This window comes from Loxodonta africana, chromosome 1, assembly GCF_030014295.1.
Source record: "Loxodonta africana isolate mLoxAfr1 chromosome 1, mLoxAfr1.hap2, whole genome shotgun sequence".
NCBI classification, from domain to species: Eukaryota; Metazoa; Chordata; class Mammalia; order Proboscidea; family Elephantidae; genus Loxodonta; species Loxodonta africana.
This window is the reverse complement of record NC_087342.1, coordinates 112,950,656-113,094,834: the sequence shown is the minus strand read 5'-3', so window position 1 is coordinate 113,094,834 and position 144,179 is coordinate 112,950,656. Positions and strand designations below refer to the sequence as shown.

The window sequence follows — 144,179 nt, the reverse complement described above, 5'->3', positions numbered from 1 at the left end:
TATATTAGAACCTTTTAATATAATGTACCCTCAGACTCCCGACACTTTTCCTTAAAAAAATAAACAGACTATATAATTTTACAATGCCAATTATTAAGTCACTTTCCCATAATAGCCTCATTTTCTCTGCCTTCTTTCCCTTGATTCCAGTCACACACAGACACATATCTAAACACACAGTAATCTTCCTGTTTCCATTATTTCCTAATAGGTCATGTCCAAAGTAAATATGTTTACTTTTGATTATGGATAATAATAGTAATATTGTATTCATTCAGTGAAATATTGAATTCATTTAGTGAATATTAGTGAAATTTTCTCTTTGTACTTACAGGTGATGGTGGGAAATCATGATGTCATTGGCAGTGGCTTCATGCCATGCTCCAAACAAAAGTCAATGGAATATGTCCGTGTTTGTCACTACTGCCACTTGTATGTACTATACAGTTTAGTTTCTCACAGCTTCAAGAATTATACACCCCTAAAGAAACATGGGAGCCCTGGTTGCGTAGTGGTTAAGAGCTCTAACCAAAAAAGGTCAGTGGTTCAAATCCACCAGCCACTCCTTGGAAACCCTTTGGGGCAGTCCTACCCTGTCATATAGGGTCACTATGAGTCAGAACTGGCTCGACAGCACCTAACAACAACAACAAAGAAACATGACCTACTAGTCCAAACAATATTAAAAAAAAAAAAAACCTGAAATAAATTATTTCAATAAGACATAGATAAAACATCATTTGAGTCAATAGGTGAAAAAATTGTAGATACAGTATCTACAGCCATATGTTCTTCTTTATTATAATTTACTCAACACATTTTTCTCTCATTAATGCAAAAAATCATAGCTACTGACCTGCAGCCTTCCTGTCCTTTCGATATTTTGGTTCTAAATTTAATAAGAGAAACAAACCTGAGCTAGTTTAAGCAAAGAAACGAGGATGTTTATTTAAACAATATAGAAGTATTTTTAGAAGTCAAGGATGAAATACAGTGGCATCTCCCAAAAGACACAAACTGAAAAAGCCAGTGTTCTTCCCTGAACTTAGAATTTTAGTCCAAGTATTGGTATGTTTTCTCTTTGGAGATTAAATTTGCATGTTACAGATTCTATCACAGGTCGAGTCTCATTTCCCAGAAAATGCCACCTGCTGTATGGAAGGCAGGAATTCTACCATACATCTTGACATTGTCTTAATACTGTTCTCATGCTCTCTAACTTTTAACTTTCTAATGCATCCTCAAAAAGTTTCTCAACTAACTTTCTCCTCATGAATTCATTTCTTAGCTACTTTGTATGTTTTACTATGCAAACTACCCCTTCGAAATATTCATTTCAATTTCTTTTTTTTTCTCTTTCGTTTCCAATGTCTTCAAGGGGTTGTTTGGTAACTGCTTGATTCTCAGTCAGATTTCCATTTCTGCTATTTCTCTAAGGACATTTGTTATGTTTAATTGGAATTTGTATTGACTTCTCAAATAGTACTGCTTCCTTTGGTATATATTGTTCCATTTGTTGCTTTTCTCTTGCAATGCTGTAGCTCCTCAGACATACTGAATTTGTTCCCTATAAATATATTTGTCGCTTTTGTTAGTTTTATCTATAGGGATCAGACAAGGCTGAGTCCTAACTTTTTTTTTTATTAACTTTTATTGAGCTTCAAGTGAACGTTTACAAATCAAGTCAGTCTGTCATATAAGTTAATATACATCTTACTCCTTACTCCCACTTGCTCTCCCCCTAATGAGTCAGCCCTTCCAGTCTCTCCTTTCGTGAAAACTTTGCCAGCCTCCAACTCTCTCTATCCTCCCATCCCCTCTCCAGACAGGAGATGCCAACACAGTCTCAAGTGTCCACCTGATATCATTAGCTCACTCTTCATCAGCATCTCTCTCTCACCCACTGTCCAGTCCCTTTCATGTCTGATGAATTGTCTTTGGGGATGGTTCCCGTCCTGTGCCAACAGAAGGTTTGGGGACCATGACCACCAGGATTCCTCTAGTCACAGCCAGACCATTAAGTATGGTCTTTTTATGAGAATTTGGGGTCTGCATCCCACTGATCTCCTGCTCCCTCAGGGGTTCTCTGTTGTGCTCCCTGTCAGGGCAGTCATCGACTGTGGCCGGGCACCAACTAGTTCTTCTGGTCTCAGGATAATGTAGGTCTCTGGTTCATGTGGCCCTTTCTGTCTCTTGGGCTCTTAGTTGTCGTGTGACCTTGGTGTTCTTCATTCTCCTTTGATCCAGGGGGGTTGAGACCAATTGATGCATCTTAGATGGCCGCTTGTTAGCATTTAAGACCCCAGATGCCACATTTCAAAGTGGAACGCAGAATGTTTTCATAATAGAATTATTTTGCCAATTGTGAGTCCTAATTTTTATTTTTTGTTGGTTTGTTTGGAAGTTGGAAAAAAGTCATGAATTCAGAGAGCCTTTATGCCGCTATCAGTGGTCTCCTACTTACTATGTTGTATCTCCACAGATGGATATTTTCTTCCCTCAAACAAACATCTATCTCAGTAACTTCTCTTTTTCTTGGTCTGATGCCTTTCTTTCAACTGCCAAGAGATAATAGTTGCCAGACCTAAGAGCAATCATTGTTCATTGTTCTTTGTACTTGGCTCCCCATTCTAGTCTTCCTCCAAAACTGTCTCAACAGTTACCTACCACTGGCAAGGTAAGAGCAACAGATATTTGGGACCTATTTCAAGGAATCTCTTCATGATTCTGGTGTTTCTTTTTCATTTATTTATTATTTTTTCTTGGCATCTTATTTTGTTGAGTTCTCAGATGAAAACTCCAAGCCTGGCAAGCACTTAATCCAAAAAAATTTCTCAAGATATACTCCTATACCTGCTATCCCAATTAAGCCCATGCTGATCTCAGTCATTGGCCTGATCTCCACAGAGCAAGTGGGAGAAAGAATAAGTGCAACAGAATCCATGCAGTAGACCAAACCCTCCCTATAGACTTTGAAGACCGTTTCTTTCTGCCCAAGCCCTTCCCCCAAGAAAGCACAAGGATTCAATCATTTAAGGTCTCACCAGCAAGCCACAGACTTTGCAGTTGATAACAAGTGCTCTCTCACTCTGACGTCTCCAAAGCTAGAGCAGTGACAGAGAACCAGAGTCTATTGCTCAGATCCCCACCTTATAAGAAAATTTGTGACATCTGGTTTTTTGTTTTTCCTTTTGTAACATATATATATTCTTAATGGAAGTTTCTGTTAAGCTAGGTTATCAGAATCAATTATCCTTGTATCCTGCAGTAAGTTTATGTACTTTCATTAATTCCCCTACTTAATACTGGAGACCCAAAAACATACATTCTTAATTGTCTTTTCTTTAGCTAGTCCTTATGTTGACTACAACTCTTTCCTCTTCCACTTGTGCCACGTTTCTATGAAAGTGTTATCCTCAACAATGGATGAATAACCTTGGATGATTGTAGTGAAAAAAATGGACTACATTTAAAAACTAGTCAATTGGACATAATTATTTAATTAGAAACTCTGTTATTTATTTTCCAGACCACTTTGGATATTTCACAACCATGATAAACATGATCCCTGAATGATGAAATGCTGTCTTTTATGAAAATTCCACGGCTGGTTGCTATAATCACATTCATCTATTTCCAAATAAAATTATAACCTTTGTAGCAATAAAAATTCATCCAGGAAAATGTATCTTCCAGTTTTGTGTATTGCAAGACAATTACACAGGCATGTAGAACTTATTTTATGCTTTTAACTACTTATTACTTTACCTTATAGTAAAAATACTTTTAAAGCTACATTTGAAAATTCTTAGCAGTGAAGCATCTTCTGAAAACTGATACTGTGAATTTGAAATCTTTAGCTTCTAATAACTCTGATTTTGAACTTTTTAGCTTCTGGTGACTCTTTAGTTAAATTTTAATCAGAGGAATCACTTTTGAAACATTATTTTAAAACAAAACAAAAATCCAAAAAAAAAAAAAAAGGATACAACCATTTACTCACTCATTTCTAACTTCTCTAAAAATAAAATTTCTCACTCATTTTCAATTCAAATTGACATTTTATTATTCATCCTCATGAATGCCATACTTAATTTCTAGGTTACACAGGTAGCATATATATACATTTATACACACACACGCACACATATATACATACATGTATGTGTGTATATAGCGAGAGAGAGGAGAGGAAAGAAAATTTAAGGATTCTCACCATGACTTTGTAGCCTGAGAGATATAAGTGACCATCACCTTCAGTGCTTCTTACTCATGCTCTCTCTTCGGTTATTTTATGGAAATCTGCAGAAGCCAAAAAGCAGCCTTTCATGGTAGTCTGAGAATGGAAAAAACAAAGTGTATAAAACATAACATCATTCGCATCCCACCCTGCAATATATCTAAAGTAAGTTAAAGCCTTAACAGAAATATTTATCAACAGAGGAAAAAAAAAAAAAAAAGACGCTAAATTGCCTTCAATAAACAAGTTTTCATAGACCCATTATTTCAAAATCTCCTCTTATTTGGTACCACAAAGGTTTTTATACATCAAATAATTATGATTTGACATGGATTGAGGGCATGGTTGTCTTCCTTTTTTTTTTTAAATACCAGTACCGGTTTCTTTTTTGCCCACGGAGCTCCAGGGTTTATTCATCTCCCCTACTCTTGCCACACCCCAACCCGGGTATGGCCACTCCGGGCTCCTCTCCAGCCCAAGGCCCTTCAAATCTGGGCCAATAAACAAACCAAAACTGTGATGGACAGCACCACTGACCAATAGTAGAGCTAGGTTTCTTTGCCCAGTGCAATCATGGCTGTCGTGCACGAACGCAGAAAAGGAAGGGGCGGAGCAGGAGGAAGAACGTTAGAAATCACCACGGACAACCGGCCTCCCACCGGCAGTAGAGCAGGTTCTTTAACACCTTCATCCTGGTGTCGGCCTATAACTTTGTTTTTTCAACATGTCTCTTTCTAGTAAGTTGACTTTGGACAAACTGGATGTTAAAGGGAAACGAGTCGTCATGAGAGTAGACTTCAACGTTCCTATGAAGCAAAACCAAATTACAAACAACCAGAGAATCAAGGCTTCCATCCCAAGCATCAAGTACTGCCTAGATAACGGAGCCAAGTCAGTAGTTCTTTTGAGCCATCTAGGCCGACCTGATGGTGTTCCCATGCCTGACAAATACTCTTTAGAGCCTGTTGCTGCTGAGCTTAAATCTTTGCTAGATAAGGATGTTCTTTTTCTGAAGGACTGTGTAGGCTCAGAAGTGGAGAAAGCCTGTGCTAACCCAGCAGCTGGTTCAGTCATCCTGCTGGAGAACCTGCGCTTTCATGTGGAGGAAGAAGGGAAGGGTCAAGATGCTTCTGGAAAGAAGATTAAGGCTGAGCCAGCTAAAGTAGAAGCTTTCCGAGCATCACTTTCCAAGCTGGGAGATGTCTATGTCAATGATGCTTTTGGCACTGCTCACAGGGCCCACAGTTCCATGGTGGGAGTGAACCTACCCCAGAAGGCATCTGGGTTCCTGATGAAGAAAGAGCTGGAGTACTTTTCTAAAGCCTTAGAAAATCCAGAGAGACCCTTTCTGGCCATACTTGGTGGATCCAAAGTGGCAGACAAGATCCAACTTATCAAAAATATGCTGGATAAGGTCAATGAGATGATTATTGGTGGTGGAATGGCTTACACCTTCCTTAAGGTACTCAACAACATGGAGATTGGTGCTTCCTTGTTTGATGAAGAGGGAGCCAAGATTGTCACAGACATTATATCCAAAGCCAAGAATAATGGTGTGAAAATGACCTTTCCTGTCGACTTTGTCACTGCCGACAAGTTTGATGAGAATGCCAAAGTTGGCCAAGCCACTGTAGCATCTGGCATACCTGCTGGCTGGATGGGTTTGGACTGTGGTCCTGAGAGCAACAAGAAGTATGCTGAAATTGTGTCCCAAGCCAAGCTAATTGTGTGGAATGGACCTGTAGGGGTGTTTGAATGGAGTGCTTTTTCCCAGGGAACCAAAGCCCTCATGGATGAAATTGTGAAAGCCACTTCCAAGGGGTGTATCACCATAATAGGTGGTGGAGACACTGCTACTTGCTGTGCCAAATGGAACACTGAAGATAAAGTCAGCCATGTGAGCACTGGAGGAGGTGCCAGTCTAGAGCTTCTGGAAGGTAAAGTCCTTCCTGGTGTGGATGCCCTTAGCAACCTGTAGTTGACAGTTCCCTCATCTTGTTGGCCATCAACAGCCTTTAAGTCAATTTAGTGCTTTTACATCTCAACTTGACTTTTGTTAAAATCTACATCAAGACCTAGGTAATGACAAGCCATGGAACACCAGGAACCCGTAAACATTAGCACAACAGTTCGACTCATCTTAATCATATCTTGCATTTATCTGCTCGTTTCAAGATCTCATTTGACATCCACCATTGTGCTTCATAGGGAGGATGTATTCTTAGGTTGTCTATTAAAATGGGTTGAACCTCAATGTCCCTCTTACTCTCTTTTATTGTAGTCCTACTTTGTTATTGTTTTGCTACTGGAAACATGGAATCAAGAAAAAAATCAAGTTGTTGGGTAGTGGAGGAAGTACAAAATGACAATCTGTTAAAAGTGCCCAAAGAAACTGAGAAAAAATAATTACAGATGAGAATTAATGAGTACGAAAGCTCTGCTGGAAACCCTGGTGGCGTAGTGGTTAAGTGCTATGGCTGCTAACCAAGAGGTCGGCAGTTTGAATCCACCGGGCACTCCCTGGAAACTCTAAGGTGCAGTTCTACTCTGTCCTATGGGGTCGCCATGAGTTGGAATTGACTCCACGGTGCTGGGTTTGGTTTTCATTATTAAAGCTCTGCTAAGAGTAAATTTCTTACTAGATAAGAAAAAAGAGAAAAAAAGAATACTTATTAAACTCAAGGAAGTAATTGTGTGTGTCGGCATGTGCATGCACACATAAGCACACACTCGTAAGCACACATACATCTGTTAGAAAGGAATCTGCAGATTACACCAAAATTGCAAATAAGAATGAAGAAAGCTGAGGTCACAGGAAAGGGATTGATCCGGCAGACTAGTGGACCATGACTGCTGCAGCCTCCACCAGACTGAGTCCAGCACAACTGAATAGTGCCCAGCTGCCACCACTGACTGCTCTGACAGGGATCTTAATAGAGGGTTCCAGACACAGCTGGAGAAAAATGTAGAACAAAATTCTAACAAAAAAAGACCAGACTTACTGGCCTGACAGAAACTGGAGAAACTCCGAGAGAATAGCCTGCAGACATCCTTTTAACTCAGTACTGAAGTCACTCCTGAGGTTTACCCTTCAGTGTTAGACAGACCCATAAAACAAAATGAGTCTAAAAGGACACACCAGCCCAGGGTCAAAGACTAGAAGTCAGGAGGGGCCAGGAAAGCTGGTAATAGGCAACCCAAGGTTGAAAAGGGAGAGTGCTGACATGTCGTGGGGTTGGTAGCCAATGTCATAAACCAATATGTGTACTAACTGTTTAATGAGAAGCTAGTTCTGTAAACCTTCTAAAGTACAATAATAAAAAAAATTGCAAGTAATAGTTTTATTTTTAAAGCAGATATTTAACAAATAGATGATATAACTGACAAATCCTAAAGCAGCGTTTTTTAAATAATGTGTTATAAAACTAGTTTAGTCATAGGAAAATGGAGATATAAAAACTCTTCTGAATTAGAAAATAGAATAAGAAACGAATAGAAAGGTAAAAAAATAAAAACACTTATTGCAGAATGCTTTACCTAGTTCTATAGACAAAGAGCTCTGGTACAGGACCATATTGTCAGTAAATTAAGAGTAAAAATGCAGAAAAACATCTTCTTGCTGTAATGGTTTATGTCCCATAGCCTCAAGCCAGTTTTATATTTTTAACATCCTAAGTAATTGAGCTTAGAATATAATCTTAATATACTTTAAACTTCCACATCTTTTTAAGGAGACTATTAATAATGCCATGGTAATCCCAGGGAAGTTATAGCAGATAAGGTATAGGCCTAAACACAAGTAAAAAAGAGAACCAAATCTATAGTAATTCAAATAAGATTAAAACATATTTCTCTCATACAAAAGTTCAGTGCAAATAGATGGGCTCTTTTCCATGAGGTCGTCTAGGGAACCAGACTGGTGAAGCGAATCTGCTACTTTCGATAAGTAGGCACCATCTCTGTGCCTGAGGTGTCTGCCCAAGATTTTGCCACTCTATTCTATAGCCAGCAAGAAGGGACAGCTAGTTGAAGACAATCGGTTTCCTTTCAAAGACATGACCCCAGAGGTACTGGAATAGGCCTCACATATTTCAGAGTCCTTAGAAAAGTGAAAACAATAATGTGCTCAACTGCTAACCAAAAGGTTGGAGGTTTGAGTCTACCCAGATGTGCCTTGGAAGAAAGGCCTGGTGACCTACTTCCAAAAAATTAGCCATTGAAAACCCTATGGAGCACAGCTGTACTCTGACACACATGGAGTCCCTGTGAGTCAGAACTGAGTGAACAGCAACTGGTATTGGTACTAGTACCCCTTGCTGTCGAGTTGATTCTGACTCATAGCGACCCTACAGAGCAGAGTAGAACTAACTGCCCCATAGAGTTTCCAAGGAGTACCTGGTAGATTCAAACTGCTGATCTTTTGGTTAGCAGCGGTAGCTGTTAACTACTACACCACCATTAGTAGTGGTTACTAATTGTGTGGTCAGGCATATTTTGCAAGGGAGGCTTGGGAAATCAATTCTCTCTAGCTGGATATCCTGTACCCAGCTAAAACTAAATAGATTCTCTTATTAAAATGAAATGGGGGGTATATATCGGTGGATGAGTGAATGGTTTCTAACAGGCTGTCACTCTGACCATCCAAGTATCCATGTATAACCGTTCTTCCTACGTACAGAAAGCATCCTTCTCCAAAAAATACATCCAATGTCTGGTCCGGTTACTGCATCCCACTCAAAATTGGGTATCTCTGGGTGATGTACAATCCTTTCTATGCAATCAAGCAGGGAGCCCAACAGTCTGGTGACCTATAAAAAAAAAAAAAAAAAAAAAAACACTTTTTTCCCCCCCTTATAGCCTCCCAGTTCCCTATTCATACATACCCAATAGTCAATGGTGGAACAGAAATAGGATAAATACAATAAAAATCCTCATGTAAAAAAGTCATTAGTTTATTGCAATCGTGAAATAAAATCAAGCTGGATAGGAGTTTTAAGAACTCCTTGACCCGGCAGTGGAAGAATTACCTTAGTTAGACTCTGGTTCTATTCTCTGAGAGGAACTCTTTTACGCATTGCCCCTTTTTGGCCCCTAGTTTGGCCATCTGGGTGATTTTCCTTGTTTCATTATCTTTCATGGCATCTTCTGAAGTAGACGCTGGTGAGTTCTCCACACTGGACTACTACGCAGCTTCCCTAGCCGCTTTGCTGGTGCAGTTTTAAGAAATCAATGGTTGCTTTATGTATCTCATAATTAAAAGCCTTTGAAGCTCAAACGTGAATTCTCGTTTTTCTCAAAAATCAAGGTTTCTGGTCTATTTAATTCCATATGAAAGAACCTTGCCCAAAGATCTCCTGAGGATACAGTTTTTAAGCCTTTTAAAAATGTTACTGGCAGTTTCACTGGGCCCGTGCCCCTCTGCATCATTTTAAGGATGGCTAACTTGTGGCCATAAAAATTAGCCATTTGTGGAAGGCAACACTCATAATCTGATCTTTGCCTGTGATTGTCTCATATTTTTGGCTAGAAAGTACAATTCGGGAGCCTTTGAGAAGAGCTATGAGCAATGGTCTTTCTCCTGTTGATTGTGGCGAAAAGGCAGTTGGCTTCTTCAACTCTGAGAGGACACGCTTTCCTGGCCTCTTAGTCAATTTAGATTGCAGGCAACAAACAGAGAAGGCCTCCCTTAACAAAGCTCTAGTTCCCTCTATTTCCGATTGCAACTGTCCAGTATTTCCTGGCTTGCTCATTTCATTGTTGCAATATCTTGCAAAAAAAAAAAAAGGAAAGAAAGGGAAAGCATGGAATAAACAAAACACAGTGATATTCTGCTCCTTTTGAGCACTTCCCTTTATAGGCTCTGTAGGGATGTCTTCTGCTTACTAAAATAACACAGGCAACAGTTTTACCAAATACTATAGCAGAAAAATGATAGCCTCCCATGTCTCTTTACTCATCTTTTCTCACCTAACCACTAAGTAAATGCCACATTTTGTGTACTTTGTTAAAGCAGTACCCCACATTAAAAACCTGTTGCCACCAAGACCTGGTGGCACAGTGGTTAAGGACTCAGCTGTTAACCAAAAGGACGGTGGTTTGAAACCGCCGGCCCCTTTGTGGGAGAGAGATGTGTTAGTCTGTTCCCATAAAGATTACAGCCTTGAAAACCCTATTGGACACTTCCCCCTGTCCTATAGAATGGCTGTGAGTTGGAATCGATTCAACAGAATTTTTTTTTTTTTTTTTTTACCCTCATGTACAGGTAGCAATTTCTACATTAGTTGGTATATAGACTAGTAGTTCTCAACTGGGGGCAGTTTTTTCTCATAGGGGACATTTGGCAATATCTGGAGACATTTTTGATTGTTACAACTTGTGATGCTACTTGTCACCTAGTGTGTAGAAGCCAGAGATGCTGCTAAACATCCCACAATATTGTGTATAGTTGTAACTGATAAAGTTACCTATTACTGTATAATTGTATATACAACACATACACACACACACATCTATTTAATACTTTTCTACTTGTTAATGCCAAATTAAAAAAAAAAATTAGGATACTACCACAAGATGGCAGAATCACCTCGAGTTTTTGATTCAAACTAAAATGTGTGGGATTTGTTTATCCCAGGATTCCAATATGAGTTATTTAACTTACATGCTTAGACATTTCTAACCTTTTATTTTCTGTGTGTTTTTCGTTTAAAAATCTATATTAAAATGGCTTATTTTGAACAATATTATTTAATAAAGCTGTGGTTAAATAAGTTATAAAAAAAGTATATGCTATATTTCATGGTCTTGTGATGCTTCCATTGACTTTAATTTTATTAAGTAATTTCAAATTTAAATCATTATTAAAAGTCTTCTAGGGATTGCCACCACCCATGTGTCAGTTTATCATACTGCAGTGGCTTGCATGTTGTTAACAAGATATACCAAACCCACCAAAAAAAACCACCTCTATTTTAAATACTGGTAGGATCACCCATGGTGGACCGGTTTCAATGGAGCTTTCAGACTAAGACAGACTACGAAGAAACGCCTGGTGATCTGTTTCTGAAATTAGCCAATGAAAACCCTGTGGGTCACAACAGAATATTGTCCAATATAGTGCTACAAGATAAGCCCCTTAGGTTGAAGGGCACTCAAAATACACAGCGGTCACAAGAATGAACTCAAGCGTACCAACAGTCATGAAGATGGCAGAGGACCAGACAAAGATTCATTCTGTTGTACATGAGATGGTCATGATCAGAGCCAACTGCAAAGCAACTTATAACGACAGGGATTGTAATAGTTTGCTTTCTCTAAATCAATGTGTGTTAATGATCAGCCTGGAAAGGTGGGGAGTATCTGATAAAAGGGATTTGAAAAATTAAAAATCAAAAAGACATATAAATTTATCCATTAAAAATGATGTTTTATTTACCATCTCTTTAATTCAGGGAGATCTCTGGGCTCCATCTGGGGTCCTCCTTCCTGCTCTGTGGCCTGGAAACTCTCTCCAGGCAATAAACTGGGCAGTCGTAGGGCTTATCTTTTTGATTCCTCTCCCACAGGGATCACTGTCCTATGTTGACCGTTGCCCAATGTCCGAAAATTGTTATTTCATATGTTTTGTCTGTTTTTTCAATGTTTCATTTGGAAGGGTTTATCCAGTCTCTGTTAATTCCACTTTGGTCAGAAGAGAAGTGTCAAATCATTTATTTCAGTGTGTTATAGTAAGACTTTTTTAGCTGGGTAATATTGTTTTTAAGGTTCACAGGCAAGCTGTGAAAATGTTAACTTGATTTTTTACTTTGGTCTCTTTTCTTGTTTAATATGAGTAGAGAAATTATTTTTTCACTGCATTAGAGTCCCTTGTTTTTTACTTTTTTTTCTCTTTGTTTTTATTTTTGTTTTCAGGTTCAAACATATTTTTGATGTCTTAACATGTTCCTCCACATGTTACATTATGGGTTACCTCGCTATTAGGGAAATTAAAGAAATAGATTTTAAGTCTACTAAAAGCATTCATTCTTTAAACAAACCCTGCTCGCTCAAAATTTCATGGGTCAGATTATTTCACCTGGTAAATACCTACCCATCAACCCCAACATATAACTCTGCTTTAGAATCTATTTCTTTAATGCCAGACTGGCCTTGTGCTTTCATTTTGAGTTGGGAATCCATGATCTTCTCAAACATGTTTCCTGATAGCATGTCTATATCGACTTTGTCATATGGAATAAATTACTGTAAATCCAAATATTTTTAATGATTCTTCCTTTATTAAAACCAGAGGCTGCATTTTTTCCCCAGCAGTTGTCTAAACTACTGGGTTAGTATTAGCCCCTTTTTAAGGAAGGGAAGGCAAATGTTTACATATCAATCTTTAAGTTAATTATAAAAGTACTCCTTATCCTGACATCACATAGCTGAGTTTTTAAGAAAGACTCTTCACTAAAAAAGGGAAAAGTTTTCCTTTAATATTGAAAAGTTTTATCTAGTATGCCCAAGTATTTTTGACTTACACTCTTGTGATTCTGAACGTTTACGTAAAACACTCACATGTTAATCTATTATACAGAATTGGGTTTTTTACTTACAGTTTTCTGCTATGTTAACTACAATTCAGTATTATTTCATTGACTTTGCTATTACCAGTGTAAAAAACTATATAAATTCTCAGTGAATTAGAAACATAGATGAATGAATTACTTATTACATGTGCAATAAACAGTGTGTAACCTAATAATTATTATAAATATAACAAATGTAAAAATAAAGCATTTCTGACTAATCTTAAAGCACAATAGAGACTCTTTCTTTTCCATGTCTCAGCAAATAAAGATATGAATCCATGTTTCATCTGATGGGTTTTTTTCATGGATGATTTTGAAATCTGATTAAAATAAAGATTTAAAAAAAAAAAAAATCCATAGCAGTAGAGTGGATTCCTACTCATACCGACCCTATAGGACAAAGTAGAACTGCCCCATAGGGTTTCCAAGAAGTGGCCGGTGAATTTGAACTGCTTACCTTTTGGTTAGCAGCTGAGCTGTTAACGCCTGTGCCACCAGGGCTCCAAAATAAGGAATTAAATTGGAATTACCAACCTAGTGTCACTTACCAACATAAAGCACCAACCATTGAAAAAGAAAAATATCATCATTAGAAACCTGTAACTCATATATAAATTAGTAATATTTTTGATTGTATATTATCGAGCCTACACTACCCCATCCAAAGGCTATCAAAAATAGGTGAAAAATCCTCCTCTCATTTTCACAGGCACCAGCTTAAACACTATTTCCATACTCTCCATTAGTTAGAATGTCAGTCAGCAGACCATAAATTTTTTTAGGACAGATCCATCTTCTTTTTCCAGAAACAAAACAAAATAGAAAATTAGGGTAGTGGTAGCAATATCATCTTTCCCATATGACTGAATCTTTTCTATTTCAAAACATTAATCTTCACATCTTGTTTGTATATTTGTCAATAAGAATTTCCAAAAAGCTTGCATAGAATTTTATTATGTTAAATGTGTTGCAACCTGAACTCTTTTCTCAATAGTAAAACTTTTAAAACCATATTTTGTGCAATATTTTCAAGTGGTCACTTTAGGGGAAACAAAAAGGGCACATCTGTGTATCCTCTTTTATAACTCTAAGCCACTGTTTTACATACATACAGATACCTGTAAGCTTGCACAACCCCCATGTAGGTTGGTTCATCATTCGTCAGCCTTTTTGGCTGTCCCTACTTCACAGGGAAACTTCGTGCCAGAGCCTTGGTTATTTTTTGCATTCCCATCTTACCGTACCTTAGTCTGACACTCAAGTGTCTATAACATCAGGCACTGGGATCCTCATCATAGTCCTTCTAGAATCGAATAATGTCCTAAAGTAAAGGCAATTCAAGCTATCCAAAAAGAAGCACAAAGAGAAAAAATGTGAAAAATTAAAATTATCATTATTATGAGTGTCTTGATAAACGGAAGGCAAGTGTAAAGCCTCTGATGATCATGACTGAATGCTAAAAAGAGTTCATCATCTATTATCAGACACTAAAAGCCACGTTGAGACCATGCTTGGTTTGAAAAAAATAGCCTTGAGGGTGCCAACTTGACAAATGATATCAGTAATAAATATTAATTTCCTGTATATATACACAAAGAGACTTCTGAATTCAAAGTTGTGCATTAAATTGCTTTGTGGTGCTGATGGCTACAAGCTTCCTATATTGTTAACTACAGTGAATTATGATAAATACCTGTTTTAGAATTAAATATTGTTTTTTTTCATATAACCACTTTTAGTGTGTTTACTTGAGAAAAATTAATTTTATCATAGGTTCTTTTAAGACCTTCTTTTACATAACAGAAGGAAAATTACTTCTTAATCCAAATAAGGACATTTTCATAAACCAAGAAATAAAGATTCACACATTTTAAAATTAGAATTTTATCATTAAGGAGCAGTAACATTATTATAGCTGTTATTTTATTATCAGAGTTGTGTATATAATTGCACTTTGTACTTCAGTTTAAAACTTCACTTGGAAAAACATTTATTTCTATAATTTTATGACAGCATTTCTTTTTGTTTATTTTAATAAATGGTTACCACCATATTCCCTAAAAGTGTATCTTCTGTACCTCATTTTTAGGTCTTAAGACTAAATATTTTTATTATTATTATTATTCTAAAAGAATTTCTAAAGTTTCTAACTTAAGGCCCTCTCAATCATGCCATTGTAAGATATGTACTCAATTTTAAATAAGTACTTCACATTGATTTGATTCTGACATCTACAGAGATTACTGGAATTTTTTTTTTTTTTTTACTGCTAACCAAAGTATGCACCTTAATAAAATCAAAGCTTCCTTTGCAACTTACATTTGACTAATATAAGCCCTTGAAACTATAACAATAATTCTTTTCACTTTCTTAAATGTATTAGAAGGGGATCACTATGTAATTTATTCAGATACACAAAACCTAAAATGCACCCCCAATAAGAAAACTTACAGAGAACAACATACTTTGGTAGTGATGGTGATGAGGGGGTGATCAGAAGACCATGTTAATCTATGGATTCATTTAAAATGTCAATTGAAAAATGTTCCAGTCTGTATGATAGGTATATCTGGATCTCAAGAAAAAAAAAGAAAAACGCATTGTTTACTTACAAATAACAGTCATTCCCGAGAAAATCTTGTCATATAAAGTGTATTCTCAATGGTCAATATTGTAGTTCTTAGTGGTTGTTGTTAAGAAAAAGATGTAGTTCCATTCAACCAAGCTGATCAAAGCGTTTGGATTTAAATAAGCAGGTGAAGCAGTTTTCAGCATAAGCAGTTGCAAAACAACTGATGTAACGAACAAACTATTGCTATAAAAAGAACTCTTCCAACTAGGCAATGGACTCTGGTAGCATGATTTTGAAAAGCACAGAAGTCTAGTTCTTAGTTCCTGAAATTTTGATTATTAACTCTAACTAATAGGAGAAGTTAACATAATTTCTCTAGGTTACATAAGTAAAAATGTAATTTCAGTAATAAGTAAGCATAAAGAGTAAGAATAGGCATTGGAATAAAATGATAGATATTATGACTGTTCTTGGGTGACAACTTTTACCTCATCATTATTGTAGAGAGAGATAAGATATTACATATAAAGCATACAAAACAGGCATTCTACAATAGTACCTAACTTTGAGTAAAGCCAAGGTCCAAATTAGGATTCTAAGTACCTGGCACAGAGAGAATTGCCCAGGAGTCACTGACTCAGATAAAGGGGCTCTTCTTTGTACTGTGACTTCTCAGAGGAAATACCATTTTACAATTCACCTCCTCAATGATGGTGCCCTTTTACACATGCAGTGAAACACAGCCTAGATGACTGGCCAACGTATCTAAATGGGGCAAAGAGATATCCTAATGGTCCAATCACTAAAATTTGTTTTCTGGCCTCTGCAGGAGGGAGTCATGGAGTTCTCTCAGCAATGGAAAGGACAATATCATTAAATGGTCCTCTTAGCCTAGGCATAAATGTCTATAGAAGCAAAAATTTAACCTCAAATAGTTCATTCAGACACTTCTGACTAGTGCAGCCATACAGGCAGGAAGTAGAAAGTCAAAGGACTTCGAGTCCAGAGAACATGGGCTGAAATTCCTACATTCCATTAATTGGCTGCTGATATTGGATGTGTTACATAATGTGGAGAATGTGACACCTAAGACAAGATATATAAAACAAAGAGCCCAGACTTGGCACTTCTTAATAGTTGAGATGATCAAGATGGTGGTGATAGTAGCAGTAGTAATATCATTATTGCTCCAATTTGTGCTTTTGCTACTTAGGACAAGTGATGTGTTCTCTGGATCTCTGTTTTATTATCCATAAAACTGGCATATGAATACTTACCTTGTTAGGTATTAATTAGCCACAATTACATTAAGTGCATACTCCTTACCACATAGGAAATAGTCAATAATAATACACTAAACACATCTCCAGCAGTGCTCTTACTCTATTTTTTATCTGGTTATGCATATGTTTTTCACTACAGTTTTTGAAGAGGGGGACTATGTCTTATTCATTTCAGAATCTGCAGCACATAAATTGTCTGACAATTATAGCAGTTCAACAAGTTTTTATTAAACGAATCAACTATTTAAATGACAAATTATAAATATCTTTCCTTCTTTTTCACATGGGCTAATAATAGAATCCATTTATTGAGACCTTACTCAAGCCCTGGACTAAACACTTCGCCAATGGCATGTCATTTAGTTCTTAAAACTACACTACAAGTTAGAGTTATCCCATTTTACAAATAAGAAACCTAAAGCAGAGAGACAAGCAGCTTGTCCAAAATCAAGTGATGGTGTTTCATCATACTTTGTGCTCTAACCGCTAGGAAGCACCATCCCATGTCAGCGTTACCTGAATTCAGACAGGTTAGGTTAACGATTCAGCAAGTACTTCAGAGACATCTCAAGATAGAAAATTAATAAGCTGTGTCATATTCTCACAGATACATACTGGTTTTCCAATACCTTGCCCTTAGTTTTGGTGATTCTTGATTACTTTTGTTCATTCGTAGCAGGATACTCATAGAAAGAAAGGCTTTATTTATTAACCTAAAAAGAAAAAAATAAAACCTACTACTTAGAGGTTGCCGATGCATTACTTATTTTTGAAGGTGGAGGCCTCCGTTGTCTATTAAAAATATCTTAAAATGACGCATTGTGTTGGGCAAATCTGCTGCCAAAGACCTCTTTAAAAGTGTTGAAAAGCAAAGATGTCACTTTAAAGACTAATGTGTGCCTGACCCAAGCCATGGTATTTCCAGTCACCTCATGTGCATGTGACAGCTGGACAATAAATGAGGAAGGCCGAAGAATTGATGCCTTTGAATTATGGTGTTGGCGAAGAATATTGAATATACCATGGACTGCCAAAAGAATGAACAAATCTGTCTTACAAGAAGTACAGCCAGAATGTTCCTTAGAAGGGAGGATAGCAAGACTTTGCCTCAGATACTTTGGACATGTTATCAAGAGGGACCAGTCCCTGGAGAAGGGCATCATGCTTGGTAAAGTAGAGGGTCAACAAAACAGTGGAAGACCCTCAAGGAAATGGATTGACACAGTAGCTGCAACAATACACTCAAGCATAACAATTGTGAGTATGGCACAGGACCGGGCAGTGTTTTGTTCTGTGGTACATAGGGTCTTTATGAGTTGCAACCGATTCGAGAGCATCTAACAACAATGACTTAATTTTTGTAAAGAGAGTGCTGAAACGCCCAGTGTAAATAACTAGTTGTCTCTAAAGAGTACTTTCTCGCAGTTCTGACTTTATGATGATTTAGGCTATGGTCTTAGTTACTGTCATGGGTTGATTTATGTCCCCCCAAAATGTGTGTATCAATTTGGCTAGGCCATGATTTCCAGTACTGTGTGGTTGTCCTCCATTTTGTGATTGTTAAAATTAGCCTGGAATTGTAACACCCTGGCCCAGGTCACATCTCTGATCCAGTGTAAAAGAAGTTTCTGTGGAGTGTGGTCTGCACCACCTTTTATCTCTCAAGAGATAAAAAGGAAAGGGGAGCAAGCAGAGGGGGGACCTCGTACCACCAAGAAAGCAGCAGTGGGAGCAGAGTGTGTCCTTTGGACCCGAGGTTCTTGCTCAGAGAAGCTCCTAGACCATGGGAAGATTGATGATAAGGACCTTCCTCCAGGGTTGACAGAAAAGTTTTCCCTGGAGCTGGCTCCCTGAATTTGGACTTCTAGCCTACGGGACTGTGAGAGAAGAAACATCTGTTTGTCAAAGCCATCCATTTGCAGTATTTCTGTTAGAGCAGCACTAGATGACTAACACGAGTGGATGGCTTTAAAGAACAGAAATTTATTTTCTCATAGTTCTGGAGACTAAAAGTTTGGGTCTAGACTAAATCAGGGTCTCGGCTGCGTTGATTGCTTCTGTGTCAGTAGCCCCAGGCATTTCTTGGCAGTTCATGGCTTGTAGATGATCCCCATATGGTACCTGTCTTACCCCATTTGTGTCTCCATGTTCATTCTGCTCTTTTTATAACTCAGAAGTGATTATATTTAGAGCGCACCCAACTCAGGTATGATTTAAGTAACATAACAAAGTAAATTCTCTTTCCAAACAGGATTACATCTATAGGTATAGAGATTAGGATTCCAACACATATTTTGCAGGGACACAATTCAATCTATAACACTTACTTAGGTGGTTATAGTAGTGCTGATGTTGGCTTAGTTGGTGGGGCAAGAGGTGTATCTAGAGGACTGGGAATTTCAAATTGAAAAACCTTGCCAACAAGACAGTTTATCTTGAAATAACTTGAAGGAATAAGATCTAGAATCATAGTTTTACATAAAATATACCAAGCAAAATTCCATACTTACTCCTTATTTCACGGGGGGAGGATGGTCAAGTTGAAAAGGTGAACCAAACTCCATTAAGTATTCTGGGACACTGCAGACAGAGCAAAAGTATCATAAAAATTACAACATAAAAATATGTGGGAAATCGGAATGATATGACTAAGAATGAAGTTAGAGCATTTACTCCTAACTTGTTAGTATTTGAGTTATGAATTTCTAGGAAACACTAGTGGGGCATAAGACCTCATTCTTGCAGTAGTTTATAATAATACAAACAATTACTTAGTTTGTATCCCTAACTTTTCAAGTTGTACATGCTATTGTAGTAAAGTGATAGCACTAGGTACATATAAGTGCATTATTGTTAGTGTTATTTCATCACATTTCCTAGGTATGGAGATAATAAACATTTCAGCAGTGGAGTCCAAGTGCAACTAATTTACTAAAGAAGAAAACATTGTGTTCCTTCTTGAATCAACCACACTGTTTTAGCACTTGCACAATGAATTCTGAGGACCACAATATTACCCAAATCTAAAAACATAATTCTGCTAACCAAGGAAATGCTATTTTACCCCTCCTTTCCTGCTTGCAGTATGATTTTCTTTATACACACAATGCTAGGAGGAACTAGGTGGTATAATGTCAATTTCATAGTTTGAACCAGTATTTATTTCTGTCTGCAGAAATGCAGCTTAGTTGCCGTTATAGTCAATCAGATGCTCCTTATTTCTATCTCAACACAAATAATACGTAGAAGCAATGCCCACTGTTTATTTAGAGTGAGTATCTCAAACTTGTTCAGTCTCAAAATGCCAGTAAAATTTCTCCAGATTCTCTAACACACAGGCAGAGCCAGAAGGATTTGAAAAATCGAATTTTGAGCAAGAATACTGCAAACTATGACAATATTTCGGATTGTGCTCCAGTGAAGCATGACTCTTCAGACTGAAGGACACACTCAGCAAGTGGGACAAGAATGAGGCTAGGGCTATGTTCACCTAAAAAAAAAAAAAATCAGACAATTCTCTCCCCAGATGTTACACTGACATACACAAACTACTTTTTTTCACCCATTTATCCCCTGACATAATTTTCCATTTTCAATCAATCTAGAAATTATTACAAATTATAATGATTTTATAACTAGGATACTGTCATGACAATGATCATATCCTAAGGAGAAAGAACCTTTAATATTCATTTGTGCTCTTTCACTAGTTCTTAAGACATTTTTACCTGGGTAAAAACAAATTATGCAAACAAAAATACTTATACATGCTCTTTTTCAAATATGCAGTGAGTGCTATATACTAACATGCTAACTTAATAATTTCCAGTAATGGTCAGGGTTTGAATGCAAAAGATGAAATGGTTTAGTATAATAGCTCGGAGTTGGGCATCCATGTACTTATACATGTTGCTGTTCTTGGATGCTGTCGAGATAATGCCAACTCATGGCGACCCCATGTGTGCAGAGTAGAACTGCCCCACACAGTTTCCAAGTCTGTGAACTTTCAGCAGCAGATCACCAGGCCTGTGCCTTCCAGCGAGATGATTGCCCTCTGGAGAAACCCAGAAGAACTCTGTTAAGCTATCTTAAAAGGAAGAGCTGTTTTCTAGAAACAGTAAATCTATCCCAATCTGAACAGGGGCAATGAATGATGTCCATTGCCTGCAGGAGGCCTTCAACTTTTATTACTCCATTTAACCTTTTGTTACCCACTTTTATTACCTCTTCCACTACCTATTCTCTTTACACACTACTTGGCATGTAGACATGGCTACCTGATTAGTATTCAGTCTCGGGAGAGAGGAACTTAGACTAAGTCTCTCAAAACACTGACTGTGGTATGTTTCGATGCCATCTCCCTGGGATAGGAGCCTAACTTCGGGGAACCTAGGCTGGTGATGACGTGTGCTGTTCTACTCATTCCTGTCCTGTTTATCCTGAGCAATAAAAGCCTGTTGACCTTGCCATTAGAGCAGTGCCTGGTCTGAGCTCTTTTCCAAATGGTCTTCACTAAGAGCTTATGATACGGTGACATTGCAGAGGCACTTCTGGGTATGTTTGAACAGCCAACCTTTTGGCTAGCAGTCTTAATAGATGTAATCTATTATACTACATAAATACAAATTTAAATATAAAGTCTCTTGATTAAGCTTTGGTAACTAAGTGACTATGGAGAATCATATATCAGAAAACAACAGAAATTCTTAACAGCAGCACATAAACCGTGATTTACCTTATAAAAAACCAAAACTAAACCCAGTGTCATCGAGTCGATTCTGACTCATAGTGACCCCATAGGACAGAGTAGAACTGCCCCATAGAGTTTCCAAGGAGCGCCTGGCAGATTTCGAATTGCCAACCTCTTGCTTAGCAGCCGTAGCACTTAACCACTATACCACCAGGGTTTCCAAAGGGAAGATATTCCTTCCCCAAAGTAGTTTACTAATGCTCTCCTTCCCTATGGCTAAGTGCCACCCAGGAAATACTAGGAGTACTTAGGCTATTACCAGGATGATCCGGTGTTGCCTCTCCTGTAGTTAAAACCCAAACCTGCAATGTCTGTCTGTGTGACTAACCTCCTGAAGGAAGATCAAAAGAAATGAAACTGATGTCTGGTTTCAAGCCCAGGGGCTACTCTGTACCGATGCTTCAGGAGATAAAAGAGGCTCCGGCAATGACCTCTGATTTTTTACTGCTCAGGGGTAAAGTGAGAGAAAAAAAGGTCAGATGTCTCAAATAATTTTTAAATCATAAACTGCTAAGAATTCTAGTGACATCGTGTAATAAATTCAAGTAAAAAAAAGAGGTAATTCAATATTGCAAGGGTTAAAAAAAAAAAAAAAAACTTCAGAACTGGCAAGGGATCTATTTTATTCAGGCCTCGCATAGACTTACTAAGAGATGAAATCTAGCAGTTTCTCAAACTTTGTATGGTGGCATAGGCTTCTTTTTGTCTTCCAGACAAGTGGGGAGATGAAAAAAAGTGATGAGAATGCAGAGAAAATATTATATTTGAAGTTAGAAAATATTTCATCAGATACTTTTCCATGCTATGACTAGTATATGACTATGTCTGTACTTACAATGTATACTCTACATGTTTGCTAACGCTCTTAACAACATCTTTTGTGGTCTGTATAATACTCTAAGACCTTTCTATCACCTTCTTTAGGACAAGGCACTGACCTGTACTGTTGAGGTATAATCCATACTGAAGGCTGTATGTAGTGTTTGATCTTCATCAGTAAGTGCTTCAAGTCCTCTTCACTTTCAGCAAGCAAGGTTGTGTCATCTGCGTATCTAAGGTTGTTAATGAGTCTTCCTCCAATCCTAAGGCCATGTTCTTCTTCATATAGGCCAGCTTCTCAGATATGCTCAGCATACAGATTGAGAAAGTATGGTGAAAGGATACAACCCTGATGTACACCTTTCCTGACTTTAAACCCTGCAGTATCCCCTTGATCTGTTTGAATGACTGCCTGTTGATCTATGTATAGGTTCCTCAGGAGCACAAGTAAGTGTTCTGGAATTCCGTTCTTCACCATATTATCCATAATTTGTTACGATCCACACAGCCGAATGCCTTTGCATAGTCAAAAAAAAACAGGTAAACATCTTTGTGGTATTCTCTGCTTTCAGCCAAGATTCATCTGATGTCAGCAATGATATCCCTAGTTCCACATGCTCTTCTGAATCCAGCTTAAATTTCCGACAGTTCTCTGTTGATGTACTGCTGTAACTGTTTTTGAATTATCATCATCGTAATTTTACTTGCATGTGATATTAATGATGTTCAATAATTTCTGTATCCCGTTAGATCACCTTTCTTTGGATTAGGCATATACATGAATCGCTTCCAGTCAGTTGGCCACGTAGCTGTCTACCAAATTTCTTGGCATAGATGGGTGATCACCTCCAGCACTGCATCCATTTGTTGAAACATCTCAACGGGTATTCCGTCAATTTCTGGAACCTTGTTTTTTGCCAATGCCTTCAGTGCAGCTTGGATTTCTTCCTTCATTACTGTCAGTTCTTCATCATAGGCTATCAATTCTTTATGGTACTGTGACCCTGTGTATTCCTTCCATCTTCTTTTGATGTTTCCTGCATCGTTCAGTTTTTTGCTCATAGAAACTTTCAGTATTGCAACTCAAGGCCTGAATTTTTCCTTCAGTTCTTTCAGTTTTAGAAATGCTAAGCATGTTCTTCCCTTTTGGTTTTCTAAATCCAGCCCTTTGCGCATTTCATTATAATACTTTGTCTTCTCAAGCTGCCCTTTGAAATCTTCTGTTCAGCTCTTCTACTTCATCATTTCTTCCATTCACTTTTGCTACTCTACATTCAAGAGCAAGTTTCAGAGTCTCCTCTGACATCCATTTTGGTTTCTTTCTTTCTTTAATTCTCTCTCTCTCTTTCTTTCTTTTCTATTTTTGTAATGACCTTTTGCTTTTTTCATGTATGTGATGCCCTTTATGTCATCCCGCAACTTGTATGGTTTTTGGTCATTAGTGTTTAATGCATCAAATCTATTCTTGAGGTGGTCTCTAAATTCAGGTAGGATATGCTCTAAGATCGTTCTTTGGCTCTCAGACTTGTTTCAGTTTTCTTCAGCTTTAACCTGACCGTGCATATGAGCAATTTATGATCTGTTCTGCACTTGGCCCCTGGCCTTGCTCTGACTGATGATATTGAGCCTCTCCATTGTCTCTTTCCACAGATGTAGTCAGTTTGATTCCAGTATATTCCATCCGATGAGGTACATGTGTATAGTCACTGTTTATGTTGTCGAAAAAAGATATTTACAATGAATAAGTCTTTGGTCTTAGAAAATTCTATCATGGGATCTCTGGTGTCATTTCTGTCACCAAGGCCATATTTTCCAACTACTGATGCTTCATCTTTGCTTTCAACTTTAGCTTTTCAATCACCAGTAACTATCAATGCATCTTGCTTGCAAGTTTGATCAATTTCAGACTGCAGAAGTTGGTAAAAATCTTCAATTTCTTCATCTTTGGCATTAGTGTTTGGTGCATAAATTTGAATAATAGTCGTATTAACTGGTCTTCCTTGTAGGCATATGGATATTATCCTATTACTGACAGCATTGTAGTTCAGGATAGTTCTTGAAATATTCTTTTTGACAATTCATGTATACAAAGGTATACTACTAGACATTATTTTCTACGCTCAGACAAGAATCGAAATGGCATTTTAAAAAACTGATTTTGCTTAAGATTACAGTGAAACAAACATGGATCACTTTCAGTTTTGTGTAAGTTGTAAGAAATAATAAAAGCCCAGGCTAGGCATGATTTAACCTGATGAAGCTTAATCACTGTCACTTTAATTATAAATAATCCTAGAATAATTTATTAACCTAAGAAAGTAAGACTTTACTATCATTAATCCACAAACTTTATATTAAAGGGAGATGAGATGTTTTCTTGAATGAGGGGCTAGAAATACAGTTTTATAGCCACAAAAATTGGCTTCTATTGAGTCATAGGTGACCTTTGAACACCGGTAAATTTTTAAAAATCAGTATAAAAAGGTCACATGCCAAATAGCAAGGAACCAGTGCCAGGTGCAGCAACATCCAGATAAGTCACTAAATATGTTTCCTTATTACTTGGTCTTGAATTCAAGGGGGAGATTAACATTTGGCAAAAAGCCGAAAACTTATGAGACAATGAACCAGCAGACCGAAGTAGCCTGCAGTTGACCTTTGGGTGGAGAACAAGATGAGCTCAGGGAAGGTACATGAGCAGAAAGATTAGTAAGTGTTAACATGGATTTTCAACATCCAGGGAGACAGGTGGTGACATTGTATGAAGCTGGAGTCATGCCCAGGGATGGACAAACTCTCATTTGTTACAAACCCAAGGTTATTGTGAGGAGATAAAGCTCTGAGTTTTGCTGGTTCCATAGTGTAGCTCTAAACTTGTCAGACTGCCATAAAAGTTGTTGAAATAATTCTTTCTTTTATCCCATTCGCTCCCTACCCCAATCTTGCCATTTTCCACTCACCAGTGTTCTCATTGTTCTCCCTATGTATAACTTGTGTTGTTCCTCTCATTGGGAATGTGAATCTCCCTCTCTCCACTCCACCATGTTCATTATTTCCTTCAAAGATCAGCTCAAAAAAATGCATCACATTTATGAACCCCTTTCTGACTGAGCTTATCCAAATCTCTTTCATTCTAGTACCCTTCCAAATGGTCACTCTTCATTTCTGTTTCCAACCAATGTATATTGACATGTAATATGTACAGGAAAGGGGCTAATGACTAGGGGTAAATCTACATGAAAACACATGGGCCTTTCCATCAAGGACATTACTGTTTAGAAGGGAGATGAACATGTAAAAACTAAAAAGTTGCATTTCAAAAATTACTGAGTTGCAGAATATACAAAATAAAATTTGGTCATAAAGAAAGCATTTAAATGTGTCTACAGGAATAAGGAAAGATGGTCAAGAAAAAAATATTAATTAAACTGAGATACAAACAACAAGTAAGAAAAGTAGGGAGAAAGGGTGGTCCAGGAAGCAAATACAAAAGCCTAAAAGTATAGAAGAAGATGGCATTTTTCAGAGCAGTGAAGTATAAAGTGAGAAGAGTTGAGCCATGGAACTAACACAGTATATAGGAGCCAAATCATGAAGCATTTTGAATACAACAACAGGAGATTGTTTATTTCCAGGATGGATATTCAAAATATTTCATACATTTCAGTACAACACGGGCACTGACCTATTAGTGTCCAGAAGACACTGCTGTGCCAGGCTTAGCCTGGTTACTTGTTAGATTGTAGGGAGGTCCAGGTGGGTCTTTAAGGCAGGAGGCCCAGGTAGTTCAGCTGAACGGTGAGAAGCACTTGAAGGGCTAAGAGAATTGGTAATTTCTCAACTGCTGTTTTTAACTACTGGTGCATAGTGACTAAACAAGAACTCTGTTCTTTTTATCATTAGATATTTTATTATTAATAAAATATTTCCAGAAGGATAATAGGATAATCATCTATGCATTATTACCCTAGCATGGGGCGGAGATGGAGAATGGAAGAAAAAAAAAATGAAAAGGGCAACAACAGTTATAAGGCCAATGCTACAGTTTAGAGGACGAATTAGGGGGAAGCCTGACCTAGGAGGAGCCCTGGTGGCCTAGTGGTTAAGAGCTCGGCTGCTAACCAAAAGGTCAGCAGTTCAAATCTACCACCCACTCCTTGGAAATCCTATGGGGCAATTCTATTCTGTCCTATAGGGTCGCTATGAGTCAGAAGCAATTCAACGGCACCTAACAACAACAACAACAACTGACCTAGGACAGTGGTGCTAGAGATGGAAACAATGAGTTGGTATTAGCAATAACTTCTGGGAATAATGTACAGTTCTCCATGATTAACTGGATATGAATGGAGCTAATGTGGAGCCAACTGGCTAGGATACATTCCAAAACTTTTAGTATTCAGCTCACACTAAAAGGACAGTATTTCCTGGTTTGCCTAGGGCAAACTCTGGTAAACATAGATTGTCCTGAAATGTCCTTTTACACTCTCAAAAGTATCACTAATTAGATGGTCATTCTAATCAGCTTTAGAAAAATTTCAAGTGGTTCCATACATTATGGCTTTCAAAATAATCCCCAAACTGTAAGAAGCACTTGGGAAGTTTATTGATTTATTTCTTCTGATGAAAACATACACCATAGAACATACACCACTTCAACAGTTTCTACACATACAACTGAGTGTGGTTACATTCTGCAAGCTGTCTCAACTTTCTCACCAACTTTTTCCAAACAATTTCACCGTCATTAACACAAACTCACTGCCCCTCTAAGCTTGGGAAGCTTATTTAAAATGCAGAAATATGAGTCCTACTTCCGGAGATTCTGATTCAGAAAGGTTAGTACGGAACAAAAGAAAACGTAACAAAATAAAACAAAAGTCTGTGGGCATTTTTATAAATTGAGCACCTTGTTTATTCTATCATAAGGAGCACTACATTAATCTATTTAAATAAATTGTTTACCATCTCTTCTCCTGCTCTCCACAAAAAAGAATAAATTCTACATATCATAGGTGCTCACTAAATGCTATATTGCTTGTGTGTGTGTGTGTGTGTGTGTGTGTGTGTGTGTGTGTGCATGATTTGATCAAAATAACCTAGATTTGAACAAGATACCCTAGAGTGTTCCTGGAAAAATTATTGTGACCTGACCAACCATACAACCCCACAGAGAAAACCTCAAGGACATTCTAATACTTTTCGAACAGCCTGGAAAGTTAAATCAGAACGTAGAAAGAAACACAAGATAGTGAGAGAAACCCTAGGAGATGAAGATATTTAACAGACAGTGTTTGTATTAAAGGCCACTGCATTCCACATGTATGTCTTTTTTTTTTTTAGTGCACTTGGAAGAACAACCAGAAAAAAGGCAGCTTCCCTTGTGAAATTACTAGAAAATATTTTCATGTAATTGTTAAGAAATCCCCATGACTGTAATTGTTAATCGCTTCCTGCATGAATAAGCACTAGGTGCAATGACTAAAGAACTGGGATACTGGAAAGAAGGAAGGAACGTCAAGCCACCTGAGCACTTTCTGAACTTGCCCCTTCTTCCCCAGTAAATACAAGCAAGTGCTATACATCAGAGTCAAAGGGACCAGACAAGGGAAAAGAGGAACACAGAGTATCCTTTACTGGAGTCATGGAGAAGGAGGACCTATTGTTTCAGAGACAGGCTCAGAGTGTTAAGTAACACTGGAGAGGCCCCTGGGATTCCTTAGCTATTGCAGCCTAATCTGGGATTCTAGTTAGAATGACTAGGGTTAACTGAGTTTCAAGAAAGATAGGTGGGAATAAGAGATGGGGCCTTCTAGACAGAGATCAAAGCAAGAACAAAAGCCTTTGTGTCTGTATTCCACATCACTTTAGTATAAATAAAGGGAATCATACGCCATATTGTTGTCTGTAGAGTTTACCTTCGATGCCTTCCCTTCTCCTTTTAGGAGCCAATCAGTTATCTGTAATGTTTAAAAATAAAAAATAAATTTTTTTTTTTTATCTGTAATGTTTACTCTGGATGAAATAGTTTCTCATTGTGTAGCACTTCTCAAAGGTGTCTACGTGTTCAGATTTGGAATTATATTTTTATGAAATGTTTGCCTTCAAATATATTTTTCTTTGTCTGAAAAAAAACCTGCTCAATTAGTGTTACTATTCATAGATAAGTGAGTTAGCTAGTCAGAATCAAAGGAAGAGCTTGGATTCCAATCCAATAATTTGATCCACTTACTTCTTAATGCATTCTTTGCCTTCCATGTTTCACTGGTCTACAGTCAATGGGATGATGAATGGATTTTCTCTCTGTTAAAGGAATTTCAAACATAAAGAATTTTAAGCATCAATAACTGACTGTGTGAGATTCTCTAGAGGCATGTTTAGCTTGTCTGAGTTCTCTAAAAATCTCACCACATAAAAAGTTTTCTGTGGTATTAGGATTACACAATCATGGAAGTTTTCATAGAGTGTTTCGCTATTATGACCTGGGAATTTTTGTTAACAGAACTCTGCACTTAGCATCAAGGAACCCATAAATGTCACTCAGAGAATAGGTGATGGGTAAGCTAATTTGCTCCCTCCCCCCCTTTTTTTTTTGTCTTAGGTGCATTAATTCAGTTAGAGCAGTTCCCATTGTCAAATCTGACTTATATAAAACAGCAGTCACATCAGTCTTCAAGGATGCTGGGGATTCCTTCACAAATTTGTTCCTTACCATTGTGGTAAAAGCTGTGTCCTCTGGGCACTCCATGTGTGGGTCCATGGATCTAACATTATAAACCCACTCTAACATGCTAACGGGATACCTTATTCTACAGTATGCCACAGCACATCTAGCACTTCAATCTGATTTAGTGTAGGCCACGGCCTAATCCATGTTTCAGTGACCCAAACAAATAAACTATTAGACCTTTCCTAACCTCTTGAGTTGGGCATTGAATGAAAATTCTGTACTTAGCTAGCCCATATCAATAAACTCAGCCTGATCGAACTTTACGTTCCTTGCACCATTATCCACACCCTTAATAGCCATGTTCCTCAGACTTCTGTTTGCATATATTAGAAAAGTCAAGCAGTTTTTTTGGAGTATATCATACCTCCTTCTGGGTCACACTTTGTACTTCAACTTTTGTGGCTCACTGGAGCTTAAGTCTAGTTATGGTCTAGAAGCCAAACTGGGTGGTGGGGATGTGCTCTGAGAACATTCAGCAATGTCTTGTAAGGTATCTGCCTTAGGTGATGCCCTATGCAATGACTCAGATAAAGGCTCTTCAGGCAGGGCTAGGTTAATCTCATCAGATAGGGGTGGAGGGGCTAAACGTTTACTGGGGTGGGTAGCTTAGCAGACAAACATGGAGAAATCTCTTCAGATAGGAGTGAGAGGGCTGGTTCTGCTGGCAGGAGTGATTCAACAGAATTTAGGAGCTCAATGTCCCCAGGTTCCTGATTATCTGTCACCCTTATGTCCTCACCCCAAGTTTCAGGATGCCATTTCTTCCCAATCAATGCCCTCACATTAACTTTAGACACCACTGGAGGTTGAGAATTAAATTGGTGTTGTAATTTAGCAACTCTTACATAAGACTCTAGGTTTAGTTTTTGGCAATATCAGCTTTGCTGCTATAAGAGATAAGTCTTTCTTTCAGGGCAAAGAGTCAACTTTGAGGTTGTTTATGTGGTAGTTGAGCTGTAACTGTGAAGCTCTGAGCTCATCTCTTTCTTTCGTCACTTTGTTTAGTGAAAGTAAGACCAACCAACCAGCTTCCTTACACTTCTCATTCTGACAAAATTGTAGAAAAGTATCAAACATGTGATCACCCAGAGCCTCGCCTCTTACCAATATTTGGTGTATTGGTGGTGATATTTTGTGTATTTTTATTGCCACCTCACACCATGGATTAGCAGTGCCTTCTTTACTACTGGAAGCAGAGTCATCAACATCTTTAAGACTAACCAGAGTTGAGAACAAATTTGGAAAACTCATCCTTACAATTTTCTCTAGAACCACTCTTAGTACCGTATGTCTTAGGCTGGCTACTCTAGAGAAGTAAAACCAGAAAAGTTATACAGAGAGAGAGAGAGAGATTTGTCTCAAGGAAATGGTTCATGCTGCTGTAGAGGCTGACGAGTCCCAGGTCTATGGGTCAGGCATCAGGCTGGAGGCTCCTTCTGACTCACGTAGCTGCAGGGGCTGACAAACCCAAGATTGGCAGGTCAGACGGAAGGCTGCTGGCTCAAGCCCTGAGAGCTAGAGGTCAGATGATGATGAGCCAGAGGCACGAACATTTGCCAGAGGATCCATATATATTGGAGGTATAGGCCACATCCCCACGGAAACTCTCCTTACAACTGATTGGCTGATCGCATCAGATCACATCATGGAGGTGATTACATTACATCACAAAATGGAGGAAACTACATTATTACATAACTCCCAAATTATATCATTACATAACTGCCAATCTACATTATATAACTGCCAAACCACTGAGAATCATGGTGCAGCCAAGTTGACACACAGTCTTAACCATCATAACACCCTAACTCCCTTTACCTATATGCAAGTAAAACCTCCCTTGTTATACAGCCAGAGTTTCTCTGTGTTGTTCAATATCTTTTCAGATAAGAAAGTCATTACATTATAAACAAATAATTTACCTGGTTCTTATTCGCAGCATGTCTTTATTTGTGAGATTTTAAAGCAATCTCTTTGCTAGAGCTAGAGAAATTCTAGTAGCTTGAAGCATGGCAGGTTAATACCAAAAATGTTGTCACTGGATTTCTATTGGGGTTTACCTTGATAACATTTTTATGACTATACTCATTTTAAATTATTGTTATTTTAAAGATTAAATGATCTATCACTTATGTGTAATTATATAAGTATATAATCAAAGTTTTTTGTTAATAATTAATCATTTTTAGATTGGTTCCAACAAAATTTCAAGTAGAAAGCATTAGAGAGATGAAGTAAAAGAAATACAGCTTAGCAACTGGGAGGTGAAGTATGACGGAGGTAGCTTAGGGAGCAGAAGGAAATACGTGGAGATAAAGGATTGAAAGAAATTAAGTGTGCTTAAAAAAAATAGATTTGGCTGAGATGTATTCGTCCCTCACATAAGAAAACAATTTGGCCTTTCATAGTCATTCTCAGTAAAGAAATATGTCAACTTGTGTTATTAAGGTTAACTGTCTAAACAAATTACTTGCCCTCATTAATATTATACCACACTTAACAGTTTAGAACTTACAGTATAATTGATTAATTTTTTTTTTACAATACACAATGGGTCAAGAAATTTCTCAACATTTCCAATTTACTGATGGCTTTTTTTACCAGAAGTTTCAAAAAACTTTGGAGGAACTAGTCATGAGCAAGTAGGATTGGTTGTATGACATACACAGGTGATTTATCAAGTATTCTAATTCATAGGTGTAACACTCATAATAATAAAATCATAGAATATAAGGTTTTCTGTAATGAGTTTACTTCCTTATAGCAAAAGTGTCTGATTGATATAATTATTAAAAACTTTTACAAAGAATTCACTATAGCAACCATGTTATCTTGCTCTTACTAATTTTTTTGTAACTAAGTATGTATTAGTCACATGGCAGAATTTTCAGTGTTTTTGTGAACAAAGGAGCACTTACTCAACTCCATTCCATATTCTGCTTTCATCCTGCTGAAAACCAACCTTAAATACCACTCTACCAAAATCATATATCCTAACAACGCATCCCTAAAAAAGGAAGAGAAAGGAGGAAAAGACATGGTCATAACAATTCCTTTTACTCCTTTTAAGCATTTTTACTTACTAGTTTGTGACAGAGAAACAGGAAATTTAAAGTTTCATAGCCAGCATCTTTAAGACTAAGAAGCAGGTCTTTAAAGAGACACTAAACCAATTAAGATTCTTCCATAAGCTCAGGACTGTGGAAACTGTTTCAATTGAAACTGCTAAAAGATTCAGCTAACATCTTAACATGTGGTTGATCTTCCCACTCACGGACATGTGAGACCCTTCTCTTATGGATTTGCCAAGAACTAAAGAAGCTTTCCCATTCCTTGATACTGGAAGAAAAGGAAACATATTACTTCTAACAAAAAACAGGCTAGATTTTGCTAGCATGAAAGATTTTTTTTCCCCTCTACATGCAACACCCTTTTGTGGAGAGGCGGGTGCGGGGAGAAACAGAACCTGAAAAGGAGCATTCATGGAACATGACCACTACAACGGAAGCTCCAGCTCTGTCCCTCTTCTGAGCCTGTTCAGACTCCCGGTCTGAGTCTCTGCACTACAGTACCCAAGGTGCTAGTTTGTTCTAATTCTACAGTTCTAGCAGGTTTGGCCTAAGCAAAGCCTGTATCATTTGTTTTCATTGAAGTTTGTTTATGGAAATAAAGATGACCTTTATTGTTTGACGATTGTGATGACTCAGATTCTAATGTAATGAGTACCATTTGGATATCAGCATGACAATGAGTTTTCAGTCTATAGGAATAATAATTTATCTTGCTTGGAAGATAATTTCTTCTTTCTTTTAGGATGTAATTTTGATCATGAACAGTTTTATGATAATTTATGATAATTTGGTTCTATTTTCTTCACAGTTGTTGCTAGGTGACATCAAGTAAGTTCTCATTCACAGGAACCCTATGTATAACAGAACAAAACACTGCCCTGTCCTGCACCATCCTCACAATCGTTGGCTATGTTTGAGCCCATTGTTGCAGCTACTGTGTCAATCCATCTTGTTGAGGATCTTCCCCTTTTTCGCTGACCCTCCACTTTACCAAGCGTGATGTCTTTCTGTAGGGACTGGGCCCTCCTGATAACATGTCCAAGTATGTGAGATGAAGTCTCACCATCCTTACTTCCAAGAAACATCTTGGCTGTACTTCTTCCAAAACAGATCTGTTTGTTCTTCTGGTAGTTCATGGAATATTCAATATTCTTCACCAACATCATAATTCAAAGACATCAATTCTTCTTCAGTCTTCTTAATTCATTGACCAGCTTTCAAATGCATATATAAAATACCAATGCTTGAATCAGGTGCACCTTAGTCCTTAAAGTGACATCCTTGCTCTCCAACACTCCAAAGAGATATTTTGCAACAGATTTGCCCAACACAATACTCCTGATTTCTTGACCGCTGCTTCCATGGGGGGTCAATCGTAAATCCAAATAAAATGAAATCCTTGACAACTTCAATCTTTTCTCCATTTACCATGATGTTGCTTATTGGTCCAGTTGTGAAGATTTTTGTTTTCTTTATGTTGAGGTGTGATCCATTTTGAATCAGTAAGTGATTCAAGTCTTCTTCAATTTCAGCAAGCAAGGTTGTATCATCTGCATAATGCAGGCTGTTAATGAGTCTTCCTCCAATCTCAATGCCCTGTTCTTCTTCATACAGCCCAGCTTCTTGGATTATTTGCTCAGTATACAGATTCTTCAGTTACATGCCTAAACCGGTCATTGCTTTTAGACTCCATCCATTTATTTTCATAATTTTTCCTTGGAATCTATTATTTTTCTAAACCAGATATTTATTTTTTATATACTCTGACTACATGAATACAGAATTTTAAGGAATTAATTAAAATGTATTAAATTTTTCTACCCTGCTAACACAAATATTTTCCAATATATTTACATTGTCTGACTATACAGTGTACAAAGTGGTTCAAATGTATTTTAGATTATACCTTACTTTTTAGTCATGACTATCTCTGAAATGCATTAGCAGAAATCTTTTCTACAGTACCATCTGTGTGACGTGGACTTTCATTTATCAGTAAATTTTCCATCACTTTTTTGACAGCTCAGCATCAAGTATTCAGTAGAGCCAATATATGTCTATCTTATTTCTGTGTGATTTTAATATAATTTTCAGGGCTAGTAGAATATTGACTGCACGAACAAAATTTCTGAATCTCCATTGGCTTTCAGTGTCCTACATTTGCCTGAAATAAACATATTCTCCCCATAAAATATTTTGATTTTTTTTCCAAGGAATATCCTTTTTAAATTGCATTGCTTTTTATATATCTTCACGTCTTACATGCTGCCATGCAAGGTGGTTTTTAGAGCAAGAACTCCGTGTACACCAAGAATATACCTCCCAGCTTTTGGAGCATTCAGACTGTCTTTGTCTCATTTCAAATCTTGTTTTTCTTGCCAGGTCAGAGGAGGATGTTTGGTAGAGGGGAGCTATACCAATCTGTAGTACTGAACCACAACGACTTTATTCAGATCAAATTCATAGTATCTGAACAACTGGAGAGCTGGCATTTAAAATTTCCCCTGTCATTGCATTAAATAGTTACTTCAAGCTATGATTGATTCTTCCTTCAACTGCCTGGAAAGAAGAAGGGGAGAAGGCCAACTACTGCCTGGACTTCAGGCAACTGGGGAGTCTGGGGTTGATGATCACTATTATTTAATGGTTGGGATTCACAAGCTTATAGTTAAGACAAATTATAGGTGACTTTTAGGGAGGAGATCAATCTATATTCTACAATTGCGGTGGAAATATTTCTTCACTATCTCTCTGGCTTGCATAGCAGTATCATTTCCTAGGTTACAAAGACAGGATGGATATGTCATCACAGCTATTTAGAATGGCAAATGCAAAGAAAGGGAACTGAACGAATAAACTTAGCAAGAAACGGTCAAAACCACCTTGAGAAAATTTTTAAAAATAATTCTAGAAGAACCAAATCTCTAGCAGAACTGAACAAATCAAAGACATAGCATGTTCTTACACAAGAAAACTCAATAGTATAAAGCTGTTAATGCTCCCAAGGTTAATTTATTCTTCTAATATGATATCAGTGACAATCCCAACAGGTTCCACTCCCTCCTACCCCTATGCCCAACTCCAAACAAGCTGATTCAAAAGTTCTTTATATTGAATTTTTTTGAAGCCTGTTTTATTTCCTTAGCACTTGTGATAGAAATTGCCAAAAGGAATAAATGCAATAATATTCAACTAATTTAACCTTCGGTTAATCTTCTTTCTAAAAGATTTGGTACCAAAGGTTACTGTGAATTTTGGTGAAAATAAACAACAGAATTATTCATCATACTCTATTTTTTCATTCACTTGGTAGATGACTCCAAGGTAAAGTTATCATCATTTGAATGCACATAACGAATATTTTGAACATCAGTGAAAGAACTGAGCAGATGGGAATACGGAAGAGATACTACTGATAATGATTTCAAAATTTTAAGTTATAGAAATCATAAGCTTTTTGTTAAAAATTTGTTTGTAGACTATTAAGGTAGTGGGAGAAGATACTTGGAACACTTGACTGAGAAAATACTCATAATAAAAAATATAGAGAACATTTACAAATCAATAAGGAAAAGATAGATAATACCCGATGTACTGGATATGGAAGAAATATCAGAGAAAATCAAGTCTTACCTCCCTATTTTAGTATTTAATGCTCAAGGGGTAAAATGAATTGCCCAAAGTCAAACAATAAGAGTTGGAAAGTGAGGACTTGACTTCAAACAATCTTCTGATTTTTATGTACTTTTCATTGTGTGGAATAGTACAAAATACTATGCAGCTTTCCAATCTTTGAAAGTTTTGTGGTGTTCATTACCAGACGTGATATTTTCTCTTAAATTACTAAAGATTTTCAAATTTTCATTCTTTATTTGTCTTAGTTATCTTGTGCTGCTATAACAGATACCACAACTGGGTGACTTTAACAAAGAGAAATTTATTCTCGCACAGTCTGGTAGGCTGCAAGTCCAAATTCAGGGTGTCAGCTCCAGGAGAAGGCTTTCTCTCTTTGTAGGCTCTGGAGGAAGGTCCTTTTCATCAATCTTTACCTGGTCAAGCAGCTGCTAAGGTGCAGGGACCCCAGGTCCAAAGGAAGTGCTCTGTTCTGGATGCCTCTTTCTTGGTGCTTTGAGGTCCCCCTCTCTGCTCCCTTCCTTTTCTTTCTTTTTTTTTTTTTATCTCTTGTAAGATGAAAGGTAGTGCAGACCACACCCCAGGGAAATTGCCTTTACATTGAATCAAGGATGTGACCTGAGCAAGGGTGTTACATCCCCTCCTAGCCTTCTTTAACATAATAAAATCTTGCGTCATTAGGCACAGGCAGAGATCATGATTTACAACACATACGAAAATTACATCAATCACAAAATGGAGGACAACTACACAATACTGGGAATCATGGCCTAATCAAGTTGACATGTATTTTTGTGGGACACAATTCAATCCATGACATTACCTAAGGAAATGCTTTAACTAAGCAAATTGTCTTTCTTTATCTAACGAAATGCCTTATCTAGGTAAAAAGATTTACCAACTGCTGGCAGACTACAAACAGAAAATTCCTTATAAAAATTCATCATTCACTCAAAAAATCTTAACAACTATCTACCACTACAAAAGACTATTTAAAGCTCTAGAAAGCAAAGATGTCACTTTTATGACTACAGTGTACCTGACCCAAGCCATGGTCTTTTCTATCACTTTGTAGGTATGTGAAAGCTGGATAATGAGAAAGGAAGACAATAAAAACTGATGCATTCAAAATCTAGTATTGGTGAAGAATATTGAGGAGATCATTGACACAGAAATGAACCAATCAGTCTTAGAAAAAATGCAACCAGAATGCTCCTTAGAAGGGAGAAAGGCTAGCTTACTCTGAACATGTCATTGGGAAAGACAAGTCCCTAGAAAGACATCATGTTTGATGAAATAGAGGGTACCTGAAAATGAGAGAAACCCTTAATAAGATGGATTGGCACAATAGCCACAACAAAGGATGCAAACATACCAACGATCGTGAGGATGGCACAGGACTGGGCAACATTTTGTTCTGTTATGCATAAGGCTGTCATGAGTAGGAGCCCACTTGCCTTTAACTAATACCAACAACAAATGACATGCATAGAGCTGTGCTGAATGCTATGGGACTAGAATAAATTGCAATGTATCTTCTCTATCCTGAGTTTTATACTCTCCTAAATCAGTTGATGTCTCCAGAAATTGATGGAATATCAATTGAGATGTTTCAACAAACAGATGCAGCACTGGAGATGCTCACTTATCTATGCCAAGAGATAAGGAAGACAGCTTCCTGGCCAACTGATTGGAAGAGATCCATATTTATGCCTATTCCCAAGAAAGGTGATCCAACTGAATGTGGAAATTATAGAACAATATCATTAAAAAAAAAAAAAAGTCTTTTTTTTTTATCATTAATATCACACGCAAGCAAAATTCTGCTGAAGATCATTCAAAAATGGCTACAGCACTATATCTACAGGGAACTGCCAGAAATTCAGGCCAGTTTCAGAAGAGGACATGGAACCAGGGATATCATTGCTGATGTCAAAGGGACCCTGGCTGAAAGCAGAAAATATCAGAAGGATGTTTACCTGTGTTTTATTGATTATGCAAAGGCGTTTGACTGTGTGGTTCATAACAAACTATGGATAACACTGCAAAGAATGGGAATTCCAGAGCACTTAATTGTGCTCATGAGGAACCTTTACATAGATCAAGAGGCAGTTGTTTGGACAGAACAAGGGGATACTGATTGGTTTAAAGTAAGGAAAGGTGTGCATCAGGGTTGTATTCTTTCCCCATACCTATTTAATCTGTATGCTGAACAAATAATATGAGAAGCTGGGCTATATGAAGAAGAACGGGGCATCAGGATCGGAGGAAGACTCATTAACAACCTGCCTTATGCAGATGACACAACCTTGCTTGCTGAAAGTGAAGAGGACCTGAAGCACTTACTAATGAAGATCAAAGACCATAGCCTTCAGTATGGACTACACCTCAACATAAAGAAAACAAAAATCCTCACAACTGGACCAATGAGCAACATCATGAAAAACAGAGAAAAGATTGAAGTTGTCACGGATTTCATTTTACTTGGATCCACAATCAACAGCCATGGAAGCAGCAGTCAAGAAATCAAAAGATGCATTGCATTGGGCAAATCTGCTGCAAAGGACCTCTTCAAAGTGTTGAAGAGCAAAGATGTCACCCTGTAGACTAAGGTGCACCTGACCGAAGCCATGGTATTTTCAATTGCATCATATGCATGTGAAAGCTGGACAATGAATAAGGAAGACTGAAGAAGAGTTGATGCCTTTGAATTGCGATGTTGGTGAAGAACATTGAATATACCACGGGCTGCCAAAAGAATGAACAAATCTGTCTGGAAGAAGTACAACCAGAATGCTCCTTAGAAGCAAGGATGGCAAGATTGCATCTTACTTTGGGCATGTCGTCAGAAGGGATCAGCCCCTGGAGAAGGACATCATGCTTGGCAGAGTATAGGGTCAGCGGAAAAGAGGAAGACCCTGAACTGAACGAGGTGGATTGACACAGTGGCTGCAACAATGAGCTCAAGCATAGCAACGGTTGTGAGGATGGCGCAGGACCTGGCAGTGTTTCGTTCTGTTGTGCATAGGGTCGCTATGAGTCGGAACCGACTCGACAGCACCTAACAACAACAACAACAAATCAGTTGATATTTTAAAAATTGATTAAAAATAATTCTCCTTAAAATATATATATAAATGAAAATTTCTGTTGCATGTTAATGAAACATTTAAAATCAAATAGTTCTTAGTTAAGCTCATGCTACAAATACAAAAGGTTGAGAGTGATAATTAATCTCTCTTTTTTACATGATAAATATATCTTGAAATGCCAAATGAGAATAGATAGCAAACATTAATTGAGAAGAGTTATCATTGATGAGATACATGCTCTCTCATGGTCAATAATATCGAGCATTTCTTTTTAGGCAGAATTACTCAAGGGCTGCAATAATATATTTAAACATGATTTTAGGAAAAAGAGCATTAATACAAACACCTGTATAAGTTGGCCGTACAAATAAAAAAAAAAACATTGCCGTCGAGTCAGTTTCGACTCATAGCAACCCTATAGGACAGAGTAGAACTGCCCCATAATGTTTTCAAAGAGTACCTGGTGGATTGAACTGCCAACCTTTTGGCTAGCAGCTGTAGCATTTAACCACTACACCACCAGGGTTTCCTGTGCAAATATAGTTATCTTTATTGGAAAATATTGCCAAGATTCACAGGAAAAACCACCAAAAAGTTTTTTTAGAAATTATTCAACAATGGTTTTTAACTTTCCCCTTGCTTTTCTCATGAGTAAACACTGCTTTGTTAATTTGCTACAAATGAAATGTGTCATCATTATATATTATGTCATTCATCTTTTAACCGCTCACAAGATTGTCAACCTGTGAACACCTCATCAGGTGACAAAAGATATTATCTTCCATCCTAGTAGTTTTTCAACAACAAGGAGGATGTGATATTTGCCCCTAATTTATATATACACAGATATACCTGTTCTAGATATTTGGAAACCCTGGTAGTGTAGTGGTTAAGTGCTACAGCTGCTAACCAAAAGGTTGACAGTTCGAATCCACCAGGCGCTCCTTGGAAACTCTATGGGGCAGTTCTACTCTGCCCTATAGGGTTGCTATGAGTTGGAATTGACTCAACGGCAATGGGTTTTTGGTTTTGATATTTTAAGATAATATAGTCAATGATACTCATATCTGCATGTCTAACCATTTGGTACGACTATATCTATATCCAGATTATGAGCACTGTCCCATTACACATGAAAAAATTTGGAAAGGAATGTTGGAATTAATTTCCATCTGTCAGAAATCAGGATTTCAGTTGAGATTGCCCTTTAGTTGCATTAATTACTAATATCTGACCGTTTCCAGCAATGGTTCAGTACTCGGGTTTTAAATTTTTGATCTGGATAGTGAGCATCTACATACCTCTACTTTTGAAAATTTTTGAAATAATAGTGTCACATGTGGTCCTTCACACAATAAGTTACATCAAGTCAATTTCCAACTTACACGAGTATTTTATCTAAAAATGATATTGCCTGATTGATCGATTTTAAATAGAAGGATTTAATTCTGAGAATAAGCCAAGAGATATGAATGTTTTATAAGCTTAAACCCGTTGCGACCCCATAGCACACAGTAGAACTGACCCAGAGAGTTCCCAAGGAGCACCTGGTGGATTTGAACTGCCAAGCTTTTGGTTAGTAGTCGTAGCTCTTAACCACTACACCACTAGGGTTTCCATAAGCTTAAAGTACATTAGAATTACATAATTGTCTTAGTTACCTAAAGCTGCTGTACCACAAGTGAGTGGTTGGAAAAATAGAAAACTATTTTCTCACAGTTCTGGAGGCTAGAAGTCTGAATTCAGGGCACCAACTATAGGGGAAGGCTATCTCTCTGTCGGAGCCCTGGTGGCGCAGTGGTTAAGACCTATGGAGAGCTATGGCTGCTAACCAAAAGGTTGGCTGTTCGAATACACCAACTGCTCCTTGGAAACCCTATGATTAATAGCAATGATCTCCCAGAGACTCAATCACAAATTCTATTATAAGAATAGTTGGATTTGATTAATATATGCGCTTGGAAATTAAGAAACTATTTGCCCTTTTAGCATATAGTTTAGATAAAAAAAAAAAAAATTTTTTTTTTTTTTTTTAGCAAATAAAAATGACCTGGAAGACCCTCATTGCTAAAATTGGAAGGGATGGTTTCATGACCATGGTCTGTGCAAATCAGGGATGGATTACAATTTCACTTATTTTGTGAATTTGTGCACTACAGATTAGTAAATAAACACAATTAAGCCCGTGGGTACTTTGCTTACTGATTAATCCACTCCTGGCACAAATACAGAAAAGGCGATCTTATCATGGAAGATAAATGAACAGAGTGGCTAGAAATGGCCATTTTTGGAAGATTAAGTTCAACCTGTTCAGTTGGGTAGGTGTGCAGCATATTGTAACTCAAAGGGGCTACTTTTTGTGTGTTTATTTACCTTAATAACAACAGTGCTAATATTTGACAAGGCAAATACACATCATGGTACACATGATAATCATTTAATCATTCTATGAATATAAAGTTGAAGAAATCCATTAAGTTAATAATGAGTCAAAGAATCATGTTTTCCCTTTTTATACCATTTTCTATCTATTTCTTAGGGTAATTTTTTACAGAATTGCATAATAGGTTAGTAAGTCAGACTATCTTTTATAAAATTCAGGTGAAATTCCATAGCTTCCAAGTGTTAGAGGCAGTTTTTTTTTTTTTTTTTCCAGATTTGCAGAGAAAAGAAGCACACAAAGTGGAAGGAAACTAACATTTTTTAAATCCTTATGGCATAGCATATGGTTTACACAAATTATCTCATTTTATCACAATTAAATAAAATAATCTCATGGAAGCAGCAGTCAAGAAATCCAAAGACGCATTGCATTGGGCAAATCTGCTGCAAAATACCTGTTTGAAGTATTGAAAACCAAAGATGTCCCCTTGAAGACTAAGGTGTGCAGGACCCAAGCCATGGTGTTTTCAATCACCTCATATGCATGTGAAAGCTGGACAATAAATAAGGAAGACTGAAGAAGAATTGATGCCTTTGAATTATGGTGTTAGCTAATAATATTGACTACATCATGGACTGCGAAAAGAATGAACAAATTTGTCTTGGAAGAAGTATAGCCAGAATGCTCCTCAGAAGCAAGGATGGCAAGATTTCCTCTGACATACTTCGGACATATTATCAGAAGGGATCAGTCCCTGGAGAAGGACATCATGCTTGGTGAGGTAGAGGGTCAGCAAAAAAGAGGAAGGACCTCAAAGAAATGGATTGACACAGTGGCTGCAACAGTAGTAGCTTCAAGCATAACAACAACTGTGAGGATGGCGTAGGACCAGGCAGTGTTTCATTCTATTGTATGTGAGGTCGCTATGAGTTGGAACCAACCTGAAGACATAACAAATGAAATAAGATCATTCCCGTTTGCAAAAGGGCTCTGGATGCTTCTGGGCCTGTTCTTGTCTATGAACATATGTTGCATAGAAGGCAGTTCCTGGGTGATTTGGTCCAGGTGGGTGATTTAGCTTATTGAGAGTTCCCTTCACACATATATGGGGTAAATACAATTTAGGGATGAACTGGTTGTATGGCAGCTGAATGATTTTATATATATTATATATATATATAATATATATATAAATGGTAAAACCTATCCTGAGCTCTAAACTGTCTTATATAGAACATTTAGAGTAATATCTAATTATTTAATTTGTAGATTAACTATAATTAAATGATATGGCTGTTAAGTAGGCACTGTCCTTTTCTTGTAAATCAGTAAAGCTAGGTATAAATATGAAAATGAACAAAAGAAGTTATTGAGTTATATACTACATTGTGTAGTTTATGTGCTAACATGAGCACCCACAAATGCTTGCCGATGTGCCGTGTATATGTTACTTGCTATTTATTAATTTATACTCCACTTGTAAAAACATAGGATTTAAAATTATTGCATTTTAGAGACAGAGAAAACCTGAAATAATCCATCCAACCACTTTGTTTTTGAGATACAGAAACAAGCCTGTAATGTTAAGACGTCCATAGATAAATGGACTCGAACGATGGTAATTTAGCATGTAGATGAATGTTATGTTGAATTTCAGGTAACTAGAAAATAAAACAGTTAGTATCAGCAGAACTTAGGAATACAAAGAAGTTTGGTGTCTTTTTCCATTATAACCTTATATTTACAAAGATAAAAGATTAAATTATTCCCCAAAAGAGTAAGTTTCGACAAGTTACTAGTGAATATTTTATTCTGTAGAGTTCATGAAAGTGGTAAGTTTTTTTGCTTTATCCCTCAAGAAGGAATCCTGAAAACTCTGATGTAGTTTTCAGAAAAAATTGGTATAGCTAAAAATTGACTAGGTATTTATTGACTGACTAAACTGTGGAGAAATTCTAACAGTGTATGAAAACCAAAGAATAAATGAACCATAGTGAAACAGGACACAGTATTTTTAAAAGCCATGTGGGGAATCATCAAATAGTGTCCAAGTCATGGCTGAACAAGCATCAATGAAATTTGAGACTAGTGGTATGACAAATCCTGTTTCAGAGCCTGTTGACTTATATTTCCTTGCACAATCAGAATTTGTCAAAACAGGAAATACGTGTAATATATATACTGCTCTAACCTTCTCACTATACATTCTGTCTTCCACAGATAAAGCAGATACTCCGTCCTGTTCTGAGAATCAACAGTAAGTGATAATTCCTTTATTTTGAGGTGAATGATTTATTATCCCAATACATTTTTATCTTTAAAATTCTATATTTAATTAATTTATCCATGATTTTCAAAATTCTACTAATAGCTTTTTATTGAGAGTAATGATCTTTAGTTAATATGTCTCTTGTAAGGTTAAGAAGGTAACATATATTGATATTTTTCAAAAGCAATTTATCCAATTTAATATTTGAATTAATTACCTTTCATTCTAAAATAAATAATACAATTAATTGCAATATATGTGATTTTTTGGAAACAATTATACTGCAACTACATTTAATAGAAAATGAAAACTATGGTTGTAAGTATGTGTAAAAAAATGATTTTTACTAATATTAACACTACAGTTATGTATTGATATAAGCATTAATAAGGATGGAAAGCTACTGCTGTTTTAAATTGGCCAAAAGCAAATTATAACAATGGCACTGAGATCACAAACATTTTATCAAAGATTATCAACATAAGATACTGTCTCTTCCCCACGAAATGCACTCAAATTAAAAAGAAAAAAAAAACTTTAAAGTTTTCTGATTAAAAGTTAATCTACTCAGCTACATTTATACAATTTAAATGTAATATCTGTTGAGTATATTTTATCTACGGCAGAAATTTCCACATAAGGTTTTTTATTCTTTAGCAACAAGGAAGTGATTTTAGAGAATCAGATATTTGGAGACCACAGAAACTCTAATGACCGCAGGTAAGGAGTAATTTACCTCACAGAAGGACGATTTTAATTCCAAAACAGCTCACTAATGCTTTAATCCACAATGTCCAAATGCCATCTAGGACGCACTAAAAGTACTTACACTATTGCTAGAGATGATCTGGGGTTGCCTCTTCTGCTAGTTAAAACCCAAACCTGGAATGTCTGCCTGCGGGACTAAACACCTGAAGGAGGATCAAAAGGAATAAAACAAACTTATGTCAGCCTTCAAGTCCAGGAGCGACTCTATAATAATGTGTTGTGAGGTAAAAGTGGTCCCTGAACTGAGCTCCGATTTGTAAAGCTGGGGTGGGGAGGGGTACTGGGAGAAAGCTGCTGGATGTCTCAAATAATTTTTAAATCAAATACTCCTAAGAATTCTAGTGACATTGCTTAGTAAATTCAGGTAAAGGGAAAGTAATTTAGCCTTGGAAAGGAAAAAAAAAAAAAATTTCAAGGACTGGCAAGGCAGCCGTTTTATTTAGATCTCCTTACGGACTTGCTGCACGGAATGTAACATTTTGCAAACTTTGTGCAGTGGCACTTTCACAGACAAGTGGTGAGATAAAACAAAGTGATCAGAATGCAGAGTAAATATTACATTTGAAGGTAGAAAATAATGCATCAGTTACTATTCCCCACTGCGACTAGTATATCACTGTGTCTGTACATGTAATGCACATTCTACATGTTTGCTAATGCTCTTAGCAATGTCTTTTTTGGTTTGTATAATCCTCTAAGACCTTTCTATCAACTTCTTTAAGATGAGGCACTAAATTATACTGGTTAGGAGCAAGGGCTTAGAAGCCATACTGTCTGAGTTTATCCCCTAGTTCTACTCCTTGCAAGTTGTGTGACATTTCATCACCACATCTCTGATCATGGACCTGCTCATCTGTAAAATTGGGGTCTTGAGTAATGTTAGCTACCTCCTGGGTTATTGGGAGTTTTAAATGAGGCCCATAAATAACGACACAGTGCCTGGCACCAAACACAGGATTTCCATATCATGGCATTGTTATGTGTGCCATGTAAATTATTTTATTCTTTTCTACATGTAATTTATCTGTGTTTACCTGCGCGAGCGCGCGAGCGCACACACACACACACACACAAAAACCGTTGCCGTCGAGTCGATTGAGACTCATAGCGACCCTATAGGACAGAGTAGGATTACCCCATATGGTTTCCAAGGAGCACCTGATGGATTCCAACTGCTGACCTTTTGGTTAGCAGCCATAGTTCTTAACCACTATGCTACCGGGGCTTTCTGTACAAGTAATGCTTAGAAAGGATCAGTTTTCTCCGTGTGTGTGTCGTGTTAGGTATAATTGAGTCAGTTCCGATTCATAGCGACCCTACCTACAACAGAACGAAATGCTGCCTGTTACTGCGCCATCCTCAAAATCGTTGCTACCATTGAGCTCATTGCTGCAGCCACTGTGTCAATCAATCTCACTGAGAGTCTTCCTCTTTTTCACTACCCTCTACTTTGCCAAGCATGATGTCCTTCTCCAAGAATTGGTCCCTGATAACAAGTCCAAAGTACATGAGACGCATTTTCGCCTTCCTTGCTTTTAAGGAGCTGTCTGGCTGTACTTCTTCCAAGACAGATTTGTTGGTTTTTCTGGAAGTCCATGGTATATTCAATATTCTTCCCCAATGCCATAATTCAAAGGCATCAATTCTTCTTCTGTCTTCCTTACTCATTGTCCAGCTTTCACATGCATATAGTGAGGTATATGTTTGTGAGCCTCATATAGTGAGCCGTTTTCCCAATACCATATGCTGTCCTTTCTCTAATGGTTTCTAAGCTACTGTGTATGGCCCATTTCTTAAGTTTTCTATTCACCTCCATAGGCCCATTTGTCTGTTCTTACAATAATATCAAATTTTCATCAACATACGTTTACAGTCTGTCTTAATAACTAATTTAAAATAGATACCCCAATTAACTTTAACTTTTAAAAGGTTTACTTAGTTATTGATGGGCCAATAAAAGTTTTTACTGGAATTATAAGAATTTATAAATTAATTATTAGTGATATCTGTAAGAGCATGGAAAATCTCTCAATTTAGGCAGATCTTCTATGTTCTTTAACTAGAGTTTAATATAGTCTGAAAAGAAGGATTATTGTATTCTTATTTTTTTCCTAGATAAGTCATAGTTTCTGTTACTATTATGAGTGCCATCTTATTTTATATTTTTAGTTGGGTGTTGCTGGTATATAGCAATGGCTATTTTGTAGGTTGATAATGAACCTAGCAAACTTGTTGATTATAGTGTAGTTTCTAGTAGATGATCATATCATTTGAAAATAACTTTATCCCTTTCTTTACAAAACTTACAACTGTTACAGTAGTATGTTACATCTTAGCAGTGACATCGCTTATTCTTGTGTTGTTCCCCATATTAAAGAGAATGCAACTCAAGTTTCTCCATTAACTATAATGTTTGCTATAGACATTTAGTTTACAACTGATACTGAATTAATGACTTTCTCTACTCTCCTGTTTTTATGGTAACTGTAGAAATTTAATTTAATAACATGTTATTTGCCACATGACTTTTCTTTAGGCCATACATGTGGTGAATTTCACTAATGAATTTTCTTATTTGGAATCATCCTTGCGGTCTTGATATAAACTTTACTTGATCATATTATTTTAAGTGTGTTTTTGAAATTGGTGAGTTAATATTTTGTTAGGATTTTTGCATTTCATTTATGAAATAGGCCTATATATTATTTCATTTATGAAATGAGCCTATGTATTATAGACTATTATCTGACTTAGGAATCTTTCCCAGAATCACTTCTGTTTACTGTCATTCTTCTGGTTATACATTCAGGAAGAAACCACATTAAGAGGAAGTAGTCATCTTAATTTATAATCATACAACCTTGGGGGTTGAGAAGGAATAGAGGTATGACTTGAATAGCCCTGTAGAGTAGCACACATATCTTTATTATCATTTGTTATTCACACAGCAGGGTTTTTATACTTTCCTGATGCTATCTTGCTAACAGCTGGCACCAGGAGAGTTGGTCTGTTCTAGTACTACAGAATTATGCAATAAAAGGAAAGCAATGACTGTCTTGAGGCAAAAACAGTAACTAAAACGCTTTGCTCTCATTTTAGCCTCAGGTCACCACCACTAGCTATCTTCTACTTTATACTCAGCAGACACACCCATACCCACCCACCTACACACACACACTGGAGGTCATGAGGGACTTAATTCTACTCAGATTTTCTTTCTTTTTGTTGATTCTTGGAATCCATGTTTCCCTCTTGCTTCCATCACTATTTCAGAATTAATTTGGGTATGATAGCAAGAAACCTCCATATTTTTACATTCAGGCATAGATTCAAAGCCCAAAAGGCTTGCTTTTTAAAATTAATCTTTTGATGAATTCTTAGCAACTAAGCAAATTCTGCCTAGTTTACAATTTACGAATCATTTTTTCCACAAAGTGGATTGTTAAGGCAAGGTATGCCTTCATAATTTTTGTAAATGAATATCTTTTCTAAGTTAATATTCAATTGTATCATACCATCAGGGATAGAATAATTTGTTTTCTTTTTAAAGTGATTATTTCAAACATGTAGGCGATCTAAACTTCAGAGCAAAGGCGGAACAATATATTACATTTTAAGTGTATCCTATACATTTAAGTTCAGAAAGATACATTTTGCTGTGCTGTAGCTTTGTGATAAGATGGTAGCAAGCCACAAAGATTTGAAATTGTGAATCTTTAAAATCCCTGGATTTAGTTTTCTTTCAGTCATACTGAGGAAAAAAATGCTAATCACTCTGAAAAAGGGAAAAACAAAAGCAGTACAGAAAACCATATAGAAAGGAAGATTCAGTGACTTGCAAGTAGCACAATAAGAAAATTGAATTAAAAAAGAATATAAAGTTTGTTCCCAGGAAATAGCAAAGGAAATGTTCCCAGTTAGCAATTGTCTACACGGAAGCAGACAACAGGAAGAGGCATTCACTTCCCCCAGTTCTTTCAATTACTTGGTATGACCCTACAGAAAGGAATTCTGCACAATTTATATCTGGCTTGAACCTGCTATTTTGAGTGACCTCATGGCTCAGTGGTTAAGAGCATGGCTGCTAACCAAAAGGTCAGCAGTTTGAATCCCTCAGCAGCTCCTTGGAAACCCTATGGGACCTTTCTGCTATGTCATATAGTATTCTTATGAGTCAGAATCAATTCGATGGCAGTTGGGTTTTTTTTTCTTTATTTTTGGGGGGAGGGGGGAGATTTAGGAAGAGTTGTGGGGTGGAGCTAAAGGCTTAATTTTATAGCTGATAATGGACCTTCACCACATTAACCTCATGTGGAAATGTGAAATGTTTATTCCCAGAGCCTAGAATTGTGCTAGATTCTTCCCTATTTCTCAACAGAAAACATCAGAAGAGTTAATGATAGAGAGAAAATAAAAATTCACCCTCCAATTCTGTATACATGGGAAAGTGCAACAAGCTCACACTCTGGGTGTTTGGGTGATGGGCTCCCCTAATGATCTGCTAAAGCTCTGAGGACAGGGATCATGTTTTCTTCACTTGATTATGTTCCCTTTACCCTCAATATCAAGGAACCGTAGTGGCACAATGGTTAAGCTCAATTACTAACCCAAAGGTTGGTAGTTCAAACCCGCTCAAAAGCCTTACAGAAAAAAGTCCTGGTGATTTGCTTCTGTGAAGATTACAGCCTAGAAGACTCTATGCGACAGTTCTTCTCTGTCACGTGGGGTCACTATGAGTCAAAATTGACTCAACAACACCCAACAACAACTCTCAATATCTAGCATGTTGTCTGGATAGAGTGCACAAAACTTGAATGATAATAATTCTAGCCATTCCACATATATGGTGATTTATATCTATCCAAACTCTTGCACTTTAGATAGCTCCTAAAACCTCACAAGAACCCTGTGGGACAAAACGGTTACCATAGTCTTACTTGACAAATGAAGATTTTCAATTTTATATAGTTAGTTAGAGATTACCTGGATAAAACAACAAGACAAATTGCATCTTAAATTCACAGTGTTTTCTTTCTTTTGTCATACTGCCAGACTTTAAAGTTTAGGTTTGCTCACTCTGGAGGTAGATATCTCTGAGCCATAATGGCTTTTTGTAGCATAAAATTTATGTGTTTGCTTTGTAAAGAAATAAGTTCATTTTTCTTCCCATGTTTTCCTTCTCCATCTTTGAAATTTTCATTCTGTTCTTCCATCTCTTTCTCTGTTCCACATAAAAACTGCCCTAAAAACAAAATCAACTTTTTCATATTGCTAAGAGTGAATTAAACTAATGGTTACAGAGGAGCTTAAATTTCCAAAAGATTATAGGAATACCTGTGTAACTTTTATACCTCATGTAAGATGTCATCAATTTTGTGATTCCCATTCCAGTTTCCTTCCTTTTCATTTTAGTTATTAAATAGATAAGAAGATTTCATTTAAATGTCCTCCAACCAACAAAAGTTCCTTGTTATTTCAACTGAGCTGGTAAATAAGGGTCTACACGTGGAATATGACTTTAACTCAAGATGGACATTGTAAGGGACTATTATTTGAACTCTTCAAGGCTTGGAGTCCTCTTTTATGTTAAAGGACAACAGAAAATGCCTGAGTTAATTGTCTATATTGTATTTAATTTTTTTCTAATTTTCACAATATATGCAGTATTCTACCAGTTGTTTGCAAACTGCTAAAAGGATTTATATCAATATATAATTTATTTTCATTATCAAGTCATAAAATTAATTAAATTCTCTCCTTTTTTTACCTGAAACCTACTTTCCCCAAAGATATAATATTATCCAGTAGGAAATGAATATTAAGGTTAAAGGAAAACTTAAATTTCATTCCAGCGATGCACTAACTAGCCACTTAATACCTCTATACTTCCATTTCTTCTGTAACATGGACATAATAATGCCTAAACTATTTGGCAGTCTGCTTCCAAAAGATTTCAGCCTTGAAAACCCTATGAAGCACAGTTCTACCCTGTACACATGTGGTCACCATGAGTTGGAATTCACTCAACAGCAACTAACAACAACAAACTATTCAACTTCATAGGGTTGCTAAAAAGTAATGAAAATCATGTTTGGCAAAGTCAGGAGCACTTTATTAAGAGTTAATAATCTCTAGATGGTACCCAGCTATCGCCACCAACTGCTTTGACAGTGATCACAATAGAGGGTCATGGAGAGAGCAGGAGAACAACGTAGAACAAAATTCAAATTCACACACAAAAAAAAACAAAACCAGACTTACTGCTCTGAGAGAGTTGGGGGAACTCCCGAGACTATGGTCACCAGAACATCCTTCTAACTCATAATTGAAGCCACTCTCAAAGTTCATCTTTCAGCCAAAGGTTGACAGGCCTATAAAACAAGTAACACATATGAGGAACATGCTTCTTAGTTCAATCAGGTATACCAGACCAAGTAGGCAATACCTGCCCAAAAGCAAATCAAGAAGGCAGAAAGGGAGAGGAAAACTGGACAAATGGACACAGGGAGCCTGGGGTCGAAAGGGTGAGAGTGCTAACACATTGCAGGGATTTCAACCAACGTCACAAAACAATTTGTGTACAAATTTTTAAATGAGAAACTAATTTGCATAGTAAACTTTCACCTAAAACACAATAAAAAATGTAATTTAGTAATCATTTTTTAATAAAGGTTTCTCCCTTATTAATTAGTATAGTACAGGGGGTCACCATGAGCAATGGCAACTAATAACAACAATTACAGTAATGTAGACACATTGTGCCCCACATGTCTGTCAGTTTTTGCTGTACTATGGTGGCTTTTGTATTGCTGTGATGCTAGAAGCTATGCCATGGGTATTTCAAATACCAGGAGGGTCACCAGTGGCGGACAGGTTTCAGCTGAGCTTCTAGGCTAAGACAAAAAAGAAGGACATGGCAGTCTACTTCTGAAAAAATTGGCCAAAGAAAACATCATGAATAGCGGTAGAATATTGTCTGGTATAGCACCCGAAGATGAGCCCCTCAGGCTGAAAGGGACTCAAAATATGACTGGAGAAGAGCTGTCTCCTCAAAGTAGAGTTGACTTTAATGATGTGGAGGAAATAAATCCTTCAGTCCCTCATTTGCTGAAGTGGCACAACTCAAAATGAGAAGAAACAGCTGCAAACATACATTAATAATCAGAACATATAATGTACAAAGTATGAATCTGGGAAAATTGAAAGTCACCAGAAATGAAATGGATGGCATAAAGATCAATATCCTAGGCTTAGTGAGCTGAAATGGACTGGCACTGGTAATTTTGAATCAGACAATCATATGATCTACTATGTCGAGAATGATAAATTGAATAGGAATGGCATTGCATTCATGATCATAACGAACATTTCAAAATCTATCCTGAAGTGCAACACTGACAGTGATACTATAACATCCATACATTTACAAGGAAGACCGGTTAACACAAATATTATTCAAATTTATGAACCAATCACTAACGCCAAAGATGAGTAAATTGAAGATTTTTATCAACTTCTGCAGTCTGAAATTGATCAAACACGCAATCAATATGCATCAATAATTACTAGTGATTGGAAGTTGGAAACAAAGAAGGATCATTAGTTGGAAAATGTGGCCCTGGTAATAGAAATGACGCAGGAGATCAATGATAGAATTTTGCAAAACCAACGACTTCTTCATTGCAAACGCCTTTTTTTTTCAACAACATAAATGGACCTCAATGGATGGAATACACAGCAATTGAATTAACCACATCTGTGGAAAGAGACAATGGAGGAGCTCAATATCATCATTCAGAATAATGCCAGGGGCCAACAGGAACTGACCATCAATTGTTCCTGTGCAATTCACGTTGAAGCTGAAGAAAATTAGAGCAAGTCCATGAGAGCCAAAATAAAACCTTGAATATATTCCAACTGAATTTAGAGACCATCTCAAGAATATATTTGACGCATTAAACACTAATAACCATAGACCCGACAAGTTGTGGAATGACATTGAGGACATCATACATGAAGAAAGCAAAAGGTCAATAAAAGGACAGGAAAGAAAGAAAAAAAGCAAAATAGATGTTAGAAAAGACTTTGAAATTTGCTGTTGAATGCAGAGTAGCTAAAGCAAACAGAAGAAATGATTAAAAGAGCTGAACAGAAGATTTGAAAGGGCAGCTTGAGAAGGCAAAGTAAAGTATTATAATGACGTGTGCAAAGGCCTGGAGTTAGAAAACCAAAAGGGAATAACACACTTGGCATTTCTCAAGCTGAAAAAGCTAAAGAAAAAATTCAAGCCTCAAGTTGCAACATTGAAGGATTCTACAGGGAAAATATCGAACTACTCAAGAAGCATCAAAAGAAGATGGAAGGAATACACAGAGTCACTGTACCAGAAAGAATTGATCAATGTTCAACAATCTCAGAAGGTAGCAAACAATCAAGAACTGACAGTACTGAAGGAAGAAGTCCAAGCTGCACTGAAGGGAATGGCAGAAAGCAAGGCTTAAGGAATTGACGAAATATCACTTGAGGTGTTTCAAAAAATGGATGCAACACTGGAGGTGCTCGCTAATCTATGTCAAGAAATTTGGAAGACAGCTTTCTGGCCAACCAACTGGGAGAAATCCATATTTGTGCCCATTCCAAAGAAAGGTGATCCAACAAAATGCAGAAGTTATTGAACAGCATCTTTAGTATCACAAAGAAGTAAAATTTTGCTGAAAATTATTCAAAAGCAGTTGCAGCAGTACATCAACAGGAAACTGCCAGAAGTTCAAGCTGGATTCAAAAGAGGATATGGAACAAGAGATATCATTGCTGATTTCAGATGGATCTTGGTTGAAAGCAGAGAATACCAGAAAGATGTTTACATGTGTTTTACTGACTATGTAAAGGCATTCAACTGTGTGGGTCATAACAAATTATGCATTACATTACGAAGAATGGAAATCCCAGAACACTTAATTGTGCTCATGAGGAACCTGCACATAGATCAAACAGAACAAAGAGATACCATGTGTTTTAAAGTCAGGAAAGGTGTGCATCAGGATTGTATCCTTTCACCATACTTATTCAATCTATACGCTGAGCAAATAATCTGAGAAGCTGGACTGTATGAAAAAGAACATGGCATCGGGATTGAAAGAAGACCTATTAACGTACGATATGCAGATGACACAACCTTGTTTGCTGAAAATGAAGAGGACTTGAAACACTGATGAAGATCAAAGGTTACAGCCTTTGGTGTGGATTATACCTCAACATTAAGAAAACAAAAATTCTCACAACTGGATCAATAAACAATATCATGATAAATGGAAAAAAGATTGATGTTGTCAAGGATTTCATTTTACTTGGATCCACAATCAACCCCTGTGGAAGCAGCAGTCAAGAAATCAAACGACACACTGCAATGGACAAATGCACCGCAAAAGACCTCTTTAACATGTTGAAAAGAGAGGATGTCACTTTGAGGACTAAAGTGAGCCTGACCCAAGCCATGGTGTTTTCAATCTCCTCATATGCATTTGAAAGGTGGACAATAAATAAGGAAGACCAAAGAAGAATTATTGGCTTTGAATTATGAATATTGAATATATCATGAACTGCCAGAAGAATGAGCAAATGTATTTTGGAAGAAGTGCAGGCAGAATGTTCCTTAGAAGCAAGGATGGTGACTTCATCTCACATACTTTGGGCATGTTATTAGGAGGGACGAGTCCCTGGAGAAGGACATCATGCTTGATAAAGTGGCGAAGCATCAAAAAAGAGGAAGACCCACAACAAGATGGATTGACACAGTGACTGCAGCAATGGGCTCAAGCATAGCAAAGATTGTGAAGATGGCCCAGGACTGGACAGTGTTTCGTTCTGTTGTACCTACGAGTCAGACCAACTCACGACACCTAACATAACACAGACACATTATGAGGGGCCCTGGTGGCACAGTGGTTAAAATGCTTAGCTATTAACTGAAAGGTTGGTGGTTCAAACCCACCAGCTGGCTCCTTGGAAGAAAGGTGTGGCAGTCTGCTTCCGTGAAGATTTACAGTCTTGGAAACCTATGAGGTGGTTCTACTCTGTCCTATAATGTCTCTATGAGTCAGAATCGACTTGGACGCAACAGATTCGACATATAGATGTTAATAAAGAAGTATTTACAAAGGTGTGGGCAGGGTTTAAGGAAACCTGCAAGGGCTAATGCAGCTCCCCAGTAATAATAACAGCTCGGAGCCATTACTGGTCTTGAATGGGCAATGTAAGGAAGCCATTCCTGGAAGCTGAAGAGATTAGCTGCATAGATAAGACTGTGAAACTGGAGAAGGTAGCATGTCTATAACATTTATAGGTGTACCTCAAAGGCTTCCTTCAAGGACTTCGGTTGGTTCTTTATTGTCCCCATTGGAGTCACAGTTCTGGGACTGGCTCACCATGATTTTGCTGGCACAATGTGACAATTCTTCTCTTGTTGTATTACAAATGAATTTGGGAATTACTGTTCTTTTGGGATAACTGAGATCATTCCATTGTTTTTCTCTTTGGTACTCAGAAATGCCGGTACTGAAAATTTCAATGCAGAACTTGTTCGCTTTGCTTTGTTTTCCAGCAATGACTTCCCTCTCAGTGGTGGTGTTTCTGGCTGCTGTGCTGTTTTCATCCTTCCCTGCAAATGGCCAGGTATGGTTAAGATTGGAAATCTTTTTAGAACGATCCAGGCTACTTTGAGGAATGGCAAGCTACTAGATGAGTCCAAGAACCTAGAGTGTCGGGTATATCACAAAGCATTCACTGGTAGCTCAGGACACTTAAAACAATTATATTGATGAAAGTATAAAGCTGTACTGACCAATATGAAGCTAATGGGACTAATGAACACTTGAAATGTGGTTAGTCCAAATTGAGGTGTTCATAAATGTAAATAAATAAATACCAGATTTCAAAGCTTAGTACAAAAAAAGGGAGGTAAAATGTTTTATTCATAATTTTAATATTGAGTAGATAATGGAATTATAATATTTTGGATATATTAAGCCAAAAACTCATTGCCGTCGAGATGGTTTCAACTGAGGGCAACCCTATAGGGCAAAGTAGAGCTACCCCATAGGGTTTCCAAGGAGCAGCTGGTGGATATGGACTGCCAACCTTTTGTTTAGCAGCCAAGCTCTTACCTATATCCTTGGATATATTAGTTAAATAAAATAGATTATTAGTATTAATTTCATCTGTTTCTTTTTTTACCTGGCCACCAAAAAATTATATTACATATGATGCTTGTATCATATTTCTTTTGGATAGTATTGATCTACAGATTTGAAAAGCTAGTGACACTGCCCCCAACCCAAGATATTTCTCATTTTTTTAAATTCAATCCATTTTAATGAGATTAAAAAAAATTGATGCAACAGAAAATTGACAAAAACCACTTCGCGTATTTATATATGGCTTCAAATGAGCACAAATTCATCACATCCAATACAGCATCATATTTCCATATTTACTGTGTGAGGATAATCACACATGCTTTCTAAATAAAAAAAAATAACTAAAAGGTTTTTTTTTTTCTTTTTTTCACAGTCTTACAATTAGTATGTACAGGGCCAGATACTCTAATGATTTCTTATATTCTCTTTTGCTTTAATAATCCTAGGAATAGGGCCGATCTTCCTCTTCCTCTTCCAATAGGTGCCCACGTAAGTTGTTTATTTCCTGTCCAGACAGCCTCTAACTGTCAAGAATTTTGGTGATTGCTGTCTGTTTCCACATCCTCATTTAGCTCTGAGTTTACCAGGTTAACTAGGACCCCTCAGACCACAGCACTCTGACACTGATTTGCCATCTGGAGACAATTTAGTCAATTCATTATCTGAGGATTCGTCATCTGAGGATTCATTCAAATAGTTTGCTGTCTTTCTAACTCCATTCCCGAATGCAGAGTTCCTTTCCATCCCTTTCCAAACCCCCGTTAATTGTCTGGTCCTACTACTGTTGGTCTTCATTTATAAAATTTTAAAAAGCGAGATATCCTTTGGCCTTTGGCACCATTCAATATTTACTAATGAGATGCTCTACAGACTCCATCCAGAATGGTTTTCTACACCTTCTTAGATGCTGAATCCCTATCCAGAATGATCTTTTATGAAGTGGTTTCTGATCTCAAGCAAGAAGAATTGATCCCTCCTTCTTCTACATCTGGAAACCCTGGTAGTATAGTGATTAAGTGCTACCGCTGCTATCCACCAGGCCCTACTTGGAAACTCTGTGGGGCAGTTCTACTCTGTCCTATAGGGTCGCTATGAGTCAGAATCAACTTGATGGCACTGGGTTTGGTTTTGGTTTTGTTCTTCTATATCTGGAGCCCTGGTGACATGGTGGTTGAACATTCAGCTGCTAACCAAAAGGTCAGCAATTTGAATCCACCAGCCGCTCGTTGGAAACTCTTTGGGGCAGTTCTACTCTGTCCTATAGGATCGCTATGAGTCGGAATCAACTCAACAGCAATGAGTTTGGTTTTTTTGGTTTTATATGTAGTAGGTTCCTCCTGTCACTGTAGTTTCAAGTGGTATTTCAATTATTGTTTACGTCAGACTTTCCTAGAAGATATAAACTCTTTAAGGACAGATATTGAATTTTATCCATTCTATTCTCAAAACTTTGTATGTTTTCTATCACCTAATAAAAGCTTTATTGATACTTGCAATAAATAAATAAATGTATCTCTTCAGCAGGATTTTTATCTACAAAACAAGATGAAGAATGAAGCAGGAACTAATTACTTCTCCTTTCTCAGGAACTGACTTTTTATGTGTTTTGAACTGGGACTACTTCAGGCAGGATTTTGAGGGTCCACAGAAAATATCCGAGTCATGTTATTTTACATTTTTATGTAATGCAAAGATCAGCCACTACTGAGACTTAACATGCACGTCCATTCTGACCTAGGAATCATTAGCTCAGAATGTGTTGAGCCCTTTTGGTTCAATGGCATTCGCTGTTGGTTACTTTCCTTAGAAATGTACAACCAGGAGGGTAGATAACAGCAGTAAAATGTGATCAGGTCTAATGTCTTAGTTTCTTAGTGTTGTTATAACAGAAATACCACCAGTGAGTGGCTTTAATGATCAGGAATGTACTTTCTCACAGTTTACCTATACCTATTGCCATTGAGTATAGGACTGCCCCACAGGGTTTACAAAGTGGGGCTAGTGAATTCAAACTGCCGACTTTTTGGTTAGCAGCCGTAGCACTTAACCACTATACCACAAGGGTTTCCCTCTCACAGTTTAGGAGGTTAAAAGTCCAAATTCAGCACACTGGTCCTAGGGGAAGGCTCTGTTTGTCCACTCTGGGGGGAAATCCTTATCTCAGCTTCTCTAGCAGATCTTCCTTGGAGTTTCTGGGTTTATGGGTGGGCTTCTGCTATCTGTCTTCCTACTGTATCCATTTTCTTTTGTGCCTAATCTGTTCTTTTATGTCTCAGAACTGATTGGCTTAAAACACACCTTACACTGATACAGACTCATTAACATAAAAAAGAAAACCGTATTCCGAAATGGGATTACTTCTAAAGGTGTGAAGGTTAGGATTTACAACACATAGTTTGAACTCCTTCTTGCAGTATTTGGAGAGCCCTAAGTAAAGTGAAAAGGGAGAGGGGGTACCTTAAAAGAAGTGTCAGGGAAAATCTACAAGAAGCTGTGTTTAGATCTAAACATTGACTTCTAAAATCTTGCTCATCCACATATAACATCACACTCTTGTAGAGATTTAAATAAGGAGACACCCTAACCTTTTTCTCAACAATTTACATATCCCATCCTAGCTTTCTGCCCCCACAACATGCAAAAAAAAAAAAAAAAAATCAGCACCTGATTTAATACCTTACCAGTTACATCTTTATTAATAAAAAGACAAAGTTGGTAATAGCCCATGATTGGATGTTTTTGTTCCCTACAAATTGCCTTGGAGATTTTTTTTTGGTATTGTAAAACTATCCTTTTAGTAACCCCCATGAAATCTGCCCCACGATGTATAATGCCATTTTACTAGAGTATTGAATGCTAGAAACACACTTGGACTGGGCCTAAGCATTAATTCTCTAAGTACCAGACACTGTCAGGTGAAGCTCACCTTAAATTCTAGGATGAATCATTCCACACCATTCCACACCAGCCCCTTCTTGCAATTGGATCGAGTGTGAATATATATTTCTTAATGGTTTGTATGGTTCATATAACTGTTGTGGTTATGTTAACATTCATACGTCTAGAAAAAATCATATCAAGACCTCATTTGAAGCCAAAAATTGAGATTTGTTGCCTTTGAGTGGTTATTAATTTGTCATACTATAAATCACATTCCCAGCTCTCAAAGTTTAACACTTTTTCCTATTCAAAAACCATACCTTTGGCTCAGCTCATATGCGTAGCAACTGATATTGGCTTCAACTGAACACTTTTTAAAATGAACTTTATCCCTGTATTTTCAGATATGTTTCAAAAATAATTTTTTGTTATTTCCCTTTAGCATTCAGGTTTTGCTGATTTGTCAACCACCCTAACCCAAGTCCAAAGGGAGATTGTAGATAAACACAATGAACTAAGGAGAGCAGTCTCTCCAGAAGCCAGCGACATGCTGAAGATGGTAAGAGACGATAACATAAGGATAGTGGCATGAACCAACTGTGATAAGAACAAACATTTGGCAACAAACATACCTCAAGAACTTGGTGACTTACAAAGTTCTGCCTCCTTTTTTTAATTTTCTTTGAGCTGAATTATGAACTGGGCGGTAATTCATAATTTTACTCTAGTGAAGTATCTTGAAATGGTTACAGGGCAATTGTTGGGAAGCACAATTAAAACCAAGTCTTTGGATGTCCAGTGAGAGGCCATTACATTTTTCTGCTCTCTCTCTCTTTACCTAGGGTTAAAAAGACTCTTTCCATTTAGGACCCATTCTTCTCTTGCTAAATAGCAACTCATTTTCCTAGACCCACTACCAACGTTCATGAGTCCTCCCAATGTATTCAGTAGAGAAGAAAAGGAACTGGGTATGACCTTGGCCAAATCATTACTATTGGAACAAATAACCATAATAACGCCGTCTGTTCATAAGTAGGATTTAGAGTAGGACCATTACTGAAAATTCTTAGGTGTAGACGTATTACCTATGTTAATTTATGGAGCAGATAAAGACACACCAAAAAAAAAAAAAAAAAGTTTTGACTATGATAATCAGAAGCAGCTTCCTCAGAAATTTTATGATGATATAAATCAACTGACCAATCTGAATATAAGGCAAAAGCTCCTTGGTGGCTTGAGTTCTTAAGTGCATGTCTTTCTCATCCTTGTTTTAGGGATGGGACAATGAAGCAGCAAAAAATGCTCAAAACTGGGCAAACAAGTGCATTTATGAACACAGTGACAAAAAGGACCGAAGAACCAGTATGTAAATTAATAAATAAGTAAAATAATAAGGGACCACTCTATGCTGTTGCATTAAGGAAACTTTGTGAATAAATGTTGCTTATTATATAGGTCATGTATCATCTTTTTCCCCGTTTTAAAGATTAGAAAATGGGCTCCTGGTAGGAAAATGACTGGCAAGAACAGACTTGGAAATTTAGTCAGATACAGGAAATTTGCAATCAGGCTTTCTGACCTCTAAACCAGTGACCTTTGTATAATATTATACAAGTTTTAAAACTTTTTTATGTTTATTATTTTGTGTTTTAAAAGCTACTTATTTTTTTGTTCACAGAACATGTTGAGTTTTGTTGAAAGATTCCTGAATTTTACTGTAAAAATATTTAACATGTTTTTTAATAAAAGTAACGTTTTTTTTTTTTTTTTTACTATTTCCTTATTAATCTTTGAGAATGAAAATCAAGTCTTTTGTATGTTCTGGGTGCCCACAATGCATGCAATGCTATTATTATACTCAAAAATAACCTACCAGCTATGACCTCTATGATTAAAAAAAAAAAAAAAAAAATTTTAAATGATAAAGGAATATAAAAATAGTAAGTGGTGAAATTTTCTGTGCATGAACTAGTAGATAAAATATTTGCTTGCTTGCATTATCAAAAATGATATGCATATACCAAAAAACCAAACCCGTTGCTGTTGAGTCGATTCCTACACATAGTAACCCTATAGGACAGAATAGAACTGCCCCACAGAGTTTCCAAGGTGCAACTGATGGGTTTGAACTGCTGACATTTTGGTTAGCAGCTGATCTCTTAACCACTGTACCACCAGGGCTCCGATATACATACCCCCAAAATATACATACAGGCAAGTCCAATTTGAAAGTAGTAAATAACTCACCTGTTTTGAAAGTAGGAAGACTGCCATTATTATTTATATTTTTGATACTATAATTATAATGAAATTATGAAGAGAGATGAGTGTATTTTGTAGAAGATTGGGGAAAAAACGGTCTTGAAGATTCCAGCCTGCTGTTATAATTGTACTTTCTTTTCTTCTTAAAGGAGCTATCCAAGAGTAGTCTATACTCTCTTTAAACAGCGTGTGGTGTAATCCTCTCTTTCCACTTGCTAGATGGGGTTGGATTCCCAGTCAATGCACCTCACGTGCAGCTGCTACTCGTCTTTCAGTGGCGGCTTGTGCGTTGCTGTGGTTGCTGAATGGCTTTCGGTGAAGCTTTCAGACCAAGACAGACTAGGAAGAAAGTCCCAGTGATTTACTTCTGAAAATCAGTCAGTGAAAACCCTGTGAATCGCAGTGGCCCAGTCCTGTTGTGCATGGTGTCTCCACGAATGGGGAGCCGACTGGACGGCAGCTAACAACAACAAAACCAAAAAAACCAAACCCACTGCCCTCGAGTCGTTTCCGACTCATAGCGACCCTATGGGACAGAGTAGAGCTGCCCTGTAGAGTTCCCAAGGAGCGCCTGGCAGATTTGAACTGCCGGCCCTTGGGTTAGCAGCTGTAGCACTTAACCACTACGCCACCAGGGTTTACAACAACAACAAAGCAGTGTGTAAATATTACATTTCAAGCCACCCAAATGTAAATATCAATTGTAAGGTTTGGAACAAGGGGGAAATGTTTCTGGGCTGCAAGGCACTTCTTGCCTAATTTCCTAAGGAAGATTTTGCCTTGTGATATTCTGATTTGGTGATTAAGGGGAGACCTATAAGTTTTGAAAAATGTTCCACTTGTCATTTGCTCAGGGTCTTAAAAACTGACTCCAAAGCCTTGTATTAAAGTTCACATAAAATCATAGTAATAAATATTTATTCTGGTCCCTATAAAAGTTCACATAAAATCAGAGTAATAAATATTTATTCTGGTCCCTATAGGTGAAAAAAACCTTGGTGAGAATGGGCAAGAGCAGGAGAGCAAGTAGTAGAGTCGGCCTCTGCCTTCAACAAGCTTACAATGCAAAGCTAAGAGCACAGAAGGCCTGCACACATGAACAATTTAATATGTAAATAAGTGCATCTCTGACAGTTCAGGGGAATGGAATTTTTAAACCAAAGAGGACTTTTTTAGCTACTCAAAGTTTTCCATGTTGAAGTCAGCCTCAATGTGTTAGCTACCACTGGTTTTTATTCAGTTTATTACTGCTAATGATCTGAGAAGCCCTCTTTATGTACCAACATTTAGCAGCTACAGAACCCATGTTTGAAGGGCGGTGGCTCTTTTTTGTGTTTATATAGTTGATTTATTCTGCTATTGCATCCTTTTTTTTCCCTCGTGAATGATCTTTTTGTCTTAGATACAAGCTGTGGTGAGAATCTCTTTATGTCAAGTGCCCCTACTTCATGGTCATATGGAATCCAAAGTTGGTATGATGAGAGCAGTGATTTTGTCTATGGTGCAGGACCAACAAGTCCCAATGCAGTTATTGGACATTATACTCAGGTAAGAAAAACAAATGAAGATTTTTTTATGCCACAAATGCCCCAAAAAAGAAAGTTTCTCCAAATCTTGACTGCTTCAAATGTTCAGTTTGGAAAGTGATCTCCAATAGATAAATAATAGTCCTAGTGTTTGGTGGGTACTTTAGCTATCGAAATCTACTTGATGGCAATGGGTTTGTTTTGTTTTGTTTTTTCAGTGGGTTTTTTTTTAGCTATGAGTTGTCGTTTGCCAGTAGCCTGTAAACTCTTTGTAGTGAAGCACACTCTATTTTTTTTTTTAAACCATCTAAATGGAAATAGTTAATATTCTTGGACATTTTATATTTTAAAAGTTTGTGACTGATTCAATAGTTTAAATATTTCTATAAAGTATATGGCAACAAACTAAATCATTAATGTCGTTTTCCATTTTATACTTGGTACTATTTGTTAATTGGTATTTTTCTTCTTCTCTAATGTACCTTCATATCTTCATTTATGCCACAGGTCGTTTGGTCCACTTCCTTCCGTGTCGGATGTGGAATTGCGTACTGTCCTAACCAAGGCGTGTTAAAATACTTCTATGTTTGTCAATACTGTCCTGCGTGAGTATATACTTTAGAGTTTGATGCCGGTGATGCCATCTGAAATTTTAATATCTAAAATGTCTCATATAATAAACAAATCAGAATAAGCAGCATGTTTCAGTAAAAGGGGGGAACCATTGTAAATATTTTCTAAAGCTGAAATGGTTTTGATTTCTAAGAAAGAAGACAAACTTCTCAGTTCCAAGTGTAAAATTCCAAACTCTCTTTCCTCACGTCTAAAATGATCATTTTCTCTCTCAAGCACCTTTCCTGAGCCTCAGGGTTACTCTGTGAGCATGCGCAGTGTGCAGTTCGCTATATTTGGTGTAATAAATTCTTGCTACATTCACACTCTAGAGTGTGGAAGCTTGATGGTTAGGCCAGGATTAGCGTGGGGTAGCAAATAGGGAATGGTATACTGCAGTGGTTCCAGCCCTTTCTGCTCGCATGTTCCTACTCCTGCTTATCTAAAAATGCTACACTATTGCCATTACCAAACAAACAAACAAAAAACACCAAACCTGTGGCTGTCAAGCCAATTCTGACTCATAGCAACCCTATAGAACAGGGTAGAACTGCCCCCGTAGAGTTTTCCAGGTAGTGCCTGGTGGACTCGAACTACTGAACTTTTGGTTAGCAGCCACAGCTTTTAACCACTAAGCCACCAAATCTTGAGCCTCAAACACTTTTCAAAACTTTCTTAATATATTTCAAATAGTCCAGAGAAAGGAAACATCTGAAGCCTTTTCTTCTAAGAATTTTTTAAAGAAAACGCCATAATGAACCATACATTAATTTCTGAGAAACATGGCCCTCTCAAGCAATGTGTTTGAATTTACCCACTATACATCCCATGGATATATTGAAGATACTTGTATAATGTATCTGTTAGCTTTAGTTTCTTTTAAAGTTTCAAATTTCTTACCATGGAAGGCAGGTAGGACTTCAAAAACCAAGCCTCCTATCCGATTTATTTTGAGGCTGTAGATAATGCATGGGATATGATTATCCACTTTGAGAAGTGTAAAGTTCACAGTCATTTTTCAACAAGCCTTATGTGGTTTAATAGAGAGAACTGAAAGATCATAGGAGAATGAATACAAACTTAATGCCTGGCAGTGAAGAGAGGGCCAGGCATTGAAGTGAGAGATGGAGGGAATAATGAGGAAAAGCAAAGGTGAGAGATCTTTCAGAACACTTTTATATCTATTTCACATTATTATCTATACTGCAACCTCTTGGCCCCCAGGAGCTTCTCCTGTCTCTTGGGGTGTGGTCCACCCCTGGCCCATACCTTGGTGTACACTGCCTTAGCAATTTGACCTAGTCTCCTGGGAGCCTAAGGGGGTGTTGCTTCATTGAATATATATACTCTGAAATTTTGAGACACAAATTATCTCATTTCATTGCTCAGCCTGTGGAATTATAATAGTCAAGGGGATGAGTGAACGTGTGAAGTATTTGCTTACTTTGAATTGTTATCTAAATTATACGTTAAGAACGTTTATTTGTTTGTTTTTTAGCTATTTATTTAACATAATTAAAACACTGAGTAAACATGCATGTATATTTGGTGAATGATATTACCTTTGAAACATAAAGAGAAAAGTGAAAAATATTTGACATTTTGTATTTCAAATTTCAGTGGTAATTATATAAATAGGCAGTATTTCCCTTACAAAAAAGGACCACCTTGTTCCAGTTGCCCTGGTTACTGTGACAAAGGACTATGCAGTAAGTATGAAATAATTAACTTGCTATTTTAATAAAATGATTTTTTTTAATTAAGAAATCTTATGAAAGTAACCAATTTAAGCAACGTTTTTGTGCAAAAGACAAAAAATGTTACTCAACAGAATGTGTCTAAGCAAAAATTTTAAGCCATTCAGTATCTAGGTATTATTTTCAATGGAAAGCATATTACCATATGTAACCTAAAAAAAATCTACCATCAATGTGTATTTGTGACTATGTTGAGCCCATCACGTACTGGTTTATATGAAAATGTCTGTGGAAATAGTTAATTGCAATCAAATATAATGCTTCATTTCATCAAAGTTTGTTTCCTCATACCAAAACCATTGCCCTTGAGTTGATTTTAACTCATAGCAACCCTAAATGACAGAGTAGAACTGCCTCATATGGTTTCCAAGGAGCAACCACCTGTTGGATTCGAACTGCTGATGTTTTGGTTAGCAGTCAGAGCTCTGTAACCACTATACCACTCAGGTTTTCTCATTATACCAAAGGTGATAATAAAAAAAAAAAAAAAAGAAGAAGAAAACATGTACAAATCTAAGTATGCAAGGCTTAATCTGGAAAGACACAAAAAAATTATAATTCTTTTTATGCTAATGAGTTCATCATCTAAATTCTTCACTTTTCCTCCATAGTGTAATTAGAATCAATAAGTTTAGCTTAATAAATATTCACTTCTACTTTTGTTCGCTGCATTTTTATGTCCTTGTTTAAATGATGTCAAAATCAAATCTGTATATTTAGCTCTCAGAAGCCTCAAAAATATTTTAACAAAAAGAAGAGGTGAACTGAATGTCATATACCATCTCATTTCCAAATGTTATGAATAAAAGTACAAATATTCGATAGCTTTGTTTAGTTGGGTTATGTTGATTAAAATTATGAACAATACAGTTGACCCCTTCCCTGAGATTTTACCTTTCAAATGCATTCACCTGAAGTTAACATTCTGACTGAGCTGTATAGGCATAATTCAGAACATTGATGATATCAAAACCATAAACCAACTAAAGGAGAAAAAAGTAGCATGCAGAAATAATTGGATCGAACCCAGCTTGGAGACTGCTGAAAAACATGGGTTAAAAAAAGAATGGGAGTCTTTACTGCATGATTGGCAAAACAAGTGAATGAAGAGAAATGGGCAGCTTTGAGAGATAAGGGAAGTGGTTTAGCCAGTGTTTGTTACCTGTGCTTGGTGAGTGCTGGTAAGAAAAAAAAAAATAGAGGGGAAGGAGTGCAGGTTAAATGCTACTTCCTGGCTTCGCCACTGGTGCCACCAGGGCTCCTTGGTTTGAATAACTGAGTGATTGGGAGTCCCATTTCACTGAGATTGGCTGAATTGGGTAGGATTAGGGTGAGATACCAAAGAAATGCCAAGTTTGTAGATGAGATAATGAATTTAGTTTGAAATTTATTGTGTTTGTGGCCTCTGAGTGACACCCAAGTAGAAATGTCCAAAAAATCATAGGGACATTCATTCCCTCTTTTACATTTTTGCATCCACATTTTTCCATAATGATAACATACTCCAGGAAGAAAGCCTAGTGGTATTAGAATTTAGAACATCACATAAAAGCTTTTGTGATGCTGGAAATGTCCTAGATTTGTCCCGTAAAGTAGCCCCTACACACATTGGCTATTGAGCACTTGGAATGTAATTAATGTGACTGAGGAAATGAAATTTTAATTTTATTTGGTTAAATTCAAATAAGCACATATTATTAGTGGGTACTAGAGAGAGTCAATTACATTCATTTTACTCTGAGTTCTGTTTGAGGAAAGTAGGTCAACACATTTTAGAAACACCTCAAAAAGTTTCAATTTAAAAAGAAGAGATGGATTTGTCAGTGAATTTAACTAAAAGCCTTTATGTTATCTCAAGATATGAAATGACCATCATAATGTAATGATGCCAACTTGTTTTTCAATTCCCTTCTCCCCACTCACATTGAATTTATTGGTTGTGTTGCTATTTTGGAGGAAAATGATAGTGAGGTGACTAAATTCTTTGTTTTTATTCCAGCCAATAGCTGCGGTTATGAAGATGCCTATAGTAACTGCCCAGATTTGAAGAAGATGTTCACCTGTACACATGCATTGGTCAGAAACAATTGCAAGGCCTCCTGCAATTGTGAGGGCAAAATTTATTGAATACCTGATATACACTGAGCAAGGCTAAGTGGAAAAGGGCTACCTCATCCACTTAGCTTTGACATGTAAAAAAAAGATTTGACATGTACTAGCAGGGAAATTGTAGGCAAGTTAGTTACAAATTTGATTCCAAACCATAACGGTTCTTTTTCTCTTGGATTTGCTATGTTACTTTACAGAAATCTCCCACATACAAAGGGTTTTAAAAAATTCCTCAAGCTATAGTTAACATCTTTGGATTTTGATAAAAAATTTAGTGCTTTAAATTGAATGATTTGAATCAAGTTGGTGATTCTGCAAGTTGTATTTCTTCATGACTGAGGTCACAAGAACTCTGAATTAAAACTGGGAATCATGCTCCTGAAGCAAAATTTATAAAAATAGCAGACAGTAATAGCATTATCACATGAATCCTGGATTACAGTCCTCTTTTCAATTTATACTTTACAGCTAAACATCTTCAAAGAATCATTCGCCTATGCTGTCGTTAATTCCTTTTTTCTCATTTATCCTTCTTCCCATTCATCTGGCCCCCACCCTTGTAACTGAACTGGCTCTGTTCTTCCTAACATAACATTGACCTTTATTTTGCCAAAATCAACAAAGACTTTTGATTCTTCACCTGCATTAATTTCACAGCAGAATATGATAACACCTTCTTTTTTAAACCCCTTAGACAAATATCCTTTAAAGAAGAACTACAAATCTGTGTAAATACTCTTCCCCCAAGGAGCAGAACTTAGGCCCCGCTCTCTTTCAAAGTGGGCTGTTCTTAGCGATTCATTTTCTAAAAAGTTGAGTGTGGAAAGGGAACAATAGTAACTTTCCGGTGGAGAAATCTTCAAAAGCCACCTGAAACAAGTCATCAGGGTTAACATCACCATTGATAAATCATGTGGATTCATGTACCCCCGATGTGATGTGATTAGGAGGGCATTTGACCTCTTTAGTATTCTTTCTAAAGACTTATAACCCTAAACTAACCATGAGGTAGAATACCAGACAAACCCAAATTGACATTCCTGACCAGTACTGCTCAAAACTGTCAAAATCATGAAAAACAAGGAAATTCTGAGAAATTGTCACAGACCAGAAGAGACTAACGAGACATGAAAATTGAATGTAATGTCGTATCTGGAATTGGATCCTGGAACAGAAGAAAAATCCTTTATAGAAAAATTGGTGAAATGTGAAAGGTTTGAAATTTTGTGAATAGAAATGTTGATCTTGGTTTTGACAAATGTACCATGGTAATGTAAGATGCTAACATTAGGGTAAACTGAAACTGGGTGAGGAGAATGCAGGAACTCTCTGTACTATCTTTGCAAATTTTCTGTAAATCAAAAAAACTCCAAAATTAAAAGTATATTTCAAAAATAAACCCCCTTTTTTTTTCTTGATTCCATACACTTTCTCTACATTATTTTGTCATTCTTTCTCACACTTTCTTTCCTCACAAGCATTAACTTCTCTACTCCATTTCTAAATGTTTGATTTCTTTATATTTTTCATGAGTTTTTCAGATAATACTGATTGAATTGTCAAACTCAACTCACATGAATCATAGATCTTACCTAGCACTGAGCTTTACTAATAATTTCAAAATATCAGGTGTAGTCATAAGTTGAAGGGAAATCAGGGAGAAGCCTAAGACTACCAATCAGCTCCCAGATTTTTTTTTTTTTTTCTTCCCAACACACCTCTTATCTCTGCTGTTATTGTTATTAGGTACCGTCAAGTTGGTTCTGACTCATAGTGACCCTACGTACAACAGAGTGAAACACTGCCTGGTCCTGTACCATCCTCACAATCATTGCTATGTTTGAGCCCATTGTTGCGGCCACTGTGTCAATCCATTTCATTGAGGGTCATCCTTTTTTTCACTGACCCTTTACTTTACCAAGCATGATGTCCTATTCCACGGACTGAAACCTTCTGATAACACATTCAAAGTACATGAGATGAAGTCTTGCCATTCTCACTTCTAAAGAGCATCCTGGTTGTACTTCTACCAAGACAGATTTCTTTGTTCTTCTGGAAGTCGTGGTATATTCAATATTCTTCACCAATACCATAATTCAAAGGCATCAATTCTTCTTCAGTCTTCCTTATTCATTGTCCAGCTTTTGCATGCATAGAAGGCAATTGAAAATAGCATGGCTTGTGTCAGGCGCACCTTAATCCTCAAGGTGAAATCTTTGCTTTTAACACATTAAACAGGTCTTTTGCAGCAGATTTGCCCAGTGCAATGCATCGTTTAATTTCTTGACCATTGCTTCCTTGGGCGTTGATTGTGGATTCATGTAAAGTGAAATCCTTGACAACTTCAATCTTTTCTCCATTTATCATGATGTTGCTTATTTGTCCAGTTGTGAGGATTTTTCTTTTGTTAAGGTGCAATCCATACTGAAGGCTGTAGTCTGATTTTTATCAGTAAGTGCTTCAAGTCCTCTTCACCTTCAGCAAGCAAGGTTGTGTCATCTGTATACTGCAGGTTGTTGATGAATCTTCCTCCAATCCTGATGCCATGTTCTTCTTCATATATTCTAGCTTCTCCGATTATTTGCTCAGTATACAGATTGAATAAGTATAGTGAAAGGATACGACCCTGACATACACCTTTCCTGATTTTAAACCATGCAGTATCCCCTTGTTCTGCTCAAACAACTGTCTCTTCACCTATGTACCTGTTCCTCATGAGCACAATTAACTGTTCTAGAATTCCCACTCTTCACAATGTTATCCATAATTTGTTATGATCCACACAGTCGAATGCCTTTGCATAGTCACTAAAACATAGGTAAACATCTTTCTCTGCTTTCAGCCAAGATGCATCTGACATCAGCAATGATATCGCTCATTCCATGTCCTCTTCTGAATCCAGCTTCAATTTGTGGCAGTTCTCTGCTGATGTGCTGCTGCAATTATTTCTTAATTATCTTCAGCATAATTTTACTTGCATGGGATATTAATGATATCATTCTGTAATTTCTGCATTCCTTTGGATCACCTTTCTTTGGAATGGGCATAAATATGGATCACTTCCACTCAGTTGGCCAGGAACCTGTCTTCCAAATTTCTTGGCATGGACAAGTGAGCACTTCCAGTGTTGCATCCATTTGTTGAAACATCTCAATTGATAACCTGTCAATTTCTGAAGGCTTGTTTTTTGACAATGTCTTCTGTGCAGTTTGGACTTCTTGATTCAGTACCATTGGTTCTTAATCATATGCTACCTCCTGAAATGATTGAACTTTGACCAATTTTTTTGGTACAGTGACTCTATGTATCTTTCCATCTTCTTTTAATGCTTCCAGCGTCATTCAATTATTTGCCCATACAAAAAAAAAAAAAAAAAAAAAAGCCCATTGCCGTTGAGTTGATTCTGACTTGTAGTGACCCTAAAGGAGGGAGTAGAACTGCCCCATAGGGTTTCCAGGGAGTGCCTGGTGGATTCGAACTGCCAACCTTTTGGTTAGCAGCTGTAGTTCTTAACCACTATGCCACCAGGGTTTCCTATTTGCCCGTAGAACCCTACAATATTGCAATTTAAGGCTTGAATTTTTTCTTTGGTACTTTCAGCTTGAAAAATGCCAAGCATGTTCTTCCCCTCTTATCCCTAAAATGATTGATTTCTGATTGATCTCCATTCAAAATCTTTCAAAGGGCCAATCAACTACTTAGGATAATATCCAAACTCTTTAAACTGATCTGCAAGAAGTTGAATGATCTTTTTTATTATACTTTTCTTGCAATCTCATCTCATACCACTCTTATTTATTCCTTATATTCCAAGTACTATAATTTCATTAAATTTTCTCAACCTCAATATTTTTCACACCTCAGGACATTTGTGTTTGCTGTTAACTCTGTCTATAAGAGTCATCGTTCTATTTTTTTCTGGAATAGTTCCTTCACATTATTTTGGTCTCAGGGTAAATGCCATTTTATCTAAGAATTCCCTTTGAGTAAACACGTAAAGAAATGCCCCCCACTTTCAAGTTTCCTGCAATTTCCCTTCATAGTAATGATCACAATATGAAATAATGCATTTAATTTTTTAATTTTTTTCATTCGTTCCTGCATTTAATAAACATTTATGGAAGATAATTAGGAATCAGGTATTTGATCACTTTGAAATAAAGTGATGGATAAGGCACACAAGAGTTCCCAACCTGATGGAGTTGTAGGGAAGAAAGAAAAACTATTTTACAGGTAAATATTTAACATGAGAAGCCCTGGTGGCACTGTGATTAAAGCATTTGGCTGCTTTACTCCCAGTTTAAACCCACCAGCGGAAGAAATATGTGGTAGTCTGCATTCATAAAGATTTACAGCCTTGGCGCAGTTCTGTTCTGGTCATTTTGAGTTGCAATCCACTCGAAACCAATGAATTTGGTTTGGTTTGGCTTGGTTATTTAACATCATGTCAGGAAATGTTAAGTCCTATGAACTGAAATGGGCAAGATAAGAGAATAAAGGGAATTGACTGGGAGGAGAAATGCTAATTTAAATAGGATAGTCAGGTAAATTCTCTCTCAGATTGTGATATTGGATCAAGAACACAGCAAGAGCAAGGGACCTAATAAGATGATCTAATGGGGAAGTCTTTTAGGCATTGATAATACTGAGTACCAAATTATTGCAGTAGAAATAAATTTGGCATGTTTGAAGAATGGCAGTAAGTCCAGTGTGGCTGGAGCAAAGTGAACAAGGCAATGAGAATTTTGAGAATAAGTCACAGAGTCAGGCAGAAACCAAGATCACATGATGCTTTTCTAGAAGAGGTAAAGAATTGGAATATCATTATACGTTAGGTGGTAAGCCAGTAGCGTATTTTGAAGAGCAGAGTGGCATGATGAGATCTATATTGTAGGCGGGCAAGGGTAGAAGCAGGAGACCAATTCAGAGGCTATTGACTAGAAGAGGGATTAAGTTGGGCTAGCTGATAAACAACGGAGGTCTAAGGCTTAGTCAAATCCAAACTCAGGGTATTTTTGTTATAATCTTGACAGACTTGTTTAGTTCTGTTTTTTCCACTAAACTAAGAATCCTGAAGTTAGAATCACATCTTTTGTTCACTCCACTGTGAAAGATGCTATATACACAGGTTATACATATTCAGTGCTCAAAAAATATTTTGGAAAGGAAGAATGGATTTAAAAAAACTAGATTTATCTATGAGAAGAAATTTTGTAGACATAATAACACCTATTCTAGCCAAAAAATATCTTGACTCTAATTACACCTCTAGTTTTAAGAAATATAAAGAATAGAGACTTGTTAAACAATTCCAATTTCATGTGGAAATTATCAGAAAAAAAGAAGTTGGAGCATTCTACAGAAAACTTGAATGGACTCTTCAAAAAATCAAGTCATGGAAAAAAATGGAGGACTGGTCTAGATTTAAAAAGGTGAAAGAGATATAAAAAGAATGAACCTAGATTAGAACAAAGGAGCCCTGGTGGTACAGTGGTTAAGTGCTGGGCTGCTAACCAGAAGGTCGGTGGTTTTGAACCCACCAGCCATTCCAAAGGAGAAAAATTTGGCGATCTGCTTCCGTAAAGATTACAGCTTTTGAAACCCTATGGGGCAGTTCTACCTTTTCATATAGGGTCTCTTGGAGACAGAATCGACTTGATGGCATGCAACGACAACAGTTGAGAACAAATAGAGAAATTTATAAACCGGTTACAATAACAGAAAAGTAATATTACTTCTTTTAGGTGTTTCAATGGCATTGTGGTTGCATAGGAGAATATTTTTGTAATTAAAAGATTCATTCTGAAGTATTTTGGTTTAAACAATGATAACATCTACAGGTTACATTCAAATAATTTAGCCAAAAATAATTGCACAGTAAGAATGTCCTTCAAATTTGGGGGTTATAGTTAATTCTGTTATACTACAAATTATTAGTTAGACTATTAATTTGTGGTAACTGCTATCATAGATATTTTAGGATACATGGGATCAGAATATCTCACTATGTTTAACAAATTATAGGGAGAAACCTGCTTTAATTCAGTTGTAACACCTGTTGATACAGAGTAGTGAACAAAGCATGTGGGCCTTACCTTCATAAATTTTAGCATCTAGAGAAAAAGGAAGATATTCTGCAAATTAAAACCAAAATATCTATCTATCTAGTGGTTCAGAGCTACAGCAGCTAACCAAAAGGTCAGCAGTTCAAATCCACCAGGCACTCCTTGGAAAACCTATAGGGTAGTTCTACTTTGTCCTGTAGGGTCGCTATGAGAAGGAATCGACTCAACAGCAATGGGTTTGGGTTTTATCTATTTGTCTTTCTATCTATAATTACAAACAGCAAGTGAGAAGTGTTTTAAAAAAGGAAGTTGCTTGGCACAATGAAGGCCAGTGCATTTGGAGGCTCCAGAACTGTGACAAAGTGGTGTCTGTCAGGCGATGCTGAAGATATAAGAAAGTTCAAATCATACACTACCACTTAGGGCAAATTAAGGAAGGCGTTTATGGTTTCAGGCAAGCACTGATGTTTTTTAAATTATCCTTCTGGATCCTGAGAGATACATGGCATGCATGCGAGCATGATTAGAAATGAAAAAACAAACTTGAGTTGAATGATCCCAGGAAAAAGTAGAGAATTTGATCAAACACAAGTAAAGTGCCTGGCCTACTCTCTTCCAGTAATTCAATATGATTAAGTGAATATCACTACCAGCAGATAAAGGAAATTTCGGAAATACAATTTAATTTACATGACAGTAAATTGAGTATAATGAGGAAGGAAAGGAAACCTTTTAACAATTGTTTTGAACAAAGTGGGGAGAAGGTTATAACATTTACTGCGATTAGAAGAGGCACAGCTCAGGTAGTGTAGATCATGTGCAAACAGGAATGAAAACGGAAACTTGTTTCCAGATTCAGAACTGAGATGTTACATGCAGACATAGAAATAAAAGTAGTCTTCAACTGAAGGAGTTCGCAAACCTGCAGAAAGAACAAAATTTCTAAACTGAGAGAGAGAAAGCATCTTTGATGATTTAGTTTTCTTATTTCAGAAAGTAAAATTTCTTAAGCTAAGTACCCAGATACGCACCATAGTTATTGTTTATGTTCAGCATTCGCAAGTCTGAGGGCTCCAGCTTTTCTGGGAATCTTCTGCTATTTGGCTGGATGATCTTCTGATTCAGGTATTTGCCTTCAAAAGAAAATGAATTAGAAAGGAAGGACAAGAATATATATGAAAAAATCTGAAGCTACAAAGCAAAGAGCAAACGGAATAATGAGAATGTTCACACGTTGAAAAGAATGTAACCAATGTCACTGAACAACTTGTATAGAAATTGTTGAATGGGAAACTAAACTGCTATGTAAACCTTCACCTAAAACACAATAAAATATTTAAAAAAAAAAAAAAATCCTGGGCCAAAGTCTAGAGAGGGAATTGTGTTAAAGTTATGGGAACGTAATAAAAATCCGATCACAAGCCACGGAACAAGGGTTAAACCTAAATACTGTAATTGAAAGAAATATATATGTTTTGCCATAATAGATGTGGGCACATAATTTTGAGAGATTTTGAGTTTCTACTTAGAATAAGATAAACGTGCAGAATTTTGCTCTTCAGTGCAACCACTCTATATGCAAATTTGCTGTTTTGAAGTTGAGGGGACATCAATGATCATTTAGCACAAATCTTTCATTTCAAATTCAAAAGCACTAAGCTCTGTTCCTATGGCAGTTACTCCATTCCTATGGAAGTTGACTTCTCCTGGGTCACGCAGTTCATTAGTGAAAGCAGAGATTACAGCCCAGCCCTCCAAATCCTCAACCATATTCAACGCTGCTCCTCTCACCTCAGCATACTGCTAATGATTGATTTTGCATGAGTAGTTAGAAGTTCCAGCCCTGTTCTCAACAGTAATGGAGATGTGCTTTCTATGCACTGTCCGACACATACAGGCTCAAAACCTCCAAGCTTCTATCCCAGGTTTGCCCTTCATATCAAATCCATCATCAAAACTGTTTTTATCTCTTCACATCTCACCCTTTTGTTCTACCTGTACTGCTCTGGAATTAATCTAGGAAATGGGCACCAGGCTCTTATATTTCCTACCATCTATTGCTCAGCTCTAGAAATCAGCCTGTACATGCTGTCAGGTAGCTTTCATAAAATAATACTGTATTTTGATCATATAATTTCCTAACCCTTTAAAACGTCAATGAAATAACTTTCCTGCATTATGTGGGGAAGGAAGTCTCCTTTAACTTCTATACAAAGCTTCCCTTACTTTCTCATCAGCCTATCCTTCTGACTTGAATATATCTTGTGATATATTGATTTCTGTTTCTACTCTTCCAATCTAGTATGCCAAACCCATTTTGCTTCCTAATCAAATCACACACATTTATTCAAAGCCAGTTCCAATGTCATCCCACTATGTACTTTCTACCCTAAACTGTATCAAGTCACAAAACTCCAACATAATGCTCATGCTATCTGTTCCACCAACTTAGTGCTAAATAGCACTATCTGATAAAGTTGTTTACTTATTCATATATATATGTCTCTCACAATACTATAACTCTTAGAGGAAAGAGGTCCTTTTCTCTGTATTACCTAAGAATTTAGATCAGGTTACTAAGCGAATATTTACCAATTGTTACGTACGTAATTGATTTTGTGCTAGGCTTTGAAGATAGAACAATATCCAAAAGAGACATAGTTAACTCCTCAAATACCTGTTCACTGACAATATCAGTACAGCACTCAAGTTTCTCTCATTCTGATATCATCTACATGAGGATGAGAACAAGTAATAATTACAGCTATGGTGTTTCCAAGAGTGAAAAGTAAAATATTGACAGTAAATGATTATAGACCACTTTACAAAAGTAAGAATGACTTATTTTACACTAGAAAAAGAAAAAAATATGTACTATGCCATTCTAGTTATCAAAAAGTAGGCAGAGATTTTGTGGATTTGAAAAGTTGAATCAATAACTTAGGCAAGAGATGGCAAAAACATGTATATAGCACAGAGAGAAAGAGAGAGATCAGGGGATAGATTCCATAAGGATTTAGAAAGACAAACTGTCAGGAATGACCTTTGACTGAACATGGAGTAAAGCCATGAGAGTAGAGCAGCCTAGGATGACTTCTAAACTTGAAGATTTTTTTAATCAGTGGTGCATGAACTGAAATAAGCAGCAAAAGAGGGCTAAAACAATGCCTGTGCACTGGTCACTTGAAATTATAACATTGCAAAGAGAAAATTACACTCGGTACCATGAAAGGTGGCAATTTGTCATAGTTGCAGTTGTGCCTGAGTACAATGGTTGGAAGGAGAAATTTCAAGTCTCTTTTTTTTTTTTTTTTTTGCATGGAGTGCCAGAAGCTAACTAGTGATGGATGTTAATCTTTGGTTTGACATTTTTTGACCTTATCTTTCCTCTAGATAATTAGTTAATTCGTTCCATTAAATCTGGAAGAAAAGGCATCTATTATTCATCTGCCCACTGAGGAAAAGGCCCACACATCTTCAGCCAATGCCTGATAAACCTACTGAACTTGAAGTCTCTCAGATTGGATTCTGGGTATTTTCCTTGAAGAGTTGTTCCTTGAATTCCCTGACCACAGAACTGTTGAAGAGATGGAAAGGGGAAGGAACAAAAGTTTTTTATGAGAAAGCCTACAAACTGCCTACTTTATGTGACTCTTGTGTTGTTGGCACCACACTGGCAGTTGCCCTTCAAACTATAGCATTGGTGGACTTTTCAAATTCTAAACCACACCAATTCGGGCAATTTTGTCTGAAAGGGGATACCTTCTTTTTCCGTCTGAATCCTGATATTATCTAACTCCTCCCAGCCAGCGGTTACGAGCTACGGTGAGCTACGACTGGAAACCAAAAGGTCAGCAGTTCGAATCCTTGAAAACCCTATCGAGCTGTTCTACCCTGTCCTATATAGTAGCTATAAGTCGGAATCGACTCCATAACAGCAATGTTTTTTTTTTTTTTTTTTTAGAAGACACTGCCTAAATGTCCAAGCTGACCTTCCTCACCAAAATTAGCGGTACTGAGAGAAGAGCAGAACTTCAGGTCGCTATGAGTCGAAATCGACTCTACTGCAATGGATTTTGGGTTTATTTTTCACAAGGTAATTCACGTGGGATTTTCTCGGCGCAGTCCTGGAGAGAGATGGGGAAGTGGCAGAATGACTCCACGTAAGGGATGACAGCGCTGAGGGCACAAAGGCCTGTGACGTCGCCCCCACGTGGCCAGGTGGGGAGTTTTACAATCGCCGCAGGAGCGGTGGGCAGCAGGGAGTCTCGGGGCTCTGGCCCTGCAGCACGAAGGTCTGTGTTCTGGAACCCGAGTAAGGATTAGACTGGGAAACGAAATGGCCAGAGCCGGGAAGGTGGGGTGGAGACGGGAGAGAAAGATCGCTGAGGATGAGGAAAGCTTCTGTCACAAACTTAGTACTCAATTACATTTATATTCTCCAATTCTTCAGTAATGAGAGCCCCGGTGGTGTAGTGGTTAAGAGCCCAGGCTGCTCACCAAAAGGCCCATAGTTGGAATTCACCAGGCGCTCCTTGGAAACCCTATGGGGCAGTTCTGCTCTGCCCTATGGGGCAGCTATGAGTCAGAATCCACGGTATGGCAATGGGCTTGATTTGGTTTTGGTTTCTGGCACTCTAGTAGGCATGTCAGCTGGTTCGGTAGGAACTGGTAGATTGCACCCCACATGACCAAAGACTTTAAACATGCCTCTCTGTTTTCATCCTTTTGAAACTCTTGACCTATCTTAAAGGATAAATTATTTTATTTATAGGAGACCCTCTGAGTCCTAGGAGACATGTGAGGTCATTTCTAAATCTAGCCTTTCATGTGATCAAATTAAGAACTTTAATTTCCTATTAATGATTCAGTGCACAATTATTAGAAACTTTATTGCAAACAATTAGAATTGTGGTTACTAACTATTCTGTTCTTTTTGACATCTACTGCCTTCCAGGAAAAGACATGAAGAAGAGATAAAGGCTAAGGCCCAAATTCTTGGGCTCAGTCCTCACCATAGAAATTATTTTCTAAAGAGTGCTATGGTTTGGAGTCCAAGATAAGGAGTTGGAAGTCTTGAAAATATGCCACTATTTTCCAGGGAGATTAGCCAGCCAATACTTTGTTGTTGTTCTGAGCACAACATACTCCAATTCAACAGTTTTTACATGTACAATTCAATGGCATTGATTACATTCTTCACGTTGTGTGACCATTTTCACCCTCTTTTCTGAGTTTCTCCTCCTCAATTAACATAAATTCACTGCTCCCTTAGTTTTCTATCTAATCTTTCTAGTGGCTCTTGTCAGTTTGATGCCATATGGATAGAGTTTGAAAGAGCACAATGCTTACTGAACTTCTTTAAGAAGCTCACCTCTTTGTTAGCTTTTGAAGGAAATACCAGGCTATGGGAACACAATTTGGCCTCAGAAGTGTATGATGGTCTTAGTGATAAGATCAAATATAGTAAAGTATTAGAGAACACAACTAAACAGCTTAGTTAAGTCGTAAGATTTTGACAGAAATTACAGATACTGCCTCTAAGTGTATTCTTCACCTCCTTATTTTAAATATCCTCTGTTCCCCTCCTCTAGGATTATAAAACCTTACTCCATCCTCCTCCTGTAGACACACCTTAAGAACCATGTCATCCCAGTCTTAGAACATTACTGGGAGAAAGGGCACACCATTTTTCCTTTTGTAAGTATCAAGGAAAAAAATTGCAGCCAACTTTTCAACTATGTTTGAATGTGATTTTAAAGGAATAAAAAATAATCACAGAGTTTGGAAAAAAATATTTTACTTTGAATATACTCCCACCCAAAGTGCCATCCTTTCATTGATGTAACAAAGATGATTATGGGTTGTGTGAGTGAGGGTTGGGGAAGGAGAGTGCCAGAGGGGAGCATCTGGCAAGGCAAAAGCTATTGAGTTAAGACATCCATTGAATTATGGAACTGTGGGTTATCTAATGAAAACATATTGGAAGATGGAGCAATACAAGATCTTTAGGCTCATGTGTATGCCTCTCATCGGGCTAGTGAGGATACAAGAGCCCAGCTGGTAGATCATTTTCCTACAGTCAGCCAGAGAGTTTCTAACATAAGCTAGCAATGAACATTTAAATCTCTAATTACATTTGTTGATTTTTTTCCTGTAACACCTAGAAAGAAAAGTAAGTTTTATAAACACTCCTGAAATTAGCAATTTAGTCAAACAACATGCATTAGTGGAAAGACAGTACAAGCTTAGTAAAATACCTGGCATTACAGAGGATAATAATAAAAATACTAATTTATATTCATTTAGTATTATATGCCAGGCATTAGGTGTTTTACCTACATTGTTGTTGTTAGTTGCTGTTGACTATGACTCATGGCAACCCAATGTGTGCAGAAAAGAATGCTTCATAGGGTTTTCAAGGCTGCGACCTTCTGGAAGCAGATTGCCAGGACTGTCTTCTGAGGTACCTCTGGGTGGGTTTGAACTGCCAACTTTTTGGTTAGTAGTCTAGCACTTAGCCATTTGGGCTACCCAGGGACTCCTTTCATGTATATCATGATGCTCAATTTTCGAAAGAAATCTATAATATTTTACAGAAAAAAAAGAACAAAAACTGAAGCTCAAAGATGATTTTCCAGACTTGATAGTTGTCAAACACCGTACTCCTAACTGGTGAGGTCTAGGTAGTTGGTAACTCAGAAGTAAAAGTCATAGAAAATTGGGTCATGAGAGTTCAGCTAGAAGGCCGGATTATAGATAGCTTCACAGGAATTAACCAGCCTTGAGCAGTCAGTATAGAAATGAAGCCAAAAAGGCATCATCCAGATTTAATGAGCCAAATTTTAGAGGGCTAGTTAGGAAGTCTGGGCTTAGTTAGGAAGGTCGTGCTGTACTTACTCTTGTTAAAAGCTGTATGGGAACAAAATAATGTCAAAAACAATGTCAGGTAATTAGCAATGTAATTTGAAGCTACCGGTATGAAAAATACTCTTTCAGAGCCTGCCGATTTAGATTTACTGCACAACCAGAATTTGCTGAAAGAGGGAAAAGGTGTAATATATAAATAGTGTTCTATCTGTTGGAAACCCTGGTGGCACAGTGGTTAAGAGCTATGGCTGCTAACCAAAAAGGTGAGCAGTTCAAATCCACCAGGTGCTCCTTGGAAACCCTAAGGGGCAGTTCTCCTCTGTCCTGTAGGGTCGCTATGAGTCAGAATCAAGTCGATGGCAACAGGTTTGTTTCTGGGTTTTAACCTTCTATCTCTCCATCTTCCTACCTTCTACAGATTAAGCAGATACTCCATTCCGCTCTGAGAACCAACGGTAAATTATAGTTCCTTTATTTTAATGTGAACTCTTTATTTTGCCAATACATTTTTATCTTGTTAGTAGAAAAATGATACATTTGATGAATTTATCCATTATTTTCAAAACTGTGTTAATAACTCTTTATTGAAATGATCTCAAGTTAATTGTACTCTTTTAAAGTCAAGAAAGTAGTATATAAATATACAGCACTATTATTCCAGAAATATTTTAATACGATTTTGATATTTGAATTAGTTTTTTTACAGTCCATTCTTAAATAATTACTGTCCATGTCTGTGACCTTTTGAAACAATTATTGCAGAACTAACTTTAATAGAAAAATGAAAATTATAGCTGTATGTGCATGTTTATATATACTTCCATGAAAATGATTTATTACTATTAACATGTATGGTTATGTATTAATAGTGGGATTATTAAAACAAGGACAGAGCGTCTTGATTGTGCTGCAACAATTATTGGTTTTTCTCCATTGAAACTATGTCCCTTTCAGTGTGCATTGACCTTGAAGTCACAACTGGATGGAGGCTGATTTCTGATATTAACTAAGAACTCACAATTGGCATAGGTTAATAAACTGTTCTAAGCCCCAGTTTCTTCAGTAAAATAGAAAGAGGCATACCCACCAAGGAGAAATTTTTTGAGATTGAAATTACGCATTATATTTTATCTTACACCATCAATAAATGTTCCTTCCTCTCCCTTTCATGGGCACACCATTGAGGACAAAGGGAATACATGGAATAGGTACTGAGTATTTACTGTTTGCAAACCAATGAGACCTGAGTAGTACCACAGATAAATTTTTGGCATTTTCTTTCCCCTCAGGAATTGTGGGGTGCCACCCTTACACAGAGGAAACAAATCAAGGCAGCATCCCTTTAACTTACAAAGTGAGCAACTTATATGAGTAAAGGTGGGAAGATGAGTGCTTCCTAAACTAAGTGGTCTTCTTGCTTTATTAAAATGACCTAGGGTGTTTTGACACATTGAGAAAGGAGCCCATGGGCAACAGAATGCTGAGTGTCTTTTATTATTATTGTTGTTGGTGGTTTTGGGGTTGTAAAAATAGAGAGACCACAGCATTTGCCAATTCAACATTTTTCACGTGTACAACTCAATAAAACCAAGTGTCTTTTTTAAAGTTAATGAAAATATTAAACAACCTTTATAGCAAATTATGGATTAAGCAAACTTGATACAAGCTAGATTTTTAGTATTTTATTTATTTATTTTTTTCCCCTGAGCTGGGAAACTTGAAAATACAGACCAGTACAAGGAAGAAAATAAATATAACTTCTAATCTCCTCCATTAGAGAAATAACCGCTGATAAAATATTTTTACATTTGTGTCTGTTTAACCATGACTCTTGAATCTTGATTAGAGTCTGGTGTAAATAAAATAGCAAGCAGTTCTACTTTTCATGGGGAATAGCAAACCAAGAGAAGGTACAAACTGAAAATATGCTTCCCAAAAAACTGAGATACATAATTAATTACAATGCCATAATTGACAATGAAGAAATTTTTTCCACAGCGTTGTTTGATGAAGGTGAGGTAATAGAACTGGTCAGAAAGAGGGTAGTATGTCCCTAGCCTTTATAGGTATACCTCAAAGATATCAAATTGTTCAGTTTGTTCTTCACTGTCCTATCAGAATAGGCAAGGTCTGCTCAACTGTGATTCTACTAGCACCATAGGGGAACCTTTGTTACGTTATTAGCGAATTTGAGAATCACAATTCCTTTGAGATAACCAAGATCAATATATGGGTTTTTTCCTCCTGAGTTAGAAGTATGTACATGCACTAAAAGTTTCAATGCAGATCTTTGTTCTCTTTAAATTATTTCTCAGCAATGGCTTTACTCCCGGTGGTGTTGTTTCTGGCCACTGTGCTGCTTCCATCTTTACCTGCTGAAGGCAAGGTAAGGTGAAGGTGAAAATTTTTTTCAGAGCTATTCAGACAGCTTTGTGGAGTGCCATGTCACTAGATCAACCATTAAGAGTGGAAAGGTACATCACTGAATAATCACTGGTAGCTTAGAATATTTAATATGATTGTCTAGACGAAAGTTAAGGCTGTGATGTCTGGTACAGTAGCCACTAGCTGCATGTGGCTACTAAACACTTAAAATGTGCATAGTCTGAATCAAGATGTTCAATAAATGCAAAATATGCTCCAGATTTCAAAAACTTAGGATAAAAAACAAGGGATGTAAACTATCTCATTAATAATTATTTTACTGAATATATGATGAAATATTTGGGTATTTAGTTAATTAATGTATTATGTTCTTAGGGCTGCATAACAAATTACCACAAACTAGATGGAGTCGCTGGGTGGTACAAACAGTTAACACGCTCAGCTGTTAACTGAAAGGTTGGAGGTATAAGTTCACCCACAGCAACTTGGAAGAAACGCCTGGCAATCTACTTTTGAATGGCCACTGAAAACCCTATAGGGCACAGTTCTACTCTGATACACATGGGGCCACCATGAGTTGGATGGAACCAACTAGATGGCAACTGGTACTAGCACTGGTACTTAGCAACCTACAAGCAGACAGGAGAAATAGGCTCAGAAGTAGATAATGGCAATAAAATGTGATCAGAACTATGATCACAGTGTTTGGAGAGCCCTGAGGAAATTTGGTAACTTATATCAGGTTGTCAGGGAAAACCTACAAAGGGCAGTGTCCTTTAGTTTAGACTTAAAATTGACTTCTAAAGCCTTACTCATCCCCTTATAACATTGCATTCATGTATAGATTTAGGTAAGCAAAGTGCTTAGCCCTTGTACTGACAATGCACACACTCCCACTTCAACCGTCTCATCCCTCCACCCCAGCCTAGACCTGCCCTCCACACACACGTACAAAGATAAACCAAAAATAGCAGCATCTGACTTAATACCTTACCAGTTAACATTTTTGTTGATTAACAGAACGAAGTCAGCAATAGCCCATTGATCGGATGGCTTCCCTCCAAATTGCCTTGAGATTTAATTTTGCAAAACTGTCTCCTGAACAGCCTCCATAAAATCTGCTATAAAATAGGTAGCACCGTTTGACTAGAGCATTGAATACTAGACACGTGCTTAGACTGGACTTAAGCATTCATTCTCTAATCCGGACATCCTGTCAGGTCAAAGTCCCCCTCAAAGTCTACAATGAATCACTTACCACTACTCTCACCATGCCCTTCCTGGAGACTGCTCAAGTACGAATGCATATGTCTTAATGGTTCCTGTCAAGCACCCCTGCGGTTATAAGATGTTATTAACACCCATATGTCTGGAAAAATTACATTAGGATCTCCCTTGAAATCAGAAATCGGCATTTGTGCCCTCAACTAAGGAGTTTTTAATTTGCCAAACTGTGAATTACACACTTCTTCTTTACTGTTTAAAGACCATAGCTTTGGCTGCAAATTATAGGCAATGCTTAACAACTAATAATAGCTTGATTTGAACAATTTTTTTAAATGATCTTTATTCACTTGAATTAATTCATTGGCTATTATCTACGATTTTCAAATATGTTAAAAATAATTCTATTTCTCTTTAGGATCCAGCTTTTACGGCTTTGTTAACCACCCAAACATCAGTCCAAAAGGAGATTGTAAACAAGCACAATGAACTAAGGAAAGGAGTCTCTCCACCTGCCAGCAACATGTTGAAGATGGTAAGAGACAATAATACAAGAAGTGATGTGAAACCATTGTTAACTAACTTTGTGGCCTACAGAGTTCTATCTTGATTTTGCTATTTTATTTGAACTGTTGCATGGGCAAAGTAGAGTTTCTTATTTCACTTTATAAATGGTTAGATAACTTGCCAAGCTCGCAAGGCTATTAAGTTGGGAAGGCAGAATTAGAAGCCAAATCTTTGGACTTTCAGCAAGAAACCGTTACATTTTTCTGTTCACTGTCTCTTATAGTCTAGGATCAAGAAACCCCTTTCCCTTTAAGATCAATGCCAATTACTGTAAATGACAGCCTACTTCACTGGGAACAGTCATAAAAGACAGTTATTTTCCATATAAGTGCCCTGGGCTACAAAAGAGACCAGGAATGCCTTAGACCAGCTCATTAAATATATATATATATATATATATATATATTTACTATTGAAAAAATAATGAGAATGCCTCCATGTGTTTATCAGTATTTAGAGTGGGACCATTACTAAAAGGCATTAAGTGTGGCTACTCTGCTAAGTAGTCAGAACATTACAAGTTGTAGATTTTTCAACCCCTTAGACACGTCACCTATGTTCTTTGTGTGAAAACTGGCATGGGGCAGATAAAGACACACCAAAAAAAAACTTAATACAGATGATAATTGGATGATACCTCCATAGAAGTTTTAAAATATTGCAAATCCATCTACCAATCATTAAGTGTATATCTTGTATTTTTTTTTTTCCTCATGATATTTAGGAATGGAACAGAGAAGCAATGACAAATGCTCAAAAGTGGGCCAACAAGTGCACTTTAGAACACAGTAGTCCAGAGGACCGAAAAACCAGTATGTAAATTAGTACATATTTGTTGAATAAATGAACACATAAAATATTAGTGGATCCTTTTATAATGTTGTATTAAGAAGAGTTTGTAAACAGTGTTGCTTTTACTGCTGTCTTTTTAAAGTCAAACTGTCTATGGAGAGATAATTATAAGAAGTATAGTTTTGTTCTTATTGATTAGATTTTACAAATAATTTCGCACACAGTTTCTCATTTGTCCCTCTCAGTCAGCTCATAACAGGTCAGTATCATCTTTTTTTTTTAACTTTAAAGATTAGAAAACTGAGACTTGGGAGGAAAATGCCTTACCCAAGAACACAACCAGAAAGTTGTGTCACGTATTAGAAATTTGAAACCAGGCTTTCTGAGTTCTAACTCATTGCCCTCTTTGTGGTATTACGTAACCTTTTCGTGCGTTTGAAGTCTGGTGTTCTTTTGCTTGTTTGTTTTTATTCATAAAACACATTGAATTCCATTGAACCGTTCTTGAATTTTGCTGTAAAAATATTTAACATTTTTTAAAATCAGGGCGAACATTCTGGGTATGTTACTTTATTATTTACTTTTTTTTTTAATTGGTGGCATCAAACTGCCAAGTATTTTGTATATACTGGGTGCCTTTTTTTTTTTTTTTTTACAATAATAGGTGCAATACTGTATTGTACTAAAAAACTATTAGACAAAATTTTTTTTTTACCATCAAGCAACAGAAGAGAAAAACTTCTGTGCATGAACTATTACAGTAATACCTGCGAAACTTGTCAGAGAAGGAAAATTCAAACATTTTTCACTAAATAGAGCACAGTAGAAAAGTGGTGACTTCACCCTGTCAAAGACGAAAAACTTGTAAGACTCGGAAAAACATGGCAGTTCCGTCGAGTTCCAGCTCTCATAGGTTTCACTGTACATAAAAATATACTTACATTATACCTTGAGGGACTGAGTTGCCGGGATTGAGGGCTGGGAACCATAACGTCGGGGACATCTAGGTGAACTGGCATAACATAGTCCCTGAAGAAAATGTTCTGTATCCCACTTTGGCGAGTAGCATCTGGGGTGTTAAAAGCTTGTGAGTAGCCATCTAAGAACATCTATTGGTCCCATTCCATCCAGAGCAAAGGAGAATGAGAAAACCAAAGACATAAGGAAAATATTAGCCCTAAGGACTAAAGGGCCACGTGAACCAGAGCCTCTACCAGCCTGAGCCCAGAACAACTAGATGGTGCCCAGTTACCACCACTGACCATTCTGACAGGGATAATAACAGAGAGTCCCAGACAGAGCAGGAGAAAAATGTAGAACAAAATTCAAATTCACGAAAAAAGACCGGACTTACTGGTCTGACAGACTAGAGGAACCCCTGAGACTACAGCCCTGGACACTCTGCTAACTCAGAACTAAAACCAATCCTAAAGCACACTTTTCAGACAAAGATTAGACAGGCCTATAAAACAAGCAAGAACACACATGAGAAATGTGCTTCTTAGTTCAACCAAATATACAAGACCAGATGGGCAACTCCTGCCCAAAAGCAAGAAGAGAAGGCAGCAAGAGATAGGAAAACTGGACGAATGGACACAGGAATTCTGGTGTGGAAAGGGAGAGAGTGCTGTCATATTGTGGGGATTGTACAAAGCAATATGTGTATATTTTTGAATGAGAAAGTAATTTGAGCTGTAAACTTTCACCTAAAACACAGTAATAGAATGGTATGCATATAAACAAGCCCAACTTGGACATAGTGAATAATTTATTGTTTTTTTATAATTGTCATTGTTGTTTATATTTTTGATGCTATTTTATAATGAAATTATGAAGAAGGATGACTGCATTCAGTGGAAGATCGAAATGAATGGCCTTGAGTATCCAAGCCTACTGTTAAAAAAAAAAAAAAAAAAAAGTTAGGTTCTTAATTTTGTCTTTCCCTCTTAAAGAAGATAGCCAACAGTGGTTTATACTTCCTTTAAGCAGCATGAGACATTACATTTCAAAAAAACCAAAATGTAAATATCAGGTGCAGGGCTTGAAAAAAATACGGAAATGTTTTGGGGCTGCAAAATACTTCTTGCCTTGTTCTTGGAGGAGGTTTTGGCCTTGTGACGTTCTGGTTTGTTGACTAAGGGGAGATTATAAGTTTGAAAAATGCCCCTCCTGGTGTCATTTGCCTCTTGGTTGAGGCTCTTAAAAATTGACTCATGTTTTTTTCAAAGTTCAAAAAAAATAATAGTAAATATTTAGTCAGTTTTCTACATTTCAAAAATCTCTGGTGAGGGTGAGTGAGAGCAGGAGAGAAAGTACAAGAGTTGGTCTCTGCCTTCAGGGAGCTTAACAATACAGAGCTGAGAGCACATGAGACCTGCTCAAATCACAATTTAACACATGAATAAATGCACCACTGACAGTCCAAGGGAATAGAATTTTTAAAGCAGAGAGAAAGTTGTGATCTATTCAAAGCTTTTCATGTTAGGTCCAGCCTATACTCTCAATGTGTTAAGCACAACTGGCTTCTATCCAGCTTGATATGTACTAATCAACAGCAAACACAAGCACTGTGTTGGAAGGGCAGTGACTTTGCTTTGTGTTTATATAGTTGATTTCTTTGCCATTGCATGATTTTTTGCTTTTTTTATGAATGATTTTTTTTTTTCTTTTTTTTAAGGTACGAAATGTGGTGAGAATCTCTATATGTCAAGTGACCCTACTTCCTGGTCAAATGCAGTCCAAAGCTGGTATGATGAGAGTCATGATTTTGTCTATGGTGTAGGGGCAAAGAGTCCCAATGTAGCTGTTGGACATTATACTCAGGTGAGGATAATGAATGAAAATACCTCTTCCCAAATGCTTTGGCATAAAAAACTTCTCTAAATTTTGACTGATCACAATGTTTAACTTAGGAAAGAGTCTGATTAATATAAAATGCTTTGCAAATAGCTAGTATAGTCTGGCTCTTTGATAGTTGGATAGCACTTTGTCTACGAGCTGTCCTTTTTTGTCAGTGGTCTGCAACACTCTTAAGTGAGAAGCATACTCTGGAATTTTCCAGTAGTTTAAATGGATAAAGTAGTAAATGTACATGAAAATTTTAAGTTTGTGATTTTGAGTCAACAATTTAAATATCACCGTAAGTTGTACAGCAAAAAACTACGTCAGTAAACGTTCTTTTATTTTGCATTTGAATTTTTTTTTTTTTAATATTTTTCCTCTTCTCTAATACTCTATCATACTTTACTTATGGGTCTGTAGGTTGTCTGGTACTCATCTTTCCGCGTTGGATGTGGAATTGCCTTTTGTCCCAATCAAGAAGAGCTAAAATACTTCTATGTTTGCCATTACTGTCCCGCGTAAGTATACACTTTAGAGTTTAATATGAATGATAATGTTAATCTCAGTTTGTAACTTAAAGTGTAAAATTTCTCATAAACCAGAATAAAAAGCAGATTTCAATTAAGGAGGAACTGTTGTAAATATTTTCTAAGTTGAGACACATTCAATTTCTAAGAAAGAAGACCAACTTCTTAGATCCAAGCGTGAAATTCTGAAGCTCTCTTTTTCCATGTGTAAGATGATTTATATTCTCTTAATTACTTTTCCTTTGCTTCAGGGTTTTTTTTTTTTTTTCAGGGTTACTCCATAAGCATATGCAACATGCAGTTCTCTAGACTGACATTAGCAGCTCTTGCTACATTCACACTTCTAGAGTGCGATGGCTCTAGATGGCTTGATGGTTAGACCAGGCTGGAGGCTGGGGTAGCAAATAGGGAAGGACATACTGTAGAGATTCTACTCCTTTATGTTCACATGTTTCTACTTCTGCTTATCTGAAATTGCTTACATTATTGCCATTATAAATTATTAAATCTTGGGCCTTGAAGGCTTCAAAAGATCCTCCATATATTTCAAATCTTCCGAGAGAGGCCTCTGAATATCTTTCATGGAAAACTCCACGATGAGCCATTCCTTAGGATAGCGATTTACAGCTGGAAACATTCCTTCCCTCCAGCAATGTGTTTTAAATTATCGGTAATAAATCCTATGGATATATTGAAGATACATGTGTGTATGTTTAATTTCTTCTAAAGTTTTAAATTTCTTACCAAGAGAGACAAATAGGACCTCCAAAACCAAGCTTCCTATATGATTTATTTTGAAGTTGTAGATAATCCAGGGGATATGGATATCTAGCTTGAGAAGTATGACCTCCAAAGTCATTTTTTAGCCAGCACCTATGGGGTTTAGTAGAGGGAATTGAGAGACCCTAGGAGAATGCATACAGATTCAGTGCTTGACTGTGAGAGGGACATCCAAAGCCAGTAGCTGAAACTAGAGTTAGAACAAATAATGAAAGAACTTCCTGAATATTTTTGTATCTGCAATTTTTAAAGGGAGGCAGATTCAGATGTATTCCTTTGGGCACTTGGCCCACTAGGCACTGCTGAGATTTGACCCTCTTGTACTTTTGATGAAAAATTTCCAGTAGGATAATGATCATCAATGCAGTGCTTACTAGTCACTATAAGACCAGTTCGTCCCGGAGACTGGCATTAATCAAACCTTTTTTTTTCTTTTAATTAACATTTTTTTGTAAACAAAAAAATCTTTGACACACCTCCTCAGAAACTCAAAAATCTCCCTAAGACCCTCCTCTCATCCACCCAACACACCAAAAATGCCTACCCCATCTCCCCCCATTGCCATCAAGTTGATTCCGACTCATAGCAACCTTATAGGACAGTGTAGAATTGCCCCATAGGGTTTCCAAGGCTGTAATCTTTATGGAATCAGACTGGCACATCTTTCTCCCTGCAGCAGCTGGTGGGTTCTCACTACAGACCTTTGGTTAGCAGCCCAGTGCTTTAACGCTGCACCACCAGTGCTCCTAACTTCCATTTATCATTAGAAAACAGAAGGGATAGAGAAACAAGCCAAACCAGTGTGCCATCAAGGCTCCTTTACTACCCCATCTAGGAGCAAAAAAAATAGTAGAAATTTACTTTCTCTGGCATACGGTATAGAAATTATAGTAGTTTTCATCTTTTAAATGTAAAGTTATATTTTAACATTGAGTATTATATTCCATACTCCAATCTCCTATCCCCAGGAGCTTCTCCTGGCTCCCTAGGGGGTATGTTTTACCCTTAGCCAGCTCTTTAGGGTACACTGCCATAGCAAGTTGATGAATCTACCAGACGTTGCCACTTTGAAATAGACTCTGAAAACTGTAGGCCCGACTTAATCTCATTTTAGTCCTGGAGCCTGTGAAATTACAGTCACAGCACTGGGCCAACGTGTGAAGAATTTTCCTACTTTGGATAGTTATCTGAATTACACATTGGGAATTTTAAGTTTTCTAGTTTTTTGAGGTAACTAAAATATTGAACGTATTTATATATGTTTGGTGACTGATACTAATCTTGAGGCATAAACTAAAAAGCACACTGAAAAGTATTTAACATTTTTTTATCAAATTTCAGTGGTAATAATGTCAATCGAAAGCATACCCCTTACAAGGAAGGAGCGCCTTGTGCCAGCTGTCCTGGAAACTGTGAAAATGGACTGTGCAGTAAGTGTGAAGTGATTAAATTGCTATTAAAATAAAGACTTAGTCTTTTCAATTTTTTTTTTTTTTTTTTTTTTTTAGGGATTAAGTAATCTGAAAGTAAGCAGCTTAACTAATAGCTTTATGCCAAAGAGAAAAATATTACTCACCAGAGTGTGTGTTAAATATTTTATATACTTCAGTGACTTATATATTAATTATAATGAAAATTCTATTACCATGTGTACCAATGTGATACATCTACCATCAGTGTGTTTTTGTGACGATGCATTAGCATATATGTCTATGTTGCAGGTGAAATAGTTGATTTGATCAAAGTTAATATTACTTTACCAAAGATGGTATTTTTGAAAATCAAAATATATGAACCTAAAGATGTGAGACCCTATAGGGCCTAGTCTGGACAGGCATACCAAATGTTGCTGTTTCTTTTGTGTGAATAAATGCATCGTGCTGAATTCCTCACTCTTTCCCATAGTGTAATTAGAATCATAGCATTTAACTTAATAAATGAACACTTGATGCATAACTTGACAGTAGTTTTTGTACAGATTTTAATTTCAAAATCCAATCTGTATGCAGTATTATATCACAGAACCCACAAATTGTTGCAGAAGAAGAGAGTAGAATAAATGTCATATACTGTATTTTTATGCAAATAACGCATGTCTTCTGTTTTTGTCTGCCAACTATTCCCTTCCCCTGTTAGGCATTTTCATAAGGGCCACCATGTCAATCCTCTTCCACAAGTTGCTTTAAAAAAAAAAAAAAAAGAAGAATTAGCGTAGCACACTTACGGAAATACTTTGTAGGGGGAGGGATTGGTTGGCAAACAATCATAGAATGCCACGTTATTTGTGTAAAAATGCGGCATCTCATTTCCAATGTTGTCATGAACAAAATAAAAATAGCTGTTGGTTTTCTGTAGTTAGGATACTTTTATTGAAATCATTATGAACAATGCAATTGACTCATTCACTGAGACTTTTACCTTTCAAATTCATTCACCTTTAGTTAGCATTCTTTCACACTAAAATGTACAGCCACAATATATAATAGCAATGATTTCAAAGCTGTAAATCAATAAAGGAGAAAAAATTTGGTTACTTACACCTCTGCTGAATGCTATTTGCTATGGAACTTGAAATTTATTCTATTAGAAATGATCAGTCAGTTGAAAGATTTTTAACAGAAGAGTGACAGTCAAAATTGAGTTTTATACAGAGCTTTCTGGCAGTAGTATAAAAAATTAGATGGAAGCCAGCTAGAAAGCTGTCGAATAACTTGGATTTTTAAAAATGTGTGTCTTTACTGCATTATTGATACAGTGGATGAAAAGAACTGGCAGATTTGAGAATAAGGAAAAGGAATAGCCAGTGTTTGTTACCTGTGCTTGTTAAGTGCTGGTAAAATGGGGATGGGAAGGAGTTCGGATTGACTCCTCTTTTTTGGTTTGAATTACTGAGTAGTTAGAAGAGCCATTTCACTAGATTGGGGGAGAGGTGCAGGAAGTCCGTACCCAAGAAATATTTGGCTCTCCTGTAGTAGGATGAGCTTAGTTTGAGTCCCTGGGGAACATTCAAGTCGAATCAGGAGTAGAAGGGGCATGTTCTTGTTTTACCTCCGTATTTTTCCATAAGATCACTTACCCCAGAAGAAAAGCCTAGTGACATCAGAGTCCAGGACAGTGCTGTATGAGATCATGGAAATGTTCTCTATCAACACTGCCTTGTAGGTACTCACTAGTCGTGTATGGACTTTGAATATTTGAAGTGTAGCTAGTGAGACTGAGGAAATAAATGTTGAGTCTTATTTAATTTAAACTAATTTAAATTTAAATAGCTCCACATGGCTAGTGGCTACCATATTGTGCCTTGCATGCATTTAATTACATTCATTTTACTTTAGGTCATTAAATTTCAGGGGCATATCACTAAGTCCAAAATAAAAAAGAAGCGAATTAATCAGTGAGCTCAACTAAAGCACCTCGTATGTCCCTCAAGAACTGAAATGGCGAGCATAGTGTGATACTAATTTGTTCATCCAATCTTATCCTCCTTCGCTAACTTGTAGTTTAAGGAGTGTTTTTGCTGTGGTGGGGGAAGACGATAATGAGATGACTTATCTGTTTTTGTTACAGCCAATAGCTGTGAGTATGAAGATTTCCTTAGTAATTGCGCAGACCTGAAGATCAAAGCTGGCTGCGAACATGAGTTGCTCAAGGAAAAGTGCCAGGCTACTTGCAAATGTGAAAACAAAATTTACTAAAATGCTCAATGTGCTTGGTACTACTAAGTGAAGAAAGGACATGCCATCTACTTAGATTTAATCGGCACATACCAGGAGATAATTTTGGGCATATTAGTTACAAATTTGATTCCAAATAGTAATGGATCTCTTTCTACTGCATCTGCTTTTTATTTTACAGAAGTTTTAATACCAAGGGTTACAAAACTAACATGGCCTATGATGACAACTTTTGATTTTGACATTAATTCAGTACACTAATGAATTAAGTTGAGGATTCTGAAAGTATCGCCAAAGAATTTAGGTCACTGGAACTGTGGATTATAATTGAGAATTATTCCAGAAAGAAAAATGCTCAAAAAAAAAGACTGTAACATCATTGTCACTCTTATTACATCATTTTTCATCTGTATGAAGGATGAATTCAAAAATTGACAGCTATACTTGTCTGTGGCTTCCTCTGTAACCAGCTTGTAGAATAAAGAATGTGTCCAAGCAACCACATGATGTGATTCTTGTGTAGTATTTTAATTATAATTAATTATAATTAATCCCTGCTAGATTCTTTCTTTTTTTTTTTTTTAGATTCTTAGCCCAGATCATTGATTACAGTATACAGGGAAAAATTTCTAAAATATTTGCCCACAAAATTAAATTTTACTTTTAAAAATGGTATTAGTTCTATCCTTATTTACTTATATTTAGATACTCCCTACCAGTTTACTGAAAAAAAAAGAAAGAAAAACAAATAAACAAGGACACACATATAACTTTCCAAGAAAACAAGCCAGAAAGAGTAATAATATTTTAGATGTTGTTACCATTTATAAGACTTTATGTATACGTTCTTTAAAATATAATTGCAACACAGAGTAGTCCCATTTTATGGATGAGAAAACATTCAATAAAAATCTGAAAAAATTAAAGGGTGAGTGAGAGTAGTGAGAACGTAGATCTGACCCGACAGATGGTGAACTAGCATGGGCTACTGATGTCTCCAAGATGAGACAGATAATCTGAGTCATTGTGTAACCATTAAATTGAATTCATAATTTAAAAGTTTATGGAAAAGAAATTTCCAGGCCCATGTGATTTCACTGCAGAATTATACCAAACATTACCTGTTTTCAAGACTTATAAAGCTACAATGGCAACAATGTGATATTGGTGTAAAGATAGAAAAATAGATCAGGAGAACAGAATAGGGAATTGAGAAATAGACACAACTGATTATTGACAATGATGCAGAGTCAAAATAATGGAGAAAAGATGTACCTCTTAACAACTGTAGCTGGAAACACTGGAAAGTTCTATGCAGAAAAGAAAAAAAGCACTGATGGTGCAATAATTAGCACCCTGCTGCTAACCCAAAGCTCTGCAGTTGGAACCCATCCAGAGGCTCCAGAGGAGAAAAGACCTGGCAATCTGCTCCTGTAAAGATTACAGCCTAGGAAATCCTATGGGGCAGTTCCACTCTGTCCTACAGGGGCTCCATGAGTTGGGATTGACTGACAGCACACAGAAACAACATATGCACAAACAAAATAATTTTAATCCAGAATTTGAAGTCTGTACCAAAAAAAAAAAAAAATGAATTATAGACTTAAATTTCAAAACAAATTTTAGATGAAAACATATGAGAAAAATCTTCATGAATTTACATTAAGCATTTTCTTAGATGCAATACCACAGAAAAACAAATTGATAAACTGGATTTTTATCAGCATGAAAAATATTCTGCCCTTAAATAACACTGTTAAGAGAATGAAAAGACAAGTCACAGACCGCAAGAAAGTATTTACAACACATAAACATGTATCAGAATTATATGATGAACTCTCAAAACTCATAACAATAGACGAGCTACGCAATTTAAAAAAAAAAAAAAAGGCAAAAGACTTGAACAGAGATTTCACCAAAGAAGATGCACAGATGGAAAATAAACACATGAAAAGATGCTCAACATCATTAGTCATTAGGAAAATACAAATTAAAACTACTATGAGATACCACTACGCACATATTAAAATGGCTAAAATAAAAAGACATTATACAAAGTGTTGGCGAAAATGTGAAAGAACTGGGTCCATCATATATGCTGCTGGTGGGAATGTAAAGTGGTACAACTGCTTCAGAAACAATTTACCAAATTCTTGAAAGTTATATAGGTACCATATGATTCAGCCTTTATAATTTACCCAAGAGAAAACAAAACATGCCTATTCAAAGACTTGTATATGAATATTCATAGCAGCTTTATTTGTAATAGCCAAAATCTAGAAAGAAATGTAAATGTCCATCCACAGGTAACTTAATAAGCAAATCATGGCATAGCCATTCAATGGCATTCTACTCAGCAACTAAAAGGAATGCACTATTGATATACCCAGGAACCATGATGAATGAAAGAAGGCAGAGATTAAAAAGTATGTAATTTAAGATTCCAGTATACAAAACTCTATAAAATGCAAAGTAATCTATAGTGACAGAAAGCAGTTCAGTGATTGCCTAAGGAAAGCAGGCGGGGGGAAAAAGGGAGGAAGGGATTACAAAGAGGCATGAGGAAAATTTGAGGGGTGATGAATATGTCTACTATCTTGATTATGATGATGGTGTCCCAGATGTATACTTAGGTTAAAATTTATAAAATTATACACTTTAAATATGAGCAGTTTCTTACATGTCAATTATACATCAATATACTTGTTGGAAAAAAATGGCACGCAAATTAAGGAAACCCTGGTGGCGTAGTGGTTAAGAGGTACGGCTGCTAACCAAAAGGTCAACAGTTTGAATCCACCAGGTGCTCCTTGGAAACCCTTTGGGGGCAGTTCTACTCTGTCCTACAAGGTCGCTATGAGCTGGAATCGACTGGATGGCAACAGGTGTGAGTAGGCAAATGAAACAAGTAGATAGATGATATATGGGTAGATACGTAGGTAGATAGATGGATGCTTAGCTATAGGTATATATTCATGTATATCTATATAGCTATGTATATAGCTATATAGATATACATAATCTCCCATAAAGATTACAGCCTACAAAGCCATAGCTGAAAACATAGATATATAGATAGATAAAAAACCTGCCTGGCCATTCTTCAGGCTGGGATAGCAGATACAGGCAAAACCAGCTGCCAAGTAAACAGGAAACAAGAATCCTCCCAAGAACACACTATTTTTAAAGCGTCATAATGAACTTCTCCTTTGAGTGAGTACTACTTTCTTAACTGAGAAACTTTCTTCTCTAAAACCATAGACTGTCAGAAATTTTGCTGCGTGAAATTATATCATTAAGAATGAAACATCTCACTTTGACACAGAAAAGCAGTATTGATTCCCAGCCTAGTTGCATAGATTCAGATAAGTAGCTCCAAATTTATATTAACTTTGTAGTACCAAAGAAGCAGGGCACTGGGTCTACTTCCCAGACCAGATGTTGACCTCTTGACACAGCCCTGCTTGGCTTTAATTCTATCAAACACTGCTTCATTTAAATTTACCTAAACTCCAACATTCTTCAAAATCCTAAAATAACTGTCTTTAAAAATGCTTCACAGTTCCTCTGGTGTGTGATCTTCCTCACTGCAACAAATCAATGACATTGGTAAACATCAAGTAGCCCTGGGGGCACAATGGTTAAGCTCTCAGCTGCTAACCAAAAAGTCGGTGGTTCAAACCAACCCATTGGCTCTGTGGAGAAAGACCTGGCAATCTGCTCTCATAAAGATTTCAGCCTATAAAACCCTATGGGACAGTTCTACTCTGTCACATGGGGTCACTATGAGTTGAAATCGACTCCGTGACACCTAACAACAACAACAAACATTTAACATGTCATTAGAGTTTACTAAATGGTTTTCATTATTACTGAGAAATTTCAGTGGAAATGTTAGGTGTGTGTTAAATAGGAATTCAAAAAGTCAGAAACACGGTAGGAAAAATAGGATACTCTCAGAAATGCCCATGGATATGAGCTAAAAAGAAGTCAAATGCACACTAGCTGGTTGTCTTTAAATGGAAACCACAAGACAATTGTTGCCGGATCATTGTTCTAGAGTTCTGGTGTAATCATAGCAACAAAACAAATTATCCCAACCAGTTTATCCTTAGCATCTGAGCTAAACACAATCACGTATTGAATAATAGTATACAAAGAAAAGTCAAACATGGAAAAATATACTTCTGGTGAAACTAGGAATATTTAATGCCATGGATAATTCATGTGAAGTTTTAATATAAAGCTAATTCATAGAAGCAATACAAATTAAACTGTATTCATATTCAGTCTTCTATACTACTCTGTCCTATAGGGTCACTATGAGTCGGAATCGACTCGACGGCAGTGGGTGGTGGGTTATACTGATACTCCTCAAACCCTTTTTGTATCTAAATTTTCCACAAGTATCCTTCAGGGTCAAAAATAAGTGGGAATTGGAGTTTCTTCTTCAGAAGCAAGAGAGACTGATATCTAGTAACATGAACGATGAGGGAATCTACAGTGAACCTAACAGCCGGGGCAAAAGCAGAGTGCTGCTTTCTGACTTCTGCTTGAGTGCTCCAGAACAATTGTCTATCTGGGCTTCTTTCAAATCTGCCCACACTACAGACATAAGTAAGCTTTTGTTCTAATCCTTACCTGAATTTGAGGACTCAGAACAAAGTACTAGAATAAACCACACATTAAACTGCTTTGTCTAGAAGGTGTATTGCTTGTTATGGCATATATTCTTTGTGTACCTAGTTCCTGTGAATTTATTTGGAAATGGATTCCTTCACAAGAACAGTATTTCTCCACCCTAATCTTAATGGGCCAATTGTCTCATAAACTGTATTTTGAAATATTTAAGCCTATTTCGTGGAAGAAAGGAATATTTGTTTGTGTAACTACAAAAGCACAGAGGTACAATAACAATGCATCAGAGAGGCATTCAGAAATTTTTGCTTGAGTTGTTTTCACAAGAAATACATTCGGTTTTTCAGATAGTGTCTGAAAGACTTTACATACAGAATTTCCTTTTGCATTCAAGATTTTAGGATTAGCTTTACCTTTGTGGGTGGATTCCGACTCAACTCGAGTGCAACAGGTTTGGGTTTTGATTTTTTTGTGTGTAGGTGGAAGATCAATATGTTCCTTGTCGGAAATGACTGGAAAATAATCTTTAGAAATGCTTTTGGATATTAGGAAAACTTTTATTATTTTTCATGGTTCTCATAAATTTCATCTAGCTCTGGTGGCTGGTGAGAAGTCTAAAACAAGAAAAATTGTGTGTTAGAATCTATAAAATTTAATTGCTAATTACAGGTAAAACACTCATGAAACATGTTTTTCTCTCACCAAACTGAATCGCTGTTTTGGTAATTATGTGTTTTGTCTCTTTATAGCATTTCATTAAGGTGCTTAAACCCACACTATGATAACAGTAGTGAAGAGTAAGCCCAGTTTTATCAAAAGGTTGATGATAAAGCTTTCATTGCGGTTTTCTTAAAATGCACTACAATGGCCGAATCTAAATTGAAATGTTTTCAGCAAGATCCCAGTACCAACACTGGGTGATGTAACTCCACACCACTCCAAATATCCACAAACACCTGACTGTATAGACTTGCTGAGCCTTTGACAAAAATGAACACTTCCAATGAATATTATATCAGTACTAGCTCTTAAGCATGGCATTCAAGTTTCTCCTTGTTTTGGTCACATCTTATCTCTTCAGCTGTATTTCATCCTACATTCATGCACCCATACAATAATTTATTTCTGACACTTACCTGTCAGTCAGGCTATTCATTTTCATATTTCCTTGCTTTCATTTATATTTAATCTTCCTACTCAATCTGGTCAGAATCTTATTTTAAAATCTCAGTCCAATGTTTCATATCGCATTATTCCTTTCTCTTGGATCACGCAGTCCTTGTGTTAGTTTCTTTATGTGAAAACGCATTAAATTATAGGTTCCCTCCAAGCAAGAACCATGTCAATTTATTTCTGTGGTGTGCGGTGCACGCACTGTGTTGTGTACCTATGGAAGGTGGTCGTTCGGCATTTACTGCATGAACGCAAATACCTTTATCATCAACTATACTCAATCATCTATTAACTAAAGGCGAGAGATCATCAACTATACTCAATCATCTATTAACTAAAGGCGAGAGAACATACCCTAGAGTAGAAAAATACTGAAAATGACTTATTTAATAAACAGACTGTATAAATTTTGTCTTTGGGAAAATTATGAATTTAGGAAAATTCATAACTATGTCCCAAATGCAAATCATTTTAAATTGTTGATATTAATCCCAAAAGAGTAGATATAAAATTACGAGAATTTTTCTTTTATATGCTTGTTTTTCTCTTCAAATTTGAAAATGACCTCACTTGTATCCACTAACCTATCTTGATTGGTCTCCTTCAAGGGGAGAAGACATATGACGATTTATCATCTTTTTTTTTTTAAAAAAAGGAGGGTAATTCTGATTAGAATTTTTATTATATTAATTCATCTCATCCAAGAATATAGTATGTCCTTCCATTTATTCAGAGTGTATTTTATGTTCTTTAATGACATTTGATAATATTTTAATGTTTCTTCATATAGATTTTATTCATTTTTAATAAAATTCATTCCTAAAAATTATTTTATAGTTATACTGATAGAGACATTTTAAATAACTAACATATTATTGTTATTTAAAGGAAAGTAATTATTTTTATAGACCCTGTATTCAGTCATGTCATTAAAAAAAAAAAATTAGTTGTAGCAATATTTTGAGTTGTTTGGATAGTCTATGTTATTTAAAACACTGCCTGGCATGTGGAGAGTAATCAATAAGCAATGTTGTTATTTGTGGTATTGCTGTAGTTTATCAAACAGTCACTAACTACCTAGCACTGTTAATAATAATAGCTCTAATAAAATAGATGAATGCTTCAGAGTGGTCCATAACATTAAAGGGCTTATAACCAAGGGAGGTAATAAACAAATAACTGGAATCCGAAGTAATAAGTACTATAATTGCTGTTGTCGCTAGGTGCTGTCGAGATGGTTCTTACTCATAGCAACTCTATAGACAACAGAAGGAAACACTGCCCAGTCCTGCGCCATCCTCACAATCATTGTTATGCTTGAGTCCATTGTTGAAGCCACTGCAGCAGCCCATCTCATTGAGGGTCTTCCTCTTTTTTTACTGACGCTGTACTTTACCAAACATGATGCCCTTCTCCAGGGACTGATCCCTCCTGATAACATGTCTAAAGTACGCGAGATGAAGTCTCACTAGCCTTGCTTCTAAGGAGGGTTCCGGCTGTAATTCTTCCAAGGCATTTGTTTGTTCTTCTGGCATTCCGTGGTATGTTCAATGTTCTTCTCCAACACCATAATTTAAAGGCATCAATTCTTCTTCAGTCTTCCTCATTCACTGTCCAGCTTTCACATGCATATGTGATGACTGAAAATGCCATAGCTTGAGTCAGGCACACCTTAGTCCTCAAAGTGACATCCTTGCCTTTCAACACTTTAAAGAGGTCTTTTCAGCAGAGTTGCCCAAAGCAATACTTCTGATTTCTTGACTGCTGCTTCCATGGGCGTTGATTGTGGATCCAAGTAAAATGAAGCCCTTTACTACTTCAATATTTTCCCCATTTATCATGATGTTGCTTATTGGCCCAGTTGTGAGGTTTTTTTTTTTTTGTTTTGTTTTTTTATGTTAAGGGGTAACCTGTACTGAAGTCTGTGGTCTTTTATCTTCATCAGTAAGTGCTCCAAGTCCTCTTCACTTTCAGCAAGCAAATACTATAATAGAGGTACGTATTATATACAGTGACAACCCAAGAAAGGGAGTGTTTTGATGTCTGACTGCCACATCTTTCTCCTGCAGAGTAGTTAGTATGTTCGAACTGCTGGCCTTTCAGTTAGCAGCCAAGTGCTTTAACCATTGTGCCACCAGAACTCCTTCTACAGTAAACAGGGTGTATGTTAGTTTTAAACTACACCTATGATCAGTCACTTGCATTTATCAGGAATTCACCTTCCAGGGTATTCAGCTAGTCTCAGAGCAAACTCTAGGTGTATCTACTAAAAACACTTCAACTACCAGTATCTTAATCAACACAAGAGACTTCGTTAATAAACAACGAAAGTCAAAACATGGATTTTGGGTGAGATTCGTAGCATGTTAATCAGTCATTTTAAAAATGGACTCTCAATGACAAAATTAATGATAATCAAGCTATTCTAAAATACTATAAAAACACTTTCCATCTAAGGGTTAACATTAGCAAGCTAAAGGTCTATTTTCAGAATACTTTCTCAATAAAATACACAGTTTTATGCCCTGTTCTTTCAAGGCCCAACTATTAAACATCTAGATTGTTAAGAAATGCTCAGTAAATCATATATTCATCACTTCTCTGTCAGTTTATCGTACTGCTGTGGCCTTGGACACCTTATGGCGCAGTTCTACTCTGTCCTGTAGGATTGTTATAAGTCGCAATCAACTCGAGAGCAGTGGGCTTGGTTTGGTTTTTGGTGCATGTGCGTTTACTCTCTAATCCACCAACCCCACTTCTAGGAATAACCCTTGAAAATACCCTTTCAACAATGTGAAAATACATACGCCCAAGGTTATAGAAGCATTGTTTGTAATTTCAAAATTCTGGCATATACATTTTATCCTCAAGGTCTACATGTGGACAACTGTGTTTAGATAAAACTACTCCCTGATTTTTTAAGTGTAAACATAGAAAATAATTTAAGCTACAAGTTTTTCTATTACTAGAATTTAGGTATATATGGGCACATTTAACAAATGGATGAATGGGGCCTTTCAGACATGAATTCACATAAAGATGGAAGGATCTGGCAATAATCCATCCTAAGTGAGGGAAATTAGAGATTCAAAACTGATGCTAAAGAGACGCCTTGGTCATTGCAGAAGAAGGAGTGATTCTAAGAACTCCATTTTGTTTGATGCTTGGCTTTGACTTCAGGACAGCCATTAGGGACACACGCCATTCTTTGGGATGATAAAAACTATTTATAAAAATGCTATACAATATGTGACACCAAGGGGAGAAATATACTCTTACCACTTTAAAATGGAATACAGTAGCTTTGAATTAGAGAAGAATCCAGAAAACACAATTTCATATGGGCCACATGAAGTGCCCATCTTTATAACAAAACATTGGCAGCCAGCAGCAAAGGCAGTGGTGGCTGACAAGGCAATGGCATACATTGCAGCCCACAGTGGGGCTCAGGAAGCGAATTCATCTTTGAGACTTGGAGCTATTGACAATGTGCTCATAGAGAGTTCCCAGACATTGTCCTTAGAATCCCAGATCCGTGAAAGAGATTAAAGTAGAAAAGGGCAGATGCTCTGGAGGATGTGACAAGATCTGTTAGCAAACATGAGGAAATCCTTAAGGGCACCCAGTAATACAGTAGTAACTGGGTGAAAGGTTAGGGTTTATGGCTCTTTCAATAGTAGGGGGAGGTAAAGATTGTTATATGTATATATACATGCATTTATGTTTTTGTGCCTTTATTTATATATAGCTATATATAGGGTCGCTACGAGTTGGAATTGACTCAACGGCAGTGGGTTTTTTTGTTTTTTTATATATAGTAAATATATGTATGTGTGTGTATATATATAAATGATTTATGAGAACAAAACACAACCTTTGGTACTGGGAAATATAATTATATAAGGTATTCTTGATTTATATATAACATTTTTAAATGGCATCAGGTATTGATTTCATTTCAAACTGAGATTATTTTTTTCCCTTTTTTAGGTTAAATGAAATTATGTAAGATGTACAAGAGCAAGAGATATTTACAATGCTCAATAAATTTTAATTTACTGCTCTCTTTCGGTTGGTGTTACTGCAGTTAATTACAAAACATACTACTTTCCAGGTACCTGCTGAATTTCTTATACTCATTTTTGTATTGCATCCTGACAATAGTCTTTTGTATTTTACAGAAGAATAAACAGGGATAGGAAGGTTAAGTACCTAGTTTAGATCCAAACAGACAGCAAACGTCAGAACTTGTACTCAACCTAGATTATATCTGACTCAAAATCCCTACGCTTTAAGCACTACACAATGCTCTGATCTAGACTATTCTTAATTGACAGTTTGGATTAAAATCCCATTATACTGAAGAATTTAATTTGAAAAGAAAACCTTGCTTTATATAAAGATCTCAAGTGTAATGTTTGCTCTCTATGTTCATGATGATGTGTTTATTTTTCACAATGTGACATTTAAGACCTGTAGTCGAATGGTAGTCACGCATAGAATTCCTTCTTAGAACTTTATAAATTACATGATGACTCATTTTTATTGACTTCATTTCTTATGTCTTAAAAACCTGTTTTGTAATTATAAAAATGTGACAAGACATAGATTAAACCTCGACGGGCACTGCTTGGGCGAGGGTGTGGGTGAGCACTCTGTCGTGCTGGTTACATGCATGTATAAGCATGTATGCATATGTAAAATTGTGTGAGCTACATGCTTAAGATTTTGTGCACTATATTGCTTGTATGCTATGTCACAATTAAAAAAAAATAAACAGAAGCAAAAAAATAAGAAAGAAAGGAAAGAAGAAAGAAATGGGGAGGAGAGAGCAGTGGAAGGGAGAAGAGAAGAGAAGCGGGGAAGGAAAGGACATTATCATTTCCAGTTTGGGGCACATTAAAGTGGAGGTGTGGAGAAAATACTTGAATATGTAAGTCTGAGATTTGGTGTAGAGTGGAGATAAAAATTTGGGAATCGTCAGCGTATTAATATTAACTCCAACGTGAGTTTCCTAAGAATTGAGCGCAGCAATATGCTAAATCCTAGAATATGCCGAAGCTTGTGAAAAAAAGATGAGAATGTCCACCAAGAGTGTTTAAAACACGAGAAGAATGAAAAAGGGTTAAATAACATCATGTAAATGCATAGCAGAAAAATAGATCTTTCTATATAACTCCTATTTACTTTCCATTTTCTAGCAAGGAGATATATCTTTAAAGTCCATAGCTCAGCACAGTTATCTAAAGGAAGAAAAGAATGGTTTATTCTGAGAGGAGACAGTAACAAATCATCTAGATGGTTGGAGGAGATTAAAAAAATCTGTTGGAAGTGATCATGGGACCACTGCTATACAACCTTTGAAAATGATGAGGAAAAGTGGAACTTAAGTTGATACATGACAAGTGGAAGGAGCAAAAAGGGAAACCTTGAAAACTTGATATTAATCTGTCAGAAATTCCTCCAATTTAAGACGTTTTTCTTTTCATTTTAACATTCTTAAACCATGGTTTCATAAATAAAACAAAGTAGCAAATAAATAAATTTTTCAAATGTGCTAAACTAGGTTCATCTTTTTGATAGTTTACTATGCATATAAATCAAGACTGATCTCAATTTATAAATCTATATGAGTGTGCGTGCCCATATTTGAATTAAATGCTCAGTAGAATTTCATTAAATCATTATTAAAACGTGGGGGACTACTTTATAGTATTATTATGGGTATCTAAAACTGGTTAAAAACAATGCTAATCAGGGGAGAAAATATCAATCTAGAGTTCTCTGTAATTGTTCAGCACAAGATTCTGACCTTGATTGGATGCTGTCAACTCCAGTGACTTCTATGCAAACAGCCAACTAGGCAGTGTATTAGTACAGCAATAAGCAACCTCCAAAGTATTTAGAAATAAAATTTTAATTCCTAGTTAATCTAAGTGATGTCATCAATTTCAACTGAAATGTTTGAGAAGCCCCAAAATACTAGTCAAGTGAACATAGATTTACTCCCTTGGAGATGTGACTGGAATGTAATTGTAATTTATTAAATGGAAACTTAGTAAGGAAAGACTGTGTAATCAAACTTGATAGGTCCGTCTAAGGCAGTATTTCTTAAAGTGCGTTCCCCAGGCCAGCAGCATCAGCATCACCTGGGAGCTCATTAGAACCTTGAGTTCTTAAAGTAGTGGTCTCATAGAATACTTGTCCTTACACAAGAAACCTGGGGCGGAAAGGGGAAGTGTGCTGTCACATTATAGGAATTGCAACTAATGTCACATAACATTATGTGCATAAATTTTTGTATGAGAAATTAACTTGAGCTGTAAACTTTTACCTAAAGCACAATGAAAAACAAACAACAACAACAAAAAGTTGCCATCGAATTGTTTCTGACTCATGGCAACCTCATGTGTATAAGAATAAAATGTGCTCTATTAGGTTTTCAGTGGGTGATTTTTCAGAAGTAGATCAATAGCCTTTTCTTCTGAGGTGCCTCTGGATGGATTTGAATTGCCAACCTTCTGGTTATTAGCCAAGTGCTACACCATTTGGGCCACCTAGGGAAGGATATTCCACAAGAAGCAAGGCTCTTTTCATCAGCCTCACCATGACTGGAATGACCTTTCATAACTATTTTCCTTTATTCTCATGTTACGTTTAAAATACATTTTAATTGTGTTTAGCCTTCTTATTATATTATTACCGCAAAGAAAACCATTGCCATCGAGTTGATTCCGACTCATAGCAAACCTATAAGACAGAGTAGAACTGCCCCATAGACTTTCCAAGGAACACTTGGTGAATTCAAACTGCTGACCTTTTGGTTAGCAGCTGTAGCACTTAACCACTACGCCACCAGAGTTTCCAATGCAAAGGAGGATCCCTTAATGGGAATCACAATCATTCTAATCTGGGACAGATGGCTAAGACTTTAAATGGTAGAATCAAGGGTAAACAAGCAAAAAAATCTGGAAAGTGGAAGTAACTAAGGTGGAACTTAGGTTCAAAAATCAATTTGTTCAAGAACAAGTTGAACAACATTTGGTCCAAGAGTATCTCATTTGAAAAAGACCAAGAGATTTTTGTTACTTGGAAAAGTGACTTGTGACAACAATATGGCAGTGCAGCCCATGTGCTAATGCAGCCTACACTGCACTTATAGGAAATGCACTCAAGGTAAATGAAAGGCTCATTCTTCTGTGCATTGTTGAGAACACAACCAGAACATTGTATTCTATTTTGGTATCAAAATTTAACAGGGAACTTGAGCTTGTGTCTGAAGGATGGTGTTAGGGAAGTAAGATACATGAAAATCAAGTTATTCATCAAAACATCTCAATGGGTCAATGGAGACACCAAACCTGCAGCTTCCTACAGACCTAAGCGTGGTTGTTTATCACTCAATGATCATTTCTGGGAGTCATAAACATTCTCATGCTTGCTTTGGATTTTGGCTCTCAGGGATACTTGTGGCCACATATCTCCCTTCACAGGTGACAAACCTTGGTAGGAGAAACTAAAGTGGGGAAGTTGCTGACTTGACGTTGCTCCCGCTTGAGGTGTGGTGATCAGGGATGTGTGAGTGAGGTCCCTCCACGATTACAAATACCCCAAGTCCATAGAAGAAACAGAAGAAGGGAAGCAGCAGCTCTGAGACAGGAAGGGTCTGGTTATGAGACAGTAAGTCTTTCTGAGAACAAGTAACTTTGCTTTTCTCTCACTTTTCAGATTAAATATATTTATGTGTGCACACATGTGGGTGGGTGTGGGGGGGTGTGTGTGTGTGTATACATATATATTGCAATAGAGCTATTATCATTTTTCTTTGGAAAAGGACATAATCAAAAGGAATTTTTAGAATTTCAGAGGAACTGTCTCTCTGTACAAAACTAATGAGACTATTAAAGCCTCCAGAGTTGGACTGAGATTTGTAAGACTGTGTGGCTCCATGCTGAAACTGGGACACAAGGCTGCTCACATGAGTTGTATATGCCTTATTAACCCAATCGGGTCATATAAGCTATTTGATTTTTCTCTTATGTCCCCTGAAGCACCCTATTGTCCTACATTTGATATTCATGGACCGTTCTCTAAATTGTGTTGAATTGTGTCTGAACATCTCTATTAGTATTCTATTTTTGTTGTTCTTTTTTATTAAAATTTTGGATGCATTTTTGGTATATTCACCCTGCAAATATGGGATGTCAGAGCTTGAAAGGACCTTCAGAATTCCATGGTCCTGCACTCTTTTTAAAGAAGAGAACACTGAACCTAGAAAGAGGAGGGGACAGAGATAATTCGTAGAAGTTACAAGTCTAACATTGATTCTAAATTCAGGTTACCTGACTCCAAATTCAATGATTATGCCATTAAAACTGTACTTATTCTTCAATATAGTCAGTTCTTACCTGTCTACAATAATTATATTTACCATCCTTACCTACTTCCTTCTTGTTGCTTTTAGGTGCCATTGAGTAGGTTCCAACTCATAGCCACCCTATGTACAACAGAATGAATAAGTACTAAACCCTTAAAAGATTACTTGTTGGGCTTTCCTTACATTTCTTCAAGTATACCTTTATTCATTACTAAATTCAGTGTGTGTTTAGGTAGCCCTCTGTTCATTATTCTTCACCTGGTACTCTGCTTGACACTAATAAATAATAATTCATGAACAGATACATGAGAAAATAAGTAGTTAAATGCATTTTTTATAAATGACTAATTGCTGCAGGACTATATTTTATGAGATGGGCCTGAACAGTATAAGAAGCTTGTTATGGATTGAATTGTGTCCCCACAAAAATATGTGTCAACTTGGTTAGGCCATGATCCCCAGTATTGTGTGGTTGTCCTTCATTTTGTGATTTTCCTATGTGTTATAAATCATAACCTCTGCCTGTGGTCAAAGAGAATTAGGTCACATCCCTGATCCAACATAAAGGGAGTTTCCCTGGGGTGTGGCCTGCACTACCCTTTATCTTAAAATAGGTAAAAGATAAGAGAAGCAAGTATAAAGTGGGGACCTCATATCACCAAGAGAGCAGTGCCAGGAGCAGAGCATACCGTTTGGACCTGGGGTTCCTGTGCAGAGGAGCTCCAGACCAAAGGAAGACTGATGGCAAGGGCCTTTCTCCAGAGCTGACAGAGAAAGCCTTCCCCTGAAGCTGACACCCTGAATTTGGGCTTGTAGCCTACCTGACTGTGAGAGAATAAATTTCTCTTTGTTAAAGCCATCCACTTGTGGTATTTCTGTTATAGCAGCACTAGATGACTAAGACAAAGCTATTATTACTGCCAAAAAATTCCTAGTATGTTTCCTGCTACAATTGTATGTGAAAGTACACTGCCTGTTCTTCATTCTATCAAAAATAAAAAGAGAAGAGTTGTTCTCCCTACCCCCTTGGTAAACATGAGGCATCATTTCTATTTCTGTGGGGAGGAAGGAATAAGAGCCAACTTCTCTTTGAAAAAGGAGCCCTGGTGAAGCAGTAGTTAAAGTGTTGGCCTGCCAACTGAATAGTCAGTGGTATGAATTCACCAGCTGCTCTGCAGGAGAAAGATGTGGTAATCTGCTTCCATAAAGATTTACAATCTTGGAAATCCTATGGGGTCCTGTAGGGTCACTATGAGTCAGAATCGACACAATAACAGTGAGTTTTCCCTTTGAAAATATAATGAAGACAAGGAAGAAACTTACGTAAAGAATCACATGATCATCTCAATCAATGCAGAAAAGACATTTGGTAAAGTCCAACACCCATTCTTGATAAAAACTCTCAGCAAAAAGGAATAGAAGGGAAATTCCTCAACGTAATAAAGGGCATTTATACAAAACCAATAGCTAACATTATTCTCAATGGAGAGAGACTGAAAGCATTACCTTTGAGAATGTGCACCACACAAGGAATCCTGTTATCACTACTATTACTCAACATTGTACTGGAAGCCCTAGCTAGAGCAGTAAGGCAAGGAAAGGAAATAGAGAGTATACAAATTGGTAAGGAAGAACTAAAACTATACCTATTTCCAGACAATATGATCCTGTACATAGAAAATCGAAAGGATTCCACAAGAAAGCTACTGAAGCTAATAGAAGGATTCTGTAAAATAGCAGGATAAAAGATCAATATACAAAACTCAGTAAGATTCCTATACAACAACAAAGAGAACTTCGAAAAGGAAATCAGGAAAACAATACCATTTACAATAGCCCTCCATATGATAAATTAAAAAAAAAAAAAAAAAAAAAACTTTAATTAGGAATAAATTTAACCAAGGACATAAAAGACCTGTACAAAGAAAACTGCAAAACACTACTGCAAGAAATTAAAAGAGACCTACATAAATGGGAAAACCTACTAAGCTCATTGATAGGAAGACTCAACATTGTGAAGATGACAATACTACTCATAGAAATCTGCATATATAATGCAATCCCAATTCAAATTGCAGCAACTTTCTTTACCAAGATGGAAAAACTAATCACCAACTTTATATGAAAAAGAGGCCCTGGATAAGTAAGACAATGTTGAAGAAGAAGAACAAAGTAGGAGGCTTCACATTATCTGATCTCAGAACATATTATACAGCCACAGTAGTCAAAGCAGCCCGGTACTGGTACAATGACAGACACACAGACCAATGGAATAGAATTGATAACCCAGACACAAATCCATCAAATGAAGAGATAAAAAAACTCAACTAAGCACCGAATGGAATAAGAAACTGACAGGGAACAGAGAGCAAGGACAGTTATGAGCGGAGGTCTCCTATCAGCTAACATAGCACAGATTCACCATCCTGGACTCCTGTTGGAGATCAGCAGATGAGGAATATGGGAAAGTAGATTTATGGAGCTCCCAGCAGTAGACAGAGCACCCGGTAACCAGTGGTTGGCCTGCTTGGCCTTTGCCACTTCCCGAAGGACTGATCCTCAGCTTCCCAGTGGGCTGATCCACTGCTTCCTGGCAGGCCATGACCATGGCATGGGAGGCGCTGGCTCCATGCTGCACAGACTCGCCCTGCCCACACCAGCTGGCTCCTTCAGTGCCATTTCTTTGTTGCTGGTAGTGTTTTTTTTTGACCTGTTTTGGTTTCTTCCCTGCCTCTCACTTCGTTCCCCTCCTTTCTCTTGAACACCTGACTCCATGGGCCATCTCTGCTTTTTCTTGACAGGCTGTGAAGCACCATTCATCTGGGGAACTGCTACCCCAGTCTGCACCACCATGTTGACAGGATCCCTGGAGGCTTTCTTTTTTCTCTTTTTCTTTTTTGTTCGTTTGTTTTCTCTTTCTTTTCCCCTTTTGATTTGTCTTCATTTCTTGGTTTCTCATCTCTTTCTACTTATCTTGTTTTCCTGTCTCCTGTATACCTGGAGCTGTGCATCATTTCCACCCCTTCTAGCCAGGCTGTACTGTGAGGCTTGGGAGCCTCTTCCTCTGTCTACTCAGCTGTGCCAGTGGAAGCCCTGGGGCATTTTTTTTCTTTATTATTATTATTTTTCTTTTTTCTCTTTTTGTTTTTCTTCATTTTTCAGTTTCTGGTCTCTCCACTCCAATAGTAGTCTTCCTCAGCGCTTCTTTATTTAGCGCCTGTTTCTCTCTTCTTTCCCATACCCAACCTAGCTCCACATATCACAATCTTCCCCCTCTCCCTCCCTCCTGCCTATCTGCAAGATGTGCTGAACATTGCACTCCTGAGCAGCACAGGCACAGCCTACTGGAACATGCCCTGCACTGGCCCCTGGCCCTGCCCTGTCAGCCCCAGTATGTGCCACAAACAAACCATCCCATCCCCTTCCCTTCAGCTGGACATGCCCTGTTGCACCATAGCTGATTGACTGGCCCTGTCCACTGGACAAGGAGGTAAAAAATATAGTGTCCACAGAAAGGAAACAACAAAGAAAGCACAGCCTGCTTGCTCAGATATAACCAAATAAGACAAAAAAGCAGGACAAAACAAACCAAGATACAATCAAGAAACAAAGAAACTAACTACTGAATATCCCAAAGACAGCAGACAATAAATCAAAACATATTTAAAAAAATAAAAGGACATGATTGTTCCAGTAGGTCTCCAAAATAAAACACCGGATGACTTTCCAGCAGAAGAAAAGGCATTGGAACTACCTGATAAGGAATTCAAATCTCTAATATTCAGAGCTATCCAAGAGTTGAAGCAAGAAACAGACAAAAATGATGAAAAAATGGACAAATTCATGGAAAATACAGACAAAAAATTGAAGAATTCAGGAAAATAATACAGGAACAAAATGTCAAGTTGGATCAAAGACCTAAATATAAAATCTAAAACTATAAAGATCATGGGGGAAAAAATAGGGACAATGCTAAGGGCCCTAATACATGACATAAACAGAGTACAAAACGTAACTAAAAATGCACACCCGGAAGAAGATGAACTAGAAAAATGGGGCCTCCTAAATATTAAACACTTATGCTCAACAAAAGACTTTTCAAAAGAACCTACAGATTGGAAAAAACTTTTTTGGCTGTGACGTATCTGACAAGGTACTAATCTCTAACATTCATAGAAAACTTCAACATCTCAACAATAAAAAGACAAACAATCCAATTTAAAAAATGGGCAAAGGATATGAACAGGCACTTCACCAAAGACATTCAGGTGGCTAACAGACACATGAAGAAATGCTCGTGATCATTAGCTATTAGAAAGATGCAAATCAAAGCTATAATGAGATACCATCTCAGCCCTACATTACTGGCATGAGTCAAAAAAACCCAGAAAATAACAAAAGTTGGTAAGGTTGTGGGGAGATTGAAACTCTTATACACTGTTTCTGGGAAAGTAAAATGGTGCAACCACTTTGGAAAACTGTATGGTGCATCCTCAAAAAGCTAGAAATAGAAATACCATATGATCCAGCAATCCCACTCCTAGGTACATACCCTAAAGAAATGAGAACCATGACACCAACAGACATATGCACAGACAGGCTTATTGCTGTATTATTCACAATAGCAAAAAGATGAAAACAGCCTAAGTGCCCATCAACAGATGAATGAATTAACAAACTGTGGTACATACATACAATGGATGACATGCAATGATAAAAAACAATGATGAATCTGTGAAAATCTCACAACACGGATGAATTTGGAGGACATTATGCCAAGTGAAATGTCAATCACAAAAGGACAAATATCATATGAGACCACTACTATAAAATAACAACAAAAGGTTTACACACAGGAAAAAAAGATAAAACATTCTTTGATGGCTACCAGGGATGGGAGGGGGAGGGAAGGAAAATTACCAATTAGATAGAAGACACAAGGGAAAGGCAATACATTATATGAAGAAAGTAAGTACAACATGACCAAGACAAGAGAGGGCATTGAGAATAACACAAGAATAAAGGGCAACTACAGTAACAACAGCTGCAACAGTGGGCTTGAGCATAACAACAATTGTGAGGATGGTGCAGAACCAGACAGTGTTTCCTTCTGTTGTGCATAGGGTCACTATGAGTCAGAACCAGCTTGACGGCACCTAACAAGAACAACGGTAACTATTATAGCTTAGGCAATCCTGTAGCAATGGTAATAACAAACAATAATTTGCAAATAGACAAATAGGTAGTAAATATACCAGGAAGTGTGGGAGGATGTAACAGAACACACCCACCAGCAAATACAGGTTTGGTGATAGATATGTCTACATATATGACTGTAGGCACAGCTCATATACAGCACGCAAGGGATATAGCCAGGGAAACCTTTTAGACCATAACGAAACACCTCTTGGGGTGAAGATTCTAGGGTAGAATACAAAGGATCATAGACTCAGGGGACATCCATGTCTATTTACACAACTTAGTATATAATGTTCTTCATCCTACTTTAGTGAGTAGCATCTGGGGTCTTAAAAGCTTTCAAGCGGCCATCTAAGATACAGTTATTGGTTTCTTCCCGTTTGGCATGGGGAGAGTGAAGGAGATCAAAGACTCAAGGAAGCAATTAGTCCAAAGGACTAATGGACCACATGAACCACAGCCTACACGGCCCTGAGACCAGAAGAACTAGATGGTGCCTGGCTACCACTACGAGCTGCTCTGACTGGGATCATAACAGATGGTCCTGGACAGAGTGCAAAAAAATTGTAGACAAAAACTCAAATTCACAAAAAAGACTAGGTTTGCTGATCTGACAGAGACTAGAGGAACACCCGAGACTATGGCCCTAAGACACCCTTCTGACCTGGAAATGAAGTCATTCCCAGAGACCACCTCCCAGCCAAAAATTAGATAAGCACATAAGATAAATAATAATTCCCAACAGGAAAGTACTTCTTAGGACAATCAATTATATGAGATCAAGGGGGGCCAAGATGGCTGACTAGGTAGACGCTACCTCGGATCCTTGTTGCAACAAAGAGTCGGAAAAACAAGTGAATCGGTCACATACATGACAATCTACGAACCCTGAACAACAAACACAGATTTAAAGAGTTGATCTGAGTAACAGAGACGGAGAACGAACAACTACGGGGAAGCAAATAGGGAAGTCACAAAAACAAATTAAGATTAATTAATTTAAAAAAAAAGTTCAAAACAGGGAATCATTGAAGTCAATATGTAAAAGATCACAATAATCAAAAAGAGGTACTAAATACAGGTAGCATAGAACTGCCATATGGAGAGGGATACAAGGCGATATAGGACAATACAAGTTAGGCTTTTACTTAGAATAATGGCGTAAATATTAAGGTAACCACAAAGAGGTATAACAACTCCATAACTCAAAATAAAAACTAAGAAAAACGTAACGACTCAGCAAACATAAAGTCAAATACTATGAAAATGAGGATCTCACAATTTACAAAGAAAAACGTCTCAGCACAAAAAAGTAAGTGGAAAAATGAAATTGTCAACAACACACATAAAAAGGCATCAAAATGACAACACTAAACACTTAGCACCAATAAAGAGACAGAGAGTCTCGGACTGGATAAAGAAACACGACCTGTCTATATGCTGCCTACAAGAGACACACCTTAGACTTAGACACAAACAAACTAAAACTCAAAGGATGGAAAAAAATATATCAAGCAAACAATAAGCAAAAAAGAAGAGGAGTAGCAATATTAATTTCTGACAAAATAGACTTTAAACTTAAATCCACCACAAAGGATAAAGAAGGACACTACATAATGATTAAAGGGACAATTGACCAGGAAGATATAACCATATTAAATATTTATGCACCCAATGACAGGGCTGCAAGATACATAAAACAAATTTTAACAGAACTGAAAAGTGAGATAGACACCTCCACAATTATAGTGGGAGACTTCAACATACCACTTTCGGAGAAGGACAGGACATCCAATAAGAAGCTCAATAGAGACACAGAAGACCTAATTACAACAATCAACCAACTTGACCTCATTGACTTATACAGAACTCTCCACCCAACTGCTGCAAAGTATACTTTTTTTTCTAGCGCACATGGAACATTCTCTAGAATAGACCACATATTAGGTCATAAAACAAACCTTTGCAGAATCCAAAACATCGAAATATTACAAAGCATCTTCTCAGACCACAAGGCCATAAAAGTGGAAATCAATAACAGAAAAATTAGTGAAAAGAAATCAAATACTTGGAAACTGAACAATACCCTGCTGAAAAAAGACTGGGTTATAAAAGACATTAAGGAAGGAATAAGGAAATTCTTAGAAAGCAACGAGAATGAAAATACTTCCTATCAAAACCTCTGGGACACAGCAAAAGCAGTGCTCAGAGGCCAATTTATATTGATAAATGCACACATATAAAAAGAAGAAAGAGGCAAAATCAGAGAACTGTCCCTACAACCTGAACAAATACAAAGTGAGCAACAAAAGAATCCATCAGGCACCAGAAGAAAACAAATAATAAAAATTAGAGCTGAACTAAATGAATTAGAGAACAGAAAAACAATTGAAAGAATTAACAAAGCCAAAAGCTGGTTCTTCGAAAAAATTAACAAAATTGATAAACCATTGGCTAGACTGACTAAAGAAATACAGGAAAGGAAACAAACAACCCGAATAAGAAACGAGAAGGGCCACATCACAAGAGACCCAACTGAAATTAAAAGAATCATATCAGATTATTATGAAAAATTGTACTCTAACAAATTTGCAAACCTAGAAGAAATAGATGAATTCCTGGAAAAACACTACCTACCTAAATTAACACAATCAGAAGTAGAACAACTAAATAGACCCATAACAAAAAAGAGATTGAAAGGGTAATCAAAAAACGCCCAACAAAAAAAAAGCCCTGGCCCGGATGGCTATACTGCAGAGTTCTACCAAACTTTCAGAGAAGAGTTAACACCACTACTACTAAAGGTATTTCAAAGCATAGAAAATGACGGAATACTACCTAACTCATTCTATGAAGCCACCATCTCCCTGATACCAAAACCAGGTAAAGACATCACAAAAAAAGAAAATTACAGACCTATATCCCTCATGAACATAGATGCAAAAATCCTCAACAAAATTCTAGCCAATAGAATTCAACAACATATCAAAAAAATAATTCACCACGACCAAGTGAGATTTGCACCAGGTATGCAAGGATGGTTTAATATTAGAAAAACCATTAATGTAATCGAACATATAAATAAAACAAAAGACAAAAACCACATGATCTTATCAATTGATGCAGAAAAGGCATTTGACAAAGTCCAACACCCATTCATGATAAAAACTTTCACCAAAATAGGAATTGAAGGAAAATTCCTCAACATAATAAAGGGCATCTATACAAAGCCAACAGCCAACATCACTCTAAATGGAGAGAGCCTGAAAGCATTTCCCTTGAGAACGGGAACCAGACAAGGATGCCCTTTATCACTGCTCTTATTCAACATTGTGCTAGAAGTCCTAGCCAGAGCAATTAGGCTAGACAAAGAAATAAAGGGCATCCGGATTGGCAAGGAGGAAGTAAAATTATCTCTATTTGCAGATGACATGATCTTATACACAGGAAACCCTAAGGAATCCTCCAGAAAACTACTGAAACTAATAGAAGAGTTTGGCAGAGTCTCAGGTTATAAGATAAACATACAAAAATCACTTGGATTCCTCTACATCAACAAAAAGAACATTGAAGAGGAAATAACCAAATCAATACCATTCACAGTAGCCCCCAAGAAGATAAAATACTTAGGAATAAATCTTACCAAAGATGTAAAATACCTATATAAAGAAAACTACAAAGCTCTACTACAAGAAATTAAAAAGGACGTACTTAAGTGGAAAAACGTACCTTGCTCATGGATAGGAAGACTTAACATAGTAAAAATGTCTATTCTACCAAAAGCCATCTATACATACAATGCACTTCCGATCCAAATTCCAAAGACATTTTTTAATGTGATAGAGAAACAAATCACCAACTTCATATGGAAGGGAAAGAAGCCTCGGATAAGCAAAGCATTACTGAAAAAGAAGAAGAAAGTGGGAGGCCTCACTCTACCTGATTTCAGAGTCTATTATACAGCCACAGTAGTCAAAACAGCCTGGTACTGGTACAACAACAGACACATAGACCCGTGGAACAGAATTGAGAACCCAGATATAAATCCATCCACATATGAGCAGCTGATATTTGACAAAGGCCCAGTGTCAGTTAATTGGGGAAAAGATAGTCTTTTTAACAAATGGTGCTGGCATAACTGGATATCCATTTGCAAAACAATGAAACAGGACCCATACCTCACACCATGCACAAAAACTAACTCCAAGTGGATCAAAGACCTAAACATAAAGACTAAAACGATAAAGATCATGGAAGAAAAAATAGGGACAACGTTAGGAGCCCTAATACAAGGCATAAACAGAATACAAAACATTACCAAAAATGACGAAGAGAAACCAGATAACTGGGAGCTCCTAAAAATCAAACACCTATGCTCATCTAAAGACTTCACCAAAAAAGTAAAAAGACCACCTACAAACCGGGAAAGAATTTTCAGCTATAACATCTCTGACCAGCGCCTGATCTCTAAAATCTACATGATTCTGTCAAAACTCAACCACAAAAAGACAAACAACCCAATCAAAAATGGGCAAAGGATATGAACACACACTTCACTAAAGAAGATATTCAGGCAGCTCACAGACACATGAGAAAATGCTCTCGATCATTAGCCATTAGAGAAATGCAAATTAAAACTCCGATGAGATTCCATCTCACTCCAACAAGGCTGGCATGAATCCAAAAAACACAAAATAATAAATGTTGGAGAGGCTGCGGAGAGATTGGAACTCTTATACACTGCTGGTGGGAATGTCAAATGGTACAACCACTTTGGAAATCTATCTGGCGTTATCTTAAACAGTTAGAAATAGAACTACCATACAACCCAGAAATCCCACTACTCGGAATATACCCTAGAGAAATAAGAGCCTTCACACAAATAGATATATGCACGCCCATGTTTATTGCAGCTCTGTTTACAATAGCAAAAAGCTGGAAGCAACCAAGGTGTCCATCAACGGATGAATGGGTAAATAAATTGTGGTACATTCACACAATGGAATACTACGCGTCGATAAAGAGCAGTGACGAATCTGTGAAACATTTCATAACATGGAGGAACCTGGAAGGCATTATGCTGAGTGAAATTAGTCAGAGGCAAAAGGACAAATATTGTATAAGACCACTATTATAAGATCTTGAGAAATAGTATAAACTGAGAAGAACACACACTTTTGTGGTTATGAGGGGGGGAGGGAGGGAGGGAGGGTGGGAGAGGGTTTTTTACTGATTAATTAGTAGATAAGAACTGCTTTAGGTGAAAAAAAAAAAGGACAATACTCAATACATGGAAGGTCAGCTCAACTGGACTGGACCAAAAGCAAAGAAGTTTCCAGGATAAACTGAATGCTTCGAAGGTCACTGGAGCAAGGGTGGGGGTTTGGGGACCGTGGTTTAAGGGGACTTCTAAGTCAATTGGCAAAATAACTCTATTATGAAAACATTCTGCATCCCACTTTGAAATGTGGCATCTGGGGTCTTAAATGCTAACAAGCGGCCATCTAAGATGCATCAGTTGGTCTCAACCCGCCTGGATCAAAGCAGAATGAAGAACACCAAGGTCACACGATAACTATGAGCCCAAGAGACAGAAAGAGCCACATGAACCAGAGACCTACATCATCCTGAGACCAGAAGAACTAGTTGGTGCCCAGCCACAATCGATGACTGCCCTGACAGGGAGCACAACAGAGAATCCCTGAGGGAGCAGGAGATCAGTGGGATGCAGACCCCAAATTCACACAAAAAGACCATACTTAATGGTCTGACTGAGACTAGAGGAATCCCGGTGGTCATGGTCCCCAAACTTTCTGTTGGCCCAGGACAGGAACCATTCCCTAAGATAACTCATCAGACATGAAAGGGACTGGACAGTGGGCAGGAGAGAGATGCTGATGAAGAGTGAGCTAATTATATCAGGTGGACACTTGAGACTGTGTTGGCATCTCCTATCTGGAGGGGGGATGGGAGGATAGAGAGAGTTGGAGGCTGGCAAAGTTTTCACGAAAGGAGAGACTGGAAGGGCTGACTCATTAGGGGGAGAGCAAGTGGGAGTGCGGAGTAATGTGTATATAAACTTATATATGACAGTCTGACTTGATTTGTAAACGTTCACTTGAAGCTCAATAAAAGTTAATAAAAAAAAAAATTATATGAGATCAAAAGGAAATTATCTGCCCCAAAACAAAGAAGAGAAGGTAGGAAGGGGTAGAAAATCAGGACGAAAGAAAATGGGGAAACCAAGGCAGAAATGGGGAGAGTGCTGATACATTGTAGGGAATGAAACCATGGCCATAAAACACTTTATGTGCAATTTATGGGACCCCTGGTGGTGTAGTGGTTAAGTGCTATAGCTGCTAACCAAAAGGTTGGCAGTTCTAATCAACGAGGCACTCCTTGGAAACTCTATGGGACAGCTCTACTCTGTCCTATAGGGTCACTATGCGTTAGAATCAGCTCTACTGCAATGGGTTTGGTTTTGTTGCATATATATATAATAGAAAATGAACTTGCTCTGTAAATTTTCACCTAAAGCACAATTAAAAACGGAGTGGGGTCGGGGAGGGGGTGGCGGGAAAAAGGAGAACACCAGTTGAAAAACTCCTATGTATTAGGCACTTTCATGTATTTTTTCTCATTTTATCCTCACAGTCAAATGGAGATACAGGTAATCTTTCGGCGTATCAGGAGACTGAAAGCTAGAAATCTTTAGTTACGTGCCTAGTTTTGGATAACTTTTAAGTTCGAAGTAGACTTCAACTCCAGTTTCTTTGATTGTTTAATTCCTTTTATTATTTCATTACAATTAAGGATAACATTGTGAAGAATGGGATTTCCAGAACACTAAATTGTGCTCATGAGGAACTTGTGCAAAGACCAAGAGGCAGTCATTCAAACAGAATAAGGAAATACTGTGTGCTTTAAAATCAGGAAAGGTGTGTGTAGGGTTGTATCCTTTCACCATACTTTTCAATCTGTATACTGAGCAAGTAATCTAAGAAACTGGACTATGTGAAGAAGAACGGGGCATCAGGATTGGAGGAAGACTCATTGACAACCTGCAATATGCAGATGACACAACCTTGCTTGCTGAAAGTGAAGAGGATTTGAAGCACTTACTGATGAAGATCAAAGACTGCAGCCTTCAATATAGGTTACAATTCAACATAAAGAAAACAATCCTCACAATTGGACCAATAAGCAACAAAAAGAAAAAAAAAACAGAGAAAATATTGATGTTGTCAAGGATTTTATTTTACTTGGATCCACAATGAATGCCCATGGAAGCAGCAGTCAAGAAATCATATGACGCATTGCCTTGGGTAAATCTGCTGCAAAAGACCTTTTTAAAGTGTTAAAAACAAAGATGTCACTTTGAGGTCTAAGGTGGTCTTGACCCAAGCCATGATGCTTTCAATTGCCCATATGCATGTGAAAGCTGGACAATGAATAAGGAAGACTGAAGAAGAGCTGATGCCTTTGAATTATGGTGTTGGCAAAGAATACTGAATATATCATGGACCACCAGAAGAATGAACAAATTTGTCTTGGAAGAAGAACAGCCAGAATGCTCATTAGAAGCAAGGATGGTGAGACTTTGTCTCATGTAATTTGGACATGTTATCATGAGGGACCAGTCCCTGGAGAAGGATATCATGCTTGGTAAAATAGAGGGTCAGTGAAAAAGAAGAAGGCCCTCAGTGAGATGGCTGAGAACAATAGGCTCAAATATAGCAACAACTGTGAGGATGGCGCAGGACGGGGCAGTGTTTCATTGTGTTATACATGGGGTCGCTGTGAGTTGGAACCGATTCCACAGCACCTAAGAACAACAAAAATTATTTCACTCCCTGTGATGCTTCTCAAATCAGGAGGACTGACAATTGCTAAGATTTTTCTCTTCTTCTTCTCTATTCCATGCCTGTGACAATTAGTAGCTAGAATAAACAATGCTGGAAGCCTTACCTGTGATTATTTCTAAAGGTACATGTTGTTAACCATATTAGAAATTTGCTGTGTCCACTAATGCAAATAATCTGATATAGCTTGGTTTCTTAATTCCTAGACTGTTTTGCCAAATGAAGGAACTGTGTACATCAAGTCTCAAGGAGCTTGTTTAAATATGCTCTGAGCTGATAACTTATATGTATTTTAATAATGTTAATATTCAAACGATAACAAAGGAGGCTCTTTTAAATTATTCCGTATGCTAAAGGAAATGGGGGACAATCTCAAAATTTCTGTACCATTTTACTAATAATGGTAATTGAATATGCACCAACAATGGCATTTATTCATTTATTCATTCATTCATTCATTCATTAATTCTTTCTTTCTTTTTTTAGTTTTAATGAGGTGAGAGGGAATTTATACCACAAGGGATTATACATTTAAATCACCTGAATCCAGTGAAGAATGACACAGACCTCATGCATGTAAGGGTAAGGGACAGTTATTCATGAAAAAAAGACCCTCTTCTCTTGAAGCATATTCTATACTATTTATTCTTGTTACAATAAAGACTTGGACAGCAACAACAGTCATTGAAAACTATCTCTTTTTTTAAGATGTGTTATTATGGCATCCATAAAAACCCTCTGTATAGGCATTTTATATATATTAATTAAACATACTTTTAAATTACTGAGTCACCAACCACAAAAAGACAAACAACCCAACCAAAAAGTGGGCAAAGGATATGAACACACACTTCACTAAAGAAGATATTCAGGCAGCTCACAGACACATGAGAAAATGCTCTCGATCATTAGCCATTAGAGAAATGCAAATTAAAACTCCGATGAGATTCCATCTCACTCCAACAAGGCTGGCATGAATCCAAAAAACACAAAATAATAAATGTTGGAGAGGCTGCGGAGAGATTGGAACTCTTATACACTGCTGGTGGGAATGTCAAATGGTACAACCACTTTGGAAATCTATCTGGCGTTTTCTTAAAAAGTTAGAAATAGAACTACCATACAACCCAGAAATCCCACTACTCGGAATACACCCTAAAGAAATAAGAGCCTCTACACGAACAGATATATGCACACCCATGTTTATTGCAGCTCTGTTTACAATAGCAAAAAGCTGGAAGCAACCAAGGTGTCCATCAACGGATGAAGGGGTAAATAAATGGTGGTATATTCACACAATGGAATACTATGCATCGATAAAGAACAGTGACGAATCTGTGAAACATTTCATAACATGGAAGAACCTGGAAGGCATTATGCTGAGTGAAATTACTCAGATGCAAAAGGACAAATATTGTATAAGACCACTGTTATAAGATCTTGAGAAATAGTATAAACTGAGAAGAACACATACTTTTGTGGTTACGAGAGGGGGAGGGAGGCAGGGTGGGAGAGGGTTATTTACTGATTAGTTAGTAGATACTTTAGGTGAAGGGAAGGACAATACTCAATACAAGGAAGGTCAGCTCAACTGGACTGGACCAAAAGCAAAGAAGTTTCCTGGATAAACTGAATGCTTCAAAGGTCAGCGGAGCAAGGGCGGGAGTTTGGGGACTATGGCTTCAGGGAACTTCTAAGTCAATTGGCAAAATAACTCTATTATGAAAACATTCTGCATCCCACTTTGAAGTGTGGCGTCTGGGGTCTTAAATGCTAACAAGCGGCCATCTAAGATGCATCAATTGGTCTCAACCCACCTGGATCAAAGGAGAATGAAGAACACCAAGGTCACACGATAACTATGAGCCCAAGAGACAGAAAGGGCCACATGAACCAGAGACCTACATCGTCCTGAGACCAGAAGAACTAGATGGTGCCCAGCCACAACCGATGACTGCCCTGACAGGGAGCACAACAGAGAACCCCTGAGGGAGCAGGAGAACAGTGGGATGCAGACCCCAAATTCTCATAAAAAGACCAGACTTAATGGTCGGACTGAGACTAGAAGAATCCCAGAGGTCATGGTCCCCAAACCTTCTGTTGGCCCAGGACAGGAACCATTCCCGAAGACAACTCATCAGACATGGAAGGGACTGGACAATGGGTTGGAGAGAGATGCTGATGAAGAGTGAGCTACTTGTATCAGGTGGACACTTGAGACTGAGTTGTCATCTCCTGTCTGGAGGGGAGATGGGGGGGTAGAGAGGGTTAGAAACTGGCAAAACCGTCATGAAAGGAGAAACTGGAAGGAGGGAACGGGCTGACTCATTAGGGGGAGAGTAAGTGGGAGTATGTAGTAAGGTGTATATAAGCTTATATGTGACAGACTGACTTGATTTGTAAACTTTCACTTAAAGCACAATAAAAATTATTAAAAAAACTAAAAACAACAACAAAAAAGACAAAGCAAAGAATTCTAGTGATGAAAACATATCCAACCAGAAGGAAAATGAAAACCAGCCAAAGAAAATGCCCTCATTTCCCCTTCTCATGTTTATGAGGAAATATATGATGTGGGTCTACATCTGTGTTATCTCACTTAGTTTACACAGTCAGCGAGAGAAAGAGATTTGATCCCTGGCCCTGCCACTTATTGTCTGGGTGATGGTGGATAACTTATTTAACCAGATGCCTGAAATCCTTTCTGTAACAAGGCAATGAAATAAATAAATAAATGACCTTGCTCAGACTTAATTTCCTAATTATAGAGGAAATGTAGCATAGAGGTTAAAAGTACAGGCTCTGGATTTCAACATACTTGGATGAGAGTCCAGGACATTCCACTGACTTGATATATGGCCTTAGCTTCCTCATTTGTGAAATAGGTCCAATAATAATATCAACCCTTTTAGGTTGTGGTGAGCATTGAATGAGATAATGTATAGAAAGCTTTTAACAGTGCCTGGCACTCCTTAAATGTTAATTATTGTTACCACGAATGCTGTTGTTGTTTTTAATAGAGTAGCATTATTCCATTAAAAAGTGAAGGCTGTATCACAAAGTTAAAAGTAGAATATCATTTTATAGAAATACTGTATATTGAAAGAATTCCAAGTGCATTTAAGTAATGTTGACTTTACCTTTACTTATTAAACACTCCCTTTTTAAACAGAAAAAAAAAAAAAAAATTACTGAGTCAGAATCCCAATACCATGGAATGTCACAGCCTCTTTGTCATAATTCATCACAGTATTACCAAGAAAATACTACTCAAAATTCTTCTAAACTTCGTATTTTCTTACATATCCAAGTTAAACATGAGAAAGTAAATAATCTTCACTACTGTTTTCTGATGGTCATAACCACTCTCCTTTAGAATCTTGGTCTGAAAAATATTTATTATCTAAAGAAGTGTGCCAGCTATTATACCATTCCTTCATTTACTCACACCCTGGAGCTTATCTTGTAAACATGATTACTAGGTCATCTCTCCATGTGCCTTTGTAAATATTTACAGACTTGTTCAAAAGCCCTGACAAATATGGAACCTCTTTGAAATATGACAGATGGAAGTATTTAATGTATATTGTACAAAAATCTGAAGTCGTGTTATGTTAAACCATTAAATGAGAAAAATAAAAGCATCTTTTGGTATCTTCCAAAGGGCTGGGTAAGAACACTACCTTTCATGGGAAGTATTAACCAGTCTTGGCCTGGATAGTTACTTGTATTAATGTGAAATATTTTTAATGGCCTATGGGAGTCTTCACTTGAGAACTGATGAAAATGCTTCTCTTGTAACAACTCCATTCTCTCACCTCCACAGTGTGACACAGGAATAGACACACTCACATTAGTGCTTTTTTCTTGATAACTTGATGTCATGGATTGAATTGTGTCTCCCAAAAATACAAGTCACCTCAGTGAGGCCATGTTTCCCAGTACTGTGTTGTTGTCCTCCACTTTGTGATTGTAATTTGCCTATGTGTTGTAAATCCTAAATTCTGCCTGTGGTTAATGATGCAAGATTAAATTATATTAAAGAGGATTAGGGTGGGATTGTAACTCCCATACTAAGGTCACATCCTTAATCCAATGTAAAAGAAGTTTCCCTAGGGTGTGGCTTGTTCCACCTTTTATCTCACAAGAGATAAAAAGAAAGGAAAGGGAGCAGACAATGGGAGACCTCATGCCATCAAGAAAGCAGTGCTGGAAGAAGAGCGTGTTCTTTGGACCCGGAGTTCCTGCATGGAGAAGCTCCTCGTCCAGGGAAAGACTGATGACAAGGACGTTCCTCCAGAGCCAACAGAGAGAGAAAGCCTACTCCTGGAGCTGATGCCCTAAATTGGACTCGTAGCATACTAAAAAACCCAGTGCCCTCGAGTTGATTCACTAGACTGTGAGAAAATAAATTTCTCTTTGTTATAGCCATCCACTTGCAGTATTTCAACTATAGCAGCACTAGATAACTAAGACACTTGAATTTTAACTAACTTGAATATGTGGTTCAGGAGACATTATATGGCATCTAAATTTTCATGCTCAATAACATGAAAATTTGGTTGGAAAATATATGCTCTAAAATACACAAGTTATTTTAAAAAACGGAGCAAGGAAAAAAGAATATCATATGTCCCTTATTCTTCCACCCCACCTCTAGATTTCTTTTCTTCAACAAAGCTTAGTCATCTTCCCACCCCTTGCCTTTATTTGTTAGTCATAATTTGCTATTAGCCTGCAGCTGTCTTGTGCTATAGCTATCTTTCAAATATTTCCCATCTGACTAACACATCTGGTAGCTTTTGCTGTGGGTTTGTTATGGGTTAACTATTTTGACAAAGCACTATATTTCTCATCTACTATATTTTTTCTCAAATTTATAGGGCCTTGCCCTACCCAGATGTTTTCACGATTGCCTGCTTGGTTGGCTGGTTGGCTGGTTGGCTGGCTGGCTGGCTGGCTGGTTGGTTGGTTGGTTTGTTGGTTGGTTGTTTCAAAGAAAATGTAAAAAGAAACTCTCTTTACGTTTCTGTCTATACGGTAATGCTCAGTATTTGTTTTATATTTCTTTCCTCAATATTTTCATTATTTGAGTCATAGCTCTCAAATTAGTTCATAAACTCAGAGTGGCTAAAATATTATTCATCATATGATAGGTGCTCAATAAAATACTGAAGTTTAATTAAATTTAAAGTATTAGTACTGTGAATAGATAAGTTAAGAACCAGTAGATAAACTTGTTCAGTTTTTTTTTTTTATAGACCCCTAAAATTTTAGTTTTCCATCAATAATGCAAATATATGGAAGAAAACATACTTTTCCTTCCATATGTGGAAAGGAAGACCTAGCTATCTGATATAAACACTGAGGTTAATGAACACTAAGTGCAATTTTAAAAGGAAATTATTCTCAGGGGATGGTCTTTGGAAATGTACAAATCCTCTAGGCAGTGTTATATGGCTACAGCTTCTTCAGACTATGATATTGAAAACATCTCACACAAGGGAAAAACAAAAAATTTAAAGTACTGAATTGGAAAGTCATTAGGAGGTAACTTTATTGTTTGCATGCTTTAGGATGTTGCTATTAATGTTGTTACTGTTTGTGATGGTTAAGGTTGTGTGTCCACTTGGCTGGGCCATGATTCTCAGTGATTTGGCAGTCGTGAGATGCTGTGATCACTTCCATAATGAAATGTGATATAATGTGATTACCACCATGATGAGATCTGCTCTGAGTAACCAATCAGTTGAAAGAGGGTTTTCTTGGGCATGTGGCCTGCATCGAATTTAGGTGGACATTCTTGCAAGGCTTTTGGGCTTTTGTTTCATTTGCATCCTGCATCCTGCGGTAGGCTCCAGTTCGTCTGACCTCTGGTTCTTAAGACTTGACCTAGCAGCTTACCTGTGGTCATTCCTGGTGATCTTGGGATTTGTCGATCTTTGCAGCCTGTGGACAAAAGCCCTACTCTCTTACCTGCTGATCTTGAGTTCACCAGCCCCTGTGACTAGGTGAATCAGAAGAAGCCTCCATTCTGACCCACGAACTTGGGACGTTCCCGCCTCTACAACCATGTGAGCCATATCCTTGATATACATCTTTCTATACATATATATATATATATATATTTATGCTTTACAAGTTTTGCTTCTCTACATAATCCAGCCTAAGACATTTGGTACCAAGAGTGGTTCTAGAGAAACAAAACTATAAGGATGAGTTTTCTAAATTGGTTAAGTCTGGTTAGTCTTAAAGATGTTGATGACTCTGCTTCCATTAGTAAAGAGGGTATTACTAACCCATAGCATGAGGTGGCAATACAAATACGCAAAATATCACCACCAATAGATCAGGTATTGGTGAAAGGCGAGGCTCTGAGTGTTTGCATGTGTGATACCTTTCTACAATTTCGTCATAATGAGAAGTATAAGGAAGCTGGTTGGTTGGTCCTACTTTTGCTAGACAAACTGATGAAAGAAAGAGATGAGCTCAGGGCTTCAGAGTCAAGGCTCAAGTGCCACATAAATGACCTCAAAGTTTCCACTTTGCCTTGAAAGAAAGCCTTATTTCTTGTAATAACAAAGCTGATAATGCTGAAAACCAAACTTAGCATCTTATCTTAAGAGTGGCTGAATTACCATGCCAGTTCAATTGCCAACACCAAGAGCTGTCTGAAGTTAAAGTGAGGGTGTAGATTGGGAAGAAATGGGATCCTGAAACTTGGGATGGGGACATATGGGTAGATAATCAGGAAGCTGGAGACACTGTGCCCCTAAATTTCATTGAATCACTGCTGCTAACGGAACTAGCCCTCTCACTCCTATCTGAAGACATTATTCCATGTTTGTCTGTTAAACCACCCTCCCTAGTAAAACCATTAGCCCCTCCACCTGCATCTAATTAGATTAACCCAGCTGCATCTAAAGAGCCTTTGTTTGAGTTATTGCCCGGAGCATCACCTGAGACAGATGCCTTACAAGACAATGCTGAATGTTCTCAAAACACTTCCCCACCACAGATTTTGGCTTCTAGACCTATGGCTAGACTTAAGTCCCTGTGAGTCCCAAAAGGTGAAGTACAAAGTGTGACCCAGGAGGAGGTACACTACACTCCAAAAGAGCTGCTTGACTTTTCTAATACATACAAACAGAAACCTGAGGAATATGTGTGGGAATGGCTATTAAGGATGTGGGATAATGGTGCAAAGAACATAAAGATGGATCAGTCTGAGTTTATTGATATGGGCTCACTAAGCACAGATTCTTCATTCAATGTTTCAGCTCAAGAAGTTAGGAAAGGATCTAATAGTTTATTTGGTTGGGTCACTAAGCATGATTTACACTATGGCCTACAATAAATCAAGTTGAAGTACCAGGCTGGCCTTGGTATACTGCAGAAGTAAGTATCCAAAGGCTTAGGGAAACTGGCATGCTAGAGTGGATTTATCAGGTTAGGCCCACAGAACCACACATGGAGTGCCCAGAGGACATACCTTTTACCACAATTGTGAGGAACAAATTTGTTAAGGGAGCACCAGCATCCTTGAAGACTGCTGTGATTACTATTTTATGTAAGTCAGATTTGACAGTGGGAACTGCCCTAACTAAATTAAGAGACTTAACTACAGTGGAGTTGGTTAGACCCCATGGTAGTAAGGGCCCAGTAGTGGCACTCAATCAACAAAGGCAAGGTAGGCATGATTACCATGATGAACAGCAGAGTCAAAGCAGTAATCAGAACAGTCTAACTTGTATGGATTTATGGCATAGGCTATTAAGTCATGGTGTCCATAGGAGTGAAATAGATAGGAAATCTACTAAATGTTTACTTGATCTGTACAAGCGGATGAATCCTAGGTCAAGTGAACAGCAGTCTAACTAGAATCCTCTGAATAGACAGTCATAGCCCCTCGATCAGCTCCCAGACTCGAGTGAGTTTAAAGACCCACAAGCCATTGAATGAAGGGGAGGCCGGGTCCCCCTTAGGAAGGACTCCAATACACTGCCAAGAAATTATACTGTTAATCTTTCTCCCAGCCTTCCCCAAAGGGTTCCAAGGCCTTACACAAGAGTGACTGGTCATTGGGAAAAAGGAAATCATCAGACTTTTGGGGGATTACTGGATACTGGCTCTGAATTCCAGGAGGCGCAAAACATCACTGTGGCACACCAGTCAGAATGGGGGCATATGGGAGTCAGGTTATTAATGGAGTTGTAGCTCATGTCCATCTCACAGTAGGTCTAGTGGGTCCCCAAAATCATCCTGTAGTGATTTCCCCAGTTCAGGAATGCATAGTTGGAATAGATATACTCAGCACCTGGCAGAACCCCCACATAGGATCCTTCATGAATGGAGTAAGAGCTATTACCGTAGGAAAAGCCAAGCGGAAGCCATTAGAACCTTGCCTATCTAGGAAAATAGTAAACCAAAATCAATACCACATTTCTGGAGAGATTACTGCCACCAAGTACTTGAAGGAGGCGGGGTAGTGATTCCCACCACATCCCCATTCAACTCACCTATTTGGACTATGCAAAAAACAGATGGATCTTGGAGAATGACAGTGGATTATCAAAAACTTAACCAGGTGATGATTCCAATTGTAGCTGCTGTTCCAGATGTAGTTTCATTGCCTGAGAAGATTAATACATATGCTGGTACATGGTTATTGTAGCTATTCATCTGGCTAATGCCTTTTTCCCCATACCTGTTTCGAAGGACCATCGGAAGCAGTTTGCCTTCAGCTGGCAAGGTCAGCAATACACCTTCAGTTGCCTACCTCAGAGCTACATCAACTCTCCAGCCCTACATCATAATTTAGTCACAGGGACCTTGATAGCCTTTCCTTTCCATAAGACATCACACTGATCTATTACTTTGATGACACCATGCTGATCAGACCTAGTAAGGAAGAACTGTCAATTACTCTGAACTTATTGATAAAACATTTGCATGCTAGAGGGTGGGAAATTAATCCCACAAAAATTCAGGGGCCTTGGTCATGGCCCCCAGACCTTCTGTTGCCCCAGGATAGGAACCACTCCCAAAGCCAACTCTTTAGATATGGATTGGACTGGACAATGGGTTGGAGAGGGATGCTGGTGAGGAGTGAGCTTCTTGGATCAGGTGGACACTTGAGACTATGTTGGCATCTCCTGCCTGGATGGGAGATGAGAGGGTGGAGGGGGTTAGAAGCTGGCAAAAAGGACACGAAAAGAGAGAGTGGAGGGAGAGAGCAGGCTGTCTCATTAGGGGGAGATATATATATGGGTTTTTGTGTGAGAGACTGACTTGATTTTTAAACTTTCACTTAAAGCACAATAAAAATTATTAAAAAAAAAAAAATCCAGGGCCTTCTACCTCAGTGTAATTTCTAGGGGTCTAGTAGCGTGGGGCATGCAGAGATATTCCTTCTAAAGTGAAGGATAAGTTATTGCATCTGGCTCTTCCCACAACTAAAAAGGAGGCACAATGCCTAGTGGGCCTCTTTGGATTTTGGAGACAACATATTCCTTATTTTGGTGTGCTACTCCTTTTTCTGGGACTCCAGTCTATTTATCAAGTGACTTGGCAAAGCTGCTAATTTTAAGTGAGGCCCAGAACAAGAGAAGGCTCGGCAACAGGTTCAGTCTGCCATGCATGTGGCTTTGCCCATAGGGCCATATAACTCAAAAGATCCAATGGTGCTTGAAGCGTCTGTGGCAGATAGAGATGCTGTTTGGACTCTTTGGCAGGCCCCTATTGATGAATCACTCTTAGGGTTTTGGAGCAAAGCCCTGCAATTCTCTGCAGATAACTACTCTTCTTTTGAGAAACAGCTTTTGGCTTGTTACTGGGCCTTAGTCACAACTGAACCCTTAACCATGGGACACCAAGTCACCATGTGGCATGAGCTGCCACATGAACTGGGTATTGTCTGACCCACAGAGTCATAAAGTTGGACGTGCACAGAAGCACTCCATCATTAAATGGAAGTAGTATATACAAGATTGGGCCTGAGCATGAGGAAGTGGCCCAAATGCCCATGGTCTCAACTCCTGTCACATTACATTCCATCTCCCAGGCTGAACCTATGGCCTCATGGGGAGTTCCTCATGATCAGTTTGTTGAGGAAGAGAAAACCCATGCCTGGTTTACAGATGGTTCTGCAAGATATGCAGGCATCTCTCAAAAGTTTACGGTGGCAGCACTACAGCCCCTTCCTGGGACCTCCCTGAAGAACAATGGTGAGGGGAAATCCTTCCAATGGGCAGAACTTTGAGCATTGCACATAGTTGCTCACTTTGCTTGGAAGGAGAAATGGCTAGATGTGCAATTGTATACTGATTCATGGGCTGTGGCCAATGGTTTGGCTGGACGATCAGGGATTTGGAAGGAACATAGGCCAAAAAAGTGAAGATATTTGTGTTTCATGTGAATGCTCACCAAAGGGTGACCCCAGCAGAGAAGGATTTTGACAGTCAAGTTTTAACAATCAAGGATGATACATTCTGTAGAAACCAGTCATCCTCTTTCCCCAGCTACTCCCATCATTGCTCAATGGCCTCATGAACAAAGTGCCACGGTGGCAGGGACGGAGGTTATGCATGGGCTCAGCAATTACAGAATACCTTACCTTATCCACCAACATCATATTCCACACAGCATGGCCTTGGATCAAGGGAATCACTTCTCAGCAAATGAAGCGTGGCAATGAGCCCATGCTCTTGGAATTAACTAGTCTTACCATGTTCCCCACCACCCTGAAGTAGCTGGCTGGACAGAATGATGGAATGGCCTTCTAAAGACACAATTACGGAGCCAGCTAGGTGGCAATCCTGGCAGGGTTGGGACAATGTTCTCCAAGAGGCTGTATACGCTCTAAACCAGTGTCCAATATATGGTACTGTTTCTTCCATAGGCAGGATTCATGGGTCCATGAATCAAGCAGTGGAAATGGGAGTGGCACCACTCGCTATTACCCCTAGTGACCCACTCACAAGATTTTTACTTTCTGTTCCTGCAACCTTATGCTCTGTGGGTCTAGAGATCTTAGTTCCAAAGGGAGGAATGCTCCCATCTGGAGACACATCACTGATTCCATTGAACTGGAAGCTAAGAATGCCATCTGGCAACCTTGGGCTTCTTATACCTCTGGGTTAATAGGCAAAGAAGAGAGTTACCATACTGGCTGGTGTGATTGGTCCTGATTATTACGAGGAAATAGGATTGATATGGGTAAAAATATGGGGGTAAAAAAGAGTATGTCTGGAGTGCAGGAGATCCCTTAGGGCATCTTTTAGTACTACCATGCTCTGTGATTAAAGCCAATAGAAAACTACAGCAACCCAATTCCAATATGACTACTAATAGCCCAGATCCTTCAGGGATGAAGGTTTGGTCACCCCACCAGGCAAAGAACCACAACCAGCTGAGGTGCTTGCTGAGAGCAAAGGGAATATTCAAGGAGTGGTGGAAGAAGTTCATTCTAAATACCAGTTAGAGTCACATGACCAGCTGCAGAAACAAAGAATGCAATTTTTATGAGTATTTCTGCTTTGTATGTGTGCATCAAATATCTTTGCCTTCTTCACTTATAAAATATAAGATGTAAATAATGCTAGTGCATTTTCAGTTATCTATGTGTTCATTGTATCATGTTAGGTGCAAGTATCAATTTACAATTGTCTTTATTCAGGGATTATGTATGGTTCAAGGACATGTGCACAGGTGCCAAGAGTGGATTGTGATGGTTAGGGCTGTATGTCAACTTGGCTGAGCCACGATTCTTAGTGGTTTGGCAGTAGTGTGGCATTGTGATCACTTCTATGATGAGATTTGATATAATATGATCACTTCCATGATGGGATCTGCTCTGGGTAGCCAAACAGTTGAAAGGGAGTTTCCTTGGGTGTGTGGCCTGCATCAAATATAAGTGGACATTCTGGCAAGGCTCCTGGGCTTTTGCTCACTCTGGATCCTGCAACCGGCTCCTGTTCATCTGATCTCCAGTTCTTGGGACCTGAGCTAGCAGTTTAACTGTGATATTGCCTGCCGATCTTGGGATTTTTCCATCTTTGTAGCCTGGGAGCAAGCGTCCTGCTCTCTGACTTGTTGATCTTGAGTTCACCAGCCCCTGCAGCTACGTGAATAAGGAGAAGGCTCTATCCCGACCCATGGACTTGGGAAGTTCCAACTTCTACAACCGCATGTGCTATCTCCTTGATATAAATCTCTTTCTATATATATACATATTTATATGCTTTACTAGTTTTACTTCTCTAGAGAACCCAGCCAAAGACACTGTACTTTGCTATATTTGCAAAAGTGCCACCAAATGTCAAAAGACATGGAGGGATATAATAAATTGCCAAGGTCACTAGACAGATGAGATGACATTTCTTAGAAGGGGAAAAGACTTTTCCTTTCATTGCTGACTGTGAAGGATAGCAGGGCAGAGGCTACCAAATACGGAAGGTTAGAAATGACAATGTTTCTTCTAAAATAAATATGCAGTAAGACCATACAGAGTAAAAAGAAGAAAATGCTGTACAGTCTTTTTTTGGAGGCAGAGCCTATTGCCAATAACAACTCCTCCCAACGGAGGGAAGAAATTGCTTAACTGCAAATAGCGAGGTCTGAACTTCTTCCTAGTATCTTCATTGAAGCAAAACTGTTTCACTTCTATTACCTTCTTTAACCAGTTGCCTGTGAGTGATTCTGACTCATGACAACCCCATGTGTGTTAGAGTAGAACTGTGGTCCATAGGGTTTTCAATGGCTGATTTTTCAGGAGTAGGCCTTTTCAGGCCTTTCTTCCGAGGTGCTTGTGGGTGGACTCGATCCTCCCACCTTTTGATTAGCAGCTGAGTGTGTTAACTGTTTATATCACCTGAGGACTCCGTTATCTACTTTAGGTTTTAGAAAACTCTATAAGGCAAGAAGTGCAGGTAATGTTATTTTAATTTACTCCTGTACATTCATAAAATGAAAATAATATTGGGCAATAAAATTGAAGACCCATGTCAAGTGATTATTCTACATTACCTGGCCAAGCAATTTTATCTTTCTGTACTCACATTTCCTTGCTCTTAAATAATAGTAAAAGGGATAAACCAAATGTCTCAGTGGTATCATTTCTTACGGTTATCAGCATATATACAAGCCATATCTTCCTAGAATCTCCTTAGAATACAGAACTAAGAAGATGTATTTCCCTGAATCTAACAGTAATACCCACAGATGAAGAAGGAGGAAGAGAGATAGGGGAAGGAGAAGAACAGGAAGAAGAGAAGGAAAAGAAAGAAGAAAAGTAAGAAGGAGTAGGAGGAGGAGTGGGAGGAGAATGAGAAAAAGAAGGCGAAGAGAAACAATTATAATCCAACTTTTACCGAGCATTTACTATATGCCTCTGTCCTAAGTGTTTTGTATGTGTTATCTCATTTAATTTTTGAAACCAGTCCCCCTGAGATAAATACCGATATTATCTTCATTTCAAAAATGAGAAAAATGAGAAACAGATCTTCCCTCAGATCACCTACTAAGTAATAGAGTTTCTCCTGCTGTTGAATTGGTTCCAGGATCGGGTAACATAGTCTTGGCTCCACCCACTGTTTTTTGGGTGAGTAAAAGGCAGTTGATATTCTGGATGAGAGATGAAATTATACAACTGTAGATTGACTTACCCTTTATTAACATTTATATTAAATTACTATGTCATTGAACTGTTTTTCCTATCTTTGCACAGGAAAATGATCAACATGTAAATGAGTTCCTTTTACAAGTGTTTGGGTTATATCATTTTGCTGACTATAATAAATACCTGCATACAAAGTATTCCCTAATTATCTCATGAATCAGCCAGGTCAGACAGGTTTGGTAAGGGCTAGTAACTGCAAGCAATTTTAATATCCAGGAAAAAAGAGAGATCTAGGCCAAATGATTCAGACTTTCAGGTATATATACACAACGCATCTGTGCTTTTGTCATACTCCAGTGGCTTGTGTGTTGCTCATACTGGAAGCTATGCCTCCAGGATTTCAAATACCAGCAGAGTCACCCATGGTGGACAGGTTTCAGCAGAACTTCCAGAAAAAAAAACATACTAGGAAGAAGGATCCGGCAGGCTACTTCTGAAAAAATTGGCCAGTGAAAACCTTATGAATAGCAGTGGAACATTGTCTGATGTAGTGCCAGAAGATGAGTCCCTTAGGTTGGAAGGCAGTGAAAATACAACTGGAGAAGAGCTACCTCCTTAAATAGAGTCAAACTTAATGACATGTATGTAGTAAAGCTTTTGGGACCTTCATTTGCTGACATGGCATGATTTGAATGAGAAGAAACAGCTGCAAACATCCATCAATAATTGGAATGTGGAACGTATGAAGTATGAATTTAGGAAAATTAGGAGTCATCAAAAATGAGATGGAACACATAAAGGTCAATATCTTAGGCATTAGTGAGCTGAAATGGCCTGGTATTGGCTCTTTCAAATCAGAAAATCACATGGTCTACTATGCTGGGAATGACAAATTGAAGAGGAATGGTGCTGAATTAATTGTCAAAAAAAAATTTCAACATCTATCCTGAAATACAATGACGTCAGTGATAGGGTAATATCCATACACCTACAAGAAAGACCAGTTGATACAACTATTATTCAAATTTATGCACCAACAGCTAAAGCCAAAGATGAAGAAATTGAAGATTTTTACTAACTTCTGCAGTCTGAAATTGCTCAAACATACAATCAAAATTCATTGATAGTTACCGGCGATTGGAATGCAAAAGTTGGAAACAAAGAAGGATTAGCAGTTGAAAAATACGGCCTTAGTGATAGAAATGATACCAAAGATCCATGATAGAATTTTGCAAGGCTGATTTCTTCATTGCAAATACCTTTTTTCAGCAACATAAACAGTGACTATACAAGTGGACCTCACCAGATGAAATACACAGGAATCAAATCTACTACATCTGTGAAAAGAGTCAATGGAAAAGCTCAATATCATCAGTCAGAACAAGGCCAGGTGCCGATTGTGGAACAGACCATTAACTGCTCATATGCAAGCTCAAGTTGAAGGTGAAGAAAATTAGAACAAGTCCGTGACAGCTAAAGTATGACCTTGAGTACATCCCACCTGAGTTCAGACACCATCTCAAGAATAGATTTGACGCATTGAACACTAATGATGGAATTCCACAAGAGTTACAGAATGACATCAAGGACATCACACATGAAGAAAACAAGAAGTCATTAAAAACACAGGAAAGTAAGAAAAGGTCAAAATAAAGTCAGAAGAGACCCTGAAAGTTGCTCTTGAAAGCAGAGTCGCTAAAGCAAAATGAAAAAATGATGAAGTAAAACAGCTGAACAAAAGATTTTAAAGGGCAGCTGAAAAACAGAAACTAAAATATTATAATGAAATGTGCTGGAAAACAACAGGGAAGAACATGCTCAGCATTTCTCAAACTGAAAGAACTGAACAAAAATTCAATTCTCAAGTTGCAATATTGAAGGATTCTATAGGGAAAGTATTAAATGGTGCATGAAGATGGAAGGTTAGAGAAATAAGAGCCATCACACAAATAGATATGTGCACATCTATGTTCATTACAGCATTATTCACAACAGCAAAAAGATGGAAACGACTTAAGTGCCCACTGACAGATGAATAGATAAACTGTGGTACATACACACAAGGGAATACTACACAACAATAAAGGACAATGATGAATCTGCAAAACATCTCACAACATAGATGAATCTGGAGTGCATTATGCTGAGTAAAATAAGTCAATGAGAAAAGGACAAATACTACCTGAGACTACCATGACAAAAACTCATGAAAAGGTTTATACACAAAAAGAAACAATCTTTGATGGCTACTAGGGAAGAGTAAAAACACTAACTAGACAATGGAGAAATGACAGCTCTGGTGAAGGGTAAAACAGTACACAATACTGGGAAGTCAATACAACTTGACCAAGGCAAGGTCATGGACACTTCATAGACATATCCAAACTCCCTGAGGGACCAAATTACTGTGCTGAGCACGGGAGACCATGATCTCAGGGGACATCTAGCTCAACTGGCATAACATAATTTATAAAGAAAATGTTTTACATTCTATTTTGGTAAGTAGCATCTGGGGTCTTAAAGGCTTGTGACCAGCCATCTGAGATACTCCATTGGTCCCACCCCATCTGGAACAAGACAGAATGAAGAAAACCAAAGACACAAGGGAAAGATTAGTCTAAAGGACTAATGGACCACAACTACCACAGCCTCTACCAGACTAAGTGCAGCACAACTAGACAGTGCCCGGCTACCACCACCAACTGCCCTGATAGGGATCACAACAGAGTATCCAGTGCAGAGCTGGAGAAAAATGTGGAACAAAATTCTAACTCACAAAAAAAAAAAAAAGACCAGACTTTTGGTCTGACATAGACTGGGGAAACTCTGAGAGCATGGGCCCTGGAAACCCTTTTAACTCAGTACTGAAGTTGCTTCTGAGGTTCACCCTTAAGCCAAAGATTAGACAGGCCCATAAAACAAAATGAGATTAAATGGGCACACCAGCCCAGGGGCAAGGACTAGAAGGCAGGAGGGGACAGGAAAGCTGGTGATGCAGAATCCAAGATCAGGAAGGGAAGAGTATTGACATGCTGTGGGGTTGGCAACCAATGTCACAAAACTATACGTGTATTAATTGTTTAATGAGAAACTAATTTGCTTTCTAAACCTTCATCTAAAGTACAACTTTTAAGAAAGGAAGATGAAAGGAATACACAGAGTCACTGTACCAAAAAGAATTGATTGATGTCCAACCATGTCAGAAGGTAGCATACAATCAAGAACCGATGGTACTGAAAGAAGAGGTCCAACCTACGCTGAAGGCATTGGCAAAAAACAAGGCTCCAGGAATTAATAGAACACCAATTAAGATGTTTCAACAAACAGATGCAGTGCTAGAAGCACTCCCTCATCTATGCCAAGAAATTAGGAAAGACAACTACCTGGCCAACCGACTGGAAGAAATCCATATTTATGCCTCTTCTCAAGAAAGGTTATATAACCGAATGTGGAAATTAGCTAACGACATCATTAATATCACATGAAAGTAAAATTTTTCTGATGATCATTCAAAAGCAGTTGCAGCAGTATTTCCACAGGGAACTGCTAGATATTCAGGCCAGATTCAGAAAAGGACGTGGAAGCAGGGATATCACTGCTGATGTCAGATGGATTCTGGCTCAAAGCAGAGAATACCAGAAAGATGTTTACCTGTGTTTTATTGACTATGCAAAGGCTGTGTGGATCATAACAAATTACGGATAACATTGGGAAGAATGGGAATTCCAGAGCACTTAATCGTACTCATGATGAACCTGTAAAGACCAAGAGGCAGTCGTTTGAACAGAACAAAGGGATACTTCATGGTTTAAAGTCAAGAAAAGCGTGTATCAGGGTTGTATCCTTTCACCACACTTACTGAACCTGTATGCTGAGTAAATCATACGAGAAGCTGAACTATATGAAAAAGAACATGGCATCAGGATTAGAGGAAGACTTATTAACAACCTGCAATATGCAGACGACACAACCTTGCTTGCTGAAAGTGAAAAGGACTTGAATCACTTACGGATGAAGATCAAACACCACAGCTTTCAGTATGGATTACACCTCAGCATAAAGAAAACAAAACTCCTCACAACTGGACAATAAGCAACATCGCGATAAACAGAGAAAAGATTGAAATTGCCAAGGATTTCATTTTACTGGGATCTACTATCAATGCCCATAGAAGTAGCTGTCAAGAAATCAAACAACACATTACATTGGGCAAATCTGCTGCAAAAAAAAAAAAAAAAAACTTTAAAAGTGTTAAAAAGCAAAGATGTCACTTTAAGGACTAAGGTGCACCAGACCCAAACCATGGTGTTTTCAACTGCCTCATATGCATGTGAAAGCTGGACAATGACTAAGGAATACCAGAGAATTGATGCCTTTGGATTATGCTGTTGGCAAATAACACTGAATATGCCATGGACTGCCAGGAGAACAAACAAATCTGTCTTGGGAGAAGTACAGCCAGAATGTTCCTTAGAAACAAGGATGGTGAGACAATGTTTCACATACTTTGAACATGTTATCAGGACAGGCCAATCCCTGGAGAAGGACATCGCGCTTGGTAAAGGAGAGGATCAGTGAAAAAGAGGAAGATCCTCAATGAGATAGATTGACACAGTGGCTGCAACAATGGGCTCAAGTATAATAACAATTATGAGGATGGCGCAGGACAGGGCAATGTTTCATTGTGTTGTACAAGGGGTGGCTATGAGTTGGAACCAACTCGACAGCACCTAACAACAGCAATGGTCACCAAAAATTCTATTTATTCTCCTTAACACCTACATTGTTCACTTTCCCTTCTTTCTAAGAAAAATACCACAAAAGTTATATCCTGTCATGGCATTCATCTCAAAGTCCCGATCTCTCAGCATTGTGCAGTAGTCTCCACATTAGAGCTGTATGTAGCTTCTATGATCTGTGATCTATGGATTAAAGCAACAATTTTTAATCCTACACAGAGCCAACACAAATCATTAGAACAAGAACTGGATAATTGCAATAAGCTTTCCCATTCAGGATGGGGGAAGAATGGAAGCTACATAGCAGGCAGTGTTCCAGGGCATATTCTCCAATCCAGATGAGAAAACATTTTGATGTCCCCCTGTCCTGGGGATGAGGAATACTCCCTGTTTAGTTGCTGATTAGTTTCTTTTTCCATTATTCTTCAAGAACTATAGTTTCATCCTCTGGAAAATAATTAAGCTTTTTTTTTTTAATTTAATTGTATTTCTTGATTATCACTGAATTGGGTAAGTGGGAAATATATTCTCTTTGAAGACTGAGCAGCTATCTAAGTGCATTTCTGTGGCATACATAGCTGTGGTTTTCAAATGCAATTTCAGGTATCAAACTGTCACAGTCTTTTAATCCAAGCTGTTGTTTTTGTTTGCTTTCTTTTGTTTTTTGTAATATGACCCTCAAAAACTAGGCCAGCTCATTATCCCTGATTCTAATCTACCCAATGTACCTCCATGTGCTGTATGTCTTTTCTTTCTCACTTCCATAGCATCCCTCCCTCTTTACTTAGTAATTTTCTTGAGCCTGTACTGCTTTGGCAGGAGAACAACACTCTTTTCTGAGCCATTTTGTTTAGAAAAAAATTTTGCTGAGAGCTAAATACGTAGTTTGACCTTCACCCTGAGACAATGGATGGACTAATTCTATGATTAATTTGACTCTTACCAGAAGGCTGAGTTTTAAACGGCTTTTGTTGCTTGAAGCATTCTTACTGCTTGGAGTTGAGAGAACAGTTTCCTTTCCAACTCCATAAGTCCCTGATTTTATGGATTTTCTCTATTCCCTTCCGTTTCTGCTTGCAAACCAGTCAATTTATTTCTGTTAATAGCTTTTTCTTTAGTATCTTGTCAAATGCAATCCCAGTAACCAATTAATATTCTGTTTTCTAGATTCTTTATAAGGAACGAATGTTTTTGGCAAGTTATCTGCCTGCCAAGTTACTCCAAGTGATAAATTTACCAAATATTTTACCACTTCTTTTTTTTTTTTTTTAATTGTACTTTAGGTGAAGGTTTACAGAACAAACTAGATTCTCATTAAACAATTACTACGTATATTGTTTTATGATGTTGGTTACCAACCCCACAACACGTCAATACTTTCCCTTCTCGCCTTTGGGTTCACTATTACCAGCCTTCCTCTCCCCTTCTGCCTTCTAGTTCTTGCCCCTGGGTTGGTGCGCCTCTCGAGGCTCATTTTGTTTTATGGGCTTGTCTAATCTTTGGGTGAAGGGTGAACCTCAGGAGTGATTTTATTACTGAACTAAAAGGGTATTCAGGGGTCATACTCTTGGGGTTTCTCCAGTCTCTGTCAGGCCAGTAAATCTGGTCTTTTTTTGTGAGTTAGAATTTTGTTTTATATTTTTCTCCAAGTTACTGCAGGTGATAGATTTACCAAATATTTTACCACTTTGTGACACACATTACCAAGTTGTAAGTATCCAATAGCAGTTTTCTATCTACCTGAAAAGAGGGCCATTAAATCTATGTCATATATGATAAGCTTATTTTCACAGCAGCACCCTATTTAAAGGTACCAACTTATGTATCATTCAGGCTGAGCCAAGTCATGCTGGGGTTTAAATAAATCAATATAACACAATAAAGTCTAGTTTCTTGCTCACACAACATATCGTGGCTTGACTAGGGCTCTGATGCACATTGCCCCTGCTCAGAGGTATGGGTTCTCAGAGTCTTCATCACCTGGAACTGTGTAGGTCATTTTGGTAAAGCGAGAGAACAAAGCAAACTCATACTGGCTCTGTGGGGCGTCCACTTACATTTTATAGATCAAGTAAGTCACATAGACACTCTGTATTTTAAGGATACAGAGAAGTTTAATCCTAGTATGTATCTGGAAGGAGGAGGTCAGGAAATATTGGTAAAGCACACCATTGACAACCACCAAAATTTATAGGAGATGTTCCATGCTTCTTATCATGTCATCACATTTCTCCATGACCTAACACCTATACATTCCACAAATCTCACATTTTGACACACCCTGGCTCATACATTCTACTCAGCAACAGCAAGCTACTGGATATTTCTTGAAACTTTCTTCTGTTTCTTGTCTGCTTTTATATTGCCATTTCTACCTTCATATTCCCAAGCCCCCATGTCACTATTCACCTAACTCCTAAACATCATTTAAGATTTAACTTAGATATCCCCACTTCTAGGAAGCTCTCCTGGATCTCCCTTTTATCCTGTTCATATATCTATTATTACCCCAAAAACCAAACTAAACCAGTTGCCATTGAGTCAATCCAGGCTCATCTATTATTACCACCCACTATAAATTGCCACATACTTTAGGTCTTCCTCTCCAACTAGATCATGTATTATTTTTTTCTGTTGTGTTCATTATTGTACCCAGATTATTTAGAAGGGTTTATATATAAGTTTACAGATAAGGCCTTCAACAAATATTATGTCGAAAAAATTGATGCATTTACAAATCAGCTAATTAGCTCTGGTATGAAGATAATATATACCAAAAAATAATAATAACAATACAAATCTAGAGGGGCACAGAAAATAAGGGCAAAAAAGTCCTGAAAAGTGGGAGAGAATTCCTAATAAACTTATAATAACTAATTTTTATAGTATATTTACAACATTCCAGGCAAGATGTTAATCATTTTAAAGTAATTTTACCATTTTTCCCTTTCCAACAACTCTATGAATTAGGTACTATTATTACTTCCACTTCATAGATGAGAAAACTGAGGCTTAGAGTAGTGAATTAACTTCCCTGAGGTCATGCAGATTGTAAATGGCAAAACTGGAATTCAGATTCAGGCAATTTAACTTCAGTGGTCTTACTTTTAACCACTGTAGTATGTAGCTTGATATTGGCCACACAGAGTGCAAAAGCACAAAGAGGATCCAGTGCCTGACCTCAAACATCTTAATAAAAGAATAAGGAAAAAAAAAAAAAAAAAAGCAGAAGGATATACAAACTCTGCTCAGAGAGTTCAGAAAAAAAGTCACAGTAATATTTGAGCTGACATTCATAGAATGGGTAAGGATTGGTCATGCGGAAGAGCAGAGAGGGAAATGTATTTCTGAAAAGTACTTGAAAAGGGCAAGTCATGATTAGAGAATGGCAAGAAGGAGTTGGGGACTGAGGTGAATAGGTTGAATAGTGGCAGTTAGGCTTGAAGATAAATTAGAGTAATAATAATAAAAACTAACATTTACTGAGCATTTATTATGTGCCTGTGGGAGAAAGACGTGGCAGTCTGCTGCTATAAAGATTTAGAGCTTTGGAAACTCTATGGGGCAGTTCTACTCTGTCGTATAGATTCATTATGAGTTGAAATTGATTCAGCGACGGTGGGTTTGGTGTTAGATTTTATCATGTGACAGGCACTCTACTAAGTACTTTTTAAACATTATGTCCTTTGTCACGACAACCCTTTTAGGTAGATACAGCTCATAGGCTTTTTGCTTCTCTGGCCTGAGTAACAGACCTTTTGATTGGGGCTTTCATAAGATAGCTCAAGCCCTGCATCCTGTGGGCCCACATGACCCCAAGGTAACCTCAAGCATCCCTGCTATGCCAAATCATTCCAGTGCAGGACGTTTTACATCCAGTCCTTTTCTTCAATTCTTTCTTCCTGCTCGGCTAGGCTTACAGGAAGATCAGGATGTGCACTGAATAAGCAGGTGTCCAACCAAGGAATCTGTAATGCCATCGCTATTCTGGCAATTATTTTCAACCCCTAAAAGTAATTCTTCAAAAGTCATTTCCTTTGTCTTAGTTTTAGGTGTGTGTTTACTGGCAGGGAGGAGGGAAGGGCTGGAAATACTCCTTACAAGCACCAAATTCCTGCAAGGATGTCTCCATGAATTTGTCCTGTCTCACTCCTTCCCAGACTTTCTATGAAGCAATCAAAGGATTTGGTGTGGTGGCTGATGACAGCAAGGCAAGTTGTGCCACCTTTTAAAAAGTGCTCAGACTGGTGCCAACTGTTGGTAAGTCAGTTTAGAAAGGTGAATACTAAACTCTCCTTGTTTTTGGCTGAGGATATTTTCACCTATTATGGAGCAATATGAAAAGTCTCATTCAACATCCTGATATTCTCCCATTTATCCCAGTTGCAATTTCTACTGTGTGTTTATCTATTGATTTTCTGTTCCACACAACAGTAATTCAATGAGTGCAAAATCAGATCTGTATTTAATCACCATTTTATCTGAAGTACTGAATACAGTACTTGATGTACTATACATATTTGATCAATATTGAATGTGGAACTGCTGAACAAGTAAACTGGAACGTCCAGTACAAAATGCAATTAAAATGCATGACTGCAAGAGATTTAGTCATAGTTATTTTTAAAAACCTATAAGTACTGGGATACTCAAGACTAACAGGGCCCCAATTATACAACTAAAAATTCATTAGAACATAAACAAAGCTATGCAAAAATGAGACAATATAAATCAAGATAATATCAATGGTGGCTTCTGGATGATGAGATTATAGATGCAATTCCTTTTATTTCTTTCTAGATTTCTGATAATTGTGAAGATAATTAAGTTTTAAAATAAACTACTTTGAAAGAAAAAATAAAACAGAGGAAATAGATTCTTACACACTGATAATTTGACTATTTGAAAAACAGTGTCATCAATGTGTGTAAGACATGATTGCTGATAGTAAATCTCTCAGCTTGTAAGAGATCTTTACTTCAGGAACTCTAGTTTGGATGGTTCAACTACAAAGAATTGGATTATTAATGGCCACAGGAAGCAAAGGAATTGACTTTAACACTTAACTAGTCTCTTTCTGAGGAAATTCCACTAAAATGAGTTCTGCATTAATAGTTTAATTTTTTTTTGGCTTTATTTGAAACTATCACATTTACTTATTTGTCCTTCTCTAAAATATAACCATTTTTCCCAAATCAGCTCATATCAAAGCCATTTGAGTACATATTGCGTCTTCTTCTTATCATTGTTGCTCTTAGTAACCTATAATTTTATTATATGCACTAACTCATATATACTTCTTTATATTAAATTAATTAATAAAAACTAAAGTGAAATATAACATCACTAAGTACCTACTATATTGGAAGCACTGTTTTAAGTGAATTAACTCATTTAATCCTAACGACAACTCTACTACTCCATGGTTATTCTTTCCCCATGTTACAGACGAGAAAACTTGCACAAAGAGGATAAATAACGTGCCCTGTTTTCTCAGTGAGTGAGTGGTGAAGCTGCGATATTAACCAGGATGACTGGTTTCAAAGGCCACCCTCTAAAACACTATGTGACTGACTTTTCAATATAGACTGATGCAACCTTGAAGGAAAATTATATTTTAATAAAAGCAGGAGAAATTTGTCGTTTTTAAAACGCACTTATTACATATATAAAGTTTTTCCCCCCTTTTGATGTATCTGGGTGACCTTTTAGTAACTTAATGGCATTATGCTTCTAAAAAATCTTTAAATAATTTATTTCAATAGAGTGGCATTTGATAATGAAAATAAGGTAAGAATAAATTTCCTATGTTCTTAAACCTCATGTTCTTAAACCTCATGTTAGATTGTATAATTAATTTTAATAATGGAACATAATGTGGGATTTTGAAATACGTGTTATACAATCCTTAGGCTACATTCAGCAGCTCCATGGAAGAAAAGACCTGGCAATCTGCTTCTATAAGATTACAAACAAGAAAACCTCATGGAGTAGTTCTACTCTGTAAACTATAGGGTTGCCCTGAGTCAGGGGCTGACTCAATAGCAGCTCACAATAATGAAAACAAACTACATAATAAAGGCAATTTATCAAAAACTAAGTAGTAAATGACGCCATGGAATCCTCTTGAGAAAAAAACACTTAAATCTCCAGTTAGCTAAATAATATTATGCTCTCTAGATTATTGTAGAGAAGTTCAAGCCTTCCCTAACCCGTCATTAGTAACACTATTAAACCTAATCATAGAAGAACTTCTTCATTAGCTGAGTTCTTCCTTAGAACGAAATATTGACCTTATTTAGTGCTGAAAAAAAAAGCAGATGA

The 144,179-nt window shown here is 37.4% G+C and overlaps 3 protein-coding genes across 3 annotated transcripts; all 3 read left to right on the top strand.

The window, feature by feature from the left end:
• The first annotated feature begins 4,512 nt into the window (after positions 1–4,512).
• Positions 4,513–6,319, top strand: PGK2 (phosphoglycerate kinase 2). Its single transcript, XM_003404443.4, has one exon. The coding sequence runs from the start codon at positions 4,965–4,967 to the stop codon at positions 6,216–6,218; it is 1,254 nt and encodes a 417-aa protein (XP_003404491.1). The 5' UTR covers positions 4,513–4,964; the 3' UTR covers positions 6,219–6,319.
• A 48,040-nt stretch (positions 6,320–54,359) lies between these two features.
• On the top strand, positions 54,360–67,872 carry LOC100677406 (cysteine-rich secretory protein 3-like). Its single transcript, XM_064294592.1, has 7 exons — positions 54,360–54,896; positions 58,701–58,817; positions 59,533–59,620; positions 61,923–62,068; positions 62,554–62,651; positions 64,279–64,367; positions 66,415–67,872. Exons 1-7 carry the CDS (start codon positions 54,729–54,731, stop codon positions 66,540–66,542), a joined length of 834 nt encoding a protein of 277 aa, XP_064150662.1. The 5' UTR covers positions 54,360–54,728; the 3' UTR covers positions 66,543–67,872.
• Positions 67,873–81,281: 13,409 nt separating this feature from the next.
• Positions 81,282–92,270, top strand: LOC100677691 (cysteine-rich secretory protein 2). Its single transcript, XM_023545018.2, has 7 exons — positions 81,282–81,845; positions 83,487–83,603; positions 84,360–84,447; positions 87,105–87,250; positions 87,689–87,786; positions 89,917–90,005; positions 92,143–92,270. Exons 1-7 carry the CDS (start codon positions 81,777–81,779, stop codon positions 92,268–92,270), a joined length of 735 nt encoding a protein of 244 aa, XP_023400786.2. The 5' UTR covers positions 81,282–81,776.
• The last annotated feature ends 51,909 nt before the right edge of the window (positions 92,271–144,179 follow it).

Excerpts from the sequence above, each read along its gene's own strand:
- LOC100677406 (XM_064294592.1), top strand. The coding sequence starts at position 54,729 with ATGCCGGTACTGAAAATTTCAATGCAGAACTTGTTCGCTTTGCTTTGT. Across the intron at positions 54,897-58,700 it reads TTTTAGAACGATCCAGGCTA|CATTCAGGTTTTGCTGATTT; the intron begins CTTTGAGGAATG and ends ATTTCCCTTTAG. Across the intron at positions 62,652-64,278 it reads GTTTGTCAATACTGTCCTGC|TGGTAATTATATAAATAGGC; the intron begins GTGAGTATATAC and ends TTCAAATTTCAG.
- LOC100677691 (XM_023545018.2), top strand. The coding sequence starts at position 81,777 with ATGGCTTTACTCCCGGTGGTGTTGTTTCTGGCCACTGTGCTGCTTCCA. Across the intron at positions 84,448-87,104 it reads TCCAGAGGACCGAAAAACCA|GTACGAAATGTGGTGAGAAT; the intron begins GTATGTAAATTA and ends CTTTTTTTTAAG. Across the intron at positions 87,251-87,688 it reads CTGTTGGACATTATACTCAG|GTTGTCTGGTACTCATCTTT; the intron begins GTGAGGATAATG and ends ATGGGTCTGTAG.
- PGK2 (XM_003404443.4), top strand. The coding sequence starts at position 4,965 with ATGTCTCTTTCTAGTAAGTTGACTTTGGACAAACTGGATGTTAAAGGG.